Here is a 144,179-nt window from a genome sequence, read left to right as displayed (position 1 = left end):
TTTGAATGTAATCTAGAATGGAGGGGGTATCGTGGAACAGAGCATGAAGGAGAGCTAGATGACGAGGGTAGAGGGACCTCAGATATGAAGGGTTGTGGAATAGAGAAGACAGGAGGGGGAAACGACAAAGGGCATAGTTGATTAATGGGAGGTTGAAGGGGCATATGGGGATGGGAGGATGCCAGGGTTCGAGGAGGGCTAAGAGAAACAACCAAGGGGGTCGTGAATCTGTCCAAAGAAGATATGGTAGGAGACCAAATAGATTCAGTTACGATGAAAGCAAAAGAGTGAGGGGGAATAGCCATGCCCTTGGAAAAGGTGTCCCCTATGGCCGCCCAAGCTCTCGTCATAGGTGGAGAGGGTGGCCGGAGTGGAGCTTTACCACTCTTCTTCTTTGTCATTTTCTCGATAGATTTGTCTGCTTTTGTGATCTTCTACTGAGATTGTTCTTGTACCGTTGTAAAGGTCTGAGGAGGGCCCTGAGAGATTGAAATATATGGGGCTTTCCCTGCTCGCCTCTGACCCTCCTTATTGATCAGGGGGCAATCTTTGTATACGTGGCCTACCTTGTGACATCTTCGACATTGATAGGGGACTCCTTCATAGTCCAACTGCTATTTTCGAGTGACAGACCTCCATTGTATGGTAATATGCTCCTATAATCCCCCTCTGGTGTCCATATGCACTAAAATCCTAGCATATGCCATCTTGCTCGTGGATTGATAGGTCTTGTTGTACTCCATATAGGTGCCAAGGGAATTTCCAATACGACGAAAGATGTCTTCGGACCAGAAATGTAATGGGAGCCCCGACAGTCTAATCCAAATAGGGCCAACCCCTATCTACTCCGTTTCTGGATCAAAAAGAGGTGTCCGTCTCTTTAGAAGAATGGGTGCATGCTTGAAATGCCAATAAGATGATAAAACCCAGTTTGTATGGTCCGACCTGGCGAACCTTAATGCGAACCAACCTCTTATGAAGGTTTGCACCGTGGGGAGGTCAGCCAAATGTTGTCCCCAGACCTCAGAGGCCCATTGTTTCAGACGGTCCGCTGTGTAGCTTCAGCCCCGGATTCTTCCGACCAAAACTCTATCCGTGAGATCCATTGTTTCACCCAATTAAATGTCCTCCTCGAGCTTGAGTACAATGTCTCCTGATTTAGATCTGAGGCATCTGGATTTTCTGCGCAACCTTTGCTCCGTGCATGAGTCATCTCGGCGATTGGAGCTGTTCTTGTGTACAGAGGGGGCCTCAGGAGGAGGAGGGGATGCTGAAGGGAGAGCGCCCAAAAGAGGAGGGATATTCGAGTAACTGCCGAACGGCGGAGCAGGAGAAAGCGGAGTGTGCAGGGGATCCAGATCTGCGATGGAGGATGAGTTGGGAAGTGAGGAAGGGAGTCTAGAAGATTGTGGGAGAGAGGATAGATCTGGATAGTTATCCCTAGGGTTAGGGTTAAGGCAACCCGAGGCAAACCCTTGTGCGGAAGGAGACGGCGGGGGAGTTGAAAGAGATGGCCCGATCTGATGGTCATCCGGTAGAGTCACCGAGCGATTCGAGGGACCCGAAAATGGAGGAACGCCAGCAAGGGTTTCGTTCAAGTTGTAAGAAACGGGATTGGACTTTCCCTTGTTGAATGTGTGGTCGTCTAGATTGAGTTTCCTGCCAGAGTATCCTCAGAATAATCTACCAAATCAAGGTCCATCGTTGTCAAAAGAAGCAAATCGCCAGCTGCCCTTAGGTAGACCGGCAGGGGAGCAGCAAGAAAATGGGCGAGGGTATACCGCAGCTATGTCGCCGGTCACGAGTCAGGTTAACGATCACGGAAGTGAGGAAACGGTAGAGAGAAACTAGCCTACCCGTTAGCAAAAAGCACAAGTCTTCAGAAGCCTGCCTGCTGCAGTGTAGTACTGCGGCCACGAACCCTCACCTGAATTCACCTTCGCGCTCCATCCTCGCGATCTAGCCGAGATCCGTGTTCGATTTTATCTAGCCGTTTAATATAGCCATTACTTAATAATATTTGTTTATTTTCAAATACAACCGTTACTTGAAATTTTGATCTCTACATTGCTCTCTTTTTAAGCCTCTGCCATGGTCAACCTCTTCATCTAGTCCCGACGATGAACCACAGTTGTTGGTTCGAAACGTGTCGGCCAAAAATTTCTCTTATGTGATTTATACTGAAAGACTTTTCTTAATTCATTATGGATCACAAAAGCCTGTAAAAAAATTTAAAAAAAAAATGTTTAACTTAGTATGGATTGTTTTCCAAGTGATTCAAGTATACACGAATTACATTGATTTGTGTTGGGTCCCTATAATACTAGTGATTACCCCATTAATATTGTAGTTGCATCCCTTATTAATATTATTGTGCCCCTATTATCCCCATATTGTTATTACTGTGCCCCATAGAATCCCTCTATTGTTATTTTTGTGGCTTTATATTATTATTGTTAGGTCGGCTGGGTTATATTGTGACTCCTTAGACTCCTATATATAGAAAGGAGGTTTTGTCATTTGAATCATCCAAGAATTGTTCATTTATGTAATGTAAAGGAGGTTTCCCCCTCGAAGAGGCTGAATTCTAAGGTGTTGATCTATCTTTTCTTGAGCTGGTTTCATAACATTTGGTATCAGAGCTTTGGATTCTAGGGTTTCGCTGCTCCAAACAGGTCATCGTGGCATTTTCGCTATAAATTTTTTTCTACGATGTTTCAGAAGCTAAAAAAAACCCATTTGAGAAGAAATCACACTGAATCTCGGGTCCGAATTTCAGATCTTTTCGCACTATATTTGCGGAGATATGATCTGAGGAAGTTGGTCTTTTTGCAGACTCCTGAATTACATTCCAAACAGGTGACCTGGGGAAAATCATCATAACTTTCTCTCTGAGCATCGGATTGAAATTTCGTAAGAAGGTACAGAAAGAGGATAGACTGTAGTTTCTTGTATATCTTTTTCAGAGCCAAAGGTCGAAACAGGGACACGTGGCACGTCGTACAAGTTCGCTCTACTGAACTAGTCTATAATCAGGTCACTGTGGGAGATTTGACATAACTCTTCCTTGGAGAATCCAATTGGGATCAGATTGGTGGCATTGGAAAGAGGACACAGAGGGCTACTACAGGTCGCAATTTTAGAACTGGATGATCCAAAATTACAAAGATACATCAGAGGCAATATCGAGCTCCTACAAAGTGAAAAAAGGTGTGTAGATTTTTTTAAATTTTTGCTTAAGATTGGTTTGAAAATTTATTTTGAAGGAATTCAAAGGGCATAGTAGAGCATTATTATCGGTAACTGATGCCTCGAGGAAAGAAAATGCAAACACCTAGTAAGCAACCTGAAAGCCTAGCATGACTCATGAAGAAGAGGAAGAAATGCTACATGATATATCAAAATTACAAGAACAAGTGCAACAAATGTCACACTCACAAAAGCTAACAGAAGCTAAGATAAATGGCGTGGAATCTAAGATAAAGGGCATGGAAGCTAAGATGGACGATTTGAAGATAGATTTGAAGAGAGACATGGCAGATTTGAAGACAGACATGGCAGATTTGAAGACAGATTTGACAAATTTTCTACAAGAAATACTTACTAATGGTGAAAAGGTTGTAAAGGAAACTCATGATGCGAACAAAAGAAATGTTAATCATGATTTCATAGACTCTAATGTGGGATCGAAGACCCACCATATTCCAAAAATCGATATGAGGAAGTTTGATGGCAAGGATCCCGCAACATGGATATTACAGATGGAGCAATTTTTCGATCTCAATAATGTGCAAAACACACAAAAGGTACGTATTGCAACTTTATATTTGGAACCAAATCAGTTTGTATGGTATCAATGGCTTTGCTCTCGTAAAAAATTTATCACTTGGGCAATTTTTACGGAAGAATTGATAGCACATTATGAGGATACAAAAAGCAACACTTTTTTTAGCCAATTGATAAGTCTCAAACAAAAGGGTTCAATAATGGAGCACATTGAGGAGTTCCAAAAATTGAACATAAGGGTAAAAAATATTCCAGAGGAGCATAGGATTGATGTGTTCATAGGGTCTTTAAAGGATAATATCCAACATGATGTTCGCCTTTGGGAACCTGATTCATTAGAGAAGGCATTCAGGTTAGCAAGAAAAATGGAAAGCAAAATTATGGCAACCAGGAAGCATACCACTCACAACTATAAAGATGGAAGTGTTGTTGCCCCTAGTCTTCCACAACCTATAAGGTTGACACCACAACAATTGGAAGAAAAAAGAGCAAAAGGGCTTTGTTACAATTGTGATAGCAAATACACTAAAGGTCATAAGTGTGCTGAGAAGAAATTATTCTACATAGATTGTGAAGAGGAAGAAGAAAAGGAGCAAGAAAGGTCAAAAGAAGAGGATATATTCCAGGAACAAAGCCTAGATAAAGAAGAAATGAATCCGACCATATCTTGTAATGCATTGGCTGGAATTACCACTCCTCAAACCATCAAGATAGAAGGACAAATCAAGAAGAAAAAGGTAATAGTGTTGATTGATTCAGGAAGTACCCACAATTTTATTCATTGTAAGGTAGCAAAAGAATTGAATTGCTTCTTATATCCAGCACCAGAGTGTCAAGTGATGGTTGCAAATGGAGGAACAATAAATTGCTCTGGAAAGTGCCATAATATCAAGCTATCCATGGGAGAATATGTATTGACTAGCCCAATGCTTTCCATTCCAATGGGAGGTGCTGATGTTGTACTAGGAGTCCAATGGCTACAATCCTTGGGTACAATAGCTTTTAATTTTCAAGAACTTTTCATGAAATTTTCTGTGGAAGGAAAGGAAGTTGAATTAAGGGGTATTGCAGGGAAACCAGGAAAGATAATCAGCTCTAACGGTATGACAAAGCTTCTAAAAAAGGAACAAAGGGGTGTAATTGCACAATTATGTTCGCTAGATGTTTCCACATTGGAATCATCTATTTCTCCAGATCTCCAAAAAGTCTTGGACAATCATTCCAAGGTATTTGAGACTCCCAAAGGTCTCCCACCTATTCGTGATCATGATCATGCTATTCATCTGATTCCAGGAAGTGTTCCTCCAAACATCAGGCCGTACAGATATCCCTATGCCCAAAAGAGTGAAATTGAACGTATGGTTGCAGAAATGCTAGAGGCTGGTATAATTCAACCGAGTCAAAGTTCTTTCTCTGCTCCAGTAGTATTGGTGCACAAGAAGGATGGATCATGGCGCATGTGTCCGGATTATAGGGAGCTCAACAAGCTCACTATTAAAGATAAGTTTCCCATTCCTGTCATTGATGAATTACTGGATGAATTGCATGGATCAATTTACTTCACCAAGTTGGATCTTCGTTCAGGATATCATCAAATCAGAATGAAGACTGAAGACATTCCGAAAACAACATTTAGAACTCATGAGGGTCATTATGAATTTTTGGTCATGCCTTTTGGCCTTACCAATGCACCTTCAACATTTCAAGGTTTGATGAATTCCATTTTCAAACCATTCCTTAGAAAATTTGTGTTAGTATTTTTTGATGATATACTAATCTACAACAAGTCTTGGAAGGATCATGTTGAACATGTTGACAGGGTGCTACAACTATTGGAGGAGAAACAATTATATGCAAAAAGATCCAAATGTTTCTTTGGAGTACAAGAGGTGGAATATTGGGTCATATTGTATCTCATGAAGGAGTTAAGGTAGACCCTAGCAAAATTAAAGCCATTAAGGAATGGAAAATCCCCACATCCATAAAGCATCTGCGAGGATTTCTTGGGTTGACAGGGTATTATCGCAAGTTTGTTAAGAATTATGGGAGAATAGCAGCACCTCTAACAACATTATTGAAGAAAGATGCATTTTCATGGACTCCAGAAGCAACAAAGGCCTTCGAACATCTTAAAGAGGCAATGTGCCAAGCACCGGTCTTAGCTACACCGGACTTCACAAAAACCTTTATTGTGGAATGTGATGCTTCAGGAAATGGAATTGGTGTTGTTTTAATGCAAGATGAAAGACCCATTGCTTTTGAAAGTCGTCCAATCAAGGGAAAGTTTTTACACAAAGCTATTTATGAGAAGGAAATGTTGGCAATACTCCATGCACTTAAGAAATGGCGACCCTACCTAATGGGAAGACACTTCAAGGTAAAAACGGATCATGATAGCCTTAAATACTTTTTAGAACAAAGATTATCCTCTGAAGAGCAACAAAAGTGGGTCACAAAGATGTTGGGTTATGACTTTGAAATCATCTACAAAAAAGGGAAGCAAAATGTGGTGGCAGATGCACTCTCAAGAAAGGATGAGGATGTGGAAGCATTGTTGTGCGCCATTTCTATTATCCAACCAGATTGGATAAACGAAGCAAGGGAGGAATGGAAGAATGACGAAGAAGTGTGGGCACTTATTCAAAAGTTACAACAAGATTCCAGTACGTCTGATACATTTAGCTGGAAAAATGATTCGTTATGGTACAAAGATCGCTTATACCTCTGTAAGAATTCCCAGCTAAAACAAAAGATTCTTATGGAATTGCACACTTCTCCCTTAGGAGGGCACTCAGGATTTTTAAAAACTTACCACAGGGTTAAGAAGGAATTTTTTTGGGATGGCCTTAAATCAGATATTCAAAAGTTTGTGGCGGAATGTTTGGTTTGCCAACAAAATAAAGTTGAAACAATTAAGACACCGGGTCTATTACAACCTTTATCCATTCCAAGCCAACGTTGGGAGGAGGTTTCAATGGATTTTATCACAGGTTTACCCAAGTCTGAGGGAAAGAGTGTCATCATGGTGGTAGTTGACAGACTTACCAAGTATGCACACTTTTGTGCATTATCACATCCATTTAAAGCCAGTACAGTATCCAAAGATTGTTGTAAGTGACAAATATCGCATTTTCACTGGAAATTTTTGGACAGAATTATTTTCTTGTCTTGGTACTCAGTTAGCTCATAGCTCATCTTATCATCCTCAATCTGATGGGAAAACTGAGATAGTAAACAAATGTTTGGAAGGATATCTTCGTTGCTTTGTATCTGATAAACAGACACAATGGGTCAAATGGTTGCCTCTGGCTGAATGGTGGTATAACACTTCCTTCCATACAACAACAAAAATGACCCCATTTATGGCACTTTATGGATATCAACCACCATCCATCACATCATATTTAAGAGAAAATTCTAAGGTTCAAGCAGTGGAACATCACATCGAACATCAACAACAAGTCCTCCAACTCTTAAAGGATAACCTCGTGTTGGCACAAATAGAATGAAACAACAGGCAGATCAACATCGCAGTGAAAGAAGTTTTGATGTAGGTGATTGGGTATTCCTACGGCTACAACCATATAAGCAAATGTCCCTCAAGCAAGCTAAGAAGGATAATAAATTATCACCAAAGTATTATGGTCCGTACAAGGTGTTGCAAAAGATTGGTACTATGGCATACAAATTGGAGCTTCCTGCAGCTTCTCGATTGCACCCAGTTTTCCATGTTTCATGTTTAAAGAAGGTTATAGGCGACAAGCTCCCAGTTCAAACAATATTGCCAGAACTTGACGAGGAAGGAAAAATTATATTGGAACCGGAAGCAGTCACAGAAACAAGAACTCGACAGCTACGAAATCGATCAATTTCGAAGTATCTTATCAAGTGGAAGAACTTATCCGCTGAAGATTCCACATGGGAGGATGAGAATTTTATACAGAAGCATCCAGAACTACTCAAGCGTTGAGGACAACACTTTTTTGAAGGAGAGGGGCATGTTGGGTCCTATAATACTAGTGATTACCCCATTAATATTGTAGTTGCATCCCTTATTAATATTGTTGTGCCCCTATTATCCCCATATTGTTATTACTGTGCCCCATAGAATCCCTCTATTGTTATTTTTGTGGCTTTATATTATTATTGTTAGGTCGGCTGGGTTATATTGTGACTCCTTAGACTCCTATATATAGAAAGGAGGTTTTGTCATTTGAATCATCCAAGAATTGTTCATTTATGTAATGTAAAGGAGGTTGCCCCCTCGAAGAGGCTGAATTCTAAGGCGTTGATCTATCTTTTCTATCTTTTCTTGAGCTGGTTTCATAACAAATTGTGAGTTAAAGTACTTGGGAATTTAGAGAGTTGCTTTGATTTGAGAATTTAGGAATTCGACGAGTTTATGAATTTAGAATACTCGCCTTAAGAGGGTATGACATAGCTCGATGTAGTCCCTATTGGTTTTCAACTATGGAGTGAAGTTCCTTAAGAATAATTTTTTGACTTTGTGTTTTCTTTGTCACTTTGTATTGTAGGGTTAAGTGGGAGTGTTGGAGTGCTCCAATAGTATATATATATTCTAATGTAAAAGTCAACATTCAAATAAGTGACTATTAAAATGACAATTAGATAATATTAAATAAGGTATTACATTGTAATGGTAGCACAACTACCTAGCCAATGACATAAAGGGGATCAACCCCATTGTTATGAATTAACTTCATTATAATAAAAGTATGTATTTTAGTGAGTCCATTTCTTTATGTGAATCTTTCTTAAGTTTGTGTGACTGAATTTAACAAATATGGCCTTGCATAACTAAAAAATGATTTCATTGGTGATGTATGATCGCCATCCACATAAGTATTAAATATTTTGGACCTTTTTCCTCAAGAAGAGTGTTCCATCAAGCCTCCTATGTTATCGATATTATCAAGGGTTCGCCATTTATCCATTACAAATTAGTTGGTCTTCTGGATTGCTTGTTATTTTTTGTTGTCCGGACATTTTACGTAAGATCTATCACAATACGAAGCCAAAGCTATCAGAATACAAAAAAAATTTCAAACATGCTTATATCAAGAACAACAGTCTCATTTTCATGACTCGAGGATGACATTGTCACCCCGAGAATTATTAAGTACAAAATAATTCAACACATGCCCATCTTCATTGGTTGTCATGTATCAGTTATGTGTAGCATTTTCTACGTGGGGACTCTTCCCCTCATAAGAGGAAACTTATGTAGATACATTTACATCAAACCACAACACAGGGAGAGTAATCACATTGTTTTTTGCCATCTAGATATTTTCATTTAACTTAAATGGGAAATGCCTCCCTGTGAAAAGCCCTTTCTAGTACTTTTTATAACTATTCACTCTTTCATATTTTTTATGGTGTTTTTTGTAGACAACATATGACAATTTAAGTATGAAGTTTGGAGTTGGAAATTATAACTCATTGGTAATGAATTATGAATATCATGATGGGTCCCTTCTTCCATGTGGCATTCTCATCCTTTTTTATTCACACCCTTGTTCCACTATCCTGACATGTCACCCCGAAACAATCTCCCTAGAAATTTCCTTCATCGCCCAATACAAAAATGTTGGGGATAAACTCTTGGGACAACTCATCATCACACATAGGCGAATGGGTCCCTCCTTTCACTCATGTTTTTAGCTATCCTGTCGGGATTTGATTTATGTGCCTTCCACATAATCCCAAACATTTTCTCCCCGAAGATTTCAATGTGTATACCTTTGATTATCTTCGGGATCCCATTCCTGGGGTGACTCAATCCTCCAACTGGAATGTTCATTAACTCATAATGTTTTCCATTGGATCATCATCCACCCCCTTTTAATATCATCCTAGAGCTATCCATCTAGATGATTTCTTAAAAACACTCTTCTTGTTTCTTCTGGGTTTTTGTTCCCGGGATGACGTGAGAGGCCACATCGAATGACAACTCACCCCGTCATCCCAATTAAATCACACCACCTGTCATCCCCACAAAGTCATCATATCCACTTGGTCAATCGGTAAGCATGCCCATAATTTATTTTCATCCTTACCACCTTTCTAGAGTTTAATTCTTGCATGTGTGAGCCAACGACTTACTGGTTGTATGTAATTGAACTAAGTAAATGTGTTTTATTACTATTGTTCTATGAAACGACATTGTAACCCTGGTTTTTATTGTTACAACAAAGCTTTTCTAGGAGTTTTGCTAAAACCATCGATATGGTAAAAGCCAAGAAGAAAAAGCTAGTTCAATAACCAATAAGGACAATGCTAGAAGAAATTGATATAAAGATCCTAGATACTCCCATGTTCTCTGATACGGTTTGCACCATGGATTCTGGAATTTGTCTTGGAATGCAATGTGTAAAACACTTGAAGAGGCATTACCTGAAGGAGAAAACTCAAGACCAAAATTTTGCAACTTTTGATCAAGGAGGAAATAAAACTTCTGAGGCAACACTCCAAGATGTTGCAAAATATCGCTTGTACAATTTTTTTTCCCATCGAAGACTTCCTCCCTAGACCAATATGATTTGTTGGGTGGTTGAGAACGTAGATATTGCCAAAAGACAATTTGTCACCTCCCGTGGCACGTTAATTGGTTCTTTCAAGCCAAAACACCTTTAGGGTATATATAAACTATATAAATCGTAACTTATGTATAATTCTCAAATTTTTAACAGTTTTGTTCAATAGGAGTGCAATAATACTGAAAAAGAGCTTCCTAATTTAATAAAAGATTGAAGGAGAAACTCCAATAAACACAAAGAGGAATCATCATGCAAATATTTTATGCAATTCCTAAATCCCCCTTTCTTTTGTGTTTCCTCTATGTAGCGTAGACTCTTTGCTTACCAAAATATCTCACAATTTTCATTGGACTCAGTCCTTCTCATCCATAGGGTTGTTGATGGGTATCCTTTCAATTGGGCCAAAATATTGTCTAATAATATCACAAAACATATTTTGTCTTTCCACACCAAACAAACGACCACCCATAATCCTTTGTTTTATATGTTGGCCTTTGTAATGGATGCCATATGTTCCTCTGTGGATTTTCCAATAATGGGCTAGAAATGGACACTTGTTGATCCTCTGTCCATCCACATTTATCATAGTAAATTGTGGGAATAGAATCGTTGTAACCATTTTTACCAAATATGCCATGTTGTTATGATCCTTATTTGTCAAGCCATTTTTAGTCCTAAACCTCCAAGAAGGTCTTCATCCGCTATGGATTGTTTGTCATTAATTAAGGATTGATTCTTTGAAGAACACTTTACATATATCAAGGTTTGGGGAAGTTATGATACTCCACGTGTTTTACCTCTCTTTATCCCGTATAAGCTTCTGTGTAGAGAGGTTGCTCACCAAACATTAGGGGTAAGGGTAGCCATCAAATTAAAGAAACATTCCAAGAGAGTGTCGCCTAAGTTCCCCTTGCAAATTGGTATTTATACTTTGGAGAATTATATCCATGCTAAAAAAGAGTTAAATCCCTTGTATGCTTTAAAATTGGCTACCATTCCTACAAAATTGCATCATCCTACCAAGCTAATCAAGGGAATAGCTATTGCTGCAAATATTTAAAAATATGTTGATGAGACTAATCACTATAATGAATTGTTTTGTGGAGTCAATTCTTATAAATATGTCTGCAATGAAGCTAAATAATCACCTCCAGGTAACTATCAACATTTTCTAGTCTAAAAAGACACAAGAAGGTCTCCCTTGCCACTAAACCTATTGCAATTGCAAGAAGAGGGAATATTAGTAAAGGTTGGAGGTTCTTAAACACAAAAAGTCACTTCGCAAGCAACTACGTATGCTCAAGCTCCTTCTATTGAGTCCCAGGAACAAATAACTTTAGAAAATCCAAAGGTTAGCAATATTATCAAGGATTGGAAATTGTTTGAAAATATTACTTCAGAGCCTATTAAGCAAGTGAAATAAATAACCATGCCTGAAACAAGTGCTAAGGCTATCATTGGACAATAATCAATTGCTTTTTCCCCTAATGTCCCTAAGCCCGCTCTTGCAAAACCAAGTGTTATTACTAAAACACCTATTAGTGTTCAACCCAATTTAGAAACGATTCCAACATCTCTTAATCCTGTTAATAAGTTGGATATAGAAGAAATACCACCTATAGAGGTATTTGAAAGCCCAAAGCACAAGGCCATTCCAAAAAATAGCAGAAATAAGAGAAACGTGGCTAAGACAAATGTCTTAACAACAACTATTGCCTTACCAGCAACTCTCCTGGAGGTAATTTGGGAAAGTTCATTAACACCACTTGATGAAGAATATGAAGAATTGTTCCAATATGCAGGGGATTATGTTTTTGCTAGTATGGACAAAGCAACAAAAGTCGGGCAATTTATTAAGGAAATAGATGAAATAATACATTAGCTAGAACAACACCCTTCATAGGTTGAAGCTCAAATTTCCCTCGTCAAAAGCCAATATCAGCCTGAAATTAAACTCAAGGATATCAAGATAAATGAATTATAAGAGAAGATAAAGAAAGTTGAGACAAATATTTTAGATCTTACCAAATTTAAGCATGAAGCTCACGATTAAAACCACAACTTTAGTGTGAGCAACAACTTTTCTGTAAAAAATTAGGCACAATACATGCTCAGGGAAAATTGGTCAATTCTTTTCTTGATGATTTGATTGACATTGAAAATCAGTCGACGAAACCAAGTGCAAACTCAATGAGATTTTGAAATGGCAGGAGGATCCGAAAAGGTTCTTTCCAAAACTACCTATAATTAATGAAATACATAAGTCTAAAGTTCTTCATGTTTCGAAGACCAATATATGCTTGGTCAAGGAATTGGTAAAATATGAGAAGAGGTTTTTTAATTATATTGTCCAATCTATCATTCAATTTCTTAAAGAGGCGAAAATATTGCTAGGTGGTTTAGAGGAGACTCTCCTGGAAGTAGAAGTATTGAAATTAAAAGTTGCAAAGTGATAGAACATAGTTCCGTGATAGGATTGAACAAATGTCAAAGGTAAATTTCAAGTTGACTTGGGAGTTCCTCAACAACCCTCACGGCTACCTTTGGGTAACTAAGGTTATCAATGCAGAAGCTATTACCTAAAAACGCGCTGAGGCCCGAGCTTTGGTTTGAAACTCCCGCGCGCTCCTGCCTCCGCCCCTCAGGCCCTGCCTGGCTGGGCCTCTGACCCTCGATCCCCTCCCGTGCCTGTCGTTTTGCGCTGGCTCCTGCCCTCGGGGTCCCAGCACCTCCTCCCGCTCTGTTTCTTTCATCGTTTCTTGCGGGCCTGCAATGGCAGGGCCCGCCCCCCCTCCCCCAGCCTCAGAGAATCTTGAAGAAATCTTCGCTTCACTAATTTCTGAACCCTCAGATGACAGACCTCGCCCCTCAGTAACTAAGTTCATTAAAAAGCTGGACGAAATCCCTGAGGTCATTCTACCTCCCTCCCTTCCAAGGAAATCGGCAATAGCTCTTGCAGAAAGAGGTCTTGTTGGCCAGTTCACCGGTCTCTGGCCCTCCCCGAGATCAGTACAAAAATGGGTGGAGCGCAACTGGAGCGCAATGATTCAAGGAAAGATCGCCATCAGATTCTGTGGACGTGGATACTATACTTTTCTCTTTGAGTCGAAAGAAGACAAGAATCTCATTTTCCGTAATGGACCTTATTTCATGGACACAAGAGGACTCTATTTGAACAGATGGACTCCGGACTTCGACCCGGAAATGGATATTCCAAACGCAGTTCCAGTTTGGGTACGGCTCCCTCATTTGCCGCTTCACTGCTGGGGGGACGAATCAGTAAAAGCAATAGGCAATGCAGTAGGAAAATATATTGACAGATCTGAACCAAGGGAGAACATGCACGCGTGCGCAAGGATCTGCGTTGAAGTAGATCTAGGGAAAGGCCTGCCAGAAGCCATAAAGATAAAGGTGGACCAATGGACGCACATCCAGCAGCTGGACTACGAGCAGCTCCCCTTCAAATGCAAGGTATGTCACGAGTATGGCCATTTCGCCAATAGATGTAGTAAGTTAAAAGCTAATGAAGTTGAAAATATTGAGGAAAATGCTGAGGAAACATGGGAACATGTAAAAAGAAAAAAGCCCTCTCCTAATCAGGGAACCAGCTCTAAAACCCCTCCGGCATCAAACCTCCCCCCCCCTCCTCCCCCCTCCAACTCAGCCTTCCCTTCATCCTCCAACCCCTTCGAATCCTTATCTGCCGAAGAACCTTCCTCCCCCCCTCTGTCCCCCCGGCCAGCCTCTCCCCGCTCGAACCCTCCCCCCTCCCCCCCCCCCACCATTGAAAGAATCCTCACCAGAAACAAAGCGAAAGAAGCCAATCAGCCCTCAGATCCCCCGAGAAAAGTTGGCAGGAAGACAAACAAAGAGCTCAGAGACGAAACAGCTGCTAAGGAGATGGCAACGGGAACACAGCAACCTATGGACTCATATCTAGGCAAGTTAAAAGGGAGTGGAGAAAAGGCAAAGGAGAAGTCCGGATCCCACCCAACAAACGGTAAATAATGATCTTGGTCTCTTGGAACTGTAGGGGGATGGGCTCCTCCACAAAACTGAAAGCAATCAAGGACTTACTAAAACAGGAGCAGCCAGACTTTCTCCTTATCCAGGAGACCAAAATCACCGAGCAGGACTTTCAACATCAAACTCAACAATTCAAAAATTTCTTAGGTTTATCAAAAGGCTCAGATGGGGCTTCAGGAGGTATAGGAACACTATGGAGCAAGAACAAATGGGAAATCATCAACTCACAACTATGCAACTGGTGGATCAGAACAGACTTGAAAAATAAAAGCACTCAGGAAGTTTACCACATCTACAACATTTATGCCCCAAATCACTACAGGGACAAAGCCAGTTGCTGGAATTCCATAGAGGCAGATCTCCTCTCTGTTCAAAACAGTCGGATAATTCTTGGGGGAGACATGAACTTAATAAGACATGTGGAAGAAAAATTTGGTGGAAATTACCATGCAGATTCCTCACGAGACAAGCTAGAATCCATTATTCAGTCATCAAATCTGATCGACATCCCTCTGTCAAATGGCAAATATACTTGGAGCAACAAACGATCAGGCTCTCACAATATCAAGGAGAGATTGGACAGGTTTCTGCTCCAGGAAAGAATAGTAGGAAATTTTCAGTCCATCAGGAGCCACTTAATCCACGCCTCAGCTTCGGACCACAAGCCTGTGACTCTCATTTTGGATAAGGGAACAAATTTGGGGCCACTCCCCTTCAAATACAATAAAACTTGGGACCTCCATGAAGACTTCCGCACCCTTGTACAAAATCAGTGGGCTAGGGAAGTAATAGGATCGCCCTACTTTGTCTGGGAATCAAAATTAAAACAATTACGGACAGTCATAAAGCAGTGGGCAAAAGAGGCGGCGATCTCTGAGGGGAAAAAAAAAACAGACCTGATTACAAAGATGGAGCATTGGCACAAAGAGAAAGAGCACACACAATACACAGCCGAGGATTTAGAGCAGGAGAAAAATATGTATAAGGAACTCTACCGCCAAAACCGAGTGGAGGAAGAGGAACAAAGAGTGAAATCCCGCTGTCTTTGGCTGAAAGCCGGGGACAAAAATACCACCTTCTTCCACAACAATATTAAGCTCAGGAGAGCAGGCAACCAAATCGATAAAATTGAGGCTGATGGGAAAGTGCTGAAGGATCAAGAAGAAATTAAAAATGCTGCCCATAATCACTTCAAGGCCCTCCTCACAGCAGCTCCACAACAAATAGACAGCGCAGAGTTCCTCAGTACAATAGAGAGCAAATTGATAGAGAACCATAATAGAGAGCTGGAGCAAGATCCCACAGAAGAGGAAATACGAGTGGCGACCTTCAGCATGCAGCAAGATAAGGCTCCGGGCCCGGACGGGTTTACGGTTGCATTCTACCGTCAACACTGGGAAATAATTAAAAAGGATTTTGTGAGAATGATAAAGAATGCTTTCAGAAACCACAAGCTGGGAGAAAACACAAAATCTTCCCACATTGCTCTGATCCCTAAGGAAGCAAATCCCACTTCATTTGACAGGTTTCGCCCTATCTCACTTTGCAATGTCTCCTACAAGATTATAACAAAAATAATCGCCAACAGACTCAAGAAATTTCTCCCTCTTTTAATCTCTGAAAACCAGGGAGGCTTCGTCCCAAGCAGGCAAATAACAGATAATGTCATATTAATCCAGGAAGCCATTCACAGCAGCCTTAATAGAGGAGAGAGAGGAATGATAATCAAACTAGATATGGCTAATGCTTTCGACCGGGTGGATCACTCTTTCCTAACTGCAGCACTAAAAAAATTTGGGTTCTCAACCAACTTCATCAGCATCATCAATGGATGCATCTCTAACCCTTGGACCGCCCCTTTGATCAATGGTCGACCTAGCAATTACTTCAGAAGCACCAGGGGTCTGAGACAAGGCTGCCCTCTTTCCCCTTTCCTATACATAATCATGGCCGAGACCCTGAGTATTCATCTAGAACATCTTCGCAGCACTAAAGAGATCACGGGAATCTGCATAGAAAGAGGGATAAAGGAGATAAATCACTCGCTCTTCGCGGATGATACACTCTTAATTGGGGGAGCCTCCAGTCTAATGGCAAGGAGATTTAAAAGAGTTTTGGATGCCTTCCTCACAGTCTCTGGGGGTAAATTGAACAACAGGAAATGCAAAATATACACATGGAATGTCCCTTTTCATATTCAACAAAGGATAGCCTTGATTCTGGACATCCCAATGCAAAGGAATTGGAGCTCTTTCTCCTACTTGGGTTTGCCTCTGGCCAAAGAGCCTATCAAAGCTGAGGTCTGGATAAAACATATAGAAAAGATGAGAGGTCTCCTCTAGAGTTGGGGAGTCTCTTGGCTCAGTCTAGCAGGCAGAACCATTCTCATCAAGGCTGTCCTCTCAGCCCTCCCAATCTACCAGTATGCGGTAATCATGGCTCCGGCCAGCATTCATAAGCATATGGAACTCATCATGCGAAGTTTTCTCTGGCAGGGAGGAAAACAGGAGTCCAAGAAATTCAGCCTCGTCAAATGGGATCAGGTAACTCTCCCTTATGAAAAAGGAGGTCTCTCCATTAAAATTCCAAGTCTTTCCAACCAGGCTCTGGGGCTCAAATTGATCTGGAAGATTCTCTCAGGTAATGGATCGTGGTGGGTGGAGACCATAAAAAGAAAATACCTCAGAGGCTCGAATTCTAACATTCTCACTGAAGCAATTGTGGACAGGCCCTGCACCCCGATGTGGAGACTTATCAAAAAAGTTCTGCCTCACTTTAGAGAAAATGCTTCCAAACTCCCAGGTAATGGAAAGGATACCAAGATCTGGACTGACAGAATTATGGGCTCAAAACCAAGAAACCTCCTCCAAGGCCTTCGGCCCCTGCATGAATGGATGGACGATCGAAAGTTAACCTCTTTGTTTGACATATCTGCTTGGAATCAAAACAGTTGGCTCGACTGGAAGGATCTGCAAACCCCCCCTGACCTCAGAGAATTATGGCACAATCTTAAGCAATCCCTTTCTGGTTCTGCTCCAACCAATAAGGGGACCGAAGATAGATACATCTGGGACTCCTGTGGAGGGAACTTCACGGTGAAAGAAGGATACAAAACCTTGCAAAACATATCCCCCTCAGCAAGCTGGAATCTCCACACAGCTGCTTGGAAGTTAGAATGCCTTCCAAAAGTGAAATACTTCAATTGGACGCTTCTTAAAGGGAAAATCCTTACAGCTGAGAACCTAAGGAAAAGAGGGATTCAAGGCCCTTCGATTTGCTGCTTCTGCCGAGCAGAGGAGGAGTCCATCCAACACACCTTTCTTCTCTGTCCCTTCACTTAGAGTTGTTGGAAGCAGGTGACAAGCCCCATGGAAGCCCGTGAAAGCTTTGATTATTTCTTCAATCTTCAGAAAAATTGGAAGAGAAGTTACCCCTTCTCCAGGAAAGGCAAGCTCAATCTACTCAGAGTGTGGAAATGCATCCCGGCCACCCTCTGCTGGCATCTATGGATAGCTAGAAACAACCATGTTTTCAACAACAAACAGCCTCACATGGCCAATATCCTTGCAAAGACAATCGCCAGCATTTCAGAAACTCTCAGTACAAACTTCATAGCTCTTCCAGATCAGACGAGCTGGGGCCAAGAAGAGAGAAATTGGTATAATAAATTCAACCTCAACCACTCCCAAAATCACCCCCCTCAGGCCAAAGATTATAAGAATCGGCCTAATTGGAAACTCAGAGGATCCAAGGAAGAGGTAAGACAATGGATCCTCAATCAGAAGCGCCCTCTCCTTCTCTTTGATGGCGCTTCGAAGAACAATCCTGGAAAAGCCGGAGCAGGGGGCATAATCAAAGACCACAATGGGAAAACCATTCTCAGCTACGAATGGGGATTGGGGAATGCCTCCAATAATGCTGCAGAAGCCTATAGCCTCCTATTAGGCACCTCAATTTGTTCCAGATTGGGAATCAGGAATGTAATAATTCTGGGGGATTCGGCCATCATCATCGCCGCTATGATTACAGGCAAGGAGTTCACTAAGGAAAGCCTCAACAACATCAAGACCAGGATTCACGACAATCTCAGGCACATGGGAGACTCAACCTTCCTACATGTACTAAGAGAAAATAATGCAGAGGCAGACTCCTTAGCATCCAAGGCTGTCAACAGGCAACAAGGACAAGTTCGTGAGAATGAAAGGACCTATGAAAAGGCAATCCCATAGGAGATCAAGCTGTCAGACAGCCCACCCGATCCGCACCCTCAGAACTCGTCATTACAGCAGTCATCTCATAAGTCACTCTTTCCTCGATCCTCACTACGCCTCCACTAATCTGTCTCTCCTCCGCTCCATTGCGATCAGTACAAAGCATCCCTGCATACTCAGTGCTCTCCTCCCCATGATTTCTGGTAAACGTCCCCTCCTCCTCCTCTTCGACTGCCTCAAGAATCTGGAGCAGGATATGCACTCAGTCCTCTTAAATAAAAAAAATTCGCCTTCCCATCATGGCTGGCATCCCCTTTTCCTTTATAACCACTCCCTCTCTCCAGATCGTCTCAGAACTCCCCTGCTTCTCCAGAATCAGGCTTGGGCAGTTGTGCGCTCAGAGAGGAGCCCGTTTGTTATTAACAACAGAAGCAAACAACGCGCTTTCAGGTCACTATTGTCTCTCTCCCGTGCTCTTCTTCTCAGCTCCAAGCGAGGCAGTCATCAGAGCAACCACGAAAAGCCCGCTATCTCCACAGCACTCAGGTATAATTCGTGTCATTTCCAGAATATTTGTTTGCTAACTCACTCCTTCTTAGCAATGGCAGAACCCTCTGAAAACAGAAAGCAGAAAGAAGCTCAGGAGGGCCATGAGCAGCAAGAGAATCCGCTGGACCGAGTGCTTGGAAACAACACATGCACTCTTTGTAAAGAGCACTGCTTCATGATTGCGCGGTTCATCAAACACCACAACGAACTCAAAGATGACTTCCACGCAGACAGCAGGTCCAAGAGGAAAAAGCTAGAAAAACAAAAGATAGAGATTGAAAGCCTCAAGGAGAAATGTCAACACCTGGAGGAGGCCATCACCCACATAAAGAATCTCGCAGAGAGTATGCAAGCAGAGGCATCTACCAAGGCAAGCAAAAGGGAGCCCCAGGTGGAAGACTCGGTTAATCAGTTCTGGTAGATAATCATATGTCAAGCAAAGTTTGCCTTCTAGCTGGCCTTTTTGTCCGACAGTACAGTCGCTATCTATTTCAATATATTTTCTTTAAGTTAAACTCTCAGAAGTCAAGGGCTGCGACCCTATTTTGGACTTCTTCTCTCCTTCTTCCCGCATCTTATGTAACAGCTCCTGCTCAATGCAGTTTTTTATAATATAAGAGTAGACGATCATGTTAAAAAAAAACTAAGGTTATCAATGAATAGGATACTCAATTACCACCGACCTTACAATCTCAAGTGTATAGTTGTCAAGTAAGAATTAGACCTCATTCTCCTTTTGAGTTGGCCCATATTCTAAAAGTTCATCAATAATGGCAAGCACCCATTGGCTCTTCATCAACAATTATTCCTCCGATTTGAAAAATTTCATGTTAGTTTTGAAATTTGTAACAAACTTTATATTTTGCTCGAGTTTGTTTTTGTTTTAGTCGAGAGAATTACGAAGATGAAACTATTCTGCTATCTCGTTTGAAAATATTTAAACAACCCTCAGGCCTAGGGCTAAGAGTTCTGCATTTCTGAAAGAAAAGGACCAGTTGAACTTTTGTACGAGTTTCTTTTCTAATATAAGTTGAACCACTTTTGATTCCATGTCTCAAAGAAGAGAGAAAAATTGGTACTATTATTGGTTTTGTATGTCTTAATTTTTTTTATCGTAGTCATTTAAGTTCATTCATTCTTATAAGTGAAGGATTTAATAATTCATCTTTGTCTTATTGTATCTGTTATTTGTAAGCATAATAATTCGAGACTATATGTAAATATTGCTCATATAACAATTCAATTAACTATTTAATTGAATTTAACGAAGAGATCTATATCTTTAGTTATTGAGTTATCTTCTTATTTCACAGATGTAATTTTACCCAGGATATATATTAATATAACTTAATTAGAGTTTATTCATTTTACTTTACTGCTTATATTTAGAATAATTATCTCATTTTCAGTATTTCACTTGCAGTTCCTATATTCTTAAGTCTCTATTTGTTGGAGCATCTTCCATAAGGGTAACTAGACCCATTCAAAACTAGTTGAAACCACCAACCCAAACAAAAAAGAGTCTAATTTGGGGCTTTGACCGAGTGGTTTCCCAAATGTTAAGGAGGTCTATTCTGGCCATCAACATGTAGTCTGACACTATTTGGTTTCTCTCCCATCGGAGAGTGTTCCATCCTATGCGTTGGTCACCATAATAATGTTAGGCTATTTAAACACTTAAGCGTTAGTTAAGTTAAACTTGGTATAATGTGTCTATTAGGTAAAAGTGTGTTTCTTTACTATGCATTAGTTGCATTGTAATCCAATGATCATGATATGTTTTATGCATAGAGTGATATGACAACTCATATTCTCCTCGATGCTAACAATTATTGATCTATGGTTTAACACCTGATTATTCCATGATCTCTGTTTAAAGGGCATTAAGGGTCATGGATAATGCTTGACTATGATAACTCTCTTATGTAAAATATTTTCTTTTGCATTAATAAAATTGCCTCAAGTGGCTATGTTAGTTGGGGCCATGGATTGTTTCCTTTCTAAAGGGTTTTAAATATGTAAAAATATTGGCTTACCGAAATATGGTATTAGAGCCTGTTTGAAGAACTACTCCCATTAGTGATTGAGATCATGAAGCATGTGTTGCATATTTCCGAGACCTATTATTCCTATATCATTTTGGTTCGAACAAATTATTCTATTGCATTTGAAACATTGTTTTAAGCCAAGAACACCTTTCATTTCATTCAAAAAGGTTTATGTTTCTCTCAAATACAACATTTTCATCATATATGGAGATATGCGGTCCAAATGTGCTTTTCATTTTTATTTATTTTTATAGAGTTCATATTTTAGTTTTGTTTTGTTTTTGGTTTTTTGTTTTTTTTTTCCTGATTTGCTACTCTTTTCGGTCCATGTATGCTCTTTTCCCTCCGCTTTGTGTGGTCTTGGAAAATAAAAAATAGAACGAAAAGTGTTTTTTTTACTACATATGCTCTTTGTCATTTGTTTTGTGCGATTTTGACAAATTATAAACAATGGGGAAATGTGCATTTCCTAGGTAAGCTAACCAAGATATAACCCCATTGTTTCTAAGTTTTGAAATTATTTTTCAAACTGTTGTTTGTTTTTGGATGGACATATTTTTTGGGTAAGCACACAACTCAAGGAAGATCTCCAATAAAACCTACAATGACAACCTCACCCTCCCTCGCCACTATTACTATGTCTTTTGCACTAGCTCACTTGGTTAAAATTTATTTTATTTAGTAAGATGTTTTAAAACATCGATACAATAAAACATGGATGCGATGACTCCGGAAGACATCACTACACAAGATGTTTTAAGTTCAAATCTCTTATTATACCTGCCACATGCATGGTATCACGCATTATGTCTATCTTGCATATTAGTTTGTCTTTGACCAACAAAATTTGTCGCTTATCCATATTTTAACATTGGGAATTCAAGTTTTGTTATTTTTATTATTATTTAAATTTATTTATTTGTAAGGTGATTGGTTGAGGTCTTATTATGGGTTGTTTAGTAACTTCCATTTTTATTAGTTACTAAATTTTTCATTTTTAGTTTTCTTTCCTTTTTATTTAACTTTTTTCTTCATGACTTGTAATTTTTCTCCGTATTTTCAATTTAAAATGACTTATTATTATATTAAAAACATATTTTAATAGTCCTAAGGGGATAGCTTAATTGGTGATCAAAGTGACATGAAGATCATGCAAACCAATAGATCCAAGGTCCAATCCCTCAATTAAGACATAGTTTACAAGGAGGAGAACAAGCTATAAACCCCAAAAGTTTTTATCCCTGATGGGGGTGATGAATTGGGCTAACAAAGTTATGCATGGGTATTCATGACAACCACCTGGTCGTTGGTGCGAGGACCGACCTCCCCATCCTCTCATGACATCTTGTGTACGAGAGGCGTTATTGTTGTTTGTGTGAAACCTCCATCAACCTCGAAGCGAGCAAGAAGAGATGATCGTCAAAGGTTTATGGAGGGGGGTGTGGTCTTCTACCAGGCAGTATGGGAATGGTATCATTTTGGAGAGAGAATCTCAAGTTCTGGGCATGAGAATAGACAGTATAGAGGGCACCTTGTCTGGGAAAGGTGGCGTCTTCATCGCTGACATCCCCTCCCCAACTTCTAGGTCGATAACTTGAGAATTTTCCTTGTTTGTGTGTGGTCTTTGGTTTTTTCAAGCGGGAGAGGATTTGGGCCTCTGGTTTTGAAACTCACTCGAAGTTCCTACTGTGGGTGGGTGGGTTCTCCTCTGCGTCGGGGCAGAATTTGGCTCGTCGTCCTCAGTAGTTCTTTCTCAGGGTTCTATAAGGTTAAGTGGCTTCTGTGGCATGAGTGTGTTGGAGTTCGGGCGGTCTAGTCAGTGGTTGTCTTACAAAGGGTCGGGGACGGTGAATTGCGGGTCCAGCTCCCTGTTGCCAGTTGGAAATTATGGTTCTCTACTCTTCTCTTGGGTTGGCTGTCTATGGTCCTGCTGGCATGGTTGGGGTGATTCTCTATAGTTGAAGTTGTAGTCGATGTAGTATTTTGTTGGTTAGCTCCATCCCTTCTCAGCAGTGTTGGTTCTGCCATAATGTGCTCGGTACCTCACATTGCCCATTCTTCTTCCCAGTCGATGCACAATTTGGATTGTCAGGGGGCTCAGGAGTCTCCCTTACAGGTGGTAATGGCGACCACTAGCTCAAGTCAGGGCAGTAGAAATGTTGATTATTCGGGTCAGGCGGTCTCTGGGGCTCGTGGTGGTTGTGGTTGTGGTGGTTCGGTAGCAAGCCATGGGGGTCGCACCTCGCAAACTCAACATCAGGGTGAAGTGATGCGTCGTGGAGGCACGGGTAGACAGGGGCAGATGAATCGTTCGAGGCATGGACAAAGACAAGAACGCTAATGTTGTTTGGAAAACTCTTGGGATTTAATTTAATCGGTATTGGAACGCCTGGAAACCTCAGAGCAGGTGCAACAGGAAGAGAATGCAGAACTTATTGCCACATTGAACAAAATGCATTACTTCTAGTGCCATGTCCGAGAGTGCGTCGTGGTGGTTTGGTGAGGCCAGAATCTGTTATCCAAGAAGGTGGAGAAGTTGGAGTCATGGATGACCCACTTCGAAGAGCATGTCCAGTGTTCCTTCTGTCCTCCTCCTCCTCCAAGGACAACTCCAAACAACCCAGCTTCCATTACTTCAGATGACTAGCATGGTTACATGTGTTTTACTTGTTTTATGTGTCTACTGGTGCTTTTGGCCTCCTAAGTTGTGGATTGTGTCTCTAGTTGTATTTATGTTTCTTTGCCATATGCTAATCGCGGTAGTCAACAAACCCGGTCGGGGTGAGACTACCTGCATTTTGCTACTAATGTACCTCCTTTTTTATGAATGAATATAATAGAATATATATATATATATATATATATATATATAACACACACATATATTAAAGTGTATATATGTTAATATAAACAATACTAGTTAATCATATTTCTTAATTTTTTGTGATGCCATTCAACAATATAATTTTCTATTAGTTGTTTTTTGTGTGTTTATTATCTTTTAATTTAATTAAGTTATACTTAAGCTAAGTGGCATATACTAGCCACTATGTAGCCATTGTTTTAGTTACTTTTTGAAAAAGTTCATGCAAACTTAGGTTATTTCATAACTTTATTGTAAAGTGTATATCACTTGTAATATAAAAACAAATCAATATAAAATAACTTTAATCTTTTTTTAGTTATTTTTTTGCAAGCAGCTTTCATTTATAAATTAACTTCAATGTAAAAATGTTTGTTGCTTGTTTTATAGAAGTGGGTCTCTTCATAAAGTAATTTATTCATAAAAGTGAGCTTATAGGCAAAGCTAGCAAGATCATTTTTCTTTTTAATTTTTCATCAACATCCATCACTATGTGAGCCAACTTTCTACCTTTCATGTGGCTCTTTGCTAATGTTAATGCCTTTTTTTAAAAGTGCATAAGCCTCACATCCAAAGTTTGCTTTTTCGTGCTTTTTTTTTTTTAAACAACCTATTTTTTGAGAGCTTTCCATTGTGATAGTTAGTTTCAACTTTTGAAAACATATTATCTACATATTTTAATATGGCCACTCCAAGTGAACTTTTGCTTACCAATACCAGTGACTTCTCATAGAAATCCCACATGGAGGATGTACAAAGAGGTAACGGATTGTACCATATTATATTGGGACAAGAAATTCCCCCCACTAACGCCGATAAGAGAACTAAGTGGGATAATAGGAATGACTAATAATGGATTACTCAAAATACAAATTTCTCCTCGTTTGCAATTTCATATTCAAGGAATAGATGATCCAAATGTAGCCTAGGAAAAGTTGAAACAAATATTTGGTGAACCTAATATTATTAGATCTCACCAACTTGAAAAATGGATCATGATTTTAAGTCCTAATGATTTCTCCTGCATTGAAGATTATTTACCTATGTTCAAAAGACTTATAAATTTACTTTTAGACTGTCAAGTTGAACAAAAGGATGAATATTACACATATCCCACATGGAGGATGTACAAAGAAATAAGGGATTGTGCCATATTACCTTGGGACAAGAAATTTCCCCACTAATGTCGATAAGAGAGCTAAGTGGGATAATAAGAATGACTAATAATGGATTAATTAGAATACCAATTTCTTGTTATTTGCAATTTCATATTCAAGAAATAGATTATCCAAATGTAGCCTAGGAAAAGTTGAAACAAATATTTGGTGAACCTAATATTATTAGATATCACCAACTTGAAAAATGGATCATGATTTTAAGTCATAATGATTTCTCTTGCATTGAAGATTATTTATATGTTCAAAACACTTAGAAATTTACTTTTAGACTATCAAGTTGAACAAAAGGATGAATATTGCACATATATTATTCTTTCCATGATTGGTTCTCTCTCTCTCTCTCTCTCTCTTTATATATATATATATATATATATATATATATTATGCCATTAAAGAAGCTCTGGGGACTACTTATAAAAAACCTTATGTTGAATCTTTTTGCGATTCTCTGATTAGAGAACAAGACAAAGTCTTGCATATTGGAGTGATTAGCATTGTAGGTACATCTAGCAAGGCCTTAATGCCTCACTAGAAAGATAGAACCAAACATCCAAAGAAGCAACATATTCACAACAACAAGCAAAATAAGGGTCTCAATGATCTGAACTTAAACAGGAACGCAACAACTTCAAATATAATCTTAAACACAAATATGCAGTAGAAAAACACTTCATTTCATTAATAGAAAAATATTGAACTATGCTTACAAACAGAATGGAAATAAGATATCTCGGGCGATGGTAGCTTATCTCTAAGAAGAGATGTGGTGGCTACTTGCCTATGAACTGAGTTACAATGAGGCTCAAGGGCCCTTTTATTGTTGAACAATAAGAGAAAACCCTAACCCGAGGAGATGTAACACCAAGAGTTTATGGGCCCCGTTGGGGTTAGATGGGCAACCAACTTCACGAGGTCGTAACTTGGTCATATTATCTTTGTTTGACATGTATGATACCTCGTTGGAAATATCTCTCCATAGACTACAACTATTGACATGATTTCCATAGTAATCACTAGTTTCTATTTTGCCAAAAAAACATCATTTAGGGCCTCGAAACGGCTCCAGAAGTTTAGGACCCAAAAAACTGCCTAAAATAGTCAATTGTGCTAAAATTAAGGAAACAATTGAATGACTGGGGGGTCTAGGTGGAATAGGCAGGTGGCCACCAATATCCACCTAGATCATTCCTCCCCCCTGGTGAAGGAGTTGGCCTTCTTTGATAACTCGATATAGTTGTATCCTTTGTTGCCGAGTGTTCTTGATCTGTGTTTCCATGATCTGATCTGTTGTGGCCTGTTCCATGCAGACTGGGTTGAGATCTATTAGTGTGAGTTGTTCTGTAATGTCTGATGTGTCCAGTAATGGTGGGAAGCATGGTCGAAGGCGGTCCACATTGAAGACTGGGTGCAAGCCAAGGAATGGGGGAATGTTGCGCTCCAAAGCATTGTCTCCCACATCTTTGGTAATGGTGTAAGGACCATATCGGAGTGGTTTGAGCTTCTGATGGGCTCTGGTAAGACATTCTTTCTGCAAATGCAACCAAACTTTGTCGCCCACTTGAAACTTGTGTGACACTCGATGTTGATCATGTCGCTGCTTGTACTTAGCATTTTCCACAATGAAGTGGGGATATATCAACCCGTTGGGTAGAGGTGCTCTGGGAGTCATATCAAACGAATGCTTTACCTAATAGTGCAACGGTACCGCTATGGATGAGGAGAAGATGTCCCTGTATTCTTTCATGACCGTGTCCACCTGCTTCTGCTGCGTGGAGGAACCCTTCCCAGGGGCCATGGATATGGCTACAATCTTCCCCTTACTTTGAGAGTGAACTAGAAAGAAAATGAATTTCCTAGTCTGGGAGATGATCTTACTGCATTTCTCAGTAGAGATAAAAAAGGTGGCGATAGGTGGAGCTACCTTCAATATCCTGTATAATGTATTACCCAAAGAAATAATAACAGAGCGAGGTTTAGACTCGTATACATCATGTCACTTCCACAAGTATGGTTGTCCTAATAATACATCACAAATGTCAAGAGGAGCAACATTACACAATACCTCATATGTGAAGGGCTTGATGCTGTAAGGAAGGCAGCACTGTTGGCTAACTCAAAGATCTTGTCCTTGGTGAAGCCACCCGATACTGTATGATTGTGGGTGTGGTGTAGTCAGTAGGCCCAACCGCTTCATGACCTCTACTGAAATGAGGTTCTTTTGGCTCCCACTATCAACAATGAATTGCAGCGGCGAACCCTTCACCCACATTTGTGAGTGGAAGAGACGCTCCCCCTCCTCTGGATCTTCGAGCTCATTCTTCTTGATCTTAGCGGTGGCAAAAATGGCGGTGGGCTCCACATCAATAATCTACTTCCCTTTGTCATTTCTCTTGTCGGGTTATGACTCAGGGTCGGAACGTGCATCTGATTCTAAAGCCTTCAACTTGGCCACTAGCCACTGCTTGGCCTTACACTCACTTGTGTCATGAGTGGGGCTCCTATGGGACTCACACCACTTTCTTGTGTCCTTCTTTGACTTCGTGGTGGTGTTCTTTTCTTGCGGCTTCAACGGGTTGTCTTGGGTCACCCCACCTTGGCTTTGTTCTTGGTTCTATGGTTTGGGGACGCCTTTCCCTTGCATCGGATTCACAGATCCAAAGTCTCGCTTCTTCTGTTTAAACTTCGACTCGATCTTAACAACGTATCGATACGTCGTACCGAGCGAGGAGATGTCCAAGAACTCCATCACGTCCTGAATGTACCTGTGTAGGCAATCGCGGTACTTGAGTACCAAATTTTTTCTAAGAATCCTTGATACTCAACTTCGTTTGAAGGGTATGAAAAATATTGGTAAACTTTGGCACGTCCTGGTCCCTTCCCTGCCCCAGCATGGTCCACTTTATATATTTATCCTCATAGCTCCCGACAGGATAGTACTACTCCTTGATGGCATCCGGGAACAAATTCCAAGTGGGTGTGGCTGAAAATAGTGAGGGTTCCCTCTCATCCTTCTACTCACAGTAGGTTTCCCACAAGTCCTTGATGTGTGGGGCGACTTTGAGAAGTGCAAAAGTAATCTTTTCCCGATTGGAAAAGTCATGAATTGAAAAATATCCTTCCAATAGATTTAACCATTTATCCACGACATTTGCATCTATTAGGCCTTCGAATATGGGAATATCGAAGTTAACTTGTACCTTAAAAGGAGTGGCGCCTCCAGAGTGGCTGTTGGATGAAGATGCATCGCCTGTGGGTAGCCGTTGAAGGATCTGAGCAAAGTTATCCATCATCGCGTCCCTTTGTCGCTCAAGGGCTTCTTCAAGCAAGATTTTGATAGGATCTCCTCCCCCCTCGTCTTCCTTTTCATTCGCCATGGGAGGTCATCGAGATTTGCGAGGCTAGTCTTACAAAGGTTCGACCAGTTCAAGCCGTAACTCCTTATATCCCGACCTTGTTGGGGACATGCAAAGAAAAATAGAAAAAGAGCAGACCGCTTTGATACCACTTATCCAAACTTAAACAGGAACACAAAAACTTATAGATATAATCATCAACACAAAGATGCAGCAGAAAAAACACTTCATTTTATTAATAGAAAAATATTGAACTGTGCTTACAAATAGAATGGAAATAAGAGAGCTCAGGCGGTGGTAGCTTATCTCTGAGAAGAGATGTGGCGACTAGATGCCTTTGAACTGAGTTACAATAAGGCTCAAGGGCCTTTTTATTATTGAACAATAAGAGAAAATCCCAAACAACCAAAACCCTAACTAAGGAGATGTAACACCAAGAGTTTATGGGCCCCGTTGGGGTTAGTTGGGCAACCAACTTCCCAGGGTCGTAACTTGGTCATATTATCTTCGTTTGATGCATATGATACCTCATTGGAAATATCGCTCCAAGGACTACAGTTGTTGATGTGATTGATATAGCAATCACTATTTTTTTTTTTTCCCAAAAAAACATCGCTTAGGGCCTCAAAACAGCTCCGGAAGTTTAGGACCCAAAAAACTGCCAAAAATAATAAATTGTGCTACAATTAAGGAAACAGATGAAACTTACTGGGGGTTCTAGGTGGAATAGGCGGGTGGCCACCAATATCCACTTGGATCACCCAAACCCTCACAACTAGCCTCTACTCCTATTAGTGACAAAGGACCAAAATCAAAGAGTAAGAAGATCGACACACATTACAACTATCATGGGAAAACAATCATATATAGTCCAAATGTTTTAAAAATATGGAGGCCTTGAAAGTAGAAATGAAGAAGCAAAACATCAGTCTTTATTCTTCTTCTCATGGGCATACACTTTCTACTTATGGTTTCTCCTTCAATGCAACCTCTATTTATTCTTTTGATGAGTGACTTATTGATTTTGGAGCATCTTATCATATGGCTATGGATAATGCCTTTTTTTCGACTCTTAATGATTGTAACACTAGACAAATATTCGCGAGTGATGATCGATCTTTTAGTGTTGTTGGTGGAATAGTTCAAATAGATAATGGCCATTTCAATGATGTATTATGTGTTATGAGTCTTTCTTGCAACCTCCTATCGATATATCATATCACTTATTCAGGCGAAGGTAAAACAATAGAGTTTTCACCTCACCAAGTTGTAAAAGGATTTAAAAGATCATAAGTGTGTCCTTTCCACTTGCATAGTTGATGATATTACTAGGTTGTACAAGTTTGACAACTTTGGGTTATCACATTTTTCCTCAATTTTTACTGCTCGTAGTGATAACTTGAGAAAATTTGAGCATGAGTGATTTGGTCATCTAAATTATCGCTTATTGTGACAACCATGTAGTGAAATTATGGTGACATGTCTTCTTCTTATTTCTTCCAAAGATGGTGTTTGTTTTAGTTGTGTTGTCAACAAATATCATCTAGACAATTTTGAAAATGTACCTCTTGGAACACTTAATCCTGTTTGCAACATGCTCATAGTGATTATGTGGTCCACTTTCTTCCCTTCCTTCTTTGGGTTCAAGAAATTTTTAACTTTCGTTGATCACTTCTACAGGTGCACTTGGGGTTTATTTCTTAAAATTTAAGAGTTAAGTTTTCGAGTTGTTTTGGTCCACAAGGTCCATGTAGGAAAACAACCTAGACATTAAATACAAACATTAAGAACAAATAATGGAGGTGAAGATGTCAACAATAAATTCACAACTCATTGCTTGTACAAGGCAATTAAATGCAATGTACTATTCCATATACACCACAACAAAATGGTGTTGTTGAAAGAAATAATCATACATTAAAAGAAATGGCTAATTGTATGATTCAATCTAAGGGATTAAGTCTTCATTATTGGGTGGAAGCAATCAACTATGCAAATTACATAGTAAATCACACTCCCACAAAGGCTTTAAGCAATATAACGTTGGAAGAAGCATGGACCAACATTAAGGCAGATGAAAGTGACTTTTGTATCTCTGGTAGTATAGCATGGGCTCACATACTTGATGAAAAAAGGAAAGCTTTACAACCTAAATGTGAGAAGTGTATTTTTGTTGGATATTCTAAAGATGTTAAATGTTATAAACTTCTTCAAGCTCACTCCAATGAAATAATCATTAGAAGGGATGTTAAATTTGATGAATATTTCTTAGTTGGTGAGCCTAATTTGGCGCTTGTGCCCTTTTCGGAATATGAGCCATCTTTGTTGTTTGTGCCACCTTCTCTTCTTATTATGGTTTCTTCTTCAAATGGACACCGATGATGAAAATCCACATTCTACTTCTTACACTCCTCAAGATGAATCCATTGAACATGAACCCACACTAGCACCAGAACTTCCCAAATGGGTTTGTTCAACACGTGAAGCAGTTAGTAAACTTACTACGGATCCTACAGATCACTGTCGTACTCGTTCTCAGTTCCAACAAGCCTCCTCTCTTTTGGCTCAAGTTTCAAAGACTTGTGATCTATAAACATTTGCAAAACCTTCAAGCCATCCAAAGCGAGAAACATTAATGAATGAAGATTATCATTCCTTGATGGCAAATGATACTTGGGAACTTGTACCTCTTCCAAAAGGAAGAAAACTTGTCAGATGTAAATGGGTATATAAAAATAACTATGCATCAGATGGAAGTGTTGAAAGACATAAGGCTTGGTTAGTTTCTAAAGGATTCTCTCAAGTTGAAGGAATTGAAAACAATGAAACCTTTGCCCCTATCCCCTAAATGAATTCCATATGCCTTGTTCTAGCCCTTGCTTCCTCACATGGATGGAAGGTCCATCATATGGATGTTAAATCTACCTTCTTGTGTGGCGATTGACGAGAAGAAATCTACACTGAACAACCTCTTGGTTATTTTTAGAGTGACTCCAAACTTGTTTGTTACCTTAAGAAATCTCTTTATGGTGTTAAACAAGCTCCTTGAGCTTGGTATGTAAAAATGGATAGCTTTGTTCTTAACATTGGCTTCTCTCGATATCATTTTGATTGAAATGTCTACACCAATAAAGTAGAATGTCGTCTCATAATCCTTGTTCTTTATGTTGAAGATCTTATCCTCATTGGTAGTGACTCTAAACTTTTATCCCATGTGAAGTCAAGCCATAAGAAGAAGTTTGAAATGACAAACTTAGGATATTTGCATTGTTTCCTTAGCCTCTAAGTATTGTAATCCAAGGAGGAATTTCTCTTTCCCAATCTAAGTATGCATGTGGCCCTTTTCACCATTTTCACATGGAAAATTGTAAACCAACCCCTTATCCCTTTTAGTATGGAGTGCAGCTCATTGTCACCTGCATTACACCCAAAGTTGATGCCACTTTATGCCATAAGTTAATTGGTAACCTCTTATATTTGATTTATATCTATCCTGATATTTCCTTTTGTTATTTGCCTTGTTGCTTGGTAAATGCAAACACCACACGAAAATCATTGGAAAGTTGTAGAAATGATACTTTGATATATTAAGGGCACAATTCAGTTTGGTATACATTACAATTTAGGGGGACTCCTTTATTGGTGGGTTTCATTGATTCTGATTGGGTTGGTGAGCCTGATGATTGAAAGTCAATTGCAGGTTATGCTTTTAGTCTTGATTCTAAACCTATCACTTGGGTTTGTAAAAAACAACACGCCATTATTCTTTCTTCAATAAAAGAAAAGTATCAAGCAACGATAAATGCAAGTCAAGAAGTCTCGTGGCATTGACAAATTCTCTTAGAGTTTGGATTCCAGCAACGACATCCGATCACCCACCAACGCAATAATCAGAGTGCCATCAAGCTTGCCAAAGATCCAATTCAACATCAATGCAATAAACACATTGAGCTACAAATGCACTTCATCTCTGAGCTCATTCGTGATCGAGTTATTGAAGTGCTCTTTTGCCTTGTAGATGATCAAGTGGTAGACGTTTTCATGAAGTCACTTACAAAAGCAAAGATTTTTAGACTTTGATCTATGTTAGCAGTTCCAGCAGTTGTCATTCTCCTATTATGTCACCTTTGTAAATCCTTCAATCACATCCCAAGTTGTTCTTAAGGGGGGATGTTAGGATATTTAGACACTTAGAAGTTAGTTAAGCTCAACTTGGTCTAATTTGTCTATTAGGTAAAAATGTGTTTCTTTAGTATGCATTAGTTGCATTATAATCTGACGGTCACGATATGTTCTATACATATAGTGATCCAATGAATCATATTCTCCTTGATACTAATGGTTGATGGACCATGGCTTAACACCTTATTGGTCCATGATCTCTATTTCAAGAGCATGGAGAGTCATGGCTGATCATTCATTGTGAGAACTCTCTTATGTAAAATATTTTATTTTGCACTAATTAAATTGCCCCAAGTGGCCATGTTGGTTTGGTTTGTAGTTTGTTTCCCTGTTAGAGGGTTTTAACCATGTAAAAATACCAGCGTTGTGATATTTGATTTGGTTGAGTGAATGGTTACTGAAGGTGTTCATCCTATGTGGAATACCATGTTTACCCGAAAAATTACTCCACGAGGTAGAAATCCTCCTTGAGGACATCCATAAATTCTACCCAAGTGGGGTTCTTTCCTGACTGGCATAGATTCATCCATTGTGTATCCCTCCAAGTAACCTCCCCACCAAGCTTTGCCATGAGGAATGATTTTAAGGAGTGCACAACTGATATTTTCACTATCAATTTTTTTTGGATGGAGTAATAACCTTCAAGCATGTGAAACCATTTCTCCAAGGAATCTACATCTATCTAAAGTTCAAAAAACGAGATATGAAAGTTAACTTGCACCTTTAAGGGTGTCACACCTTCAAAATTTCTTCTTGTTGAACATTCCTTAGCATTGTGAGTGGTCGTCGAATGATTGGGGTGAAATTGTCCATCATCATGTTATTCCTTTGTCGCACAAATGCTTCCTTGAGCAACAATTCAATATGACCTCCTACTCTATAACTCCTATTTTATTTGGCCATGGGAGGTCGTTGGCGTTGGTGAGAATGTTTGCCCTCAAGTGAAACTAGCTTGAGATTCAACTCTTTATACCTTGACCTTGTCAAGGATATGCACCAGAAAATGACAAAAACCAGATTCCTTTGATACCACTGATCCAAGTTACTCAAGGAATGAAACAATATCGACAATATAATATCTCACAAGTATATATAAACTCACATAGATGAATTATCAACAATAGAATATGTCACAAGTGCATATAAACTAATATAGAGGAAATAAAAATCTGAAAAGAGCTTAATTCTTTGTATTAAAGGGTAAAAATGTCACAAGACTACATCATGTTAACACTTCATTGCTTTTACAAAGGTGAAGACTTGTATTTATATTATTTATGGGTGACTTTTTAATGAGGACTCATGCACTTGCATTATTTGTTTTATTATTAAATACCATGTGTGGATACCATGGGTAAATATTATAGTGAATGCAATCGATGAATACCATGGGGAATAACCATGGGCTTGTAACCCATGAATGGGAAAAAGCTAAGATTAACCGTATTGATTCGATGGAAAAGGTGGACAACCACTAATTCCCACTCAAACCATGTTAAAGGGTTAAACATTAGGCAAAAAATCTCATAGTTGTGAAATCTAGTAAAAATTAAAGATTAATTGTGTGTTGGTTCAATGGTAAACGTGGATAGACACCAATTTCCATTCGGATCACCTTGATGATGATGACAAGGAAAATGACCAAAAATATGAAAAGGATTGGTTTCCATAACGTAATTGACCTTAATTGTCCAAACAAATCTTAGAAATTTGTTAAGACTAGCCATTCAAGACTTAATTACTAGTGTCCTTTCATGAAGCTTTGAGAACAAAATTATTTTGGCTCAAAGATTTACTTTAGATAATTTTTTTGAAGAAATTTGCAATCCTATTCATTGTTTTGATACAAATAAAGTTTACTTGTTTTAAGTGGGTTATTGGTGTCAACTCAATTCAATTGACAAGGATGACTAGCTCATAGGATGAAATTCTAGATCCTTTTACAAGTTAGTGATTAACTTGGACTTTCCTTCCTTGAAAACATTATTGAGGTTTAGTGACACACACTATTTGATTCCTCCTAGTAAGATTGTTATTTCTACACATTTGTTTGTTCTTTTACTCTAAATTTGTGTATAGACTAGTAAAATAATCCCTATTTGATTTAGGTTACTTCACTTGCTTTTGCCTTCATTGAATTACCTTTTTATTTATTTACTTAGAGGAATTAACAACTGGGCAAGGCTTCTACTCACGTGATAGGGGCTTAATTATGATTACTACCATTATAACTCTAGGTGAACCCATACACACCCCCACACACAACGCACAAGGTTAATCAGGGTGGGATTTGAACCTCGAACCACATATTTCACAAAGACTTCATATCATGAGCATCACTAGTTGAGCTACCCCCTTGGGGCATTCATTGGACCACCCCTCACTACTGTGTCTAAATTTATTTTTACCACTTCCTCTAAAGGTGCAGACTAAATCTACCTAGTGATCATTGAGTATTACATGGTCCATTTTTTATTCAAATTATACATGTACATCTTTTGGCCATTGTGCCAATTAGAGACTGCTAAGAGGATGACATCTTTCTTTTTAATGCTCTAGTGGAAAGGAGCACCATGAGGCATATAAAGAGCATTACCATTTCAATCTTAGATTAATTAGACCTAGGTACTATCTAGCCTCTATGAATGAGATCCCTCTGGAGTTGTCGACTTGAATCTTGAGATAGATTATGCTAGATCAACAAAGTTTCTTCGTCCTTCAAATCTCAGTGGTGAGCTACTGTCTAAAAATATTCACTAAGCCAAATACAATACTTCCAACCACTTCAACCTATTCCTTATCTTAGGCTTCTTCTCTTTAACCTTAAAGAATATGAAAATTGCACATTAGTTAATAGATACTTTAAATAAAGACAACCTTTCCTCTTCATCTATAATTAATGAGTCCATGATGGAAAGCCCTAAAGCTCTTAGGTCTTTTTCTTCACCTTATTTTAGATAAATGTATTTCACCTTATTTTTTATTCTTAAAATTCAAATCTGATAAATTAACAATAAATAAATATATATATATATATTTTTAAAATAATTCCATTCTTATATAAAAACCATTTGTTTGAACATTAATAAACTTATTTTATTTTATAATAAATATGTTTGTTGCCGTTAAATTTATTTCCAGAAAGAAGAGGGAAAACCCAAACAAGGAAAAAAATGTTCATCAGCAAAGAACCAGTCACAAACTCGACAACGCAAGGAAATGTAGAAGTGCCCTATCTACTGAATGCTGTTGCTAAATTTTACATTTATATACTTGTATCAGGGCAAACAATACGGTTTCCTTGGCCTTTGCCCGAGCCCGGGCTTTCTCTCTCTAATATTGGTAACTCGAGCTCGGAAAAGACAGGATGCCTGGTAAGCTTATGTCAGGAAAGTGAGAACCTGATCGCGTTGCGAAGCGCTTAGGACGAGATCAGGTAAGCAATCCTTAAGGTTACTGGCTTGTGGTGTGTCAGAGGCCTCGTGAATTCTGAGTTTATAAAACATTTCGTAGTTATAAGGTTTGCCTATCGCTTCGTTTAGTAATGCCAAAGAGATCACAAGCTTTTTTATGTGAATGGTTTGTAGTCGTATATAACCAGAAACCTTATTTGTGGGATTGAACGTATGGCGGTTTCAGCTGACATGATGATTGAAGTCTTGTCTTTTACTTGCTGCAGAACTATTTGCAATGGAAGGGAGGATTCCTATAACAAGACCTGCTGGAGCAAACCCCCATCCAACACAGTTATTTTCCCCGAACATGCCCCCAGTTAGTCCCCTTTGGCAAGGGACACAACTGCAACAACATTTGAAGAGCCTTCAAGAAAATATTGAATTGTTGAAGGCCTTGTAAGTTCTCTTGATTTTCCTTTCTACATGCTTGCTTTTCTTCATGATTTGGTCAGGGACTATAATGTTCTGCTATGCATGTCATGGCCATTTTTTTCAAGAGTCTAAGGGCAACAGTAAATATATTCTGTTTGTTTGTGAAATTGAAAATCAGGTTTTGTCTGCTTCATCGGGCTTTGCTGTATATTTTAACATCTTCTGTTCTTCAGGTTTATATTATATAATTTGATCTTACAATTGAGTTAAACTCACCGATATTTACATTTTCTCTTCATAGAACAAATGAATTGAATGCGATTGCTTTAGTCAAAGGACCAGGAGAGGTTGTCAGGCATAACTCAGAGAATCCAGAATCTGTCTCAGAATCAACTTCAGTTCTCGATGGGGTCTTACCTGACAACAAAAAAATTACAGCGAACTTGGGAAAAGATCAGAAATCTGTGTTGCAGGGCCTAGTTGAACTGATTGGAACGAAAAATATAGATTTGAACACACACCAGTCTATGGCCTTGGAGGCTGGAAAGACTGTGCAATCAACTTTACAGAATCTACTGGCTCCATTTGATACTTTGATCCATCAAACAAGTCGATGGGAAGAGAGAGCAGCAGTGGCACGCATAGCAGACAAACGACTCAAGGTTAAGCGCAACCGACGCTGGAGGAAGAAACGACGACAACTTGCTGCTGAAACACGTCGCAAGGTAATGTCATCTGAATTTGACAACCTGCAGTCAAAATGCAATGTGGATATGCTCTTCGGCTATTTAACAATTAAATTTAGATACAGGAGTCAATGTTTTAAAGTTTAGAATCCCAATTTCCGGCGATGTTGTATGCTTATTATTTGTTTGTGAATTGTGATATTTTTCTCTTTTGTTTACTTTACAGGAACAGGAAATGTATGAACTCGCTGATCGGGAGGCTGATGAGTGGAGGGCAAGAGAGATTGCAAAAGATATAGCAAGGCGAAAGGTAAGAGTCACTGTTTAAGGATGAAGTCCCTGCTTCTTTATTAAAAAATCTGGCCAAGGGGAAACCCAGTCGATGCTTTCCCTTATTTTGAAGATGGTATTAGGGGTAAACTAGATTCTTTAGGGCTCAAGGTCAAGTCAACAGTCAGCAATTGGCTCATGAAGAGAGCAAGCATGTCATGAAGTGAGTTTTGAACCTGGGCGGGGCAGGACAACAACTTACCCCTTAACTTTTCTCTCAGCTAATTGAGTTGCACCCAACTAATTAAGTTACACTCAATTGACATAGGCATGAAGTCATGGTCAAACTTTAATGACAAAATTTTTGCTGTGAAAGTTTATTTCATGTAATGATATATAGATAATTCTTGTTAGGTTTGAGGTGTGGATATCATTAAGAGAAGATTTGGTCCCAATTTTGTTTTTTGATTTATTTATTTCTCAAATTTCTATATGAATACAATTTATAGAAAATGCCATTAACACAGTACCATTTAGCTGGCATCAAAATATAACAAGCACTGACTCCTAGCCTTCTATAATGATCAAATTCTCATCAACAGCTACCTGATTAAGATCAGGCATTTCAGCTGAGGCAGATTGGGCCAAGTTTGCAGAATATATTTTGTGCTGGCTGCCTTGCGTGTCTCCCTGATGCACTGCTTGGAGCTGCTGTGCTCGAGACTGGAGACGCTGCATGTCAATACTCATATTTTGCATTTGCACTCTCTGTGCAGACAGAATGTTTGTTATAACGACCTCCACATGCATCCTTTGTGCTTTTGAAGTGCCATGTTCACGGCATGCAAACAGTCTCATAATAGTTTTTTTTAAATTGAAATTCATCGTCATATTTTTAAGGTAGCATTGCTTCCTGCAGGGTTCCATTGACCCTCAAAGTTCCAGGATGGAGTTAGAAGGATTGATTTGCCAACTTGTCTGCCACTGTGTTCAGGTCTCTTAAAACATGTTTGATTTGACTGTGAGGAATCCAAGTGAGTGATCTCAAAATTCTCGTGTAAAGATGGCAAAGTGTGGAGTCAAATGAAAGGTTCCCAAAGGAAGATGACAGATGGAGTTATTAGAGTCACCTATTGTAATTAGAGATCTAATTGGTAAAGATCGAGCCAGAGCGATGCCTTGGAAGAGAGCATACATGTCAGCTTGGTTGTTAGAGGCTATTCCTGGGCTCCATGAGTATTCCTGTGTTATTTGTCCTTCCGGGCCAAAGAGAACCTTCCCGCACCTGCCACTCCTTCGGGTCCCCAAATAACAGAGTAAAGCTAATGAATATTTGTTAAGGGGCTGTCAGAACAGTCTAGTTTTGACGTCCATAAGTTGCTATCTTTTTGAAGCTTTAGCTTTTTAGTATACAAGATGAAGCATAATAGAAACTAGATTACTAGAATTTTTATTAGGTAAAATCATCTCGTTTACCTCATTTACCTTTCTTAGAACATGTCATTTTAGCAGGTGCTTTGAGTAAGCTGGTCCTCCTTCTTTCAGCTTCCAAGTTTCCAACACTGAAGCACTTTTTTTAGGACACTTTTTACATCTATACATGTGTTTTTGTAAACTAATTTATAACCAGCAGCATTGTTAGGAAATGTTGAACATCAGTTCAGAGAAAAAAAGCATTAAAAAAGTTCATTAAGTGGTTTCCCAAATGCCCAAAGCTTCAGTTGGAGTGGCTAGAGCTGTTTGGAGTTTTCACGGGAATTGTCACTTGGTTTTACTACTATTATTATCCCTTTTATTTTTGTGGGAGAGATGGCTAAATGCACCTTGCTTAAGCATTACCGGAACAGCTTTTGAATGAATTGATTTGGTAAGATGACAACTAGTCTTTAATGTTCAATCTAGTTACACAGGACAACTTCCATGCTTAACTTACTAAATTTTTACATAAGTCTAATTCTGGATAAAGTGATCAAGTCTCTTCTTTCCTCAGTTGTCAGTGTGCTTTCATTGAGTAGAAAAATTACAATCATTTTATGGCAAAAGTGAGTGGCATGGTGACACCCTTGGTCTCATAACAAGTTGCATTGCATGCCAGGGGGAACACAACAAAAGTTAAATTTTTAGTATAAATGCCCACATGGAAGTCCGGCAAGTGTAACCAACATAAGCAAAATGAGAACCAGCATAGGCCTAATCATATTCAGCAGCAAACTGATTGCCTTGTAGGGGATATTGTTTCTCCTTGAAACCCCATTTGGTGTTGGGTTGGGGCTCTGATTTATGGGTAGCTTCTATGCATGCCCCTTATCTTTACCTCCCCATATTGAAAGTTGTTTCACAAGTGGTAGCATCTCTCTTTAATGGTCGTGAATACTCTTGTCTGTGGTGCCCCTTACACCTCACTCTCCTTGCTTCCTACATCCTAAATTGGATACACATGATTTCCCGATGATGGTATTTAATTCAGTTGGACCTTGGTGACTATATAAATCTACATAGAACAATTGCCTTGTGGCCAACTAGTGTCCTCAGATGCTCCAATTCTACTGCTAACTTTATCATGCTTCTGGATCAGCTGTACGGACGAACTGGCCCCTGCTTTGCATATTTTATGCAATAGAACTTGTCTGCACACCTCTGATGGCATTATTCTGCTGCCATGCGGATGTTGTGCATGTTGATGTTAGGATGCCAGTCTTATTGATATGCACAGCTTTGAAGGGACACAAATAAATATTTATTATTTTTGAGTTGAATTGCCACATTTCATGTGACATGAGATGAGCTCTACCTTGCTCAGCAATATATCTAGTCTATTAACTTGGTATTAGCTTAAGAAAAATGGGGAGATTGTGTCAGATTTCACACACACAAGCACAAGCTAGAAAAAGAGAGGAATTTCCAATTAATTCCCTAAATTTGCATTGCATAACAATATGGATTTTATCATACAAAATTTGTTTTAAAGTTTGTTGCCAAAGGCCCAAATGTAAAGATATGTTGTTAGCCTAAAAGAGACAATCCCCAAATTGATTTTTTACCCTAAACTTGTGTTTATCTTTTCATTCCAAGCACACTTCTATATTTATCCTTATTCTAAAAGGAATTGTTTGCCTTATTATTATGGTCATCAAAGAAGCATTCTTATTTCGTTGTATGGGGCTATTGTTCTTGCTTTGTTGTCTTGACAAAAGTGTTTTTTTCCCTGAAGAATCTTTTTTACTCCGACATGGTTTAATCATATGTGAAAGGTAATAAGGGTCTTGACTTGCAAACATTCAAGTCTATCTATTTTTCTCAAGGGAGAATTTATTTTCAAGGGTCAATTTGGGAGTCTCTGTTTCGGTGTCAGTCCTTTAACTCGAGGCAAGTTGAAGAAGATCCCATTTTTGTCAAAATTATCTTGGTCGTTTGATGTTGAGGACATGGTGAGCCCGAGACTGAATCCAATTAGAATCTAGTTCCAGCTAAAGTCTTGATGGAAGAGATTTGTGATCAACGACAACAGAGTGAGTTCTAAGCCAAGGTGCTGCACAATATGATGACCATGTTCCAATAATTAACTGGAGAATATATATCCAAAATGTGGCCAAACACAATTAACGTATGATTGCAATATGGTCGAATATGGTCAAATATGAACAAAATATGGCAGAAATATTCCTAAAATATGGTTGAGATATGACTGGAGTATGGCACTGTATGCATGGCCAAATATGATTGTATCCGTATACGAGTCATGTCTTTCAAGTGGAAATATTACTGTATGTTGCAAGTATGGTTCTGACATCTCTTGCGTTTTATTGTGTTGCTCTCTTTATCTCTTTGTTCACTGCTCTTTCTGATTGTGTGCTTCTATCACATTGAGGTCATTTAACTTGCATTTAACTGCCTTTCAAAATTTTAGCGCTTAAGGATTCAAAATGCTCTGTGCCTATACTTTTGATAAATGATCAACTCTTCGAGATTGAAATTGATGCCTTAAAGGCCATTCTAAATCATGGATGACGCTGATTGCCATATTGCTTAGAAACTTTAGTTGGACCTTCTTTGGCTCCTAGCTAGTTGTGTCACATGAACTTCTAGTTTTTTTTCGTCCTCAAGGATATCATAAGTAGAAACAAAAGGAAAAACGATTGCCTTTATTGAGCACTTATCTCACATTTTAAATGAGAGACATACTTCTCAGCGCATCAATTACAATTCCACTGGATACCCACATGCTCTAAAATCACAAATATATGGGAGGAAAATTTTGGCTACATTGAGATAGATAAAGGTTGAAAAAACAGAACCACTAAAAGTCCAAGTCAGTCTGTGACAACAATCTTCAACTCTAGGAATTGACCACTGTATATCTGCATAAAACGATACCATATCTTCAACGCCTACTTCTAAAAGATACTCTTTGTGATAGCTAGGCTTGCCTTATCAGACAGAAGGAGACCATTAATTGCTCAGCAACGACAACTTTCCCTTGCAAAGTGGGTTTTCCATTTAACTTCTAAGTAATATGATAACTTTTACATTTACGATAGAACTGCGACAATTATTTCCTAAGTAGGAACAAATTGAAGGGCATGTCCTGGATGTTCATGATTCGATATTTTAGGTACTTAAGGATAAGTGTTAATTTTAGATAACAATGGTATTTTCTATGCTTGAGAGCAATTTACTTCAATTTTCCTACTAGCCCAATATCAATTTCCAGATTAGCAATCACATTAACATGACAGTAAATGCAGATAGAACATAAATAAAACAGTAGAAGACAAGCCAAGACAAGAGGACATAAGATATGGCACCAGCCAGGGACAAACCCCATTGCGGGGAAACACTTTGATCTATTCTTCTTATTATTCTTCAAAAGTTCAGCAGAGAATGAGTACAATATGTAATATTCACTTGGCCAATCAAAGTGAAATCTGTCCAGTCAAACAGCAGCCACAGGAAGCCCTAACCAGAAAGTCAACACTGGTCAACAGGGCAGAATATGACCTCCAAAATAGGTCGGTCAAACCCAGTCAACTCAGCCTCCAACAGTCCTCTGAATCAGCCCAAAACAGTCCCGAAAATCACAGTCAAACTTGGTCAACGCAGAAGTCAAACCTGTGGTCAATTCTCTGCAGTCAACACTGGTCAAACAGTATGGAATGCCTCGATTTCTGTGCCCAGAAATGTGGCCTGCCCAAACAGAAATTTCCCTCACAAAAACACAGTCAAACAGGTCAACGCTGGTCAAAACCCTTCCTGAAATTCGGTCAACACCCAAAACAGAAAATGACTATCTTTTTCTTCGCACATGTGGAGAGGCTGCCCAGAAATCCGTACCCAATCATGTGAGGAGAGATAGCTGTGTGAAGTTGAGTGATGTCCAGATGAGGTAAAGGCACTTTCTATTTATATGCAAACGTTGAGGATGAATAGACGTGACTATTGGGCTTCTGAGCCTACATTAGTTTGCTCGTCGACCTCGACAATTTATCCATAAACAAAATAAATTCATAATTTCATTTGTACATGTCAGATTGAGATGATCTTTAGATCAATCCCACACCTCTCGGTAGAGGAATCCAATAAAAATATCAGCTGCATCATATGCGCTGTCCAAGGTGGAGTTTGGCCCTAGTTGCCAAATTTAACAATAAGTCTTATCAATAGCTTGTAGATATGTGTTTTATTCCCACTTAAAATAGTCTGACTTTTGATATGGTAATCCCTGTAAGAGTAGATACAATTAGATGAGCAGTTTGAATTTGTACTTTAGAAGACATCGAAGTGTCCATTTTATCAGGGATGCTCTTCTCTTTAAAAAGGCCACTGTACATCCTGGTACAAGTAGATTCGTGTCTCATAAGAGAGTTCTATATTGTATGGACAAGTTTTGTTTATATTGTTACATTTGTAGAAATTTCCATGAATTTGAGTTTTAATGCAAATTCAGAAATTTCACCTCAAACATGAGGTTTCCTGGATCTATTCCCTGTGAACTCTTAGTCATAGGTCTGATCTGAACTATTCAATTACAGAAACAAATACTTCACTTTACTTCAACCCAGATCACCTGGCAGCTATGCAACAAGTTTCCCAAGCAAATTACAGGTCTGAAATTGACTTATTACAGTAGTAAATCTTTACCTTCTAAATTGGTGTTAAATCACTTAACAAATTCTGTTCAATGTTATGTCAAATTGGGCATGCATAACTAGTGCTAGAATCTACTCAATCTTGAAGATAACATAAGTTGAAATTCAAATTTGCAAATACACAAAGTTTGGACAGCTGGAATATATATATATGAAAGATGAAGCACAAGTACACATCATATTACAAGCCCCCCTGATTATGAAATTCTTTGAGACCGAAGGCTGTCCTTCTGATTCTATATCAACAGCAATTTGTTGATCACCCTTTGAAAAACCTGTTCATTCTTTTGGACTTCAGGGTGAGTATCTAGTGCTGCAATATCTGCCAATATTTCAACTTCAGAAATTCTATCATTAGCATTACCTGTCCGAAACACTCGTCATCTCCTTGTCCTCATCGCAACTACTTTGATTTGTATGCATGTGCTTAAAGTTTTGTTCCTGCAACTGCTTGCTGGAGAGATGGGACAAATCATGGCTAACTTCACATTCTCCTTTGTGGATTATTCGGGATGATGACCAAGATCAGCATCTCTGACTGACAAAACAGAGTAAGGAGCACACTCTCCATGATGGCAAGTATTTCAACAAATGTCTCCTATCAAGAAGAGCCCCTTCACATATCTTTGAGCAGGTTTGTAGAGGATCCCTGCAACTCTCTCCAAGTCATTTTGCAGCCGGGTTTCACTACAGGGGAAAGACTTAATCTTCTTGCAATCTAACTTGTTATGGATTTTAAGCAAACATTTGATAAAATCCTTTGCTCCAGAAGGCACAGCAGGCCGAGGAGCTTCCTCAAAACTTGGATCAGCCCTCAAAACAGTTCTAAATATACCAGATTCAATTCGAGCTCATGAAGGTCAGGTACCACAAATAAGGATGTATATAATAACACTGATGCTCCACACATCTGCCTTTGTACAATAAGACCTGTGAAGGACTTTTGGTGCAACATATTATGCACTACCTACAATATCTTTCATCTGCTTTTAACAAAGTTTGAGAATCCAAAATCTATATCCTTCAACTCCCCATGTTCATCCTTGCTAGTGAACAGGAAATTCTCTGCCTTGAATTCTATGATGAACCACACCTTGGAGATGACAAAAGCTACAATATTTAAAAAACCAAACCACTGTTTTATCATAATCTTCTGAATACTTTTCTCCTCCATCATTGATGTCAATCATGTGTGATCTCATTGCATCCATCTTTACTTGGAATGTCATCTTTTTGACTACAGCGCTCATGACTGTCAATGGACCTTTCTCAAATATTGGAAAGACTAACACGATCACCCTCACTGTTATTTCCACAATAAATGTTTCTTTCTAAATAACACTTCCAAATGCCTCACCTTTTTGTTTCAGGCAAAATTGGTGGGTAACACATCAATCAATGACAGTAGTCTTGTTGAGGTCTCAAGGTTCTTCTCCTTCGTTGCCATCCTCTGGACATGCATCTAGACGTTCTCCTTCAAGTGCCTGCTTTCTTCTTGAAGTTGAGCAATGATGGCTTATAGTATTGCAACCTTTCTTTGTTCGCTTTTCCTGCCTGAGTCTACTATCTCTTCAAAGTTCTGGCAGCCACGTCACAATCAAGGATTCAATTGCTCTGATACCTTATGATCTGTAAACGAGGAATATTATGTATAATTAAATATCTGGTGACTGGTCTCTGTTATGAGACTGGTGCCTAGTTCTTTGCCTTCAAAATTAATTTCGAGTCCCTCGTTCTCAATGTAGTTATGAGTGCAAACTACTCTGTGATACTATTTAGGATTAGTGAGATGGCCTGTTCTTTGTTGTAATCATCATTTCTGTGTGTGTGTTCAATCCTGAATGCGGTGGCTTGATTGGTGAATAGTGAACCTCTCCCAAATGTCCAATGCTTGGGGCAAGACCACCCAACCAATGGTGCCAGCTTTTGATGAACCTGTTGTGATTCAACACCCTCTGGTGAGCTATTCCAGTGCTATTGGGTTTGGTGAATGACAAATGCTATTATAAGAAGAAACAATTAATCTGAACTCTACTTGTTGAACATGTCAAGCCTGTACTTTTGCTTTTGTTTAGAAATGGCCCACTCTATTAAAGACCTGGATTCATGGATCCAATTGCTTTCTAGTATGATCAAACAACTTGCAGAAATTGATGAATCAATTGCTTCAACATCACTAAAGGACATCGATGTATCACCCAATGGAAATGTTATGTGTCTAATCATAATGCATTCTCAACACTTCCATTTTGGTGACTCCAATCAGGGAATAATTATATATTCTATGCAACCAGCCAACAAGATTGTAGAGAGCTCTCTCCTTCGGTTCAACCCTTACTCTACAATTTACTTAACAGTAAATGTCATATGGTTCTCAATGCATTCACATGAATGGTATGCCTCCTTAAATGCTCGACCTTTGGAGTCTCATTTGCATACAGCCATGCTCCAATTTAGCTTATGTACCATTCATTAATTGAACATAAATGAGAGGACAATTTTCTAAAGCATATAAGCAATGGCAAACATGTAAAGCATATGAGTAAAATAATCCTTCACATGCCAAAACCTAAAAAAAATATGAACCAAAGAATTTCACCATATGTTGCCGACAAATGGGAGGAAGGAGAGATTCATGTGTTGTGGGTCACACTTGACAATCTTTATCATAGTTCACCACTCAGCAGGTGTCCAAACTATTATGCAAAAGCCCAACATCAGTGGCACAACCTCTTGGAGATGGGCATAGTCTACCGGGCGGTGTATGCTTTGTATTACCCACACACAGCCTCCAACTTGCCCCCAATTGCTGCGTATGACCTTACAAGCTCAATTTCTTGTGTATGGCCTCCCAAACTCAATCTCTTGCTACATACGCCTAAGGAAGAAGCCCAAGTTGTGTAAGGTTTTGTGGCTGAACCAGATATGGAGAGATGAAGCACATTGGAAGAACATATGAAAATTTGTCTCAGCTGCATTCTGGCACATGGTGCATCTGCCCGGACCATGCCAACCTTTCTTTTGAAGGACCTCCCAAGTAAGGTTCCTGTTCCTGAATACCAGCCACGAGAATAAAATCTTTTTAAGTGGACATGCCGCCTTCCATAGTTGAGGAGGAAAGAGCAGGTCAGAATTACACGAGAGGCCTGAAGACATTGAAGCATATAAATCCTTTACTCGAATAGGCTGAGAAGATCGCGGAAGAGCCAAACCAGAGCATCCTTGGAGCCCGAATGATGAATCCCCAAGCCGTTTAGGCTCTGTAAAACAGAGTGCCAAAGGGGACGCATGGAGAGAGGCAAAAGTAAGTCCTCCCCTTCCTTCCATACAGGAGATGAGTGAGACCAAGTTTTAATCAGCTTGTCCCACGGGAAAATACCCTTTGAATGAAGGAAGGAAACCAAGCGAGGAGAGAAAGAGGAATCCAAACCATTAACTATGGAGTCGAAACCAATGAGAATGCTTGAGCCCGAGAATATTTTCCATCGTAAATTTTCCATGAAAAAAGGCTGAATTTTCCTGAAGCTTAACTAGATAGCAGACCCTTTTTTAATGCCCAAAGATTTCCTTCTGTACCAGGACTCCAAACTCCTGCCTTTTAAATATTTCATATTAATAACTTTGCTCCACGGACCCTTACCAAAGATACCTCTATGAGGAATGGTTCTTGTGGAAATGGAGGAATGCTAATATTTTTCAAGATTCAAGGGCGCCTCTGAACTCTATTCTGTTGCGAATTTTGGCAAGTCACGACCTAAATGGCTGATTTTGGACCTTGATTCTCAATTATGTGTCTCTTATCAAGGATTGTTGATATGTTTTGTTTTTGAAAGCGTTTCAATCTTGTAAATCTTGTCAGTTTGGCCTGTTAATATGTGCTGATCGGTCTAAGACAATTCTGAAAGTTTTTGGACTGATATGATATTATATTTTGGTATCTGGTAATTAGTTATTTGGAATACCTGATACTCTTCAATATATTTGGAAAATCTGTTTCCAACATATCTATGTATTCAGATCATTATATTCTCTTAATATAAGCTATGATGGTTTTTTCTCTCTGAAAAAAAGGTTTTGTGGCTGAAGCCTGAGCTGTGGAAGGTACCAAAATCACTTTGGCACATTCACACATGAAAAAGGTGATTTAATGAAATATGCCAAATGGGAGTTAAGCTATGATGGAAAGCTATATGAAAATGGATTATGTGCCCTCTAAGAGTGTGTAAATGATGGAATATGGGTGTGATATGAAATTTGTAATGTCCCAAATAGAACAATTTGGCGTTGTCTTGAAATTCCAACTCAGAAATTTAAGCTGTCAATACCATAAACAATTTGCACAAATTAAGCCACAAAGTTTACGGGGAAACAGGGAAATAGAATCTGCAACTGAATAATAGACAATATAAACATGCAGAAGATCTCAGCCTTATTTTATTAATATGTAAATAAACTAGTACAAGAGCGGGAATATCGCTGGGATGATGGCCCCAAATAAATCTACAATAATGCCGCAATTGGCCTCCCAAAACAAATTGAAAATCAATAAACGACAACCTGTGAACCCTGAATGGATCCACCAAGGAAAGAGATGGGTGCTCGCCCACTTTCATTGAATCACCCAAGGGTTTCCGTCCTGGGCTACTTTTGAAGTAGAGAACCGGGTTTGCAAAACCTCACCACAAAGACAATACACAAATCCAAGATGTTTCCAAATGACGCCCTCCTCCTTTTTTATATATTTGGTGGATAGATTTCCAAGCCTCTAGAAGCATCTTATTTTATTATTATTCTAGAAGCTCTTCCATTGACTTTATCTTTTGATGAGTTACTATACCCAACAAATATGCCCTTCACACTGGAAGGATCCAACTTCTTTCTTTTGTCATTTGGTATATGAATATACACAAGACATCCAAAGATTCAGAGATGATCTATGGATGGCTTTTTCCCAGTGAACACTTCTTCTAGAGTTTTGTTATCTAGAGATTTGTGGGGAAATCGATTTTGTATGTAAACTACTGTCTTTGTTGCCTCACCCCACAGAAAGTTGGGTAGATCTTGATCGTGTAACATCGCTTTTACTCTTTCTCCAATGGATTTGTTCTTTCGTTTCACGACTCCATTTTGTTCGGGATTGTATGGAACTATCAACTCCCTCTTAATCCCAGATTCCTTACAGAATGCTATAATCTCTTTGGATGTATATTCTCCTCCATTATCAGATCTTAGTATCTTGATTCTTCTTTCTGTAAGGTTCTCCACTTCAGCTTTGAATTCTTGAAATTTAGTAAATACTTCATCCTTGGTTTTCATTAAGTAAACCTAGGTCTTTCTTGAGTGATCATCTATGAATGTGACATAATAAAGATGTCCTCCAAGTGATTTTGGAGTCATAGGGCCACACACATCAGAGTGAATGAGATCCAAGATTTCTTTCGACCGTGAAGCACTGCTTCCAAATGGTCTCTTGGTATTCTTGCCCAATGCACATCCTTTGCAAACACCTTCATGATCCTCCTTTAGATTTGGTATTCCATCTACTATGGAATTTAGAGTCGGAAGTATTTTGAAATGTAGATGACCAAACCTTTGGTGCCAAAGTTCACATGGACTAATCTCAGTGTGAACTAGGGCATGGTTTACAGGAGATATTAACCTGTAGAGCCTTCCTTCTTGGATACCAATCACTTTTGCTTGTTCTATGCTTGAGCCCTTTGCCCATACAACTACTTTACCATCAATGAAGGCTACTCTATCTCCTTTATCTTCTAAGCTTGAAATAGAAAGTAGATTTTTGTGCAAACCTGGAACAAACAGAATGTTGTTGAGGTGGATGTTGCTTCCATCTTCGAGCCTTATGGATGTTGATCCAATGCCTTTCACTGGATAGCTTTTGTTGTCTCCAAGTTCCACAGAGTATGTGGATTTTCCTTTTGACAAGGTCTTCAATTGGTGGGAGTGACCAGTCATGTGCCTTGATGCACCACTATCAATCACCTAGATGTCTTCGTCTTGGAATGTCCCAGAGAGAGCCGAGAAGAGTCCTTCATCCCTTTCTTTGAGTGATACCTTCTTTGAAGAGAATATGAGACTCCATACTTCTTTGATACCTTTCTTGAGATGGCTTGCAATCTTCTTGATGACCTTCTTCATTGTAGAGGAGATCTTCATGATGCCCTTAGAGAACCAAAGCTTTGATACCATGTTGAGAATTCAATAGGGCAATGTATATGTTAATTCTCTTAACTTGATAACTGTTTGTGTTACCTTTTTACTTATTAGCTTTGATCTTTCTTATTCCAATGTGCAATACATCAAATAACTACCAAAAACAGTAAGAACAATGACATAGTATATAGGCTGCAAGCCAGGGCCAAAACCCCTCCTCTTGAGGGGAAAACCCATAAAATCTCTTCTTATCTTTCAGATCTTCCAATTGACGAATACCATGGGTTAGACTGAGACAAATACCCTCCAATATCAAGTCTTCCTCAGCGTTCTGCTGAAATATCTTTGACCTCCCAGTAGATCCGAAATTCTGCTCCCCAATAACTGCTATTGCTTCTCTAGGAGACTTCGATCTCCCTCTAACTGTCTTCCCCTTGACCTTGCTTGCCTTGACTTGAGTCCTAGGGCTAGTAAGATGCCCTAAGAGACCTTCGCTTGCCTTCCTTTCTTTCTTGCTTCCAAAATCGAACCTTAGATTTTCCTAGTGCAAAATCCCTAACTTTGCACTTTCAGAAGAATGGAGAGAGACCCAAACACTTCGACTTCTTCGTCCTTCTCTTCTTCGCACTTCCTTCTTTTGCCTTCTTCGCATAAGAGATGAGTGAATGAATGATGCAAGTGGAGGACAAGTTCCTCTTATATATAGGCTTCCACAAGGGTGGATGTGGCTCTTCATGTAGGCAAACTTGACAACTCATTAGGCCGACTTGTTCTTGGAGGTATTTTGACATTTTCAAGATAAAATAATTTTTTCTTTACAATATACAATGTGCCCATAGGGTCTTCCACATATGACAATGACTCTTATACCTAGGACAAACCCTCGAAGCACTCAATGGGTGCTTGACCTATAAAATAAAAGAACTTGAGCATGAAATCCATGCTTCAACAATAATAATAATTTCTTTTTTATTTTACATTTACAAGAATACATTTCATACTAATGAAGACCGAACCTAGTTACACATTTTTCAACACCTTTATCTTTCATTTTCATCCTTTTACTTAAATTTTTAACATTACCATGAAATGACTCAGTGTGTTTGAGAGTGGTTCCGACCTCATTGGATGTCATATGGAGAAGGTAGAATTTTAGATCTCACTTAAAATCCAATAGACTTGACAATTTTTCTAGATTTCAGGATTGGGGCGATTGCAATGATTCAATTGGATTTTGTCATGTATGAGGGTATCGAACTAGCATTCAATCAAGAGCACCAATCCCTCTATTTACCTTGATGTTAGTGGCATTGTTTTTTGGACTCCTCTATCATGATCCTAGTAGATATGTACCCATCGCTCAAACAAAATCTTGAATTGACATGCTAAGAATTTTTTATCTTATTTTAATGCTTAGAGGGTGATATTGATGACGAAGATCTAAATATAGGAAAATATTTTGATGATATGTAGGTATTTGTTATAGCATGATTTTTTTGGATGCTAGAGGCCATCTAGGTCTTGTTTTTGATGTATTTTTGGTTCAAATATGGATTGCACTTGGTGTTATTTTGGTTATGTGCACCCTTACATGCTCTATAAATGAAAACTTTTGCTTATTTGTGTATAAATGTTTTGGATTCATATGGATGCACATGAATATATGTGGTTTTATTAAAAATTTGAATATTTTATGTGTTTTTGGTTGATTGTTTTTTCGTCTGGTTTTTTTACCGGTTTCCGTCCGGTTCTAACTGGTTCCTGGTCTGGGGGTCTACTGGTTCGATGACCGGTCCAGTTCTGATAACATTGGTGTAGATCATGTGCAAGACCCTCATCAAGCATAATACTCTATCAAGATTCAAATGCAATATTCAAACCTCCATGTATGAAATGAAAATGCCTAAAAGGTAACTATCCACGAACAAATATGCATCAAAAAACACGTCTCCAAAGCTATTATCCTCTAAACAACATGTCTCACAAATATTATTGGGGTTCTTTGTAAAAATAGACGGTATCATTAAATCCTAGTCATCCTGGTAAAATGAAGGTAGTTGCATTCCTTTCTTTATTGGCCTTATGTCTAACTATTGAGAATAAAAAGGCATGCAATCGATAAGACCTATGAGCAAGCATACCCCTCATTTCGAGAAATTAATAATGAATTTTCTGTCTGAAGGCACCAAACAATGGTGTAACTTTTCCAAACCCTAGGTGACTGCTGTCTTTTGCTTCTTTATCAACTAAATCAGATCTTGAATTTACTTAATAACAAAAATTAGAAAAATCTGAGCTTGCATCAATCACAGATAGTTAAAAAATGCAACAAAAGCATAAAGCATGAATTTGTCCTTTAAATAAACTTATCATTAATGACTCAAAACTTACAAGGACATGTCAGAAATGAGGTTTTCTACCTGTTGAATGATAAAACTACAAAACAGGTTTGAGAATTCTGCAGCACAATTCTATCCGCATGACTATATGGACTATATGAATTGTCCGTACAACTATGTGGATCCATACAGTTTGCCTGTATGACTATGTAATTCACTGTGTAGAGAGATTTGCAACCTGCAATCAATGCTAGGCTGCTTTTCTCACTGTTGCATTGTTTTCTCCTTTCCTCGGCCTCTTTCTTCTCCTTTGGATGAAATTGTCTTCATGAAGAATCAATGTCTCTTTCCTCTACCTTGCACTGTCTTTATACTTGAGTTGAAGATTTAATCTACCAAAACACTAATCTTAGTTTGAGATCTATAATTGAGATTAATATAAATTATTGAATTTAGATTAAATACACTTTATTAGACTTTTACAACTCAAAAATACTTCACTTTATTTGTAAAATACAAAATAGAAGACTTGAACGACTTCCCACATGTTTGACACAAAACCTGTGCAGAAGTACATGTTCAAGCTACAATCATAAATACTTATTTATAACGAGGAAGGAATTATGCACCAACGCAAGTTTGTCTTTGAATCAATGTTTTAAAACTCCGACTCGGACTATGGTTGACTCCGACTCCGACTCAGTATTGACTTGGTTGGCTCGATTTCAATGACTAGGTCATTGTAAAAAATACATTAAATATTTTTTTTTATTATAAAAACATAATTTTAAAGATTTTCATTCATGTTCCAAACACACAGCATTAGAATATAGATAGAAGACAACATATGATCAAAGTAGGCTTATGAATATATCCATGTTGACACCTAATCCTATGCGGTTGGGTGAACCTGGAATGTGAACAATCATCAGAAGATGAACTGAGCAGTCACATTCTTGTATATAACAATAGCTACCTAATGTAATAAATCGAATCAGTTTTTCTGAGTTTTCTGCCAAACTGGAGTTACTCCTGGCCTGACATGGTATCAGAGCCAGTTCTAAAAATAGTTGTAACTCCCTTCATCTCTGCCACTGCCTCTGTCCTGAGCGCTGCCACTGCCTCTGTCCTGAAATAGTCTGCCACTGCCTCAGTCCTGAAATAGTCTGCCACTGCCTCAGTCCTGAGCGCTGCTCTGCCTCTGTCGATGGCCTGACATGCCCAGAGATGCGTTGGTGCCTCTATGCAGACCTGTCCAAGCTCATTTCGCTCTCACGTGACCGAGTTGCGAATTCTCTCATACACCCAACGCCCATGCCCTTGGCCAAGGAATAACCCTGTATTACGAAATTGTGCGACCCGTTGACAGTGTTGGTAACTGATCTCGAGCTCGAAGGCGAGCCATCGCCGTTCTCAGGGATTCCATCCTGCATTATCGACGGAAATCTAGAGCCGAACCATGGTGACTTGTAAATTCCTTAGAACTTACACATGATTGCTTCAAGCATTTGTATATTCCAGATTCTGAGTACGCGGGCTTAAATGTGAAGTCAAGGGACGATTGCTTCAAGCGTTTGTATATTCCAGATTCTGAGTACGCGGGCTTAAATGTGAAGTCAAGGTATAATCGTCCGCATCGTAGACAGTACTTCATTTAATTTAATTTCTTTGACGTATTGGTGAAGGCTTTCCGGAAAGAGAGCATAGCTATCGCCAGTGGAAGTGGGAGTTCCAGAACGGAGAAGCCTCCTTGTACGCCGCTGAAAACTGGACAGAATCCTTTCTTTCCCATGTGGGCTGCAACGCAAGTCTTGAAAGTTTAAATAAATTCTCAGTGCTGACGGCAAGGTCACAACGTTTTGAATGCGCAGTCGTATTAACGCTTGAATATTAATGCGCAGTCGTATTAACGTTTGAGTGTTGAATGCGCAGTGGTATTATCGTTTTGAGTTTTGAATGCGTTTGAATTATTGGACGTTGTTTAACGCTGTCCCATTGAACTGTGGCTTGAATGTTGTATATGCCTTGTTGATGATTGACCAGCATATATATATATATATATATATATATATATATATATATATATATTGACCAGCGTTTGAGTTTTGAATGCGTTTTGGACGCTGTTTGAATAAGTTTTGAATGTGTTTTGGACGCTGTTTGAATGAGTTTTGGACGCTGTTTGAATAAGTTTTGAATGCGTTTTGGACGCTGTTTGAATGAGTTTTGGACGCTGTTTGAATGAGTTTTGAATGCGTTTTGGACGCTGTTTGAATAGTTTGTAGATATGGAATATGGTGGATATATTATATGAGGATCCTTGGAGGGATTTGAAGAAACAGGACATAAAAGTATTTGAAATCTTTTTGCCCTTTTGAGTACAATTTCACTGTATATCGCAGAAGTATTTTTTTCTATCAGCAAAAGTTTTTTTTTTACAGAATGCATTCAATCATCTCTATGGTAGGAATAGTTTTCACTGGCAAGGAGAACTATCCTGAATGGTCCCGGATGATAAAACACACGCTCATCTTTAATGAGTTGTGGAAAGGAGTGTGTGTCGGAGAAGGAGACAATGACCCAGTGCAGCCTACTTCAGAGAAAGAACTCGTCATTTGGGAAAACAAGAACAACAAAGCTTATGCATTAATCGCAGCATCTGTAAATGAAGAGGTGAGTCGCCATATTTCATCATATTCAACTGCCTTTGAAGCTTTACAAAAGCTGAAAGAACTCTATGACTCACATTCTGCACTTGAAGTAGTCCAACTCATGATTAAACTCTTCACTCTTGAACTGCAAAATAATGATCCTCTTGCTCTTGCATCTGAAGTAAAGTCTATAATGCATGATATCAAATCCACTAAGGTTGAATTGGATATTCCTCTTATTGCTTTTCTCAAGGCACTTTATCCTACTTACTCCAACTATCTTGAGTCATTGCAAGCAAATGGAAATCTTAAAGATATAACCTTTGACTCTCTTGTGAAAAAGTTTGCTGAAAGAGAGAAAGCTTTCGGAAAGAAGACAGCCCCTGAATCTTCTGAAGAGACTGTGTCTCTTGCTCATAAAGAAAAGCATCCTGCTCAAGACTCTACAAGAGGAAGAGGTGGACGAAGAGGAAGAGGAAGATATTTCAGAGGCAGGGGGGGCAGACATTCTCAAGGAGAAAAGGCAGATCTGCATTGCATTCGTTGCAAACGAAATGGATCACATGATGCTTCTACATGCAAGCTACCATGGGACAAAATTGAGCAGAAAAGAAACCAGCAGAAAGGTAAAACTAATGATACAGACAAAGGTAAAGCACCTGAATCCGCTCACTATATTGAGGCACAATGTAACATTGGAGTAAATGAAGATTTGTTTAATGCTTCACTTGCTTCTTCGAAAAATGATTGGTTGCTTGATTCAGGAGCAACCTGTCATATGACTCATAGAAAATATTTTTTTGAAGATTTCATTGACAATGTTGATGGAGCAGTATACTTTGCAGATCAGTCAAAAATCAAGCCATCAGGGCTTGGCACAATCAGGCTTAAACTGCCTGGTCTTCCAGACTTTCTTCTGGATCATGTTCTATATCTCCCACAGCTCAAGAGAAACTTGCTGTCCTTGGTCCACATCTGCCAGCAAGGTCACTCCATTCATATGTTTGATGGCAAGCTTGAGGTAAGAAAAGCATTTGACCACTCACTTGTCATGAGGGGAATAGAAGAAGAAAGACTTCTCAAACTGCAAGGAACCTCTGCTCATGCACAACATTTCTCATATATTTCTCATCATGAAGAAGGTACACTTCCATCAAGTTTATTATGGCATGCTAGATTTGGACATTTAAACTATGACAGTCTCCGCTTATTGAAGAAAAATGGTGTTGCTGGTTTGCCTACAATTCCTAAGAAACATAAGCAATGTGATGCTTGCATTCTAGGAAAGCATAGCAAACAGTCTTTTCATGATTCACATTCAAGAGCACATAGGAAGCTTGAACTCATTCATTCAGATTTATGTGGTCCAATGCCTGTTCCTTCTGCAAATGGAAATAAATATATCATAACATTTATTGATGATTACACCAGAATGTGTTGGGTTTATTTATTGAAGAACAAATCTGATGCTTTTCAAACATTCAAGAATTTTCATAAATGGATTGAAAATGATGCACAGTCTCATATTGGGTCTATTCGCACTGATAATGGAAAAGAATATACATCAAATGAATTTGAACACTATCTTCGCCAACATGGGATCAAACATCAAACAACTGTGCCTTATAATCCCCAACAGAATGGTGTAGCTGAAAGAATGAATAGAACAATCTTGAATATGGTACGATCCATGCTTTTCTTCAAAAATGTAAAGATAATGTTTTGGGCTGATGCTGTTCTATGTGCTGCTTATATAAAGAATAGATGTCCATCTAATGCTATAAGAAACAAGACTCCTTATGAATTGTGGTATGGACATGTTCCTTCGGTAAAACATCTCAGGATCTTTGGTTCCACCTGTTATGCTTTGACACCAAAGGTACATAGAAACAAACTTGGTGCTAGAAGTCGTAAGTGTATCTTCCTGGGGTATTCAAACACCTCTAAAGCATACCGCCTCTATGAAGAAGTAAATAAAAAGTTTGTTGTATCTAGAGATGTCATTTTTCTTGAATCATCCAAATCTGAAAATGTTGTTGAGCGGCAACTTAATCGCTTGGATAGATTCGCAAAAACGAAATCATTTCAAGAATTTGATAATCAGATTCCACATCTTGAAGGGGGGATTCCTATACTAGAACAACATGTGGAATCTTCTTCTGAAGAACAATCTCCTCTGCATGAAACTCCAACAGCGGATGATGCTTTAAGTGATGTAATTTATAGAATTGGGAGACTCAATCTTGATTCAGTCCCAACTCAATCAACAGAGCAGCCTGGACCATCTCAGAAAGGTCCCCCAAAGTGGCTGACAAAGACACTTGAAAGTGTTCATCCTGATGAAATTGGAAAAACAGGAACCAGAAATTCAAACCGACAAGATGGAGGTGATGTAGATGACTCTAATTCACCTGTTGATATGGATGTTACTTATGATTGTGAATTGAACTTGTCTACAGATTTTGAACCAACTTCCTTCAAAGAAGCTGCTTCTCATGATGAATGGAAAGAAGCGATGCAAAAGGAGTATGATGCCCTCATAAAGAATGGCACTTGGAAGCTGGTTGATCCTCCATTTGGAACCAAACCAATTGACTGCAAGTGGGTCTACAAGAACAAATACAAAGCTGATGGCTCACTTGACAAGCACAAAGCTAGGCTTGTGGCAAAAGGTTTTGCACAGAAGGAAGGGGTCGATTATGAGGAAACTTTTGCCCCCACAACAAAATGGGCCACCATCCGGACACTCTTTGCACTAGCAGCTCAGAACGGTTGGAAAGTCCATCAAATGGATGTAAAAACTGCATTCTTGAATGGAGATCTAAAAGAGAATGTTTTTATGTCCCAGCCTGAAGGATTTGCTGTGAAAGGACATGAACAAAAAGTATGCAAACTTGTGAAGTCCTTGTATGGCCTCAAACAAGCACCGCGAGCCTGGTATGAAAAACTAACTAAACATCTTCTGAAACTCAACTTCAATCATTTTGATCTTGATGATGCAACTTTATTTGTCAAGAAAGTTGGCAAAACAGTTGTATATCTTGTGGTATATGTAGATGATCTTTTAATGACAGGGAACAATGAAAGCTACATTTCATCCATAAAGAAGGAATTGGGGAAAAGTTTTGAAATGACTGATTTGGGCTATGTTCATTACTATCTTGGCATTGAAGTAACCCAACATCCAAAATCCATATTTCTTTCTCAAAAGAAATACATTGGAGATTTGTTAAACAGATTTGGCATGACAGAGTGCAATCCTCTTTCTGCTCCAATGGAACAAAACTTAAAGCTCACATCTATTGAAGGAAAGGAATTTGAGGATGCAACAAAGTATAGACAACTTGTAGGAAGTCTCATCTACCTCACTACTACCAGACCAAACATTTCATTTGCTGTTGGAATCCTCTCCAGGTTTATGCAAAAGCCTTGTGAGGGACATTGGTCTGCTGCAAAAAGAGTTCTAAGGTACTTGAAGGGAACTCAATACCTTGGAATCAAGTATACACAGGTGGACGACTTCAGCTTGATTGGATACTCTGATTCAGACTTCGATGGAGACAAAGAAACTGGGGTATCTACTTCAGGATATGCTATGAGTCTTGGATCAGGAGCTGTCTCTTGGAGATCACGCAAACAATCAGTTCCAGCAGATTCCACAATAGAAGCAGAATACGTGGCAGCAGCTGAAGCAACGAAAGAAATTGTGTGGCTCAGGAAAATTCTTGAAGATTTGCAGGTAAAACAAGTACAATCAACTCCACTCATGATTGACAACGCCTCTACAATAAAGTTGGCCAAGAATCCAAAGTTCCATGATCGTACAAAGCACATCAATACTAAATATCATCTGATCCGACATCATGTTGAGGCCAAAACAATCCATCTCCGTCATTGTTCCACAAATGAGCAAATTGCAGACATCTTCACCAAAGCGCTTGGAAGAGAAAAGCTTGAAAGATTCAGAATGATGCTTGGACTCACCAACATCCCTTCAGATTAAGTGGGGGAATGTTGACACCTAATCCTCTGCGGTTGGGTGAACCTGGAATGTGAACAGTCATCAGAAGATGAACTGAGCAGTCACATTCTTGTATATAACAATAGCTACCTAATGTAATAAATCGAATCAGTTTTTCTGAGTTTTTTGCCAAACTGGAGTTACTCCTGGCTTGACAATCCATTATATCAAAATGGCTCCAAGTGCACTGTCCAATACATACATGATCATGATATAGAGATCAAAACAAAAACACATAACCAAGGAGGCTAGAAATGGCCTCTACAACAAAAGTAAACTGTGACCAGTACTACTGGCTACTGCCAGAGGAGCCGAGATCATGTGGATCAATCTCTGGATCATCATCAGAGTCAGATAGGGGGCCCCATGGCTCCTCCTCATCATCATCTCCAACTGCAACTGTAGAAGTGGTAGCACTAGCAGGCTGTGCAGTAGCTGCAAGTTGAGATAGACGAGATATGCGCTTCTGTCGTGGCTGAGCAGAGGAAGCGCCTGCAACTGGAGGACTTGCTAGCTCTGAGGTTGAGGCTGGTACAAGTGGATCAGGATCTGCATTCAATTGAACATTATGTTCGAGTGATGCTATCGTCTGTAAGTCATAATCAATATCCTCATCAGAAGCAAACTCTGTTGGATGACTCTCCACTACCCAATCTGATGTTGGATCAATGTCTTCCAACACAATGGGATTTGAATCAGGTCTTTTGTTCAACAATTGGTTGCGCCTGAGCTGAAGGTTATATTGGACATATACTAGATCATTTAACTGTTTTTGATCCAAACGATTTCTCTTCTTTGTGTGAATCCTCTCAAAGATAGACCAATTACGCTCACACCTAGTAGCACTGCAAGTTTGACTCAAAATACGAATTGCAAACTTCTGCAATTCTGGACAATGGCTACCAAAAGCCTCCCACCATTGTGCTGCAAAAAACATAGGAGTGTAATGAGTTAGCTCAACAAAATTACAAATTATATCCAACTTTCAAATTATAAACGATTTAACAAAATAAGTATTAAGAATTTGCAAATTGAAATTTTTGTTTCCCTGGCTCATCTGCTTCCCTTGCAATCTTGGCTAGGTTTTTCCCAAAGGTACCTGAGGCAGTGCTGAAGGTTGTGACCTGTCGGTGTATCTCCAGCTGATCACACTCCAATGGGGTCATGCGATCAATGCAGTCAATCAATTCATCTCTAACCTCCCCCCCTCAAAGCTCCTGTCGCCTTAGCTTTATAATGATACAGTGGGTTCAAAAAATACCTCGCTGCATGTATATAGGGTGATGGAGTTGATTGTTCCATCTTTCATCAATGATTGCCCAAATGGACCCACACTTAGCCACTTTATCCTTGTATGCCCTCTTTATTTGCTCCTTTGCTTGATCCATAGCCTCATAAATGAAGACCATAGCCAATCTTTCCCCATCCACCAACTGCAACACCTTAACCAGTGGCTCAGCAAGCTTCACAATCCTTGCTGCCTTTCTCCAAAATATTTCTTTATTAACAATCCTTGCTGCCTTTCTCCAAAATATGCCTTGCTGCCTTTCACAATCCTTTGCCTTCTAGTTTGTGAGAACACTGGCTTTGACTCCATTCTTCACTGGAAAAAATCTTTTGCAAGTTTCTATGTTGTGAAAGCATAGATTGCAATGTCAAAAAATGAGTAGCAAATCTAGTGATGGCAGGCCTAATAATATCCCTGCCCCCTGTGTGTTTCCTCATCAGACTCAAAATCCATGAATGATTGTAGATAAATTTTGTTATGCTTTTGGCATGATCTACAATGTTTTTGACCCAATCTGATTTGCCAATATCCTCAAGCATGAGGTCTATGCAATGTGCAGCACATGGGGTCCAAAAGATGGTCTTGTGTTTTTCCTCTAACAATTTACCAGCAAGAACATAGTTAGAGGCATTATTTGTGATGACTTGAACAACATTAACCACCCCCATCTCCTCAACAACCTCATCCAATACTTGAAACAACAATTGCCCATCTTTTACCTTATCAGATGCATCAACTGATTTTAGAAACATGGTTCCCTATGGACAGAAGATAAGAAAGTTTATGATGGTACAGTTTCTTTGATCAGTCCATCCATTTGACATGATGGTACATCCTGTTCTTGCCCATGAGTCCTTGAAATCTTTCAAATAGTCATTAATGGATAAAATTTCTTTCTACAAACGATACCCCCTTAGCTCATGCATAGTAGGGCCTTTGAAGCCTTTTCCAGCAACATGTATGGCATCAAACATAGGCTCATAATATGGTGAACGGGAAGCATTGAAGGGGATATCAGCATCATACCACCATCTAGCTATGTAATCACAAGCAGTCTCCCTCAATTCTTTCTTCCAATGGTAATCTAAAGTGGGCTGCATTTGACTTCTACTAGCTTGAGGACCATGTGCATCTGATGGAGAAGAGGGAGTGAAATAACTTTTGATATTCATATCACCCTTTTTCATTCTATCCTTTCCCTTTTCTTGAATAGACTCAAAAGAGGGAGGAACATATCGGAAGGGGTTGGATGCATCAGTACTTTGGATTTTGAGGGTTCTTCCTCTATCAAAAGTACTGATGCATCCAACCCCTTCCGATATGTTCCTCCCTCTTTTGAGTCTATTCAAGAAAAGGGAAAGGGTAGACTGAAAAAGGGTGATATGAATATCAAAAGTTATTTCACACATCAGATGCACATGGTCCTCAAGCTAGTAGAAGTCAAATGCAACCCACTTTAGATGACCATTGGAAGAAAGAATTGAGGGAGACTGCTTGTGATTACATAGCTAGATGGTGGTATGATGTTGATATCCCTTTCCATGCTTTCCGTTCACCATATTATGAGCCTATGTTTGATGCCATACATGCTGTTGGAAAAGGCTTCAAAGGCCCTACTATGCATGAGCTAAGGGGGTATCGTTTGCAGAAAGAAATTTTATCCATTAATGACTATTTGAAAGATTTCAAGGACTCATGGGCAAGAATAGGATGTACCATCATGTCAGATGGATGGACTGATCAAAGAAACCGTACCATCATAAACTTTCTTATCTTCTGCCCACAGGGAACCATGTTTTTAAAATCAGTTGATGCATCTGATAAGGTAAAAGATGGGCAATTGTTGTTTCAGCTATTGGATGAGGTTGTTGAGGAGATGGGGGTGGCTAATGTTGTTCAAGTCATCACAAATAATGCCTCTAACTATGTTCTTGTTGGTAAATTGTTAGAGGAAAAACACAAGACCATCTTTTGGACCCCATGTGCTACACATTGCATAGACCTCATGCTTGAGGATATTGGAAAATTAGATTGGGTCAAAAACACTGTAGATCATGCCAAAAGCATAACAAAATTTATCTACAATCATTCATGGATTTTGAGCCTCACGAGGAAACACACTGGGGGCAAGGATATTATTAGGCCTGCCATCACTAGATTTTCTACTCATTTTTTGACATTGCAATCTATAATTTCACAACATAGAAACTTGCAAAAGATGTTTTCCAGTGAAGAATGGAATCTAAGCCAGTGGTCTCACAAACTGGAAGGCAAAGAATTGAAAAAGAAAGTTAATGAAGAAATATTTTGGAGAAAGGTAGCAGAGATTGTGAAGCTTGCTGAGCCACTGGTTAAGGTGTTGCGGTTGGTGGATGGGGAAAGATTGGCTATGGGCTTCATTTATGAGGCTATGGATTAAGCAAAGGAGCAAATAAAGAGGGCATACAAGGATAAAGTGGCTAAGTATGGGCCCATTTGGGCAATCATTGATGAAAGATGGAATAATCAACTCCATCGCCCTATACGTGCAGCTGGGTATTTTTTGAACCCACGGTATCATTATAAAGCTAAGGAGACAGGAGCTTTGAAGGGGGAGGTTAGAGATGCACTGATTGACTGCATTGATTGCAGTGTGATCAGCTGGAGATACACTGACAGGTCACGACCTTCACCAATGCCTCACGTACCTTTGGGAAGAACCTAGCAAAGATTGCAAGAGAAGCAGATGAGCCAAGTAAACAAAAATTTCAATATTCAAATTCTTATAGTTTTTTTGTTAAATTGTTTATAATTTGAAAGTTGGATATAATTTGTAATTTTGTTGAGCTAACTCATTACACTCCTATGTTTTTTGCAGCATAATGGTGGGAGGCTTTTGGTAGCCATTGTCCTAAATTGCAGAAGTTTGCAATTCGTATTTTGAGTCAAACTTGCAGTGCTAATGGGTGTGAGCTCAATTGGTCCGTCTTTGAGAGGATTCACACAAAGAAGAGAAACCGTTTGGATAAAAAACAGTTAAATGATCTAGTCTATGTCCAATACAACCTCCAGCTTAGACACAACCAATTGCTGAACAAAAGACCTGATTCAGATCCCATTGTGTTGGAAGACATTGATCCAACATCAGATTGGGTAGTGGAGAGTCATCTAACAGAGTTTGCTTCTGATGAGCATATGGTTTTTGAATTATAGACGATAGCATCACTCGAACATAATGTTTAGTTGAATGCAGATCCTGATCCACTTATACCAGCCTCAGCCTCACAGCCAGCAAGTCCTCCAGTTATAGGCGCTTCCTCTACTCAGCCACGATAGAAGCGCATATCTCATCTATCTCAGCTTGCATCTGCTGCACAGCCTGCTAGTGCTACCACTTCTACAGTTGCAGTTGGAGATGATGATGATGAAGAGCCATGGGGCCCCTCTGTCTGACTCTGATGATGATTCAAAGATTGATCCACATGATCTTGTTCCTCTGGCAATAGCTACTAGCCAGTAGTACTGGTCACAGTTTACTTTTGTTGTAGAGGCCATTTCTAGCCTCCTTGGTTATGTGTTTTTGTTTTGATCTCTATATCATGATTCATGATCATGTATGTATTAGACAGTGCACTAGGTGCCATTTTGATATAATGGATATATTCATGAGCCTACTTTGATCATATGTTCTCTTCCATCTATATTCTAATGCTGTGTGTTTGGAAACATGAATGAAAATCTTTAAAATTATGTTTTTTTTTTTTTTCTTTATAAAAATAAATAAATATTTAATGTATTTTTTACAACGACCGAGTGATTGAAATCGAGCCGGCCAAGTCGATATCTAGTCAGAGTCGGAGTCGGAGTCAACCCTCGGCTAAGTCGGTGTCGGAGTCGGAGTTTTAAAACATTGCCACCAAGAAGTCTTCAATTTCAATTAAAGTGCCAACCATGATTGAAGTAGGGAAATTGATTTTTTATCACCAATTCCACATGCTCAATGCAATCAACGTAGGGAGTTTATTCATGTAATTCAATCATGTACACGTTTTTTGAGGCAAGAAGTCAAGGAAAATAACTAAATCAGAGACAGGGGATTCAATGACAGATTGAGGAATGAAAGAGCTTGAGCTACTGATGGGTATCACCAACCAAGTTCTCCACATAGGGAAATTATGGAAGACAATTGTTACCATCCGAACGCTCACTTTATGCAATGAAATCCTAAAGCACAATTAGGACTTTATAGGAACTAAGAGGGGCTGCCCGTTGTTACCACAATAGCTCCCACTCTCGCTTTATGTTGTGCTAATTTTAGATAACAATGGTATGTTCTATGTTGAAGAGCAATTTACTTCAATTTTTCTTATAAGTCCAATATCAATTTCCAGATTAGCAATCACATTAATATGACAGTAAATGCAAATAGAACATAAATAAAAACAGTAGAAGACAAGCCAAGACAAGAGGACACAAGATGTGGCGCATGCCAGGGACAAACCCCAATGTGGGGAAACCCTTTGATCAAGTCTTCTTATTATTCTTCAAAAGTTCAGTAGAGAGAGAGAGTACAATATACAAAATTCACTTGCCCAATCACAGTCAAATTTGTCCAGTCAAACTGCAGTCAACAGGATGCCCTAACTAGAAAGTCAACGCTGGTCAAATCAGCAGAATTACACCTCCAAATCAGCTCGGTCAAACCCAGTCAACTCAGCCTCCAACAGCAGTCCAAATCAGTGCAAAACAGTCCCGAAAATATCATTCAAACTTGGTCAATGCAGAGTCAAACCTGCGGTCAACGCTGGTCAAACAACTCAGATTGCCTTGATTTCTGTGCCCAGAAATGCGGCCTGCCCAAACAGAATTTCTCCAAGGAAAAACGCAGTCAAACAATGTCAACTGCTGCCCAGTCAACACTGGTCAACCCTTTTGCAATTCGGTCAACCCAGAAAACAGAAAATCGCAGTCAAACTTTGCACGTGTGGAGGAAAAGGAGGCTGCCCTGAAGTTGTACAACCCAATCAGATGAGGAGAGAGAGATATGTGTGAGAATGAATGATGTCCAAATGAGGTAGATGCTCCTTCTATTAATATGCAACGTTGAGAGTGAAGAGACACGTCTTTTGAACTTTTGAGCCTACCTTAGATTGTTGGCCGACCTTGACAATTTGTCCATAGAAGAAATAAATTCATAATTCCATTTATACATGTCAGAATGAGATGATCTTTAGATCAATCCTACACCTCTCGGAAAGAGGAATCCAATAAAAATATCAGCGGCATCATATGAGCTGTCCAAAGTGGAGTTTGGCCCTAGTTGCCAAATTTGACATGTTGGCTGTCCCTACATCGATGCCAAATTATTACCACCCAAACCTTTACTTATTGAGATGAGAAACCTAAAGCTCAAGTAAGACCCTATGGGCTTCCTAATGTCACCAAGGTAGCTCCTTCACACACTTTTGGTCACTCTCCTCTGACACAAGGGGGGTATAAGGAATGGAAAAGAAGGCTTACATGTACAAATTTGAATGCTGGTTTAGAGTTTGATTAGAAAACCCAAAGTGAACCAAATAATAGTCATAAGGAATGGAAAAGAAGGCTTAGAAGTACAAAACTGAATTCTGATTTAGAGTTTGATTAGTTTCAGATTTGTTAGTAACATGGGAAGAGGTTGAAAGCATTCTGTTCCTTGTGACTATTATTTGCTTGGCTTAGGGTTTCTTAGGGATACTCCCTTGTGTTGGAGGAGAGCTTGCTAGAAGTCTGTGAAGGAGCTACTGTGGTGACATTTGGTAGCCCTTATTTAGTACCTTAAGGTCTTACTTCAGCTTTAGGACTTTTATCGTGAGAAATAAGGGTTTTGGTGGTAACAATAACCATAGCCCATTTGGCAAGATTTTTGTGCTTTCATCAACTTACATACATAATGTTGTTTCCAAGTCCAAATTTCCAAGTCCAAGCTAGTGTCCAGCCTTGGAATTTGGCACACACTCTCGCACTGTCTATGGGGTCTTCAAGCGTATGTATGTGCGTTTGCTACTTCTTCATGGTAAACTTTCAGGGCAAAGATTTTTGAAGTGGGAACATATTATGTACCTCCATTGCTGTGTCTATGATATGCTTAGCAGTGTGTGGTGGCTAATTAATTTAATGTGGCTGTCAATGACAAAGGGATTTTATGCTAGTCTTTAAATAAGGCCCACAATGGTGGATTAGGGTTGGTCTTCAAAGGCCTGTAAATAAGAAGGCAAAATTGTCACTGAGGATTCAATCTTGCATCTCATATGCTTGAAGTGCTATTGGAGAGTTAACCTCTCTTAAATAGTGCGAGTTCTAATGAAGTCTACCTTTCATTATTGTGCTCGCCATTATGCATCCATTGTTCTAATGAAATCTTCCTTTCATTCTTGTGCTCATGATTGTGTATGCATCTGTTGATCATTCTTGGAGAATTAAGTGGTGTACTATGATCACCACAAGTTCGTTGCTCAATGCTAGGCTATTTCCCTTGTTGAATGCAGTCAACATCTCAACCTTCCATGAGGCTAGGTTGCCAGTTGGGAATAAGTGGGAATGATTGCTCTTGTTTTAAAACCCTGAATTAAATCTCAATGAACCTCTTATCTTCTTGTTGTATTCGGTAAAGGGTCAAAGAAAGGAGGGTTGTTGCTATCAAATGCAAGTTAGCACAGATTAACCCTTTCACATTTTGATTTTTCTTTTGTTATTAGATTTTTGTTGTTGTTGATATTTTATTGTTATTTGTCTTTTTATGTGCTATGTGAAGTGCTATTGGAGAGTTAACCTCTCTTAAATAGGGCGAGTTCTAATGAAGTGTACCTTTCATTATTGTGCTCACCATTGTGTATGCATCCATTGTTCTAATGAAATCTTCCTTTCATTCTTGTGCTCACGATTGTGTATGCATCTGTTGATCATTCTTGGAGAATTAAGTGGTGTACTATGATCACCACAAGTTCGTTGCTCAATGCTAGGCTATTTCCCGTGTTGAATGCAATCAACATCTCAACCTTCTGTGAGGCTAGGTTGGGAATAAGTGGGAATGATTGCTCTCGTTTTAAAACCCTGAATTAAATCTCAATGAACCTCTTATCTTGTTGTTGTATTTGGTAAAGGGTCAAAGAAAGAAGGGTTGTTGCTATTGAATGCAAGTTAGCACAGATTAACCATTTCACATTTTGATTTTTCTTTTGTTATTAGATTTTTGTTGTTGTTGGTATTTTATTGTCATTTGTCTTTTTATGTGCTATTGGAAGTCATAAACTCTGCAAAGAAAATAAACAAAACCAGCTAGCACAAAAAATAAAAGTACACTGTGAGCTAAAGTGCCGAATCAAATAATCAGAAATAAATAAAGCAAGACTACAATACATTAGGTAGCTATCTGCTGAAATTGTTATGCAAGAATGAACAGAAAATGTAGAACCAGATGTTTTGTTTCTCTGTGTGTTGTATAATTTTTTTGCATTATAGAACAATAGAAAGAGCTGAAATTAAATACAATAAAAGCTAGATGAAGAATAAAATAGGCCAGCAATCTACTTTTATTAATCAAATTGTTGCATACAATAAGATTCTGTTGGCCAACGGCCTCCTTCAATCCCTTGTGAAGGCCAATACCAGGAGTACTTAAGCAAAATCCTGACGTTTTTGTAACCTTACTGGGATAGGCTAAATCAACGAAAAGCAAGATGAAAGAGGAAGACTTGGACTCCAATGCAAATTAATTATTGGCTTCAAATATCGATGTTGGTCTCAGCACACAAATTTACGGATTAGTGCGAGTACAAACAGGTCAGCTAACACTGCAAAAGTATAGGAAACAATCTCTACCTTTAGAGAAAAAATGCATGTTTTGGTCTCAAACCCTTCCTATTCTATCATTTTCAAAAATTACCCTGCTATCGTTTGAATTGTGTAGCTATGGTCGGTCTTCTTAATTAATATTTTTATCATTGATGTACTTGTAACATGAAATATATATGTAAATCATGTTCATCATGCTCAAAATAAAATTATGTTAAAGTCATGTTCTTCATGTACTCGTCAAAAGAAAAATTTAAGGCATGTTCTTCATGACCTTCTCAAAAGAAAAATTGAATTTTGAATTTTTTGTTTTTGGCTCCACAAGAAGTCCAAGTCGGCCTGGCTCCTAAGTGGCACCTATTCGTTCCTCTCCAGAAGACTATAAATAAGCATTCGTTCTCCCTCCAAAGTGGCAATTTAGATCACTCATCTCAAGCATAGTTCCGCTCCTCTAAGTGAAGAAGAAGAAGGCCAAGACAAGGAGAAGAAGTCTGAAGTCAAAGGAGAGAGAAGACATCGCATGTGTGGATATTTGACCTTCTGCTGCTCGAACATGTGGACTGTTCTGGGCCGAAATTTTCTGTGGTACCTTTCTGTGGTTAGTCTGAATTTCTGTGGAATAGAGAGGCCAAATTTTGGACCTCTATTGCAGACCTTGACCAAGTTGACAAGGATCAGATTGAGGAGGGCTTTTACTTGGATTCTTGGTGGACAGTTTGCTGGTCAGTTTGTCTATTGTCTTGACTTTGATGTCTCTCGTTGAATTGATTCTCTAAGGAAAGGATTGCTGGCTTTTTAGCCCAAGTGGGTTTTCCTAGTTTAAACTTTGTGTTGACTTTGTGCATTGTGATTTCTACTATTCCTTCTACTTTTATGGTTGAATTTCTAGAGTGTAATTGCTTGATGAAGAAGTTGTAAATGCTAAAAGAATATATAAATCATTAGAAGTCATTATTAGTGTTCAGAAATTAGTGCTAGTCTATATTGCACTTGAAATTTCAAAATGGTATCAGAGCTATGGTTGGAAACCAGCCTTGAAGGTGTGTTACCCACCACTAGTGGGTGACACCCGTAGCAGAAATTTTTTCTCCTAGATTCTCTTCAGTTGGTAGCCAGCAACCCCTTGCAGCCGCCAGATAGCTCGATGTGCCACCATCTCTGCCACCTGAGATAGTTGTTATGTGCCCTCGCCCATTTGTTATGATCGTATGTTTGAATGTGGGCCTTCCAACACGAAAGGTATGACTTTCATTATTTAGTTGGCTATTTTTGCTTACTTATCATGGACACATATGGGCATGGATTAGTGGGGGGATTCGACAGAAAGAATGGGCTTGGTCTGTATTCTTGTCCCCTTATCTAATTTGGTGGTTAGTATTGTATCCTAGTCATGTGGGATCTCCTCTACTGGCTACTAGCTTTAGGAGTGGCACTACATGGCAAACCCCAACTTTGGCTGCGTGGTCCCGCTTTATGACGCCGCATATATAACTCCCCTCTTCTCATTTTAACCCCTTTTAAGATATTTCCCATCTAGGTCCACATTTTTCCATTGAGTCCACAAGGAGTTATCCTCCCCCTCCCCTTGTCCACACTTTGGGTCGAGCCTGGAACGATGCCCCAAAGGTTGATGCAACTAAAAAGAAAGTTAAAAGCATAATTTGGCCACTCTCAACAGGAAATGTACCATAAAATGCAAAAGATGCCTAGGCCATACAAGTTTAGCACGTCGGAAAAAGGCAAACATGAGCTCTACCCCTTATCATTATGGCCACCACTTTGGTTTCTATGGCCTATATGAGCCCCCTGCATCATTAAGGAACCCATTATTGTCCCAACCCCTAGTGGGCGGTGAACTGCCCTACCCTAAGGCGGTATCCACTACATTCACACCACGCTCTCATTCTCTGGAGCCTCGAGCAATTGAAAGAAAGAAAAATCAATAAGAGGCAAAAGGCGTATGAAGAAGGGTGGAAAAATAACGGTCGGGGTAACTCCTGTACCACGATTGCTCCCTCCTACATCTATACACCCATGTTTGGGCTTCCCTTGTTATAACTACCCTTGTATCATGGCATGTGGCTTGGAGCCTCTCCCCCTGTTACCCCATTCCATTCCATCACTATTTCACATGACACCTGCTATTTGACGGATGTACCATGGACCTGTCACTCCCTTAGAGGTTGAAACCACCTAATAGGGTCCTTGATTAACCTCCTTCATGAGCCCAGAGACACTTGTACATTCTAAAGCCCATTATGGAAGGGCATGCCACTACAAAGTGCCCACTTGGTTCCATGATTTGTGAGCTCATTTGGTCAATTGCACTAATGAATTGTTGTACTGAAAGGTGTGGAGATGCATTGGATCTTATAGAGGATTACAGGTGGGTCTTCATCTTGGGGTTTGGCCTCCCTATATGGGATCCAATCCCTCCAGAGGGTCTTAATGGCACTTGTAGGGTGAACGTTGAGAGCCATAGGCCTCCACCACGACAAAGAGCAGATAGCCACACCATGGGGTCCTTAAACACCACCTATTGCTTGCTCGTGTCCCAGTTATCTGATCATGATGATGCACTTGGACCACATTGCCCAGTCGACTACACACTTGCACCACACTCTTGGCAGTTGATCCATGGCCCAGATGGGGTTGTGTCTTACGTAGGGAGACAAGGGAGGGCTTGCATCATCATTACAACCCTTATAGATGGAGCACATGCTTGTCCGATTTAGTTGGAGATCCATGAGGCTGTTCTTTATGCCTCCACATCCACTTGGGAGCACCACAGGTTATTTGCTTGGAGATTAAGGGGCCACCCCCTTTATCATTGTTGTTGGAGCCCTCCTATTCATTTTGGCGAATGAGGGACTTGATTTAGCCTCCCAATGGCCATATTAGCTATTGTTCTATCATTTTGGCCCTCTTGGGAGGCTCATTATTCATCTTGTCAAGATATTTGGTGGGCTTATCATGAAAGTAGTGTTATTTTTGCACATTATTTTATCCTAGGGTCATTATTAGGCCAAAATTAGGCCCTTCGAATACCTAAAAGGCTCATATAAATACATGAGAGCCTCATTATAACATTCATCATCATTTGGATTGGATTTCTTTTGTGAAAAAGAATTTGGACCTGAAATCTTGGATGAAATTTGAAGCTTTTAAATGCATTTTGATGTTTGGACAAATTTAACACTTCTTTCTTGGAGCTTCTATGTCATTTCCATGGTGGATGGATATACTCTTTGTCTTGTAAGCAGATTCTAATGCTATTTTCTGTTATAATGTATGTCTAATGCATGGAATTTTTCTTGTAAAAAAAATGGAGATGCACTAATATATGCGAATTTTCTTGGAGCATTGAAAATTTGGTGAAATTTTGCATGTGTTACTCATTTAAAGTTATTGAAGAATGAATGTTCCTAGGGGCAATAATGTGCAATTAATTCCTTGAAACTCCACCCTGTCTTGCTTTGAAGTATAAAGTTCTTGGGGGTTCTTGGTTGTTGTCTTTTAAAAGGTTAGCGAAGTCCCTCTAGGCCTCCTTGAAACATCGAAGTTGCCTCATCAAAATCATTTTGACTCCATTTTTCCCAAGGAGTAGGCACTGGATCCTAATCCTAGTTGATCACCTTTAAAAATCCTTTTCTTTCATTTTTTTTGCCCTAACCTTAATAGTCCCCTAGGGCTTAGTGCGAAATACATTAGGCTGGCCCAAATCAAGAGCGAGTTGGTCTAGAGCCGTGCCAGGGTGTCCTCCAGGTGTCCACAAAATTTCAAGCATTTATCGCTGTTCGATTTGGAGAATACCTAAGCACTAGCTCCAACATCATTTTCATTCCCAGGTGGCTTTGGTTAGTGGCTTTCAAAGGGTCATTTTCACTCAAAAACTCAAAGGAAGTTCATCTCTCAAAGGACCCTTCCTCTCATCCTTGCTTGACCTAGCCATACGTTTGGTGATCATCCTAAACCCCAGGCCTTGCTTGGATCCCTTAGGTCCCTCTTGTGTTCCCAATTATCATGTGATAACCCTCTCACAAAACCCCAAGAACGGTCCTTTTCCTTCCTTAGGAAGCCTTGATCTAGGCACATCTATCATATTGATCCATCTTCTTACCTAGGTCTTTGCATCCTATCAATAAGCCTTTCTAGGGGCACCCTTCACCTTGCTTTTGAAGCAGCTTAACCTATTATCCGAGCCTCTCCTGTGAATGGGCTTTAGGATTCATGAAATATCCTATCACTAACCTTATCCTCCTTAGTGATTTCCTCCTCATTGGGACTCCTCCCTTCTGTGAAAATCTGAGAAGAAGAAGGGACATAGGTTGTGGTGACAGTGGACCTTTGTCCTAAATTGTTGTTGTGCCCTCTAGCTTTAGCCTATTTACTGGGCCTGCTAGTCTGTGCAGCAACAAGGTGTATTATCAAAATGAAGCTAAACCAAGTTTAGGAAGAGATGCCACCGAAGTAGTGTAACCCGTGCCCTAACAAGGGTCTGTTCATGCAATAAAAGGGAGCAGAAAACTCTGTCCTTGTTCATTCTATGTACAGGAGAGGGATGCAAGCTTTAAAGCCTCATAACTTGCGACAAAGGGCTGAGAAGGCCTCAAGACTTATTGAAAATTGTGAAGCCTCAGACAACTGTCTCAGTAGGCTGAAATAATCTTAGGATATGTTGCAGTAAGGCCAGAGATATACCAAAGATATACCTGAGATATGTCTGCCTTTTGATCAAGATTACGAAGAAGGCAGAAACCCTATACCTCAGTCTTATAATAAGACTGAAAATGATATCTCAGTTTTGTTGCAAGAAGGCCGAAGGTCACAAGTTTGGAGTATGCCTTGATTGTGTCGAAGATGACTTTCAAATGGATCTACAAGATATAGTGTACAACAGATGGCAACATAGACAAGTACAAAGTGAGAGTTGACTAGAAGGTTCCCTACAAAGAGGTAGAGGATCATGGCAAGAATATTGCTCTAAGTTGAGAGGTACGCTTCTATTAGAATTAGTATCTTTGATTTTTGCACCTAGTGGATGCAAAGATCGTTTCTCTCCCTATAGTAATTGAAGAGGAAGAAGTGTACATAGAGCTACCTCATGTTTTTAAAGTACATGAGAAGTCTGATGATTGAAGAAAACTTTGTACGATTGCAAGCATATACGTTGGGCTTGGAATTTTTGTGTTGATGGATCAAGGATGATTCTATATTATGTGTCATGACGAAAGCAGAAAGACTCATGTGTCAAAGGGAGCAGCTGTGGCAAAAAGAATTGCTTTTAGAACAAAAGGAGTAGTCAAGACCCCTATTTTAGCATCAAAGGGAGTTGACCTTTGAGTTCGAGATGATGGACTGTCATTGACACTGTTAGACTAGATAGCTGATATGCTGAAAGACAATAGTGGTAGAGGGAGCAACCGAATTACCATAGTAGGATATGTTTTAGTATGAGAGGGAGCACCTAGTCAGGGTGACAGGAAAGCAACTGTGATGATGGACCTAGTGAAAGAAAGTTGATCAATTGGATTACTGACATGGTACGGTTGATCATGGCAAATACATTTATGATTTGTGTTTTATCTCAAACAGTAAAGTATAACTGTAGATTTAGATTTGGTAGAGAGTGCTGAAGACAAAAAGAGTTCATCAAGATATTGCTTCAGTTTGGGCTCCGTTATAATTTCTTGAATGACCATGAAGCATATATCTATCACACTTAGTATTGCAGAGGCCACATATATTGTAGCCAAATTGGCAAGTTGAGAAGCAGTTTGGCTTTAGAGGCTACTCGCTGGATTATCTTGAAAAAGTGTAGGTAATGACCATGATGATAGGTCGAAGCACATTGGGATCAAGTACCACTTCATTCGAGACATGGTGCAGAAGGGAGCAGTGAAGCTCCAATACATCTCCACTGATGAGCAAATAGCTGATATTCTTATGAAGCCTCTGTCCAGGGCGAAGTTTGTGTACTTCAAGGACAAGCTTGGACTTGTGGAGAATTCCTCTCTCATTGAGAGGGAGTGTTGATGAGATAGCATCATGGATTGACATTCTCCCTGTGTCATTATGACCTTGGTTGGAGAATGGTCCAACATTATCCTTGTGTCATTATGACCTTGGTTGGAGAATGGTTTGATAGATTAGATAGCATCATGGACAAACATTCTCCCTGTGTCATTATGACCTTGGTTGGAGAATGGTTCGATGGACAAACATTCTCCTTGTGTCTCTATGACCTTGGTTGGAGAATGGTCCGACAGAGGACAATATTCTTCTATAAGAAGAATAGTCCTAGAGGCCGCTTAGATGAGCAGGAGCCTCCTAGCATCATGCTCAAATCTCTTTCTAGAGTGAGCTTATTTGGCATTGGGCCTAGGATGAGGCCTTTGGAGTTTCACCTAGACTATGTATGGGGACAGTCGTTTGATGGTGAACCAAGACTATGTATACTAGTTGATGCATGTATGTTAGGAGTACCATGACTATAAGTCTGGGGTATTGACTACTTGATTGATGCTAGTAATAATGATTATGATGATGATGCCTATCTTCATCTTGATCCTTAAAGAATTTGTCAACTTGAGAACATCTAGACAATCATTATGAATACCTCCCTATCTAAGAGGAAGCGTTGAATTGTGTAGCTATGATCAGTCTAATTAATATTGTTATCATTGATGTACTTGTAACATTAAATATTTATGTAAAGCATGTTCTTCATGCTTAAAAGAAAATCATGTTAAAATCATGTTCTTCATGTACTTGTCAAAAGAAAAATATAAGGCATGTTCTTCATGACCTTCTCAAAAGAAAATTTGAATTTTGAAATTTTTGTTTTTGGCTCCACAAGAAGTCCGAGTTGGCCCACCAGTGATCAAGTCGGCAGGGCCCCTAAGTTGCACCTATTTGACCCTCTCCAAAAGACTATAAATAAGCATTTGTTCTCCCTCCAAAGTGGCAATTTGGATCACTCCTCTAAGCAAGGAAGAAGAAGGCCAAGACAAGGAGAAGTCCGAAGTCAAAGGAAAGAGAGAAGACCTTGCACATGTGGATATTTGATCTTCTGGTGCTCGCATGTGTGGACTGTTCTGGGCTGAAATTTTCTGTGGTTAGTCCGAATTTCTGTGGAAGAGAGGCCAAATTTCGGACCTTTGTTGCAGACCTTGACCGAGTTGACAAGGAGCAGATTGAGGAGGGCTTTGACTTGGATTCTTGGTGGACAGTTTGCTGGTCAGTTTGTCTATGGTCTTGATTTTGATGTCTTTCTTGTTGAATTGATTCTGTAAGGAAAGGATTGCTGGGTCTTTACCCCAATAGGGTTTTCCCAGGGTAAATTTTGTGTCGACTTTGTGCATTGTGATTTCTATTATTCCTTCTACTTTTATGGTTGAATTTCTGAAGTGTAATTGCTTGATGAAGAAGTTGTAAATGCTAAAAGAATATATAAATCATCAGAAGTAATTAGCAGTGTTCAGAAATTAGTGCTAGTCTATATTGCACTTGGAATTTCAACAATATCAATGGATTGGAATTTCAACAATATCAGTGCACGTTTGTTAGGTCTGAACGGAAAAATGTCAACAGAGGTCCGTTATGTCTGATTAGAAAGAAATCAGATGGAATATAAAAGCTAAAGAATAAAATTAATAATTGGCTCTTGAACATTTTTCCTCGTCCTCAGCTTTCTTTTATAACTTGGCCTAGTTAGTTGATAGTTAGGAACTACCATTTTGAACTTATTTTATAAAATAATCAAATAAAGTAATGTGAGCCTTTTGATAAATATGTCACTTTTAAAATATAAAGGGCTTAAAATAAAAGATCCTAGGATAAAACTTGACAAACAAAGGGAGGGTGTCCCACCTATCCAATACAAGGTTATAGCCCATCTGGGAAGAATTGTATAAATTTGTGCATGTATGCAAGCTTAACTCAAAACATAAATGTCACCTCTTTGACAAAAGGTTTCCTGAATCCTACCCTGTGATTTTCGGCCTGAGGGCTGTTGTGAAATATAGAATAAAGCAATTGAAATTGAACAATATTCAATTCTTAATGACCCAAACTTCTAGGAATTCCAAGGAAAAAGATGCCAATGTGACTTGAAGTTTTAGCCCTATAGGGCAATCTTATCATTACTACAACCTGTTCTGTCCAAGATTTTTTTAATTTCTTCAGTCATTTATTTTTTAACTCTTGTAAAATTGATCCACTCAAATCATGATAAGAAGGGTTTTTGAAGGCTTGATCACATGTAACTATAGCATCTAGTATATGATGATAATAAAGGGAGCAGGCAACATTGCAAGCTATGGTTGCATCATACCAGAAATTGGCCAATGTATCAAAAAGAAACTTACCTACAATCCTTCCATTGATTATCAATGGCTGGCCAAGAACCAAGTCTTGGGCATGGCACAAAAAATGAGTCAATCATCTTTCTCTTTGGATTGTGTGTGGCATTCTGATCTTTGTCGTTTGAAGAGATAAGTCCAAAAGGATTGTGAGCAGGCTGAGTGGAGGATGCTTCAAAACTAGGGTTTCCAGGTCCACTATGGTGAACAGGAACTCATAACTTATCCTCCTCTGCTCACACTTGGGATTTGTCTTTGAAATTGAATATGCCCTAAGTGGCATTTGATCCTGTATATACCCACTTTTGATTTCCTTCCCACGATTCTTGTGTTTTAACTTCCCTCCATCAATACCTTTGCAATGGTTCCCTCTCGCTTTTCGGAGCCATGAAAATGCCTAAAACAAATCTGGAAATAAAAAAAAATGCTGTCTTAATTTGTAAATAAAATTCCAAATTAAATTATACTGGAATGAATGTTTGGAATGTGTGAACATACCTTCAAATGGGCACAAGAATTTTCCAACAAATTTCCTTAATGCATACCAAATCCCTACTGAAAGTTGCCCCAACTTAGCGTTGAATCAGCTTCAAATTTACTCCAGGAACTTGTGAATGCTACAATTCCAAGTTCTTCATATGCTTGAATTCCTGGTTTTAGGAAAGTCAAAAGTTTTTTTTTTTGTTTCTTTCTTTGTTTTTTGAGGCTTACTGGGCCATGCTAGACTGGTTGACGTCAAAAACCAGCCAGCATCATGGGACTGGCCTTCTTGGTCCCTAAAATGGATGGTTGGCTGGTTCTGTCCTGCACTGGCCTGTCCAGGACAGAATAGGTGTAAAACCGGTTGATACCACTGGTCTGGGCTGTTTTAGGACCAAAACAGCTAAGAAATGGCAAGCTTGGTTTGAACTTTGAACCATCCCCCTTTGATAACATTTATTTGAATGATCATATTTATAGGATATTTTTAGTGAGTTATATGTGTTTTAAGGATATCTCTGCTCAGATTCGTCTAGTGGAACATTCAGCTTTACATACTGACTTGGCTGGTCAGATCCGCAGTAGACTGAATACCTTTCGGAAGATGTGGAATTTTGAGTGATTAGTGCTAGGGATGATATGAAGGCCCTCCTTGCCTTTGTTGGGCAAGGCTCTTTCATTAGCAGGCCTGTAGCCTGCTCCTCATGTAACTAACTCTTAATGTACTCTACGAAAATTTGGTGTAACATAATTTCCATTTTCTTTTAAAAAATGGATAATTTAGTATATCATTCATTAGGACATAGCATCTATGCTTAGTATATATTGTTATGGGATGGAAATTGAATCTACATGCTTTAACTAATGTGCCATTGATGCCTAGATAGATCACGACGATTATAAAGTTGTTAGCCAGTTTCTGAAGACTGACACCTAATATGAGAGCATATGATTTCTTGACTAATGAATCCTTCAATCCCAAATCATACACTTCTGAATGGGTTTTATGCTATGATATTTAATCATGTCAGACTTTACCTACTGTCTGATGCATCCCGTTCCAGTAGTATATTGAAAGTTCTAATCTCTTTTGATGAAGGTTGTTTGCATAGTCTTCAATTCCTTCTTAAGTAGGAAGCCTCAAATGGTTTAACATGGATTTTGTATGGAGCATTCTAGTGCTTAGTAAATGGTTGGTTATAAACTATGGTTGATTTTTGGACTTGAAAATAATAGTTTTCAGGCTAATTGTTCTATATGCTGAGAAGATCAAATGTCTTCATATTTTATCAAAATAAATTTTGAACTCGATTTGTTTATATTAAATTCTGATTGTCAAAATAAGCATTTTATCAAAAACAATAAAGAATTGAACTTTGAATTTTTCATCTTAGTGTTGTGAATGTACTTTTGAAGGCAAACTTACTATTTTCATTTTTGTTTGTATCCACATATATAAGATGATGTCTTTTTGTAAAGACATGTTTTTCTGTCATTCTAGCCACTGCTAGTGTTATTGGAGTTCTATCAGATTCTTGTTTTTGATGGCTCATGTTGAGCCTATACTTAATATTTGTTGTGAAGATGATTGTCAGTGTGATCTCAGTTTGATTTATTTATTTTATGCAATTTAATTTTAGATATGTACAATAATTCTGTTTTAAAATTTCGTTTGTCTTTTTTCTGCATTTTTGACTTCAGCGTGAAAGGTCCTCTGTTTGAACATGCATACATGATATGTCAAATGATTTTAATTTTTAATTGCTTTTTAATGATATCACACTGAAATGAAAACAAAGATGGATGATTGCACACTTCAAAGGCTACAATATATCGCTGTAAACAATCTGATGCAAAACATTCAATGTAATATTTGTAAGTTTTTTGGATGTACTTTTGTAGTCAAATATCTTAGGGTATGCTGCAGAAGTTGATATGAATGCTGTTCATTTGTTCCTATATTTTCAGAACTTCTCTCCATATGTCTACCAGGTTATGAATCTTAGTATGGTTGGTTTGGATTATATCTATAGGTGGAGAAGATGAAAGAGATAGCAAAGATCAAAGCCAATGAGGAAAAACGAAGACTGGAATCAGAGGTAAGTCATCCACTCTCTCAAATGGCCACCTTTTAACATAATAAGAACATTTATTGGTATTCTCTTGTGCTTGTAATGGCTATAATTCATTAATTTTAAATAAAGTTCATAAACTAGATTAGTTGCACATCTGTGACCTTTCTTTGTTGGCTTACATATTGCTTGGTCTTTATGACTGATATTTAATATGTGTTAATTAAATATTTGTTCCATTAACCTTCAAAATTAAGGTAGAGATCAATTGCTCTCAGCAACTAGTATCTGCGAAGAAAACTACAAATTTTAAATTTCAAAGTCATGCTGGATAATCTTATTAAATTACACCTGGAAGTGGAAAGTCCTGTTTGAAAGTATCGAAGAGGGATTCATGACAAGCCCCTCAGTTGTTATAACTCACGAGACAAAAGAATTGCATGAGAGCATAAAATCTTCCTTACCAACAGCAGAAAGGCTTAATAGTGTTACCTTTTAGGGTTATGCCGAAAGTGTTTTCACCTTGCCAGGAGAGTGCTAGGTCTCCTAGCCCCTATGTGATGCTTCATGGACATATGGCTGGCTTAGTTTGGGTGGTGATTTACCTTGGTTATAGTTTTAGCATGGCACCCATGCCTAGGAAATTGTTTCCTTACTTGACATGATAACCAGATCATTGGGTGCACATAATGCGGGAATTGGTTCCTCTAGGGGATGTACCTACCTAGGAGGAGCGCTAGGCACTTGGAAGAGGGCATGTAACCCTTGAGCATGGAACCATGTGACATACATCTTAGAGGTTGGAATCTTGACTTTGTGATGCTTGGGTTAAGGAGCATACTTCATGGAGGTTGGTTATGGATGTGGACACATGTTGAGGAGAAGCATTGGAGTATGGTAATCTGTTAAAATTGGCAACTAGGGCCAAACTCCACATGGGTCATCTTATTTATGACAGCTGATATTTTTGTTGGATTCCTCTCTCCGAGAGGTGTAGGATTGATCTAAAGATCATCTGATTCCGACATGTACAAATGAAGTTATGAATTTTTTTTGATTATGGATAAATTGTGAAGGTCAACTAACAGACTTATGTAGGTGCAGAAGCCCAACAGTCACATCTATTCATCCTCAATGTTTGCTATAAATTCATGATGCTTGAGCCTCATTTGGACACACTCATTCACTTACATCTCTCTCCCTCCTCATCTGATTGGGTACGCATTTTCTGGGCAGATTTCTCTCTCACACATGCGAAGGAAAGGAGGACGATTTTCTGTTTTGGGCGTTGACCAGTTTGACCAAATTTCAGAGGCTGTTTTCTTGGGCTGCGTTGACCAGTTTGACCAAATTTCAGAGGCTGTTTTCTTGGGCTGCGTTGACCAGCGTTGAACTTCCTTTACTGTGGATTTGGGTGAGGAATTTCTGTTTGGGCAGGCCGCAATTCTGGGCACGAAAACCGAAGCTGTTTGACCTCTGCTTTGACCAGCATTGACTGTACTAGCACTGGCCGCAAAGTTGACTTTCGTTGACCAATTTTGATTGTGTCAGACCAGGCAGTAACTCCTCTACCAAAAATTGATTCGTGTTTATTCCTTCAGGTAGGTCTTCATTATATATATGAGGGAGAGATTGTTCACTTCATCTCCTGATGACTGTTCATATTACTTATTTATCTATTTACATTATATTCACCCAATCATGAGGATTAGGTGTCAACATTCCCCCCCTTAATCTGAAAGGATGTTGGTGAGTCCAAGCATCATTCTGAATCGTTCAAGCTTTTCTCTTCCAAGCGCTTTGGTGAAGATGTCTGCAATTTGCTCATTAGTGGAACAATGACGGAGATGGATTGTTTTGGCCTCAACATGATGTCAAATCAGATGATATTTAGTATTGATGTGCTTCGTTCGATCATGGAACTTTGGGTTCTTGGCCAACTTTATTGCAAAGGTATTGTCAATCATGAGTGGAGTTGATTGTACTTGTTTTACCTGCAAATCTTCAAGAATTTTCCTGAGCCACACAATTTCTTTTGTTGCTTCAGCTGCTGCCACGTATTCTGCTTCTGTTGTGGAATCTGCTGGAACTGATTGTTTGCGTGATCTCTAGGAGACAGCTCCTGATCCAAGACTCATAGCATATCCTGAAGTAGGTACCCCAGTTTCTTTGTCTCCATCGAAGTCTGAATCAGAGTATCCAATCAAGCTGAAGTCGTCCACCTGTGTATACTTGATTCCAAAGTCTTGAGTTCCCTTCAAGTACCTTAGAACTCTTTTTGCAGCAGACCAATGTCCCTCACAAAGCTTTTGCATAAACCTGGAGAGGATTCCAACAGCAAACGAAATGTTTGGTCTGGTAGTAGTTAGGTAGTTGAGACTTCCTACAAGCTGTCTATACTTTGTTGCATCCTCAAATTCTTTTCCTTCAATAGATGTGAGCTTTAAGTTTTGTTCCATTGGAGTAGTAAGAGGATTGCATTCTGTCATGCCAAACCTGTTCAACAGATCTCCAATGTATTTCTTTTGAGAAAAAAATATGGACTTCGGATGTTGGGTTACTTCAATGCCAAGATAGTAATGAACATAGCCCAAATCAGTCATTTCAAAACTTTTCCCCAATTCCTTCTTTATGGATTTAATGTAGCTTTCATTGTTCCCTGTCATCAAAAGATCATCTACATATACCACAAGATATACAACTGTTTTGCCAACTTTCTTGACAAATAAAGTTTCATCATCAAGATCATAATGTTTGAAATTGAGTTTCAGAAGATGCTCAATTAGTTTTTCATACCAGGCTCGCAGTGCTTGTTTGAGGCCATACAAGGACTTCACAAGTTTGCATACTTTATGTTCATGCCCTTTCACAGCAAATCCTTCAGGCTGAGACATAAAAACATTCTCTGTGCAAAACCTTTTGCCACAAGCCTAGCTTTGTGTTTGTCAAGTGAGCCATCAGCGTTATACTTGTTCTTGTAGACCCACTTGCAGCCAATTGGTTTGGTTCCTAATGGAGGATCAACTAGCTTCCAAGTGCCGTTCTTTATGAGGGCATCATACTCCTTTTGCATCACTTCTTTCTATTCATCATGAGAAGCAGCTTCTTTGAAGGAAGTTGGTTCAAAATCTGTAGACAAGTTCAATTCACAATCATAAGAAACATCCATATCAATAGGTGAATTAGAGACATCCACATCACCTCCATTTTGCCAATTTGAATTTCTAGTTCCTATCTTTCCAACCTCATCAGGATGAACACTTTCGAGTGTCTTTGTTAGCCACTTTGGGGGAACTTTCTCAGATGGTCCCCAGGCTGCTCCGTTGATTCAGTTGGGACTGAATCAAGATTGAGTCTCTCAATTCTATCAATCACATCACTTAAAGCATCATCTGTTGTTGGAGTTTCATGCGGGGGAGAGTGTTCTTCAGAAGAAGATTCCACATGTTGATCTAGTATGGGAATCCCCCCTTCAGGATGTGGAATCTGATTATCAAATTCTTGAAAAGATTTTGCTTTTGCGAATCTATCCAAGCAATCAAGTTGCCGCTCAACAACATTGTTAGTTTTGGATGATTCAAGAAAGATTACATCTCTAGATACAACAAACTTTTTATTTACTTCATCATAGAGACGGTATGCTTTGGAGGTGTTTGAATACCCCAGGAAGATACACTTACGACTTCTAGCACCAAGTTTGTTTCTATGTACCTTTGGTATCAAGGCATAACAGGTGGAACCAAAGACCCTAAGATGCTTTACCGAAGGAACATATCCATACCACATTTCATAAGGAGTCTTGTTTCTCATAGCATTAGATGGACATCTATTCTTTATATATGCAGCACATAGAACAACATCAGCCCAAAACAGTATCTTTACATTTTTGAAGAAGAGCATGGATCGTACCATATTTAAGATTGTCCTATTCATTCTTTCAGCTACACCATTCTGTTGTGGATTATAAGGTACAATTGTTTGATGTTTGATCCCATGTTGGCGAAGATAGTTTTCAAATTCATTTGATGTGTATTCTTTTCCATTATCAGTGCGAATAGACCCAATATGAGATTGTGCATCATTTTCAATCCATTTATGAAAATTATTGAATGTTTGAAAAGCATCAGATTTGTTCTTCAATAAATAAACCCAACACATTCTGGTGTAGTCATCAATAAATGTCATCATATATTTATTTCCATTTGCAGAAGGAACAGGCATTGGACCACATAAATCTGAATGAATGAGTTCAAGTTTTCTATGTGCTCTTGAATGTGAATCATGAAAACACTGTTTGTTATGCTTTCCTAGAATACAAGCATCACATTGCTTAAATTTCCTAGGAATTGTAGGCAAACCAATAACACCATTTTTCTTCAACAAGCGGAGGCTGTCATAGTTCAAATGTCCAAATCTAGCATGCTATAATAAACTTGATGGAAGTGTACCTTCTTCATGATGAGAATTGTATGAGAAATGTTGTGCACGAGCAGAGGTTCCTTGCAGCTTGAGAAGTCTTTATTCTTCTGTTCCCCTGATGACAAGTGAGTGGTTAGATGCTTTTCTTACCTCAAGCTTGCCATCAAACATATGAATGGAGTGACCTTGCTGGCGGATGTGGACCAAGGACAACAAGTTTCTCTTGAGCTGTGGGAGATATAGAACATGATGCAGAATAAAGTCTGGAAGACCAGGCATTTTAAGCTTGATTGTGCCAAGCCCTAATGGCTTGATTTTTGATTGGTCTGCAAAGTATACTGCTCCATCGACATTGTCAGTAAATTCTTCAAAAAAATCTTTTCTATGAGTCATGTGGCAGGTTGCCCTTGAATCAAGCAATCAATCATTTTTCCAAGAAGCAAGTGAAGCATTATATAAATCTTCATTTACTCCAATATTACATTGTGCCACAACATAGTGAGCGGATTCAGGTGCTTTACCTTTGTCTGTATCATCAGTTTTACCTTTTTGTTGCTTTCTTTTCTGCTCAATTTTGTCCCATGGTAGCTTGCATGTAGAGGCATCATGTGATCCATTTCTTTTGCAGCGAATGCAGTGCAAATTTGCCTTTTCTCCTTGAGAATGTTTGGCCCCCTGCCTCTGAAATATCTTCCTCTTCCTCTTGAAGAATCTTGAGCAGGATGCTTTTCTTTATGAGCAAGGCAAACAACCTCTTCAGAAGATTCAGGGGCTGTCTTCTTTCCAAAAGCTTTTTCTCTTTTAGTAAACTTTTTCACAAGAGAGTCAAAGGTGATATCTTTGAGATTTCCATTTGCTTGCAATGACTCAAGATAATTGGAGTAAATAGGATAAAGTGCCTTGAGAAAAGTGATAAGAGGAATATCCAATTCAACCTTAGTGGATTTGATATCATGCATTATAGACTTTACTTCAGATGCAAGAGCAAGAGGATCATTATTTTGCAGTTCAAGAGTGAAGAGTTTAATTATGAGTTGAACAACTTCAAGTGCAGAATGTGAGTCATAGAGTTCTTTCAGCTTTTGTAAGGCTTCAAAGGCAGTTGAAAATGACGAAATATGGCGACTCACCTCTTCATTTACAGATGCTGCGATTAATGCATAAGCTTTGTTGTTCTTGTTTTCCCAAATGACAAGCTCTTTGTCTGAGGTAGGCTGTTCTGGTTCATTATCTCCGTCTCCGACACACACTCCTTTCCACAACTCATTGAAAATGAGGGTGTGTTTTATCATCCAGGACCATTCAGGATAGTTCCCCTTGCCAGTGAGAACTATTCCCACCATGGATATGATTGAATGCATTGTAAAATCTGTGTACAGTGGAAAAAAATCGCTCTTCTAGTGATAAAACAATTTGCACTTGTTGTGTAAAAGGGAAAAAATGCACTGTAGTTTTCAAAACACTTTACTATGGCAGAGTCTTCAAAACACTTTAAATGAAAATTGATTTATAAAACATTTCCCAAAGAAACATTTAGATCAGCGATGCACTGACAAAAACTCTCTTCCAAATCAGCGCTAGAACGAGTTCTCCACGCTGTATATGTCAATAAAGAAATCGTGTTGGCATACATCCGAGGTCGAAGACAGGCAATATAGTCCACGGTCATGTATAGGCACCGCACATGCTGGTCACAAATACCAGGACAACATTTCCAAATTAGGAGGTACACAACCTATACAACACACTGAACAAATTAATTGAACGACCGAACGAGTTCTTCACGTGTATATGTCAATACACGCTGTTTTAGCATCATCTGGCCAGCATAAACTGCTTCTCTGTCCGAGAAATGGAACACGAAGGGTTCTGTTATTAATCGTGTGGTACTTTGGTAAGGTAAGCAGAGATCCCCAATTCAGAGACCTCGCACCTCCAAGCAATAAGTAATCATATTCACACGCCAGATTTATAAAGAATCCAACCACGACGACATGGCAAACATAATGCAATTAACCGTTTCTTTTTCTATAAAGAGCACTATTTTAAATAGAAAATTCAGAACTCAGCTCAGCATTGGGGCATGGCGACTGGCGCCAGATAGGGAGTGGGTGATAACTGATTCGCCAAGATTCCATGGCTCAAACTAAGTGGTTGCAGCTGGTAACTCATGCGTATAACTCACAGCGAATGGAACTCACAGTAAATGGAACACACAGCAAAAGGGTTTTATACCACTGCATAATACAATCAAGATATATGTGCAACTCAATACCATTCGCGCAGGAAGAAATAGCACCTCTAGGCTTAAACTGTCCATCGGCCTGCTGTCTTTAGGAAGCAGTACCATACACCGCAGCACCTACGGCTTCAGTGCGTTCGATGCAACAACCAGCTCCAATGCAACGAATCGACTCCTTCAAGAGGTAACGCACTTCAACGAATACATTAAACAATGAATGAGATTTTGCAGGGATTTGACAGAGATGTCAGCCTGCAGAACATGGGTAGAATATAAGCAGAATATGCAGGAGGGAGTTACAAAGCAGAGGGAAACTAAAAAATGGTGTTGGCTCTAATACCATGTCAGACTAGGCAGTAACTCCTCTACCAAAAATTGATTTGTGTTTATTCCTTCAGGTAGGTCTTCATTATATACATGAGGGATAGACTGTTCACTTCATCTCCCGATGACTGTTCATATTACTTATTTATCGATTTACATCAATGTTTTAAAACTCCGACTCCGATTCCGACTCGGCCGAGGGTCGACTCCGACTCCGACTCCGACTCGGTATCGACTCGGCCGGCTCGATTTCAATGACTCGGTCATTGTAAAAAATACATTAAATATTTATTTTTTATAAAAACATATAATTTTAAAGATTTTCATTCATGTTTCCAAACACACAGCATTAGAATATAGATAGAAGACAACATATGATCAAAGTAGGCTCATGAATATATCCATTATATCAAAATGGCACCCAGTGCATTGTCCAATACATACACGATGATGATATAGAGATCAAAACAAAAACACATAACCAAGGAGGCTATAAATGGCCTCTACAACAAAAGTCTGTGACCAGTACTATTGGCTACTGCTAGAGTTGCCAACATCAACTGCCTCAGTATTACTTGGAGTAGGAGCGAAAGTGGGGAGCGAGAGCGAAAACGGGAGCGGGAGCGACATTTTAAGAAGCTCCTGGTTTGGGAGCGAATCCCAGAGGAGTTCGACAACCAATGTCACTAACATAAAAGTACATAGAGGGATTGGTGCTCTTGATTAAATACAAGTTCCATACCCTAATACATGACAAAAGTCAATGGAAACATTGCAATCCTGAAAAATTGATAAGTATGTTGGATTTTGAATGAAATCTAAAATTCTACTTTCTTCGTATGAAATCCAATGAGGCCGAAACCACTCTCAAACATCCTGAGTCATTTCATGGTAATGTTAAAAATTTAAGTAAAAGGATGAAAATGAAGATTAAGGAGAATGTCACTTTTACTTTAAGAATTTAACATTACCATGAAATTTGAATAGCATATCAATAGTACAGAGCATTTCAGTGTGTTAAATAGGTTTGGGAGGGGGAAATGGACCCTAAATAACATTTAACTAATTCATACAACACATTGGAGTCCAAACCAATCAGCAAACACCTTAAAAAATCACTAAAAAATTGTTAAATTGCTGTTTTACTAGTGTTACAGGCCACTATTTGTGACTTGGCCGAGTTAGTATGGAAATGGCCGAGTTGGCCGAGTCAGCCATGACTCGGCCGAGTCATGGCTGACTCGGCCGACCGGACCGTTCCAAAGGCCGTTTCAATGTTTGAGGTGCCGGCTCGGATCAACCCGGCCGTTTCGGTTTCGAAACGACTGTTTCTTAAAACCATGATTTACATTATATTCACCCAATCATGAGGATTAGGTGTCAATAGATTGGACTTTTTCGGACTGTTTTGGGCTGATCAGACTTGCTGGTGGAGGCCGAAGTTGACTGGGTTTGACCAAGCTGAATTGAAGGTCTATTATGCCCTGTTGACCAGCGTTGACTTTTCTGGTTAGGGCTCTTTTGCTGCTGTCATAAATTATCAGATTTGTAATTTGTACCATCTCTCTCCGCTGAACTATTGAAGAATATAAGAAGAATTGATCAAGGGTTTCCCCACATTGGGGTTTGTCCCTGGCTAGTGCCACATCTTGTGTCCTCTTGTCTTGGCTTGTCTTCTACTGTTTATGTTTATGTTATATCTACATCATGTTGATGTGATTGCTAAACTGGATATTGATATTGGACTAATAAAGAAATTGAAGTAAAATTGCTCTTAAGCATAGAACATACCATTGTTGCCTAAAATTAACATAATCACACTGGCACACATGAGAGGAGCATTGGACATTGTAATGTCCTCTTCTAATTAAATTTCCCAAGGGAGGACGAAGTAGCCTATCCAACCTCGTAGGTTATAGTCATTTATAAAGGGGGAAACCCATTATTCAATGTTATTGGGGTAACATTGGGTAAATTGGGGTAATTGGAGGAAAACTTGTGAAAGAAGCCAAATTTGGGGCAAAATGGAGGGAAACTTGTTAGCCCCTCAAATTAAAATTAGGAGAAGAGACCCCAAAGGGAATCTATAAATAAGAGAGAGGAGAATCATTTTTCTCATCATGGATTGTTGATCTTTCTGATTTGTGAGCTGACGCTTTGAGGGATTTAAAACCCCTTTCTTTCTGATTGGTTTTGGTGGTGAAAGATTCCACCCTAGCCAATCCCCTTATCTCTATTTTGTTTGGCATAGTTTTCTGAGACATCTTTCATCTAATTTTGGCAATCAAGGGAGAACTTTTGAGGATTGGTTTGTTTGGGCAGCTAAGGAGCATTTCTGTGACAACCAAGACTGTTAAAAACAATTTCAAGGACAACGAGGTAGCAAACGAACCTTATTTTGAAGCTTGCAACCATCTTAAAGCAGGTTTCTTTGTAGCAACGGAAGCCCTATTTGGACAATGAGGACCTCTGAGTCCATTTCCATGAAGCAGTGGGGATATCTGAGGCTATTTTGGGCAACGAGGGACCCTTTTATGGTGGCGTTGGACACCTGAAGCCCTAACTGAGGCAACGATCGACTTAAAGGAGAAATTTCTGTGATAGTGGTCACCAATAGGGCACCGAACCCTATCTGAAATAATAGTGTTTTAAAGGGAACAGAATACTTCTGATCCCTTCTCCCTGAGATTGTGGCTCACCTAATGGCAATTCCTATGGCAACATAGGGCATCTTCTTGTGGCCAAGGCAACTGTGCAGTCTCCCGAGGCTGATATGTGCAGTGAGAATCCGTGGGGCAAGTTCGGGTTGATTCAAGGAGCCTTGATGGCCAACCAAGAAGATTGGTTGGTAGTGAAAAGGAGATCCACGACTGGTTGAAATAAGGGTTTCAGGCATCTGTTTGAACAAAGAATTACTAGCCAGACATCCTTTGAGCAACGAGGGTTCTTGTGTCATATTTGGTGATTGGGTGTTAGGGCGTTGGATTGCTTCTATGCTTGTTTGCAGCAACAAATTATGGCAAACGAGGTATGGAGGTAGCAAAGCGTTGGGTGAAGATCAAACCTAGAAGTAGTAGGACAATAGCTAACGCAATAGAAATGTTGTGTCATACTCTATAATGTGAAATTTGGGAGGACTGTGTATTTAAACTTATTATTGTTGGATTAACTTCATTTGGATGAGTTGTTAATTATTGGTTACATTATCTTATAACATTCAAGATTGTCGATTATTACAAAAATTGAAAGTATATTGTGATCATTGATAACAGCTAGAATACAAATCTTGTCATGCACTCTTTTCAATCCCAAAGGGTAAATTTCCCCTAAGGGATATTACAGTGGTATCAGAGTTGGCTGGCCTGCTTGCCTAGAGGGTTTATGTGAAAAATGTGGTAGCAAGAATTAGGTGTCCCTTGGGGAAGGAAAACACACCGAATTTTGAAAAAATTCGAAGATCGTATCAAGGACCAAGGAAAACACACCGAATTTTGAAAAATTTCGAAGATCGTATCAAGGACCAAGCAAAAAGGGTAGAACAGATTAGAGTTTGGGAGAAGACACACCCATGTTATTTTACATGGCTAGCTGTTAAAATTGGCAACTAGGGCCAAACTCCATGTGGATCACCTTATTTGTGACTACTGATATTTTTCCTAGATTCCTCTCATTGAGAGGTGTAGGATTGATTTAAAGATCATCTGATTCCGATAAGTATTTATGTAGATATGAATTTATTTTGATTATGGAAAAATTATCAAAGTCGGCCAACAACTTATGTAGGCTTAGAAGCCCAACAGTTATGTCTATTCAACCTCAACGTTTTGCATATAAATACAAGGAGCATTCTCCTCATTTGGACACTTCATCATCACACACATCTCTCTCTCGCTCCTGCGCAGAAAGAATCTCTCTTTCTTTCTCACACGTGTGGCCGAAAGGAAGACGTCCTAGGGCAAAGAGGACGCAGAAACAAGACAGCAAGACATCTTTGACCAGCGTTAACCAGCGTTGACCTTCCAAGAAGTGCGGATTGGGTGTGGTTGCCTCTCCTAGGCAGGCCGCAATTTTTGGCAAAAAAACGAGGTGATCTGACCTCAGGTTTGACCAGTGTTGACTGCCCTAGTTTAGGGCTGCAGTCAACTTCAGAAATCTGCACTTTGATTGAATTTTTGGGGCTGTTCTAGGGCTGCTTCTTCTGGCTGTTCAAGGGCAAGTTGATTGGAAATTGACCAAGCATATTGGAGGTCAATTTTCACTCATTTGACTATGTTTGACTTTGCTGATCTAGGGTTTGCTGTTGCTGATATAAAATTTCAGAAATCAGATTTTGTACTATTCCTCTCTGCTGAACTATTGAAGATAAAAGAAGATTTGATCAAAGGGTTTCCCCATATTGGTGTTTGTCCCTGGCTAGCCGCCACATCTTGTGTTTCTTGTCTTGGCTTGTTTTCTGTTGATCGTTTAATGTTCTATCTACACTTTACTTTATGCACATGTGATTGCTAATCTGTGGATAATATTAAAGAAAATAAGTAAACTGCTCTAAGCATAGAACATACCATAATTTAACATGGTATCAGAGCTAAGGTGAAGACAAAGCCCAAGCAAGAGCAAGAGCAATCACTGAAGAGAAGGTTGGCAAGGCTATCTAAAACAAACCATGGGGTCCTCAACACACTTCCCTACTGAAGACAAACTCCGTGAGAAGTCTGACTACCACGGATGGAAGATGTCTCTCGATCTAACATTAGAAGAACAGGAAGTGTTGGACCATGTGAGAGGCAGAATTGTTGAGCCTTCATCAAATGCATCTGTTGCTGCTAGGAACAAATGGACCAAGGGAGAATTCAAAGCAAGTAAGATCATCTGGGACTCTATCGACAAGCGCTTGGTGGCCTACGTTTCCGACCTGAACACCTCCAAGGAAATCTACGATAGACTAGTGAGTTTATTTAAAGTTAATTATGCAAATTAAGTCTTGTTTCTTAGACATAAGCTGAAGGAAATTAAGAAGGGAAAAGATGAGAGTATGCAAGCATACTTCTTAAGGATCACCGAGATCAACAACGATCTCCTATCTATTGGGGAAGTAATTCCTGATAGGGAAATGACACTCACAACTCTTGGAGGACTACCATCCTAATGGTATGTATTCAGGACTACTCTTCTCAACAATAACGTAATTCTTGGATTCGAGGAATTAATGGCCATATGCATTCAAGAAGAAACAACGATGGAAGAATAGGAAATGCCCATACTTAAGGGTCATCTCTCTGCCTTTTCTTCTCATACTAAAAGAAGAAACAATTATGGGGCTAAATTCAAAGGAAAGGCTGGACCAAAGGGTGGAAGAAAAGGACGATGTTATAATTGCAATAAAATAGGTCACTGTTCAAGGGAGTGCCCTGATAAAAGGGACTCTCACCAGGATGATGATCAAAATCCCTCTTAAGGCAATCAAAGGAATGGCAGGACAAAAGGAAGAGGTAAAAGAAACGCCGGAAATCAAGGAAGAGGACAACCATTCAAGAAGGCAAGAAATTCCAAGTATGAATCTAACACCGTGAACAATAAGTAAGATGAATATTATCTACCAGCAGCTCTATCTACTATTGCTCCCTTGGACTCGCTGGGAAATTGGCTTATTGATAGTGGTGCCTCAAGGCACTTCACTGGTTACAAGAAGCTCTCTATGATCTGATAGAGAAGGAAACCAACCTAGAAATTGTTCTTGGAGATAATACAAAATATCCTGTGAAAGGCGTTGGAATTGTCACTCTTTAATTGAATCATGGAAATACAATTCATCTACAAGCTGTGTTATATGTACATGATCTCAAAAAGAACCTGGTGTCCATTTCGGCAATGGAAGACAAAGGCTACAAGGTGACCTTTAGTGATGGTAAGGTACGTGTATGGAAAAAGAATATTAAAGATGCTTTCACTCTTGGGTTTCGAGTTGATTCATTATATTAGGTCGGAGGAAGTCCGCTAGGTGTCATGTCTTGTGACACAACTCTTCAGTCCGAACTATGGCATCGGAGGTTTGCTCACCTTCATTATAAAGCTCTACCCAATGTAAGAAAGATGGTGACAGGGATGCCCGAATTCCAAGTAGAGCAAGAAGGTGTATTTCCGGGATGTGCCGAAGGAAAGCCCAAAAGGGAACCATTCCCCTCAAGCCAAAGCAAGACCTCCGATATATTGCAGTTGGTTCACTCAGACATATCAGGTATGATGCCTGTGAACTCCTTGGGAGGATATTCATATTATCTCACTTTTACAGATGATTATTCTCGCAAGTCTTGGATATACTTCTTGAAAAAGAAGGATGAAGTGTTCTCCTGGTTTCGACACTTCAAAGCCTTGATCGAAAATCAAACCGAGAAGAAGATCAAGATCTTAAGAACTGATAATGGGACTGAATATGAATCCAATGAGTTTCATGACTTTTGTAAAGAGGCTGGCATTAAGAGGGAGACTACTACACCATATACTCCTGAGCAAAATGGTGTGGCAGAAAGGAAGAATCGCACAATTGTGGAAGCTGTTCGTGCTATGCTCCATGATCAAAGACTTCCGAAGTTTCTATGGGCCGAAGCTGCAAACACCGCCGTATATGTACAAAACTGATGCCCTCATCAAGCATTGGGTTCCAAGACTCCCGAAGAAATGTTCACTGGTAAGAAACCTGACATATCTCATTTTAGAATTTTTGGAAGCCCTGTATATTTTCATGTACCGAAGGAGAAAAGAAATAAATTGGGTGCATCTGGAAAGAAAGGAATCTTCGTGGGCTATAGCGAAAATACTAAGGGCTACAGAATCTATGTGGCTGGTCAAAGGGAAGTCGAAATTAGCCATGACGTCACCTTTGATGAAGATATGGCTCTTAGCAAAGTAGACAATCTTCCTACTCAAAGAGGATCTAAAGAAGCTGACACCAGGGAACCAAAGGAAAAGGAAGAAGAGACGATGCCCGATGTGGAAGAACCTATGGATCCTATTGATCCCCCTCCGCCTGAGCCTTCCTCTTCTAGGAAGAGGCCTTCATGGCTTAGGGGGACACTTGATGATGCTGAAGGACACATTGCACCCCGAGGAACCTTCCGTGAAAGTAAGAAGCCGAACAGGTATCAGGGATACCTGACCATCATGAGCACGATCATCCAAAATGAGCCTTCATCATTCACAAATGCCGTCAAGCATCAAGTATGGAAGGATGCTATGACCGAGGAATATGAGTCCATCATGAAAAACGATGTTTGGGATGTGGTCCCCCGACCTCTGGACAAAGCTGTTGTCACCTCAAAATGGCTTTACAAGATAAAGCATGCAGTTGATGGAAGTGCAGAAAAATATAAGGCTCGTTTTGTCGCTCGTGGCTTCTCTCAGAAGGAAGGTATAGACTATGACGAGATATTTGCACCTGTTGCCCGATACACCACCATCCGCTCAATCATAGCCCTTGCTGCTTCACAAGGATGGAACCTACATCAGATGGATGTCAAGACTGCGTTCTTACATGGTTCGATCAAAGAGGAGGTCTACATGGAACAACCCGAAGGATTTGAGATTTATGATCGAAAATCTCATGTGTGCAGGTTGAAGAAGGCCCTCTATGGGCTGAAGCAAGCATCTCGAGCATGGTATGAAAGGATCAATAGCTGCTTGATAAAGCTGGGATTCACTAGGAGTGAAGCCAATCCTAACCTTTACTTTAAGGTTGAAGACGACAAACCTCTCATACTAGTGCTGTATGTTGACGACCTCTTTCTAACAGGTGCAGACCCTTTCATTCACAAATGTAAGAGGGCACTGGCTTCTGAGTTCGAGATGAAAGACCTAGGACTTATGCACTACTTCCTAGGACTAGAAGTTTGGCAAAAGCCAGGGGAGATTTTCCTATCTCAAGGAAAATATGTGGTGAAGATATTGGAAAGATTTGATATGGTGGACTGCAAGCCCGTAGCTACCCCGATGGAACTTGACTTCAAGAAGTTAAGCGGTAGTGCTGCTGGACCTGTGTTATGAAATGCTACCGAGTATTGTCAACTCGTCGGAGCATTGATGTTCTTGGTGAACTCCCGTCCAGATATATGCTTTGCAGTCAACACATTGAGTCAACATATCGTTGAATCTCACCACACATTGGATTGGTGCCAAGAATCTGTTGAGATATCTTCATGGCACAATTACTCATGGGTTAAGATCAATGTTGCACGAAGCGGGGACGAAACGGGGACGCGGAAACGTCATTTTCCAAAAATCTAGGAAGCGAAGCGTCTGCTATATATATATATTATATTTTTTTGCATTTATACTCGAAACAAACATCCCAAATACCAAATTAGTTGTAGAAGACATGAAAACATGCATATTTTTGCATAAATCAAGATAGATATGGCATCCATGATTCCATTGTAGTTACTAGTATGTACATCAACCATCTATATTCTAGCAATTACAAATATACATCAAATTTTTAAGCATATTATAAAACATAAAACATAGAGCATATTATGATTTATCTAGCAAGTGAGCAACTGTCAACATTTGTCATGTCCAAAATTCAAATAATAATGTTTACAAAATATTTCACTTGGTCACCGCCAAGACAAAAAAAGTTCAAATTCACAAGCCTACAAGTCTAATGATTAATCTATGACAAAAGTAGTAAATTGTGAATATATCTACTAATCTCTCCTCCTAGCACCACGAAGAGAACGTGGCGGCGGGCCTTCACGTGGTGACAATGAAGAAGATGCTGCCTGTGGAAGTTGTGGCAGTGGCACTGAAACTGATGAAGACGGACCCCTGCTGTTGGTGTTGAACCATGGAACCTAGGAACCAAGGGACCAGATGGGGGTGGGGGTGGCATATCTAAACGATCATCATCATCCCGGAATCACTCAAAAAATTCATGCAAAAAAAACACTAGTTAACAAAAAAATAAAAAACATGAATTAGAGAAATGCTTTATAAGGAAAATTCATACCACAATGGACATACCTGGTTAAGGGCATTCTCTAATTGCTCTAATCGCAACACTCCATCCTCCAAATTGGGCTCCTTTGGATTCTTGTCCCAAATCAACAGGTCTTTATGAGTCTTTGCATCTTCACAGTAATGGGACAACAATCGCAAGTTGTAATGAACATAAACCAAGCTCTCTGCCCGGTCTAAACTCAACCTGTTCCTTTTAACACTGTGGATGAAAGAATAAGAGCTCCAACACCTCTCTGCAGAAGAAGTGTTTACCACCACCCGCAATGCCAAAGTCTGTAGAAGTGGAGTAGCCTCTCCATGCATGTTCCACCACTCAAGAGAAGAAAAAGTCTCTTGATCTCTAATTGCATGCATGCTCCCAAATGGACCAGTGTTAAGCATATAGTTGCTCAACTGTCTCTGTACCATGGCAGCATCCTCCTCATCAGGGATTAATTTACTCAATGCAACCATATATTTTTTGTGAATCTCTTGATCTTGGTGTGGTTTTCTCTTGCTTCCCCCCCCAGGTGCTGGTGTTGAAAGCCATGATGGATGATAGTAGTTAGGTGTCAAAACATATGCTAATGCATGCAATGGAACATTTAGCATTTCCAATCGGTTTTCCACCTCTGCACAAATATAATTGTACAAGGTGATATATCTAGGCTCAACAATGTCTTTAATCTGCCCCAACATGCTATCCATTTGCTCATACACCTCCCCGATTATTGGCCGATCTGAATCTCCAAACTTGATCACGTAATAAATTGGTTTGGTGAATTGTAAAACATATTTAACCTGTGACCAAAAGTAAATGTCAAGAATAGTGTCCTTGACTGCATTAGCACCATCTCTGTCAGTGTTAATTTCATCTCATGTTTCAACACACACCAAATTAGTTAAAGCTTGTCTCACCTTCACTAGCCGCCTAAAGGTGTGGTAATAACTGGCAAATCTTGTCTTTGCAAGTTTAAGCAATTGCAACTTGGAGTAAGTGCCATAGAAGTAGTTTACCCTTGTATGCCCTGTGATGAATTTAATGAGTTTCTTCCCTCTCCTATAAAGCTCAGTGATCCACCCACATTCTTTATGCTTCACAATATCATGCATCAAAAGGTTCAACGTGTGAACCAAGCACCCAGACCAAAAGATGTGTGGATGAGCACGCTCAATAATTTTTCCTGCTGCCTTACAATTTGCTGCATTATCTGTGATCACTTGAACCACATTATTCAGACCAACATCTTTGATTGAATGCAATAGGAGATTTGCAATGTTTTGTGCAGATGCATTGATGGAGGAGGAGTCATGACATGTAATAAATACTGCACCACTAGCAGAGACACCAAGAACAATTATCAAATGTTGGTTTCTAATATTTGTCCACCCATCTGATACAATGGATACCCCAGAATCTACCCACTCATTTGTAAAACGTGTCAAAGCTCTTTGAACCTTAGCTTTTTCTCTTTCTAATAACACTGTTCTAGCTTTCTCATAGTTGGGGGCCTTATATCCTTTTGGGGCTTCATTGATGGCCTTTACCATTTCATGCCAATAGGGAGAGCAAAGCACATTGAATGGTACACTGCAAGCACAAACAAAATGGACTATCTTTCCATCCACATCATCCCTCTTAGCAACATTAAGGAAATCCCCTATTGTTCTTTTACCTCCAGAGCTTCCAGAAGTACCATGAGGAGATGAGCTACCAAATCTAGAGGTTGCACTTGATTCAGAATGAGTTTTTTGTTTCTTGTTTTTTTGTTGTGCAGCCTCCTCTATTTGGATGTATTTTCTTTTTTGTTCAGATGAAATGTTTGGGCAAATTTGTATCCCCACAGGACCCTTTTTATCATCACTGTCTAGCACCCCACAAAGATGCCTCCTCACACAGGTATATGAACCACTAAATGGTTTTCCTCCATGACAACCGTGAGGGCACAAAAATTTGTAGCTTCCACCACCCTTTAGCCCTTCAAATTTGGTCACATAGTTCCACAAGGGTGTTAATGCAGCTTTCCCCTCTAGTGTTTCAGTGTCCCCTTCAGGTTCAACTTCATCCCCTTCCTCCTCATCATACATTGGGTCACTCATACTGGGACCACTGTCCTCTTGTGCTTCTTCCCTTCTATTCCTACTCCCCCTTGCCATCATTAAAACCAAAAGTGGAATGAATATGATACATAGAAGCCAAAAGAACACCATCTTGGAATATGGATATAGGTGGTGGACAACTTGCAAGTAAAGGAGCAAGTAGAAATAATGGGAAAGAGTAGGAGAGGGAGGAGAAAAATACAAAAAAAATTCAAAAAATTAAGGGAGTTTGGGGTTTGCACTTACCTTTTTAGCTCTTGTAGATGAAGTACTCCAAGCTCCTCCTCCTTCACTCCTCCAAGCTCTCCTCTCTTCTCTTCTCCTCTCCTCTCCTCTCTTCTCTTCTCCAACTCTCATAAATCAAAGTGAGTAAATGAGGAATGAATGGGTGCTTTATTCCCTTCATTCCTCACCCTAACCTCATTCTAACCCAAGGTGGACCCACCCCCAATTTGCAAACTCACCAAAAATATAATATTTTTTTTTTTTGATTTTTTAGCAGCGCGACGCACTTTTCCGAAGCGCGTACCGAGCCGTATAGGAACTGTGCGATTTGGCCTCCGAAGCGCCGTGTTTTGTACGGCCAAAGTGCCGTACGAAACGCGCTTCCGAGATTCCGAAACACGTTTCGGAGGGACGCTTCCTGGAAATTATCAGTCCGAAACGCGTTTCGGAATTTCGTTTCGGGAGGCGCTTCCTGGACGCGTCCGTACGGACCGCGCTTCGGGCATTAGATCCTGGGGGGGACATTTCCTGCAACATTGGTTAAGATACACTGCTGGAGATGTGAGACTACTTCAATACACTGATGCTGATTAGGCAGGCAGTGTGGTGGACCATAAGAGCACCTTCGGGTGCTGTTTCCCTTTGGGATCTGCCTCGATATCCTGGATGAGCAAGAAGCAGAAGTCGGTAGCTTTGAGCATCGCCGAGGCAGAGTACATTGTTGCTAGTATGGCCTCTTGCGAGGCAGTCTGGTTGCGAAAGCTCTTCTGTGAGCTGTTTGGATTTACATTGGATACCACCGTGATCCTGTGTGACAACCAGAGCGAGATTCATTTATCAGAGAATCCCGTATTCCATGATTGCTCCAAGCATATCAATATCAGGTACCACTATATTCGAGATATGGTGCAGCGGGGAGCTATAAGGCTTCAACATATCGGTACAGATGAACAGATCGCTGACATTTTGACAAAGCCCCTGGGAAAGGTCAAATTCTTGACTTTCCGAGAACGACTTGGTGTCGTTTAGAGACCCTCTTATGAGGGTCAAGTATGATGTATTGAGCTCTGGGAGCTCCAGGGGGACACGGGGTACTTCTTGGAGCGACATGTGACCACATGGCGACTCACCATCTCCTGGTGGTACACTATGTACAAGGTAAAGAGGTTCAACCTTTTCCCTGCGATACCCTGTGGTGACTATGGACAGGATGATTCGTTCTCCTGTGGGCCAGGATGATTCGTTCTCTGTGGCGACTGTGGACAAGATGATTCGTTCTCCTGTGGGCCAGGATGATTCGTTCTCCGTGGCGACTGTGGACAGGATGATTTGTTCTCCTGTGGGCCAGGATGATTCGTTCTCCGTGGCGACTGTGGACAGGATGATTCGTTCTCCTGTGGGCTAGGATGATTCGTTCTCCGTGGCCACTGTGGACAAGATGATTCGTTCTACTGTGGGCTAGGATGATTCGTTCTCCGTGGCAACTGTGGAACAGGATGATTCGTTCTCCTGTGGACCAGGATGATTCGTTCTCCGTGGCATCCACTGACAGGATGATTCGTTTTCCTGTGGATAGGATGATTCGTTCTCCTGTCGAGGCATCCTACCCATGCAGTTTGGGACTCATGGGAAGTACCTCTCATCTGATCAATGAGCAGGGAAATGAGGATAGGGACCATAGTAGTACTATCGATGGACACATCGCTGTATCTACCGTACTCCCTATGCTAGGATGACCTCCATTGATCTGGGATCAATGATACTGATCTGGGATCAATGATACTGATCTGGGATCAGTGAGAGTGGTACACACTCTGAGACTGACTTTGGGTCAGTGGAGGATGGTATGATACATCCTCGGTCATTTCTTCTTCTTCATAGTTCGAGCAAGAGACGAGCAGAGCAAAGTAGAGCAGAGCAAAGCAGAACAGGGCAGAGCAGGGGACAAGCTGTACAGGGCTGTGCATTTGATGGATGAATAGTAGCGACAATCAGATGGATTGCTGATGGAGTTCTCCCTAGTTGAGAGGGAGTGTTAAAATTGGCAACTAGGGCCAAACTCCATGTGGATCACCTTATTTGTGACTACTGATATTTTTCCTAGATTCCTCTCATCGAGAGGTGTAGGATTGATCTAAAGATCATCCGATTCCGATAAGTATTTATGGAGATATGAATTTATTTTGATTATGGAAAAATAATTGAAGTCAGCCAACAACTTATGTAGGCTCAGAAGCCCAACAGTCATGTCTATTCAACTTCAACGTTTTGCATATAAATACAAGGAGCATTCTCCTCATTTGGACACATCCTCACACACATCTCTTTCTCTCTCTTGCGCAAAAAGAGTCTCTCTCTCTTTCTCGCACGTGTGGCCGAAAGGAAGACGTCCTAGGGCAAAGAGGACGTAGGAACAGGACAACAAGTCATCTATGACTAGTGTTGACCAGTGCTGACCTTCCAAGAAGTGCGGATTGGGTGTGGTTGCCTCTCCTAGGCAGGCTGCAATATTTGGCACAAAAATCAAGGTGATTTGACCTCCAGTTTGACCGGTATTGACTGCCCTAGTGTAGGGCTGCAGTCAACTTCAAAAATCTGCACTTTGAATTTTTGGGGCTGTTCTAGGGCTGCTTCTTCTGGCTGTTCAAGGGCAAGTTGACTGGAAATTGACCAAGCATATTGGAGGTCAATTTTCACTCATTTGACTAAGTTTGACTTTGCTGATCTAGGGTTTGCTGATGCTGATATAAAATTTTAGAAATCAGATTTTGTACTATTCCTCTCTGCTGAACTATTGAAGATAAAAGAAGATTTGATCAATCCTTGGCTAGCCACCACATCTTGTGTCTCTTGTGTTGGCTTGTTTTCTGTTGATTGTTTAATGTTCTATCTGCACTTTACTTTATGCACATGTGATTGCTAATCTGTGGATAATATTAAAGAAAATAAGTAAACTGCTCTAAGCATAGAACATACCATAATTTAACACTAGCGCCTTCTAGCGAGGATCGAATAGGTGCCTGCATAAATCAAACAAGGGAGATTGTTGTACCTTCTCAAGAAAGCAACAGAAAGGAAGTAGACATTGGGTTGCCATTGGTTCCTGATGTTCCTTCTTAATCAGAAGGGAATACCTTGGAAATATCAAAAACAAGTTCTATATTGCCATCAATTGCAAGTAAAGAGTTTGAAGATGTGTGTTTGAAGGAGCTAATGATCAGTGGATCTCAGAATTTGTACACTGGCTCTATCCGTAATTTATCTGATGGAATTGAAACTATCAACCATGACATTATAGATATGGTTGCCACTAATTTTGAAGATTCAAAGACCTATAAGCACATGGATAAACAACAGAATGGAGGTAAGGATGAGAGGAATGCAAACACTAAAATGCCTAGTGAACTAAGTTACCAGGATTTGGATACGGATTCAGATATGGATCCAGATTTGCTAGATTTTTGAAAGTCCAAGATCCGGATATGGCAAGGATATGCCAAGTACAAAAATGTATAATAATATTTTTAAATTTAAAAAAATATAACATACAAAAAAATATTTTAATGTTAGTGTTAATAAATTTAATATTTTAATTATTATAATTTTTTAATATAACTGGTAGAAAATGTAACATTATAATATTTAATACAAACATCAATCCAAAGCTAGTCTCTAAGTAACATTATAATTTAATTACAATACTCTCGAGTCTCATTCTAAGTTAAAAATATTTACACATTATGTTATATTTCTATAATTACACATAATAACATTATAATTTAATTACAATACTCGAGTTAATTAGAAATATAGCATAATATTCGAGTCTTAGTAGGAACACCATTCTGTAATATTGCAAGCATTGAATATAATTACAATATAGCATAATTACAATACTCTCAAGCATTGAATATAATATTGCCGAATTTTCTTTACTATCAACAATGATGATAAAGAAGTTGACGTTTTGTCCATGTACATTTGCCGCCAAGTTACAAAGCTCACCTGCTCTCAAAGCTCTACAAACTTGTGCCTTCACCATTGCGTCCAACTAACAAATCGTCGCTGCCTCCTCCGCTACCTCTTCACTGTTGTTTCCTCCTCCGCAACAGGTTACAAAGCTCACTTGCTCTCGAAGCTCTACAAACTTGTGCCTTCACCATTGCGGCCAACTAACAAATTGTCGTTGCCTCCTCCGCTACCTCTTCACTGTTGCTTCACTGCTTCACTATTGTGGCCGACCAAGACAAAGCATAAGGACAAGACACAAATTAAGACAATGCAAAACCTAAACTATAAAACTTGGCTTCTAATTTTTGAAATCCGTCGATTTTTTGTGAAGGATCCGGTTCTATCATTGAGAACCGTTTCTGGGCATCGAGGTACGTTTCCAAATTTCATGGATCCTCCACTAAGGCGTATTTTTGCCGGTTCTAGCCGGATCGGATACACGGATCTGTGGATCTTGGACCCTCGACCCGGTAACTTAGGTAGTGAATCATCACTGTCTGATTTTAAAATGGAAGGACTTGCATTTGATCCTTTGTTAACATCTTTAGATATATGGGGTTTGAGGGAGGCCCATTTACATGCTATCTTGCATAAATTGGAGAGCTCATTTAAACAAACAGTGAGAACTTCAACTTTAGGAAAGAACAATGATGTTGTTAATGGATTGGGGGTAAAAACAAAAATTGTTGACAAGCTATCTTGTCCTGGCTATGTAATGGAGGATGGGAATCTAAGTGCCATTGATCATGATTTTTCAGATTCCTCAGAACTTTCTAGATCATTATAATTGAATTTGGAAGAAACAATGCTGAAAAGGTGTATGTGCTAGAGAGGTACAAAGGTTTTGAAAAGTGGCTTTGGACAAAATGCCTAAAATCATCTTCCCTATGTGCTAGTAAGTTGAGAAAGAAAAGAGGTATAGAGTTGTTACGTACTTGTGAAGCTTGTCGTGAGGTATATTGGTCAAGAGACAAACATTGTTCTTGTTGCCATGGAACTTTTCAAAGTTCTAGGCTGGATTTAAAATTTTCTCAACATGTCTATGAGTGTGAAGAAAAGAGAAATTATACAAGTTGGAGGTTGCAAGGTCCAACTTGGTCATTCCCATCACGAATTCAGTGTCTCAAAGATGTGATAGCTATAGTTGAGGTTTTTATCCCTTTAGAAGCGGTTAAACCTTTTTGGACAGAGGGTTATGGTGCAAATAACTTAGTAATTGACAAGAATACATATATATTTTTATTAATGATTGAATGATGATTGTTCCATAGAAGGGTCCCTGGCTTATATACTGCCTCAGGTGCCTCTTGGTGAAAGGTCATGATCTTTTGATCATGCCCTTTTTCCTAATTAATCTATAATTACAGAGTTATTAATTTCTTACATAACATTGCCTTCCTCTCTAAAAGATGCTTTGTCCTCAGAGCATACATAACGACGGATGTTGTTGACAGAACACTTCTGTCTCCCAAGAAGCTTCTTCTTTTGTTAGGTCTTTCCATTTAATTAGGTATTCTTTGAGTACTTGTGATCGCAACTTCTTTTCCCTGATGGAGATGTTACCTTTTGGTTATAAAATGATCTTTCCCTTCGTCATCTAATGTCAGAAGTGCCGTTTGTGCCACTTGGTGTTTGCCAAGTGTTTTTTTAAGGCAAGATACATGGAAGATGTTGTGAACACGACTTTTATTAGGAGACTCAAATTGTATGCTAATTGGTTGATCTTTTTATTAATTAGGTACAATCCATAGAACTTTGGTGCCAATTTGTTCCTTCCTTTTTGTTTTAAGGACAACTACTGGAGTTTAACAAACACCCATTCTCCAACTTCAAATTCTCTTTTGGTTCTGTTTCGGTCAACGTGTTGCTTCATACAATTTCTTGCAATATTTAGATTTTCTTTTAGTGCTTGAAAGACTTTTTGTTTTTCTTCTAACTAATCTTTAATTGTTGGAATTTTTGTCTCAATAATGGCAAGGTCCTTCCATTTAGGAGGTTCGTAACTGTACAAAGCTTGAAATGGAATCATTTTTGCAGAAGTGTGGTAAGTGGAATTGTACCACCATTCGACAAGATGTAACCATTAAGCCCACTTATTTTGTTTTTCTGTTGCATAACAACGTAGGTAGGCTTCTAAACATTTATTGACAACTTTTGTTTGACCATCTGTTTGAGGATGGTATGCTGAACTCATGTTGAGGTAGGTTCCTATATGTTTGAAAAATTCCTTCCAAAAATTACCTTTGAATTTGGCATCTCTATCGCTAACAATGACCTTGGGAAACCCATGTAATTTGTAGACATTCTTGCAAAATATCTCGGTGATTTGTTTTGCTGAGTTTGATTTCCTCATTCCTATGAAGTGTGCATACTTGGTGAGTTTGTCGACTACTATGAGAATTTTGTCCTTGCCATTAGACATAGGTAATCCTTCGATAAATTCCATTGATATTTCCTCCCACTTTTGATTTGGAATTTTTAAGGGATGGAGCAGTCCAGGGGTCATAATGTTCTCATTTTTATTTCTTTGGCATTTATCACATTTTGCTACATATTTTTGAATATCATTATTCATTCCTTTCCAAAAGAATGATTGGCGTGCATTATAGTAGGTTTTAAAGAAACCTACATGTCCAACTGACAATGAATCATGGGACTCTTTGAGAACTTTGACTTTAAATTTGGAATTTGGACTTAGGTAAATTCTTCCCTTGTACCATAGAATATCGTTTTTCCATTCAAATTTTTTATTCTGAGGAGGGTTATTGATTATAACACTTGTTTCTGGATCTTTTTCATGCTCACTTCGAATTTCATTAAGCCATTCTAGGATAGCAACCGAAATTGCAAGTAATGATGATTCTTCATCTTTCTTGGACAAAGCATCTGCTACTACATTGTCTTTCCCTTTCTTATGTAATATATCCATGTCGAAGGCGACAATTTTTTCAATCCACTTTTGTTGTTCTGTAGATAGTGTTTTCTGTTGGAGGAGGTGTTGAAGACTATTATGATCTGTTCGTATTAAGAACTTACTTTCCAAGAGATATTGCCTCCACTTAGCCAATGCATGCATAGTGGGGGGCATTTCCTTATTGTATGAAGACTTGAGATATTCTCGCTTGTTGAGCTTCTTGTTTTCAAACGCTATTGGGTGACCATCCTGCATTAATACTGCTCCAATGCCAAATCTTGAAGCATCACATTCAATTACAAACGAATTTGAAAAGTTTGGAGTTGCCAATACATGTGCATTAGACATAATTTCCTTCAAGTCTTAAAACCACTTTTCTGCTTCATCATCCCATCGAAATGAGTTCTTCTTTAGAAAGTTTGTTAGGGGTGCGGTTACAACTTACATGTGCATAGTTCTTAATAAACCTTCGATAGTACCCAGTCAACCCTAAGAATCCTCATAATTTGGAAATGTTAACTGGTTTGGGTCATTCTTTTATAGCCTTGATCTTATTAGGATCTACTTTTACTCCCTCCTTGGATATTATGTGTTCAAAGTACTCTACCTCTTCTTTTCCAAAGGCACACTTGGACATCTTTGCATATTACTGATGTTCTTCTAATATAGTGAGATCTTGCTCCAGATGTTGTAGATGCTCCTTTCAGGTTTTATTATAGATTAGAATATCGTCAAAGAACACTAGCACAAACTTCCTTATATACAGACAAAATGCCTCATTCCAATGTTACTTGGGAGCGGGAGCGAAAACGGGAGCGGGAGCGACCATTTTCAGAAGCTCCCGGTTTGGGAGCGAATCCGGGAGCGATTTTTTAAAAATATATATATTTTTTATATTTTTTAATTTTTGATACATATATGTCAACAAAAACATGTAGAATGATAAATTAGACATAAAAAACATAAAAAAACATAGATTGATCATTGAACCATATCACATCAATCATCTAGAAATTATAATCATCATCAACCATGTCCACAAGTTAGTAAAATACATATTACAACTGCAACATATTGAGTCTTATAAATCATGATTCATCAAATTCAATCTTAAAGTTTCAACTTCAAGCTTTCAAAATTGAAAATTCAATAACATTTATCATCATTGATCACGAAAGTTGTACTTGTAAGCTAATTTTAACCATTACAAGAAGTAATATCGAAGATATTTTTAAGTCCTAACTTCTAACCGTTAACATGATATGAAATGTTAAAAATTTATAAAATGAAACATGAATAATGAGATGAAATGAAACAACTTTAGTCTTTCACAAAGCATCATATTCATAATTCACAATCATTACCAATGAGTTATAATTGGCAATTGCCAAGGCCCAACTTCAAACTTCAAATTTTCATTGTCACAGTGATATAATGTTTACAAAAAATATCATTATGATATGAAAGAGTCAAGAGTCAAGAGTCAAGGACTCAAAACTCAACAGTTATGAAAACTAAAGTCTAATAGAAACTAAAAAAGACAAGTAAACTGTAAATCTACATGTGGCCCTTGCCACGAGAGTCTCCAGGAGTATAAGCAGGTCGTGGTGGTCTTCTAGGAGTCTCCCGCACAGACCGACGACTAGAACTAGAACCTCCACGCGAGGGTGTAGATGGCGGTGGCGACAGCAAAGGAACAAGACTCGGACCTCGAGCACTGCTACTGGATGGTGGAGGTGGAGGTGGAGGTGGCATGGCTGCTGCTTCATTTTCATCCCTTACAAGTTCCTCTTCTAGTTCTTCAATATGTACAATGCCATCCTCCAAATTGTCATCCTCTAGGTGATTGTCCCAAATTTTATATGTGGGATCCTCATTAGCCCGATCACAGTAATGACTCAACAACCTCAAGTTGTAGTGCACATAAACCAAGCTTTTTGCTCGGTTTTCATTGAGTCTGTTTCTTTTCACATTATGTATATAGCTGTAGGTGCTCCAACACCTCTCTGCAGAAGAAGAATTTACAACCTGTGAAAGAACTTTTTTTGCCAATTTTGGCAAAAGTCCGTGGCCGCCATATGTTTCCCACCATGTGAGAGGTTCAAATTTATCTTTGTCGTCCATTGCATGGAAGTTACCATACAAACCAGTGCCACTGAAGTATCTGCCTATTTCAAGGCGCACAGCTGCACATTCCTCCCTGTCAGGTACCAACTTTTCTAATGCTTCCAAATATCCTTTAGTTACCTCTGGATCTAAATGGGGTTTGGTCCTAACCCCACCCCTTGCTGCAGGTTGGCCCAACCAAGATGTAGAGTAGTATTTTGGCGTAAGGATATACGCCAAGCAATGTAGTGGAAGGTTAAGCCTATTCCACCATTCACACACACAATCATGAATTAGTTTGTACAAGTTGGGATCTCTATTATGAACAATGTCTTTTATTTCCCCCAACATGGTATCCATTTGCTCATACACCTCGCCAATCACTGGTTTGTCTGTATCTGCAAACCGAATCATGTGATAAATTGGCTTGGTGAAATCCAATACCTGCCTCAAACTTGTCCAAAACTGCCCATCAAGAGCGGCCTCCTCCACCATTTCAAAACCTGCCATGTCAGCTACATTTGTAGCCCTTTCCTTTAACACCTGCTAATGTGGACTTGATACCATGCTAGCTAATGCCTCTCTTACCTTCAAAAGGCGCGTGAAGGTGAGGTAATAGCTACCAAATCTAGTCTTTGCAATCTTCAGCAACTCCAATTTCGAGTGACTGCGGAAAAGGCCATGGGTATTGCTATGATTTGTAATAAATTTTATCATTTGTTTGCCTTTCTTGTACAAATCACCAATCCATTGGTATTGTTCATTTTTGTTTTTGACAATATCATGCAACAGAAGGTTCAATGTGTGAACCAAACATCCAGACCAAAATATGTTGGGGTAGTTATCCTCAATAATTGCTCCCACTGCCTTACAATTAGGAGCATTATCAGTGATGACTTGGATGACATTGTATGGGCCAATACACTCAATTGTTTCAAGTAATGCTTTTGCAATGTTGATGGCGGTCTTGAACTTGTCTGAGTAATCATGTGCAGCTAGAAAGATGGGACCACTAACAGACACAGCAAGAACACTTATCAATGGCTTGCCTTTTACATTTGTCCATCCATCAGATACAATGGACACCCCATGGTCAGTCCAAGAACTTGTCATTTTATTCAAAGAATGTGATATTTTTGCTTTTTCATGATCAAGGCCAACGATTCTTGCCTTGTCATACCCAGGGCTCTTGTATCCTTTAGGGGCATCATTTATGGCAAAAACCATTTCGTGCCAATAAGGTGAGCGTAGAACATTGAATGGTATCCCACATGCATAGAGAAACCTGTAAACTTTTGAATCCACATCATTCCTACACCCCTCATCAAGGAAATCTGATATGGTTCTACGCCTTAAAGATGATGACCCTGTGCCTCCATGTCCATATCCACTGCCTTGGGAGGATGCTGAAGGAGTTCTTTGTGATTGTGAGCTTGGTTCAAAGAAACCCCTTGATTTTTTTGTTCTGTATTGGGCTTCCTCCTCTTCCCTTATGTATTTGGCTCTATCTGCTGTTGACACCGCTGTACAAGTTTTGGTTCCTATTTGTTTCTCTCCATCCCATGGCCTTTTCTCGCAGAGGTGTCTTCTAGCACGGGTGTATGAACCTGTGTAATCAGTGTTGCAATGGGGGCAATGAAATTTAGTGGTTCCACCTCCTCTCCCTGTTTCAGCCCCGTGAACATATTTCCACAATGGAGTTTGGTCTTGTTTAGTTTTTTGAGGGTCATGTTCACCCTCCTCCAGCTCCTCCTCATCGAGGTTTTCACCCATTTGACTTTCTCCGGCTTCTTCATCCCCCTCTTCAGTTTGGGGCCCCCTCCGTTTCCTACTCTCCAGCACCATAATAACCATAAAAGGGACCAGGAAGAGGAAAATGCCAATAAATATAGCCAGGTCCATGGTGTTTGATGTTTGTAGGGTTTTGATTCTTGAATTTGCAAATTAATTTAATTTATTGGGATTAATTAATTTAATTTAAATACATGATTTTTAAACTCAAACAGTTAAATTAAATTAACTAAATTACTATCTAACCAGCTAAACTAACTAAATTACTAAGTTACTTACCTCTGCAGGCTTGCTCCTCGCTCCTTGGCACTTGCTCCTCGCTCCTCAGCGCTTGCTCCTCGCTCCTTTGCTCTTGCTCCAGCTCCAAACTCAAGCTCAATGAAGTTAGAATGAATTTTTTTTGGCCCATTGGGCTTTTAAAACCCAATTTTTTTTATTTTTATTTTTATTTTTTATTTTTCGGGTCCATGGTTTTTTTTTTAATATTTGTTTTCTCAATTTTTACCTTTATATATATATATATATATTTTTTTTCTATTCTTCCGCCGAACCGCTCCCGGCCCGGCTCGAATCGCTCCCGGAGCGATTTTTAATGCTCGGGGGCGATCAGGGAGCTATCGCTCCCCGATCATTCCCGAGCGTTAAAAATCACTCCGGGAGCGCTGGAGCGATCGCTCCCTATATCACTCCCTAACAGACCAGGGAGCGCAATTTTTTTTAAGGGAGTGCGCTCCCGAAAATCGCTCCCGTCCGGGAGCGATTTTGGGATCGCGCTCCCGAGCCGCTCCCGCCCGGAGCGCGATTCGGGAGCGGGTTCGAGGGGGGGGGGGGCACTCCCCCGCAACATAGCCTCATTCATGGTGGCTTGGAAGGTCATTGGGGCATTAGTTAATCCGAAGGGCATTACCTTAAATTCATAATGACCTTCATGTGTTTGAAAAGTAGGGTTTGCTATGTCCTCCAGCCTTAGTTTGATTTGCTAGTATCCCAATCTCAAGTCCAATTTTGAAAAATATTGGGCTCCATGAAGTTCATCTAGCATTTTGAAAAACTTGTTCTTAATCATTACCTTGTTCAGTCTTCGATAATCTACACACAGTCTAAAGGACCCGTCCTTCTTTCGAATTAGAATCACTAGAGCAACATAAGGGCTTCTACTCTTTGAGATGATTCCACACTTCAAAAGATCTTGGACTAATCTTTCGATTTCAGTTTTTTGATGATGTGGATATCTATACGGCTTGATATTGACAGGGTTTGACCCTAATTTGACTTCGATTATGTGCTTGATTTCTCTTTCAGGCGACATCTTCATAGGAAGATCTTGGAACACCTTTTTGTGTTTTTGAATTAGTTTTTGAACTTCAGGTGGTAGTTCTTGAACTTTAGATGGTTCTTCGCTAACCAATCTTGAAGCCAACATCTCCATTTGATGACACTGCACTACATATGCTGGTGCTCCCTTTCGAATCAACTTCATCATTTGGTATGATGATACAATTTGATTTTGAGGGGGTTGGAACCCATATAACTTGTATTTTTGCCCCTCCCATCTAAACTTTATAAATTGCTTTTGATGGTTGGCAGAGTAAGTGCCTAGGGTTTGTAGCCATTGGATACCTAGGACCACATCCACTCCTCCTAATGGTACAGTGTAGAACGAAGATTCTAGATTGTAGTCCTGAATCTGCAATTTGACTTTATGGCATTTCCCTACTTTTTCAATTTTCTTTCCGTCAGCTACCATCACTTTCATGTTGGGCATGGGATATGTGAAAATGTTGAGCCTTTTCGCCATATTTGAGTCCAAAAAGTTGTGGGTGCTGCCAGTATCTATTAGAACCATTACATTGCTCTTTTTGATATGTCCTTTTAACTTTAATGTCTGGGGCTGAGATATACCTGTCATGGTTGATAATGACACTTGCGGAATATTCTCGCTATCTGATTCTGGAGAAAATTGTGGAGAATCTTCAACTTCTTCTACGTCTGATTCTTCACTATCTGAATCATTGGTTGCTTCACATGTATACAGGTTCTTGGTCTCTTTTCCCTTAGCACATTTATGTTTAGAATCCCATTTTTCGCCACAACGTTTGCACTTACCTTCTTTCATTCTTTGCATTTCCAAATTAGTTTTTCCTCCTTCACGTAGCTGTGGTGGAACATATTTTGTATTATCCGTGTTAGCAGTTTGGGAAAATCTTCGTCTCGAATATACTCTTTCAACTTTGGCCACTGTGTCCCTTTGAGCTTCTTTTCTGCAGCTTTTGCTTTCTGTCTTGCTTCTTTTATAGAAGTGATGTCATGAAGCCTAAGCTCAACTTGGAGATGTGGTTTAAATTCCGTGATGTATAATTGAATAAGACAAAGTCTCTGATGACCCAGGTACTCGTGTAGCTAGAGTTTCCCATTCTCTACTGTATTTGTCCACATCTCCTTTTTTGTTGTAGTTTGGTGAGTGCTATGAAGAACTCTTCTTCTTTGACACCTTGGAACTGTTGACTAATCCAAAGGGTGGTAGTTAAATGATTTATCTTATTATGCCATTATCTTGTGATGTTTTCATTATTATTATTTGTTCTTTCGAATTATCCTTTATTGTCATCAAGACTAATGCCAAGGAACAAATAGAAGAGAACACAAGATGTAGGCATGCAGCCAGGGCAAAACCCCACTCTAGGGGAAAACCCGTTCAAATTTCTTCTTTCAGTAGATTCAAAAAATGATACGACCAAGACCCTTACAATCTAGACCCAAGACATCCTCCATCAAGTCATCCTTGTATGCTCAGTGTTTCTTTATTCATTCAATCTCTTTGGCGTATATTGATGTCATGCTACAATGTTGCAACAACATCATGTTTCGATGCTTAATGTCATGGTGGCACATAGTCAACAGTATAGTTTGGTTCCCTTTCAGTTCTGATGCAACCTTTACTACAATAGTACTGAGCTCCTTACTGCAATAGTATCGAGTTCCCTTCACTGCAATAGTACCGAGCTCCCTTACTGCAATAGCATTGAGCTCCCTGCTTGTAATAGTACCAAGCTCCCTTATGTTGAAGAATCGAGGGCAAATGAAGTTAATGAGATTCTTCTCGCAATGATAACTATTTGTGAGGTTCTTTTAACTTTTCTTATTAGTACAATCTTTCCTTATTATTAGAGTGTGTCTGCTTAGTTCATCAATTAGTTACCAAAAACAAAAGAGACAAGAACACATGATGTTGGCTTTCTGCCAGGGCCAAAATCTCTCATTGTTTGAGAGGAAAACCCGCATGAAATTCTTCTTATAGAGATTCCAATTAATGAATACCAAGACCATGACTCTTGACCTATCAGGCCACTCCAAGACCAAGACACCAATCCTCTTCTTTGTCACTGCTGAGATCATCATCATTGCTGCAACACTGAGGTCATCACTACTGCACCACCGAGATCTTTATTACTACTGCAACACCATTGTTGCACCTTCACCGAGGTCTTCATCAACGAGATCTCCATATTGAGATATGTATATATATGAATAAGAGCCGCACTTAGATCTACCGAGATCATGGCTATCTCACCATAGTTGTACCTTCACCGAGATCATGACTGTGTTTTCATCAAGATTAAGATCATGATTGTACCTTGAGGTATGTCAAGACCGAGTGTGACACTGTGAGATCTACACATATGCTGAGACCATGACTGCATCTCTATGTATGCCGAGATTGTGTGTGCTGTTGTGAGGTCACCGAGATCATGACTGTGTTTTCTTTCTGCACTGAGATCTTCACCGAGACTATGACTGTGTTCTCCTTACACTGAGATATTCCTTGTCACAATTATGCCGAGACCATACCTCTGTGGTACTCATCCAAAAGAGCATAGATCTCAGAGATTTGCGAGGTCTTGAGACTGTGATTACTCATTGTAATCACCACCGAAAATTTTAGAGTTTATCTGAGATTGTTCTGCCTTCTTGTAATGCGGATCTCAGACCCTATACCCATTTGAATATTTCAGAGAAATGCGAGTTCCTGTACCTTCCTTTTGCATAGACCCTAGTTGGGTATTTATAGTAGTTTGTCCTCCATAATAAGCCGACTTGACCGAGTGAACTGATGTGTCTCCGAATATGAGCCGACATGTCTTGTTTTAATTCGATTTGTAGGCCGACATGACAAAAAGGATTGTGCTTGTCGTTGGAGGGCTATTTGACAATGTTTGTGACTCAAATACATTTGATATATGCCCAAGAAGGGTTCTTCAACATTTTCTTTGACTCTTTGACTTTCCTATAGCACTTCAACACGTGCTAGACCTATGCAATGAGCAAGAAACTCATTTTTACAATTTAAAAAAATAATATTTCTTTTCTTTTACAAGTACAAAGATCAAAATTACATTTATGAACACTGAACCTAGTTACACTTCCTTCAACACCTTACTGTGATAGTACCAATCTCCCTTACTGTGTATTATGTCACTGCCCTGTGGAGCGAAGTTATATCTCTGAACTGTAGTCTTCCTTCACTGAAATTCTACGAACCTATTTTGAAATGATCCGAACTGTCTCCTTTACAATTTCATCTAACTTGTTTTGAGCTTGTATCTCTGCAGTAGTACCCAACCTCTTCTTCTGCAATAGCACTGAAACCTCTTCTTTGAAATTTATCCGAACTTGTTCACTATGATGAATGCGAAGTCCCTGTGCTTGTATATATAATGGTTTGTCCATCATAAATGAGCCGACATGAATTCATGAAGAGATGTGTCTCTGTTTTAGACCAACATGAGTTCATTTGATGATAATTCCTTTGAGGCCGACTTGAAGGAGACTGACTTGATGATGATTTATTTGACATCAAGGAGACTTTGATGGAGAAGTCTTTGACCAAACAAACTTTGACTTTTGACTCAAGTAAACAATCCTAATGACTACAATGGAGGCTTGACCTATGACATTTGACCCAAGCATGAAACCCATGCTTTAACAAGTCAATTCAATTTAATAATAAAATTCTTTTTACTTTCTTTTGAAAAATATATTACATTTTGGGTCAAGTACAATTTATGAAGACCGAAGCTAGTTACATTCTTCAACACTCCCTCCTAACTAGGGAGGTATTCATATTTACATATAAACAAAGAGGCACATGGAAGATCTCAAAAACCATCATCTACGAAGAAGTTTAGGCACCGCAATGCCATGGACTAGATTCCTGACCAGGGAAATCTATCCAAGGTCTCTCAACAATTTAGGCACCTCAATGCCACAGACTAGATTCCTGACTAGGGAAATCTATTCGAGTGGGACTAAGATGGACTAAGATGGAATCAACCTAGGGATCTAGGTGTGTATTCTAGGTCAAAGATCTATGACCAACACTGCCCTCCCAATTTCGAGACGTAGACATCAACACAAAGTGCTGACTAGAAGTCCTTTTAGGCAATGCTTTACTCACAAAGCCTCAACAATCCTTGATCTAGCAGATCAAGGACAACAAATCCCTCTCGATCAAACTAATTGGTAACCAGCGTGCTATCAAAACTTCGAGAGATTTACCTGTACAAACACAACCCCAATCAGTAGTACACTTTTAAATGTACATAATCAAATACAAACCTTCGGGGTCTTCCAGACAACTAGATGTTGCTTTTCAACTTATCATGGTAGGATTATTAATCGAATCTTTGACAAAAGATTCCTCAATCATAGACTTTCCTTTCCTACTTCACATGCAACAACATATCCTTCAATATGCATTCTCCAATCAAAACTATGCTATGCCCTCCCTCTCAAACAGGGAGATTTCTTCTATCCAGGGTCCCTCTTAATCTCAGGGAGATCTCTTCTATTTGGGCTCCCTCTTAACCCAGGGAGATCAACTTCTTCTTATTGGAGAATCTTTCATGGCTTCCATCCTTCTTATCAGAGTCATTCATATATCATGCTTATCACATTAACTTTACTTACGATCATCTTCACCATCTTGAAGATGATGTACCTGCACAACTTAGATAGCAAGTACAACCAAAACTATAGAAGCATGAAGTTAGCCATATCAAAATCTTATAATAACGAAAGCATTAGACTTTACAAACATAATCAACAAGAGACTATATTTCAACTTCTTGCCCTAAATCACATCAACAAATCAAAATATTAAACTCATCTAGGGTTTCAATATTCAATTCTTTCATATAGAAAACCCTAGAAAAAATTCAAACAAGTAGTATGTCTAACAACTATCATAATTCATATGTTAGACTCCTCACTAGGGTTTCATACATGAGCTTCAACAATCAAAACCGATCACAACTTAATCAACAACATAACTAGCTTCTACTAGGGTTTGATGTACACACTAGATTTCTCATTTACACAATCTCAACAATCACTATAGATTCATAGATTCCAGATTGTCATATCACACATACTAGAGAATTTAACTACTATTAGGGTTTAGTTGCAAAACCCTAGATTTCCCAAACAACATTATTCTAGAATATCAAACTGATACAGGGTCTTAGATTAAACCCTAAGACTTATGACCATCAATAATTAGGTCAACACACATACCTAGGAATTCATTATCATGCATAAGCACATCATATGTTAGACAAAATTAATACATAAGGCATATACCAACCTATACTAGGCTAGGGATTCAACCAATGGACACATACCTAGGGTTTCATTCCTAGGACCTTACATAATAGGCGTTTTGCTTATAGACCCAACCAAACCCTAACATCATTCAAACAAAATCATTCAACCCTAACAAGTTAGGGTTTTCATGACCATACCGAAACCCCAAACATGACATCATCAACAAAAACTTCAAATGGCATTTCCCAATAACCCTAAGCAATTTTAGGGTTTCAGACATTAACATTAGCATACCCTTAAGTTAGGGTTTTCCAGAGAACCTGTCTAGGGTTCTATAAGAACAATCAAGGATGTAAGGAGGGTAGATTTATCAAGTGATGAATCACCATAAACAAGAATCTTTATGATTCAAGACAGCTAGACATAACGATGTTAGTAATGTTATGCAAATTTCAAAAATAAGATGAACGTACCTTTAAGAGAATTTTATAAGGTGTATAATCTAAGACATACCTGGAGATGTTCCTTGACAAACCTTGTAAGAATTCCTTGAAGTGTTTGTTGATTTTTGGGTAGCATCGGATGTGCTCTAGCTCCGAAATTTTGTGGAGGGGCTAGAACACATGAGATCTCCAAGACCTAGAAATCGTTTGGTGAAATTCCACCCGGATTATATTTTATTAAAATAATTAATATTTTTAATGGGGTTCCTAAGTCTAAACTTAGGAAAATTAAAATATTAATGGGTATTAATGAAAATATGGGTGAGAAGCTTCTAAGAGACGAGGATCAAGTCTAATTTAATCTTAGTTGTTGATTAGAGATTAGATCACGGTTGTTGATTTCTCAAGAGGAAAAGTATAAAGGAAAGCTTGGGGTCAGTTGGAGAACACACACACACACACAGAGCAACACTTGAGCTAATTCGAAATTCTGGGGCATGGTTTGCTGAGAATTTTAGAGTGAGCTTCTAGTGCAATTCGGCAAAGGGACTTCAGTCCAAGGCCAAGAATACATAGCAGAGAGGCAACACAACACCTGGGAGAGACAACACAACTCCAGAAGGGTGACGCAGAGGCTAGAGGAGCAGACGCAATCACTTAGAGGCAACGTTGGGGTTTTTGTGAGGCAGATCGAGTAGCAGTTCAATAGATCGATTTTTGAGCTAGGAAGGTTCACTGGGAGGGCGACGCAACTCCTAGAGGAGGTGATTCAGTTCTAGCGCAGAGCTTGGAGCAGCGATCGCTGCACAACATTGGGGACAACGCAGTCACCTGTGGGGTTTGTTCATCTAGTTGCTGGATTCGCCAAAATATTTGTCTCCGGATAGAGGTACTTTTGCCGGGTTTATTCTCTGTTGGGTGAGCCAGATTTGGCACCCTAGTTGTATTCAGAAATCTGCTTAATAATAAAACCCTCATATTTGCTGCACCGGTTTTCCTACCCTGGGTTTTTCTATGGACGTTTAGTCCAAAAATAAGTGTCCTTTGTGTGGTTGTCACATTTATTTTTCAGTACTTGATTTGTATATTGGTGTAGGTTGTAGTGTATTTGCATTAATATTTTTGAATAATTCTGAAAATAACTTGTTAAATGAAGAACACAAGTAGCTAATGCAAATCAATTTACTGCAGTAGGATTTCTAGTTGGTTAGCCAGTTCAGTTTTTTAAAGACATCTTGAAGAAGGAGGAGGATTTCGGTATACCTCAAGGTGACAAGTTCGGATCTAATTCAGAGAGTGAGGGTTGGTAAAAATCACAGTCAAGAAGAGATGATACTTCACTCAAAATACATAGAAGGTTTCGGTGAAATCATATGACAGGGTTTCGACATACTACGAGGAGAAAATTTCGGATCAACTTCAGTGATAAATTTGTGTAACAAGTTCAATATGAAGTTCGATATTAATCACAGTGTTCAGATATTATTAGATTATATAGTTATTAAATACTAATTAGTTATATAATTATAAATTATATAACAATTAATATCAGAAATATATAACAAATAAATATAACTCTATATACGTATATAAATTATATGAGCATTAAATAACCAACGAAATGTGTTCGAACATGTTCGATAACGATAGAATGGGATGCGACTGTCGAGGTCAATAAATGACTGATTGGGTGACAACAACACAAGGTATACGCAGTGACAAGGCTGTCAAATCAAAGGGTTAGATGCGGTGCGTAAGACGACAAGATGTTGGTGTTGTTGGGCGTGACGAGTGGACGAGTGCACAATCGTTGCGAAGGACATATCAGCCATGGTCGATGGAGGGAGGAACACGAATAATGGAGACTAGAAAACAACAAAGATAGGGAAATTTTGACAGTGATGCGGGGATCAATGAGTGCAATCATGGTATGACAGTTGAGGCCGAGAAAACAACAAGGCAACATGGTAACAATGAAAGATGGAAATGTAGTGGAGTAGTGGAACAATTGACATAGTGTGCGTAAGTGGCCAGGGGAACACCGACGAGAGGAATGTTGGCTCTGATACCAGATGGTGCGAATAACTAAGTAATTGACAGAAATACATATTTTTTTTGTTAATGATTGATTGATGATTGTTACATAGAAGGGTCCCTGGCTTATATACCACCTCGGGTGCCTCTTGGTGAAAGGGCATGATCTTCTAATCATGTGCTTTTGCCTAATTAATCTATAATTACAAAATTATTAATTTTTTACATAACAGGTTATTGGAGGTCTTGGGGTCTAACTTTGAGATCAACAACATCTCCAACTAAATTCCTTCAGATAATCACACAGTTAGAAAGAGCAACAAAGGAGTTGTTGGGTGTTATTTTTCGTGGCACTGGAGTTGATGAAAGTAATTTTATATCAGGAGAGGTTCCTCTACTTCCTTGGATACCCCACACAACATTAGCTGTGGTCTTGTGCCTTATGCTGCTTGACTACTCTCTTGCATATAGCTTGGACCAAAAACTAGAAAATCAAACAGTAAATGATTTGAGGATATAAATAACATACAGTCAAATGTTGCTAGTAAGACTGTCCAACATTTGGTGGCTTGTGAAAATGTATCCCCAATCAAAGAAGACAAGAGAGAAGATATTAGGATAGATTCTAGAAATTGACGAAACATTTGACATGGTCGAGGAAGAGTTTAAGGACGAGGTTGTGGTTGTGATGGAAGAAGTATTACAACAAAAACAAAGACTGGATTATATAGTGTAAACAAAGATTCAAAACAGAAGCTTCAATTTTTTTAAGTTGGTGCTTTTGCCACTAATGAAGATCAAAAGAAACTAAGAGGATGAACATGAAGAGGGTGTGCACATGGACGAGGCGTGGAAGAGCCACTCGCCATTCCAAACATAGGTAACTGGGCATGCAATAGAATGGGGAAAAAGAAAAGGACTCAAACCATTTGCCAAATATAGGAATGGGCATGCAAAAGAGACCCGAAGAAATGAGTGAGAATGATGAGCTAAGTGAGTGTTCCTAGAGCATTTGAGGAGAGGATTTGGAAGGGCAGGATGGTTTTAGAGAAGTTGGGAATCATGGAGATCAAAATTACAATGAAAAAGATACTGTTAGTGAGTCGTCTGAAGAGGAAGAAGATATAGATGAAGCCTGTGAAAATTTACAAGATACAGAAGATGAGTTTGAGGATGAGCTTAGAAGATGGAGAGTAGAACATGGGCAACGTAGGAAAATTGGTGAAGCAGTAACTTGTGAAGATTTCTTTGCTTCTATGTGTGATACCAATAATACAGATCCTTGAAATCTTTGGTTATGATATTCAGAAGAGGGAACTCCTGTTCTAAAGGTGCAATCATCCTACAACCCTGAGGGAAACACTTATACACTTAAGTTCAGACAAGAAATTCCTAATACTAGAAGTCAATCAATGGAAGAATCAATGTTCATACCTGTGGCCCTTGGGTTGCTGGATTCCAACAGAAAGGATTTGCCTCGTATCTTAGTCTATAATGGAAAATCTCTGCAGTCCGATGATGATTTGCTCAAAAGTATGAGGAGGAGCAGGGGTTGTGGCTTTAATGATGGCCATTTTGATTTTGATGATTTCCTTGTGCATGGAGTTAAAAAGGTAAAAGTGGAAGCACAATCGACAGAAGGGAAGAACAAAATGAGAAGGAAACTTTCAGTTGCTGGGATTGGAAAGTGCACAAAAGGCTGTAATCTTCTAGTGCTAAAGCAAGTCACTTTTCAGACTTGGATTTGGTTATGATGATGATCTCATGAAACCTGAGGACGAAAAACCACAAACATCTAGATGATAGCTTAGAGGAGAGTAAGCCTTGATCATGGCAGGGAAGAAGAGAAATGAAAGGTTACTGAAATTGCTGTAGGGTGGGAAGCAGAGAAATATTGGTCCAACATCTGTGCCTATACCAATGCCTGATATGGCTTTACCACCACACTTTGATGCTGATAATTCCACTCATAGATTTCACTATCTGGATACTTCCAGTCAATGGTTTGTGCGACCTGTTCCGTAGACTCATGGTGGGGACCATGATGTTGGTTGTGAGGGATTAAACATGGAGAATATGTTTGTGATTCACAATAAAATTCGTGTCTCAAGTTCAGGTCAAATTACAAAGGACAAAAAGGAGGCTAATCTGCGAATAGAATGTGTTGGGAATTTGAAACATGGAGAGGGGAAAATGACTTTGATAAGGCTAGATATTCAAATCGTTGGCAAGGAACTTGCATAAACCTTGTGAGCAAAAACTATATTTAGTAATTTTAAGCACAATAAAACAACAACAAGACTTTCCACTCCACTGTTGGACAATGCCATAACTGGTGGTGTTAAGCTTGAGAACATATTGACTATTGGCAAGAGGTTTAACCTGATAATAAATTGGGGTGCAATATATGTGGGAGCTCTGGAAGCTATTTTGAGAGACAGAGACCACCCAATAGATCATCCTTTTACTACCCTGGGAATTTCCATTATGGATTGTGATGAGGAACTTGTTATTGGCTGCAACCTGCAATCTCAGTTTGCAATAAGATAGAACTCAACCATGATTACTGGTTTGCACCTGAAATTGTAATTTCTTGAGGACAAGCAATGTCGGGAAGGGGGGGCAAAGTAGCCTATCCAACCACATAGGCTATAGTCAATTATAAAGGGAGGAACCCATTATTCAGTGTTATTGCGGTAACATTAGGTAAATTGGGGTAATTGGAGGAAAACTTGTGAAATAAGCCAGATTTCAGGCAAAATGGAGGGAAAATTGTTAGCCCCTCAAATTAAAATTATGAGAAGAGAACCCAAAGGGAATCTATAAATAAGAGAGAGGAGAATCATTTTTCTCATCATGGATTGTTGATCTTTCTGATTTGTGAGCTAAGGCTCTTGAGTGTTTTAAGACCTCTTTCTTTTTGGTTGGTTCTGAGGCATCTTTCATCTGTTTTTGGTGATCAAGGGAGAACTTCTGAGGATTGGCTTGTTTGGGCAACTAAGGAGCCGTTCTTTGACAACGGAGATTGTCCAAAACAATTTCAAGGACAACAAGGAAGCAAACCAACCTTAACTTGAAGCTTGCAGCCAATGTAAAGGAGGGCTTTTTGTAGCAGCGAAAGCCCTATGTAGACAATGAGGGCCTCTGAGTCCATTTCCTTCAAGCAACGAGGATATCCGAGGCTGTTCTGGGTAGTGGGGTAGTGATGGACACCTGAAGCCCTATTTGAGGTAGTGGCTGACAACGAGAAATTCTGTGATAGTGGATCATCAACAGGGCACCAAACCCTATATGAGACAACAAATTGTTTTTAAGGCAACAAAATACTTTTGTTACCTTCTTCTTGAGACTGCGGTCCACCTGATGGCAATTCCTGAGGGATCATAGGGAATCTTCTTGTGGCCAAGGAAATTGTGCAGTCTCCTGAGGCCGATCTGTGCAGTGAGAATCTGTGGGGCAAATTCAGGCTGATTCAAGGAGTCCCGTGGCAGCAAATTGTGGCCAATGAAGACTAATTGGTTGGCAATGAAGAGGAGGTCTAAGGCTGGTTGAAACAAGGGTTTCAAGCGTTTGTTTGAGCAACAAATTACTAACCAGGCGTCCTTTGAGCAACGAGTGTTCCTGTGCCATATTTGGTGACTGGGGGTTAGGGCGTTGGATTACTTCTGTGCTGGTCTGCAGCAACAAATTGTTGCAAAGCAAGGCCTGGAGGTAGCAAAGGGCTGGTTGAGGGTCAAACCTAGAAGAAGTGGGACAATATCTAATGCAATAGAAATGTTGTGAATTACTTTGTAATGTGAAATTTGGGAATTTAAACTTATTATGTACTATTGGATTAATTTCATTTGGACGAGTTATTAAGTATTGGTTACATTGTCGTATAGCATTCAATATTGCCTTCAGTTGCAAAAATTGATAGTATATTATGATAATAGCCAAAATATGGATCTTGCCATGCACTCTTTTCAAACCTGGCTATTACAGACACGAGAGGACATGTTGGACATAGAGGAAGAACGCCTTGACACTTGGAAACCATCATAGAAGAGAAGCACTGGACGAATAACTTGTTAAGAAAATACCATCCGGGTGGAGGGGCATTGAGACCTACAAGAAATCACGGTTGAAGGGCGTTTCATCTTGGATGTTGGATAAACCCTAGCATGACACTTGCACATCCTTGTATTTTTGAACGCTCCATGTGGTGTTGCCTTGTTAGTTACTTGTATGGACATAAGTCCTTGTTGTATGTTAGTCTCCGTCACTGTTGGATATGTAAAGGGAGGATAGAGATTTCATTAACAAACTTCATCATTGTACTCTATTCTATCTTTGTAATTGTCTTGGAGAAGTATTCTAGGGACCAAGACACTAGGGTTTGTGATGTAAATCCTACAAGAAACATGAATAAGAAGGAGATGTCTATTCGTGAGCCAGGTTTGGTTGTCACACATTTTAGAAACTAATATGCCTTTTAAAAAGGAAAAATTGTAATAGAAAAATTGGAACTGGAATGGAATTGGAAATAAAAATTGATTGACTATAATATACATAAAATATTCAAATTTTGATACACACACACACACATCAATGTGCACCCAAGCCGTTAGACACATATGGAAAGTTTTCTCATGTATAGAAAGGGTGCACATAACCAAAATAGCAAAATAACAGTGTGTCCAATCCATATCTAAACCAAACTACACAAGCGAAGATGATATTCCGTGGGTTTTTGGCTTCTGGAGACATCTTCCTGTAGATTTTTCTTAGTATTTTTATTTTTTATTTACAAATTCTAAGCCCATTTTATGGAATTTTCTCTCCATGGTATCAGTGAGTCAATCACCACTCCACGATAACTTAGCCAATGGCAATGAGAACACTTAATTCTATTCTTATTTTTATTTATTTTTTTGAGGGCTTTAGGGGCTCACACGCCCTCTGTATGGTGCAGTATGAGACCAGGTGATGTCATATGGAATTGGCTAGTTCAATGAAATAAAGCCAGTTCCATGTGGAACCAGTCATTTCCAGTTTGAGGGCTTGATTTGGACTGGTATAGCCTAAGAACTCATCAGACCAACCGGTTTTGGACCTCTGGTAAAGCTGATTCAGTCCCGATAACATTAGTTCTGGCTTTGTTTTAATAAAATTGGAAACTGTGGTACATTGACATTTTAGTATTTCTAGTTTTAATGTTCCCTTTTGTTATTTAGTTGATGAAGAAATTGAATGCTTTTAATAACATGCTACTTGGTATGCAACATTTCCAGGCTCATTATTGTTTTCTATGTGATAGGTAGGTTTGGGAGTATTGGCCTAATGAGGTTTGTGTGCTTGCAGCTGGAACTTGTATTGATTGTGGAAAAGCTCCAAGAACTTCGCTCTATCCGAATTCAGAAGTTAAAGAAACAAGGTGAGAATTTTTTAAACTTACTGGATAAATTTAAGATAGAAGTACAGAGGTCATTGGAAATATGCTTAGATGTATACAGGAGGAGCCCATTTATGCAGTGTACACATGGAGAGGCCTAGTACTTTTTTACTCCTAACTTTTTTTCTGTTCATATACGTTTTTTTAAAATTTCACATAATATGATGGTGCAACAAAGCATTTATACCAAAGACGATTGTCTTCCTTTGTTAGAAGTACAGAGGTCATTGGCAATATGCTTAGATGTATACAGGAGGAGCCCATTTATGCAGTGTACACATGGAGAGGACTAGTACTTTTTTACTCCTAACTTTTATTCTGTTCATATACATTTTTTTTTTTTAAATCACATAATATGATGGTGCAACAAAGCATTTATACCAAAATGGCAAAATGATTGTCTTCCTTTGTTAGAAGTACAGAGGTCATTGGCAATATGCTTAGATGTATACAGGAGGAGCCCATTTATGCAGTGTACACATGGAGAGGACTAGTACTTTTTTACTCCTAACTTTTTTTCTGATCATACATAATTTTTTTTAAAATTTCACATAATGTGATGGTGAGACAAAGCATTTACACCAAAGATGATTGTCTTCCTTTGTGATTTAAGCACTTAAGACTGCAGGAGTGTGCTTGTTTTGTGACCTGGAAATAGATGTTATTCTTTAAAGACATACTGGACAGAGTAAGCATTGTTGGCACCATTTCCTTAAGTTGTATATACTACAGAGATCACATTTTCAGAACACTGTTGTTCATCCCTATCTGCTAATTTGGAGCATTGTAGGTACTAGGGACAGCATTTTCATTGCTCTCAACTTTGTCAGATTTTCTTTCCTGTTAGCCTAATGGAGGCTGAATTTTAGGCTGTACCTAATATAGGTTATGATTGTGCATATCGTGGTTTATAATACTGTTTCATTAGCTTTTAGACCTCAAAGCCATCGTAAGAGAGTCCCTCTCCATTATTCTTGCTCGCAAGGTGTTGCAAATTTTCTGTTTGGTTTAGCACTTTCTAAAATTTAAACTACAGTTTGTCTTAGTGGCCTCGTAACTTGTTGGAAGGTGGTTACTAGACAAGAAAGCTGAAGCCGACATATTGCTTTACACTGTTAATTCTTGAAACTGGTATGACAGTCTTCCTGAGTTTTTTTTTTGTAATTTTGTAATTTTGTAATTTTATATTTAAAGCGAATATGGATTTCCAGAATTCCACAATCTTGAAGCTGCACAAGTTTATGGTACATTGATGAATTCGGTGGGTGCTGAAATCTGTAAGGTACTATTTTCTTTACAAAATGTCTGTCCATCTTTTCCTCAGAAAAGAGGAGGAATGAAGGGCTCTGAGATTCATATCACTTGTTATGTTCACAGTGAGGCATTCCAGCCTGTTTTAGTGAAATATCATCTTTGGCGTTCCATGTGGATTAACTGGACATCTAAGTAGTCACGGAATTGTTTGTTGGTCATTATCATAGAAAGAAAAAGGAACGAGACTTGATGTGACATCAAGTCTGAAGTAGCTTGGTAGTTCCTAAGGCATTTCCTATTTAAAAGACATAAGGAAGAGCTCATCTCAATCTATTGATCAGAAGTTTTATTTCACAAGTTAATGATGCTAATATGAAGGAAATAATCTCCAATATTGGCTTGTGTACATTTACTTGGAGCTACTTGAAGATTCGAATAAGTGATGATTGTCTTTGCTTGGTGTTAACCCTAGTAGTGCTTCTTGCTACTTTAGAGTTAAGATTCAATGGGATTTAGTGATATTGGTCTATTTCCAGACGCTTCATGACATAATTGTCAATTAGAGGACCTTATATATTCAGTTCCATCAGTTTCCGGGAAACTACTATTTTGGATAGTTCTGCTTTTTCGAAATTTGGACCATCGGGGGGCACACACATCAGATTTCACTACTTCTTCTTGATCCTGGGGAACAAACATGTTAAATGGAACTGTTTTCACTCAGATTTGGAATGACACTTTTTCCTCTGCTTTTGTGTTTTTGTTGTTGTTGTAATTATGGCCCAATATATAATTTGGCCAAAACTTGTGCTTTTGTGCTTTCTTCTTTTTTGGGAAGACTGCCTTTCAGGCATGTATATAATTAGGAAGCGTATATATTTGGCAGGTGTAGGTGTTGGTTATGTTTCTTAACTAGCAACTGAGGGTTTGTCTGAGCTTTCTTTGCACAAAAAAGTGAGTTGAGTAGCATCTTTGTCCTTGGCTTCCGTCTTAAACCAACACTTGGCATGGATTTGAATCATACATGCGGATTAATTTTCAAGGATTACGACTTCAAAGTTGTAAGTTGTGAAATGATTAAATAATTAAATTTTTATTTGAATATTTAATCACATGGAAAAGGGGTCAGATAGTTTTAATGAGAAAATAGGAGCTTTTACTAAATGTCTTCATGAGTAAACCAGAGGAAAAACAAGATTTTTTTCAATTCAATGAGGAGATGCAAAATGCAGATTTTGTTGATGTTTTCACTCAAGAAATGAAGCAAAGAAAGTGGATTTTGTTAATGTTTCTACTCAAGAAGTGGAGCAAAGATTTTTTTTTTTTGTGTTTTTTTCCAAAATAATTGAAAGTGGAAAAGGAAGAAAGACTGACTGTACTTACAAAGCTTTTGGCCTTTCCAACCTTTCCTTGCCTTGAGCCATTGGATGAGCTAGTTTGAGGGAGGAAATGTTTCTTCCATATATGCATATTGGAGCATTAGTACAAGGTTTGGACAACTTTTCTTAGATGCTTTGTAGCAACGGAGATTTCACGTTTATGTGTTCTAGTCTCTTAAACCACTACCTCCACCACAAGCGAAGGAACTCATGAAACCCCGTCACTCAGTATTGATTATGGTACAACCAATTTCTTCGGTAATTTGTGATTTTATTCAATTATATTTCATTCTAACTCTTTGAATGTATTGGAGGTCATTGCATGAATTTTTATGCAATGTGATGGTATATTGAAGTGCACTTGCTTTGAATTATTTCACTTGAGGCACACATTTTTTTCTTGCACCACTTTCAATTTCTTTGCTACTATTACTCGGGCCCAGTGTTGCGGGGGAGCGCCCCCCCGATCCCGCTCCCAATCCCGGGAGCGCGCTCCTGATAAAAAAATTTGCTCTCCCTGCCAAATCCGGGAGCGAATTCGAGAGTGTCGCTCCCGTCGATCCGGAAGCGAAAGTTAAAGCCCGGGAGCGATCATCGCTCCCGTCGCTCCGGGAGCGAAATTTAAAGCCCGAGAGCGGTCAAGGAGCGGTCGCTCCCCGATCACTCCCGGGCTTTAAATTTCGTTCCCAGAGCGACGCGCGCGGAGGCCAGGAGCGAATCCGGCGGGAAAAAAAAACCGCACGGCTAAAAAAATCGATTTTTTTTTTTATATATAATGAGGGAGGGAGGGATTTTATAATTCATTGTGACTTGAGTGAGACTGAGAGCAAGGTGCCAAGGAGCAAGGAGCAAGGAGTCTTGGGCACATTTGAGGTAGGTTAGCATTTTTTTTTAATGTTTATTAATTTACTCCTAATTTCTAAATAAATAAATAAATTTTTCTCTATTTCGGTTTCCCATTGGGCCATTCCCATTCCCATTCCATTTTATTAAATTTTGCAGATTCAAAACTACAAATTTCAAACATCATGGTTATATTTCTTGGCATTTTCTTCTTCTTGGTTCCTTTTCTGGTTATTATGGTGCTGGAGAGTAGGAAAAGGAGGGTTCAAAATGAAGAAGGGGATGAAGAAGGGGGACAAAGTGGATTTGATGAAAACCCCGGTGAGGAGGAGCTGGAGGAGGGTGAACATGATTCAGCAGCTGAAAAAACTAAACAAGACCAAACCCCATTGTGGAAATATGTTAACAGGCCTGAAGCAGGGAAAGGGGGTGGAACCACTAAATTTCATTGCCCCCATTGCAACAATAATTACACAGGTTCATACACCCGTGCCAGAAAACACCTCTGCGGGAAAATGCCATGGGATGGAGATAAACAAATAGGAATCAAAACTTGTGCAGTGTGTCAGCAGAAGATAGAGCCAAATACATAAGGGAAGAAGAGGAAGCCCAATACAAATTTAAAAAATCAAGGGGTTTCTTTGAACCAAGCTCACAATCACAAGCACAAAGAACTCCTTTAGCATCCTCCCAAGGCAGTGGATATGGAGGCACAGGGTCACCAGCTTTAAGGCATAGAACCATATTAGATTTCCTTGATGAAGGGTGTAGGAATGATGTGGATTCAAAAGTTTATAGGTTTCTCTATGCATGTGGGATACCATTCAATGTTCTTCGCTCGCCTTATTGGCACGAAATGGTTTCTGCCATAAATGATGCCCCTAAAGGGTACAAGCGCCCTGGTATGACAAGGCAAGAACCGTTGGACATGATCATGAAAAAGCAAAATATCACATTCTTTGAATAGAATGACAAGTTCTTGGACTAACCATGGGGTGTCCATTGTATTTGACGGATGAACAAATGTAAAAGGCAAGCCATTGATAAGTGTTCTTGCTGTGCGTGTTAGTGGTGCCATCTTTCTAAATGCATATGATTACTCAGAGAAGTTCAAGACCGACATCAACATTGCAAAAGCATTACTTGAAACAATTGACCGTATTGGGCCATACAATGTCATCCAAGTCATCACTGATAATGCTCCTAATTGTAAGTCAGCGAGAGCAATTATTGAGGATAAATACCCCAACATATTTTGGTCTGGGTGTTTGGTTCACACATTGAACTTTTTGATGCATGATGTTGTTAAGAACAAAAGTGAACAATACAAATGGATTGGTGATTTGTACAAGAAAGGCAAACAAATGATAAAATTTATTACAAATCATAGCAATACCCATGGCCTTTTTTTGCAGTCACTCAAGATTGGAGTTGTTGAAGATTGCGAGGACTAGATTTGGTAGCTATTACCTCACCTTCAGGCGCCTTTTGAAGGTAAGAGAGTCATTGGCTAGCATGGTATCAAGTCCACACTGGCAGGTATTAAAGGAAAGGGCTACAAATGCAGCTGACAGGTGAGATTTTGAACTGGTGGAGGAGGCCGCTCTTGATGGTATGTTTTGGGCACGTGTGAGGTAAGTATTGGATTTCACCAAGCCCATTTGTCACATGATTCGGTTTGCAGATACAGATAAACCAGTGATTGGCGAGGTGTATGCGCAGATGGATACCATGTTGGGGCAAATAAAAGATATTGTTCATAACAGTGATCCTGACTTGTACAAACTGATTCACGATTGTGTGTGTGTACGGTGGAATAAACTTAATCTTCCACTACATTGCTTGGCGTATATCCTTACGCCAAAATACTACTCTACGTCTTGGTTGGGCCAACCGGCACCAGGGGGTCGGGTTAGGACCAAACCCCATATAGATGAAGAGGTATCTAAAGGATATTTGGAAGCATTAGAAAAGTTGATACTTGACAGGGAGGAATGTGCTAGTGTGTGCCTTGAAATAGGCAAATACTTCAGTGGCACTGGTTTGTTTGGTACCTTCCATGCAATGGAAAACAAAGATAGGTTTCATGCTCTCACATGGTGGGAAACATATGGCAGCCATGGACTTTTGCCAAAATTGGCAAAAAAAGTTCTATCACAGGTTGTAAATACTTCTTCTGCAAAGAGGTGTTGGAGTACCTACAACTTCATACATAATGTGAAAAGAAACAGACTCAATGAAAACCGGGCAGAAAGCTTGGTTTATGTGCACTACAACTTGAGGTTGTTGAGTCATTACTGTGATCGGGCTTATGAGGATCCAACATATAAAATCTGGGACAACCACCCAGAGGATGACAATTTGGAGGTTGGCACTATACATCTTGAACAACTGGAAGAGGAACTTATAAGGGAGGAAGATGAAGTAGCAGCCATGCCACCTCCACCATCCAGTAGCAGTGCTCGAGTTCCGAGTCTTGTTCCTTTGCTGTCGCCACCTCCATCTACACCCTCACGTGGAGGGCATGTGCCTTCTAGTTCTGGTCGTTGGTCTGTGCGAGAGACTCCTAGAAGACCACCACGACCTGCTCATACAGTAGACTCTTGTGGCAAGGGCCACATGCAGTAGTAGATAATAGATTTATAGTTTACTTGTCTTTTCTAGTTTCTATTAGTTTTCATAACTGTTGAGTCTTGACTCTTTCATATCATAATGATATTTTTTGTAAACAATATATCACTGTGACAAATGCAATGGAAGTTTGAAGTTTGAAGTTGGCAATTATAACTCATTGGTAATGATTCTGAATTATGAATATGATGCTTCATGAAAGTTGTTTCATTTTATTTCATAATTAATTTTATAACATTTCATTTCATGTTAACAGTTAGATATTATTTCTTGTAATGGTTAAACTTAGCTTACAAGTACAACTTTGGTGATCAATGATGATAAATGTTATAATATATATATTGAATTTTCAATTTTGAAAGCTTGAAGTTGAAACTTTAAGATTGATGAATCATGATTCACGAGACTCAATATGTTGTAATATGTATGGTACTAATTTGTGGATGTGGTTGATGAAGATTATAACTTCTAGATGATTGATGTGATATGGTTCAATGATCAATCTATGTTTTTTTATTTTATTTTTATTTTTATGTTTTTTATACCTAATTCATCATTCTACATGTTTTTGTTGACATGTATATATCAAAATATAATATATATATATTTTTAAAAAATTGCTCCGTGATTCGCTCCCAAACTGGGAGCTTTTGAAAATGTCGCTCCCGCGCCCGTTTTCGCTCTCGCTCCCAAGTAACACTGCTCGGGCCTCAAATACCTTTGGCAAAAATTTGGCAAAAATTGCAAAATATGTGGATCAACTAGCTGGACAATTCCATTATTTTTTTAACAAAGGTTCATAGTTTACAATTCATACTATAAATACTTGTTTTTTAGCCAAACTTACACTCCAAATTGTTGAACAATGAACTAAATTTAGTCTTTGGCTTTGCGACACGTTGGTGGGAGTAATTTGGCAGCCAATGCCCTCAATTGGAAAAGTTTGTAGTTAGAGTCCTTAGCTAAACTTGTAGTGCTTCTGGGTGTGAGCGCAATTGGTTTGTTTTTGAGTGGATTCACACAAAGAAGGGAAATCTTTTGAAGCAATGACAATTAAATGGTCTTGTCTTCATGCAGTACAACCTTTGACTAAGGTGCAACTAGTTGTTGAACAAAAGACCTGATACAGATCCCATTGTGTTGGAGGATATTGATCCAACTCAAAATGGGTGGAGGATACTCAACCAATTGAGTTTGATCCTGATTGTGATATTGATGACATGGAGTTCTTTTTTTGGGAGGGGGGTTGATTTCGACGCAGATCTGGAAGTGGAACCAAAAGTTGAAGGAAGCAAACCACTAAGCATGGCACATGGAAGCACTAGTCATGTAGCTTGGGTTGCACAACCAACTTGTGCTTCTGCTAAGCATAGTTTTGCTGCTACTACTACTACTAAGGTTACAAAGGAGTCTGAGGAGTCCTTAGACATTGAGCTAGGTGACGTTTATGTAGCTTTTGGTGATGATCCCATGTCTAGTGGTGATGAGTTTGATGAGTGGCCATGTTTATTAGTGATTTGTTGTAGGTTAGTGGCCTAGTAGCATTATTTTTGGACTCTAGAGGCCATATGGAGCCTCGTTGATTATGTATTTTGTTGATGATATGTATTGCACTTTGTGCCATTTTGATATATGAACTGGTACAAGTTATATAGATGAGCAAACTTTGCATATTTTGTCTCTAGAATCATGGTTTGAAATCTTATGTTATGAATAAAATATATTAAATACAAATAATGATGACAATTGTAATAATGATTAGTTAATTAGTAATTAGTGTTCAAGTGACATGTCTAAATGGGACATGACTTTTCATGAGGAGGCACCTGCCTAGTATATTGGCAGACTCCTCACTCTCATTTGTAACATCATTCTTATTCATACATTTTATATATATTTTTGTATCTTCAATGGAGATCTACTTATTCCAAGTCTTTTGGAGTATTTAACTTGAAGAACGAACTTTGTTCATTTGATTTGGTATTAGAGATGTTTGATCCTTTGGCCGCTCAACCGCTGCACACGAGCATCATTCTCCGATCCAGGTCCTTGACTATCAAATTCATCATCATTGCCGTTGAAGCGTTTCACCATCAGAATTTGGAGTTTCTCCAAATCGCCATTTACAAAAATTATTAAAAAAGAAAAAAATAAAAAGAAAGAAGAAGTCAATATATAATTAAAAATAAATAAATAAATTAGAAAAAAAATCGTGAAGGAAAAAATTTATTTAAAAAGGAAAAAAAAGACTTTAGAAAAAAAAGAGATAAATTAGATTTTTTTTTGCCAAAAAAAAAGATCTAAAAAAGGAATAGAACCACATATTTTTATAACGGTAAAAGGGGATTACTTGGAAAAAAAAGGGTGTAAATTCCAATTCAAAATTTTAAAGGAGTTATATTTAAAAAGGGGTTTGAAGGAATAACTTTTGAAACTTTAATATAAAAAAATAAAGAAAATAAATAAATAAATAAATTAAGAAGTGGATATTTGAAGAGAATTATAAAGGTAGTAAAAAGAGAATATATTTGTATATTCTCAAAGCTCATATAAGAAGAAAAGGAAGCAGTCAAGATGAGTTCCACACAACAATCATTATTTTGGACTAAATGTCCGTTTTGTATAACATACATTGAATATCCTTGGATTCATAAAAATTGCGAATTATGTTGTCCAACATGTGGAAAATTATTTAATGCGGAAGAATGTCAAGATGATGTACTGATGCAAATGACAGAACGAGAGGAAAAACTTGCAAAATTGGAACAAAAATTAACAGAAAAAGACGAGGAAATTTTGCGTCTAAGGGACCATAGCCAAAAATTACTTGTGAAGGTCAAGAAGTCCAAGGAACGAAAGAAAAAATTAGAAGAAGAAAAGGGATGTGTCAAGAAGAAATTCAACGAGATTCTATCAGAGAAGGAAGAAGAAAATTTGCGCTTAAAAGACTTGAACCAAAGGTTATTGGAACAAATCAGAGATCTAAAAGATGAGAAGCTTAAAAGTCAAGACATTGAAAATAAGGTTGATGAATCAGAAACCAAAGAACTCTTACGTCTGAGAAACCATAATCAAAGTCTACTCACTCAAATTAAGAAACTTAAGGATGATAAGCAATCATTAAAAAACAAGTTAGAAGAATTACTCACGAAAGAAGTATCAAAGTCTTTAGATGTAATAGTCCAAGTCGAAGAAAAGGAAACAAACACAGATCCCATTAATCTCACAATTCAGACAAATCCAAACCCAACTGAAGTAAGGACATACTCAGAAGTTGCAGTTCAAACGATGAAAAACCCAGGTGAAGATTTTGTAACCAACTCAACGACATCAGAACCTGAAGTAAGTCTAAATCTTTCCACACACATGATAAGGGAAAGACAAATTCCTTATCTACATCCGAATCACAAGAGCAGACATTCAAATTAGTCTGTGTATCTGTATCTCTCAAAACAAAAACAACAAACTTATGTTCAGAAGGATACTGAAGTGTGCACAATTCAGTGCAGTGATAACGATTCATCACAAGTTTCTAGTAATCGAAAGATTCCACAAAAGATTAATTTAGGATGGTCAGATCCTTTTTTCTTGTGACAATTTTATATATCACTCCAAGGATCATATCAACTTGTATCAACGAAGATGATAGTTCTGAGACGAGAAGACATTCGAAACAGAAAAAGAGATCAAGCCTTTTCATCAGCAAGCTTTGAGGACAAAGCTTTTTGAAGAGGAAGACAATGTTATGAATAAAATATATTAAATATAAATAATGATGATAATTGTAATAATGATTAGTTAATTAGTAATTAGTGTTGAAGAGACATGTCTAAATGGGACATGACTTTCCATGAAGAGGCACCTGCCTAGTATATAAGTAGGCCCCTCACTCTCATTTGTAACATCATTCTTATTCATACATTTTATATATATTCTTGTATCCTCAATGGAGATCTACATATTCCAAGTCTTTTGGAGTATTTAACTTGAAGAACGAACTTTATTTGTTCCATCTTAAAAGTATTTTTTTTTCATTAAAAAATTAATATTTTATGTTGTTTTAAAGACCAATTCATTGGATCTCATGTTATCTGGTTTGATCTAGTTCTGATTCAAAACCCGGTTTGATAGTTGGATTGGTTCAAAACTTGGTTCCAATTTTTAAAACTATGTTGTGAACTGCCTAGGGAACTATGAAAGTTGTGAATATGAGATTGCCATGCATGAGAACTATTTGAGGGTTACTGCACCAAAGCCAAGGCCACCTATAGATTCTATAGACTATAACCATGTGGTAAGACATAGGTGCACCTTGATGTAGGTTGGGCTGGCTTATGCACCAGTGATCACCCCTACAAAAGCAGGGTCTTGTAAAACCATGAGTCCTCAAACAAGCCCACCTAAGGCCCTCCTATCCTATATAGGACAAAAGGAATCTGAGATGAACTCCAAGGGAGTAGCCATGGTCCGACCAATACAAGAAGATACAAACAATAAGACACATGTCTATGATGCCTAATACAGAGTCTCACATGGTTGTTACAATGCTTTTGACTTGTGACCTTGTACTTATAATGGTGGTGAAATATGATGCAAAATTTTCATATGTACCCCTATTGACATGAAAGGTAAGAAGCCCCTTAGTTGCTTTTTTTTAACCTCACTTTGATACCATGTGAATGTTACACACAAGAATGTGGACCAAGGATATAAACCATTAAACTAGAGAAGGGTATGCTTGGTTCATCTACAATATAGTGTGGATGTCAATACATATAAGGACGACAATGTTCCATACCAATATCCATACAACCACTTTATTAGTTGTCTTTAAATTAATCTAACACAACTCTATTTAGGACATATGACATAAGTTAATTACTATCCCAAAGTACATTACATCTTTATTATATGCTAACTCTAATGGACTCTGACAACATAGAATTTGATCCTATCTATCGCTTTTACTATTCTTAAGATACCTGAAAGGGAATCACAACCATGTGCTTGATTTATATTCCTTGTTGAATTTTTTGTTGAGGAAAAGGCTGAACTCACAATCCGTGATGGTCTTTCCAGGAGATTTTACAAGGTTACTCTATGGTAAACCCCAATCTGTAATCCTGATCTTGAATTTGTATTTGTAACTTTTTATCAGTGTTGTTAAAATCGCGATAAAATCGCGATTTTATCGGAAAATCGCGATTTTTTCCTCTGCCCGATTAAATCGCGATTTTTATACCAAAAAATCGCGGACTTTTTTTTTATAGCGATTTTTTCCAAAAAATCGCGATTTTTACAGAAAAAATCGCAGAGGCATGGGGCAGCGGGCTTTTAATAGGCGAAAATCGATTTTTTTTATGTCATTTTGCTGTTTGAGCGCGGAGGAGGAGGAGAAGAGGTGAGGGAGAGGAGCTGGAGGGTTTCCGTCGAATTTGGGAGCGAATCCAAGTGGTTTTAGGAGAAATCCAAGACAAGATCACCAATTTGTCCATAAAAAAGGTATGTAGATTAATTTTTTTTTGTTTTGCTTCTATAAAAACTTTGTTTTTCATTGTTTTTAAAGAATTTTTTGTAATTTTTCATTGATTTGGGATGGGTAATTTGTTATGACTATGAGAACCAATTTTTTATTTTTATTTTCTCATTTTTTTTAAACATTGTTTATTTTTTTTGAATTTTCATTGTTTTTTGGCATTTGCCATTGGCATTTGGTTGGGTAACTTGGGTTTAGAAATTGGGATTTTGGAAATAATTAACTTGTAATTTTGTAAATGCTAAATTGTAATTTGTATTATGTAATCCTAAATTCCTATTTCCTAATCCTTATTTTTAATTTTTTCCATAGGTTTGCAAATTCAAAATTCAAAAACAAACATGCCAAGGAAATTGGATCCTTTCTGGGAATATGGTGACCCTAAAACTCCGAATGATAGACAAAACTTGTATTGCAAGTTGTGTGGAAAGGAAATATTCGGGGGGGTGTACAGGTTGAAGTTCCACCTTGCACAAATCCCTGGACATGATGTGGGGCCCTGTCTAAATACAACTGCTGAAATTATCCAAAAAGCCATGAGAGCATTGGGAGAATTAGAGCACACTAGAGAGGCCAAAGAAGAACTCAAAAGGCAACTAAAAAGGTCAGCTGAAGGAAGTGGGCCAAGTGGCACTGGTTCTACTGCAGCGTCAGTCAATCCGGTAGCTGCATCATCATATTTTGTTCCTCGAACCACACCTGGTTCACAACCAACTATTGGTTCAATGCTAAAAAGAACTGAAAAAGAACAAGCTGACAAGTTGATGACAAAATTTCTCCTCTGGAGTGATATTCCTTTCAGCATTATAAGGAATAATCCATTTTTCCAACCTACTGTTGATGCTATTGCCAGTGTTGGCCCGGGGTACAAAATCCCTTCTCTTCATGATTTCAGAGGCCGGCCTCTTCAAGATGAAAAGCGTGACTGCACCCAAAGATTGGAGGATTTTAGGGCATCATGGGCACAAACAGGATGCACTGTTATGTCAGATGGTTGGACTGACCAAAAGGGGAGAACCCTTATAAACTTCTTGGTTAGTTGTCCCAAGGGGACTATGTTTATCAAATCTATTGATGCAGCTCATCAAATCAAAGATGCAAGAACTTTATGTGATTTGCTGGATGTGTTTATTTTGGAGGTGGGTGCAGAAAATGTTGTCCAAGTCATAACGGACAATGCTGCAAATTATGTTGCCGCTGGTAGAATGCTTATGGACAGGCATCCTACTTTATTTTGGACACCTTGTGCTGCCCATTGTATTGATTTGATGTTAGAGGACATAGGGAAAATTCCCTTTGTCAAAGAGGTTGTTGACTCATCAAAAATCATCACAAAATTTATTTACAACCACACATCTGTGCTTAGCTTGATGAGAAAATGCACCAACAACAAAGAGTTGGTGCGCCCCGCCATTACACGGTTTGCGACGAGTTTCATATCTCTTCAATCCCTCTTGAATTCTATGTGGGATTTGAAGAGAATGTTTCTTTCAGAGGAGTGGCGTGCTTCGCCAATGAGCCGCAAACCAGAAGGAGAAGCCGTGTGCAGACTAGTTTCATACCAGGGAGACTTCTGGGCGGGAGTGCAGGAGGTGTGCGCTGTTACTAAACCTTTGGTAAAGGTTCTTCGGTTGGTTGATGGTGAGAAGCCCGTAATGGGCTATTTGTATGAAGCCATGGACAGGGCCAAAGAAGCCATTCGGTCCTACTATGATGATAAGGGAGATGATGGGTTTCAGAGACAACTCCTTCTATGGGCAGTCATTGATGAGCGATGGAACAACACACTCCATCGTCCCATTCATGCTGCTGGGCTTTTCCTGAACCCTGCATTTTCTTATGCATGTGGGTTTAATTTTGATGTTGAGGTCGTGGAAGGATCATTAACCTGTGTCCAGAAGATGGTGAGATCTCCAGAAGAACGTATGGAGATCTCTAGACAAATTGAGCAATATAAGTTGTCAGGTGGCACATTTGGCTTTGAGATGGCTGTCATTGATAGGACGATTAAAATGCCAGGTATTTTTTAGTTTGTACTTTGTAACTTTGTTTCAAATTTCATTGTCTCTTCAAATTCCATTTTTTTCTTATGTTTATTTAAAATTTTATTTGTAATTTTGTTGTAGACGCATGGTGGAAGATGTATGGTGGCAGAGTACCCCTTTTGCAAAATCTTGCCGTACGCATCCTCAGCCAAACATGCAGCTCCTCGGGATGTGAGCGCAATTGGAGTGTATTTGAAAAAATACACAACAAGAAGCGCAATAGGTTAACACTTAAACATTTAAAATATTGCAAATTTCCAAATAAATTTTTGAATTCATTAAAGTTTTAAACAATATTTTTTTTATAATATTAATTATTAATTATTATTTCATGAACTTTGTACAGGTTGGAGTCCCATAGACTTAATGACATGGTCTATGTCTACTACAATCTTCGATTGTGGGTGAGACAACTAGAGAAGACACCTGATACGGAAGCCATCTCATTGGATGGGATTGACACCACTGCTGAATGGAGGGTTGAGACCGAGAGGCCTCTCATGGATCCCACTGATGATTGGTTAGTGCAGGATGAGGGGGAGGAGGAGGGGGAGGAGGAGGAGCAGGAGCAGGAGCAGGAGGAGGAGCAAGTGGAGGAGGAGGAGCAGGAGGAGGAGGTGACACCGCCTACCCGGGCTACCACTACCACCAGTAGAGGACGTGGTCTCCGTCCACCTCAGCCTCCTGTAGCTGCTACTACTAGTTCTTCAGCTTCTAGAGCACGTCAGACTCCACTGCCATTTCCACCAGCACAGGCACCAGCTTCTACATCTAGAGGGAAACAGAAAGTTGTGCCATTTTCTCACAAGAGGGGCAGAGGAAATCAATATGATTAGACTTTCATTTTATTGTATATGACATTATGACATGATGAGATACATTATCATATTTTTTGTTGATATTTTGAGGCTGAGTTGGGACTCAGGACTTACTATTCAGGACATGATTCAATGTTATGTGTGATTTTAGCGCTAGAAATGATATTAAACATCTTATATATTAGTTTTTTTATCATATTTATGTGTCAATGTATTTATTTTATGTTGTAGATGGTTTAGATATTAAAAAAATTGAAAAAAAATGAAAAAAATGAATATTTTTGTGCCAAACGCTTTTTTCCCGCTTTTTTCCGCTTTTTTCCCGGTGCCGATTAAATCCCGATCGCGCTTTGTGCAACATTGCTTTTTATGAATAATAATATATGAAAGGGGGTCCTTAAGTATTACTGAACTATGAAAGAAAGTTGAAACGCATGGAAACGTAATTTGGCACTCGTTCTTTAAACTTTTGTGCATGAAATTTCTGTAATGTCCATATACGTCCGAGAAGAGATGATTTTTGGTACCATTTATTGATAACGGTTCTGGCAATTAAATGGGGAGGAGGCTTATGGGAGAATTGTGAATTATCTAATGTGGGATAGCTTGAGGTGAAGGTACAAGTAATGACAATCTTATTAAAGTGCTGGTGCCAAGACTGAATGTATGGTTTAATCTTATTTTGGTTGCAGTATTTGTCATTACAATAATTTGGAAAGTAGTTTGAGTTTGCCAATCTGAAATTCGTTGGGTAATTGGTTTTGTGTACAGGACATTTCCTTCCTGAAGAAGACAACAAATTTCTAGAACGTGTGCGGGCTGCTGTAGAAGAGGAGGAACGGCAAGCTGCAGCTGCGGCTGATACCAGTGCTGCAACAAATGCTATTGCTAATGCAGAGTCTCGAAAAGGCATGGGAACTATTGGGACTGGGTCTGGCAAAGAGGAACTAAGCAATCTCATCCAGAGTCAAACAAGCAACGAAAATACTATGGATAAAGGTCTGGTGGCACCAGACAAATCAGATGATGCACATGCAGATGATAAAAAATCTCAACCTGAAGGAAATAGAAGTGCAGTGCACGATGCATTTGGTGGTTTACCGGCTGAGTTCTACCATTATTACCATGGAAGCAATGCAGATATGGGCACACTAATTGAGGTGATTTTGTTAACTGTGTTTCATCTAATCTTAATAATTATCCACATGCACATATAGATGTATCCTGATGGCAGGGGTGTCGCCTATGCTAGAGTTTACAATTTCAATTTCTGACACCATTTTGGTGATAATTTAAATTTTTGTTCTTTACCAAAATGTTAACATTTCAATAAACACAATGTAGTGAACATGGCTTCCAAGTTAATATGTCTTTGTTGTGCAGGTTAGAAGAACTTGGGATGCTTTCATTATGCCTGGGGGAAGGCAAGTATATCCTTACATTTTAACGTGCACTTGGGATGCTTTCATTATGGGGTTTAATGTTTTTATATGACATCCATCTTACGTCCATGCATTCATTTCAAGGTTTGATTGCAGTCGAATTCCTGCCCACTGGATTCAGCCTCCTCCTCCTGCAGATGAAATTTGGGCTTCATACCTAGTACAGAAACAGGATGGGGCAAGGAAGCAACCAAAGCGCAAAAGAGGACAAGATAGATAGCAGGTACACTGAGTGTATACATGCAGTACAAATTTAAAATTAAATTGAAGTTTTATTACTGTCCTTGTGTGATAAAAACAGTTACAGACAGAAAGAAAGAAGCCAGCTAAGATTTCCCATCACAGCAAAAGGCAGCTCTCAGTCGATCTTGGGAGTATTTTTCTGAAAGCACGATTATATTTGACGTAGTACCTAATCACTCCACATGAGTGGGATAAAGATGAGATGAAATGATGAGAACATTATCAAAGTCAGCTGTCATCTACATTAAAATTACACATCACTTGTCAGAGAATGTTCAGAGCAGTAGAATCACCTGTAGCTGGGATGAAGTTGCTCGTAGTTTCCTTGTAGGATTTTTGGTCATAGGAGTCTTTCATGAGATGATATATATGGATTTTCTCCTGGCAGGATCCATTCATCAATGTCTACCTCTGCCTCTAAAATCTAGATATCCTACTCACTCTTCTGCGATTCAAGATCGTGGACCTAGGGCCATGTCCATCCCTCAGGCTTCCTATGCTTTGTCTTTCTGGCGCTCTAGGTAGCTTCTAGGTACTTCTGATAATGAGTGAATCTTGTACATGGCTGACAACCCTTGGAGCAACTTAGGGCTCTTCAGAGGGAGGCATTTCCCATTTAAGTTAAATGAAAATGTCCAGATAGCAGAAACAATGTGATTACTCTCTCTGTTCTGGTGTTTGATGTAAATGTGTCTACATAAGTTTCCTCCTACGAGGGAGGAGTCCCCACTTAGAGAATGCTACACATAACTGATACATGACAACCAATGAAGATGGGCATGTGTGGAATTATTTTGTACTTAATAATGCCTTGAGTGACAATGTCATCCCTGGGTCATGAAAATGCGACTGTTCTTGATATATGCATCTTTGAAATGTTTTTTGTATTCTGATAGCTTTGGCTTCGTATTGTGTATAGATCTTATGTAAAATGTCCGGTCAGCGAAAAATAACAAGCAGTCCAGAAGACCAACTAATTTGTAATGGATAAATGGTGAACCCTTGCTAATATGGATAAAGTTGGATGCTTGATGGAACACTCTGCTTAAGGAAAAAGGCCCAAAATATTTATAACTTGTGTGGATGACGATCATACATCACCAATGCATTCATTTTTTAGTTATGCAAGACCATCTTTGTTAAACTTAGTCGCACAAACTCGAGAAAGATTCACATGAAGAAATGCACTCACTAAAATATATACTTTTATTACAATGAAGTCAATTCATAACAATGGGATTGATCCCCTTTATGCCATTGGCTAGGTAGTTGTGCTACCATTACAATGTAACTACCTTATTTAATATTATCTAATTGTCATTTTAATAGTCACTTAATGTTGACTTTTACATTAAAATATATATACTCTTGGAGCATTACACTCCAACACTCCCACTATTACAATGAAGTCAATTCATAACAATGGGGTTAATCCCCTTTATGCCATTGGCTAGGTAGTTGTGCTACCATTACAATGTAACTACCTTATTTAATATTATCTAATTGTCATTTTAATAGTCACTTATTTGAATGTTGACTTTTACATTAAAATATATATACTATTGGAGCATTACACTCCAACACTCCCACTAAACGCTACAATACAAAGTGACAAAAAAAAACAAAGTCAAAAAATTATTCTTAATGATTTGAGTTAACTCAACTCCCGGATTTAACCAAGATCTCTTATTTTTGTGATGTGATTAGAATTGCATTTAAAATAGCATAAAGGAACATAAATGCTTGTGTTGCACGGGTACCCGCACCCGGGGGGTGGGGTTCTCGAACCCGCCCCGGGTTCCCGCACCCAAGTACCGGGTTCGGGTACGGGTTCTTCCCAGACGAACCCAGAAGAATCGGGTTCTTCAAAAAAAAAATTTGGGTTCTTTTCCTTTAACGGGTTCTTGGGTTCTTGGGTTCTTCGGGTGCTTGGGTTCTTCGGGTTCTTTGGGTTCTTCGTGTGCTTGGGTTCTTGGGTTCTTCGGGTTCTTCGGGTTGGGTTCTTTGTGTTCTTCGGGTTCTTCATAAAAAAACTATATTAAAAATTTAATTTTCAAATAATTTTTTTTATTGAAATTTAAAAAATGATATGCCATAGAATATAGAATATATGCCATAAACGAATGATATCATTTTTGGAGTCATTGATGGTCATTGGTCTGGATTGTCCTTCAGAGATGGTTGTAAGGTCTTCTGAATGTTTCTCAAGGAAATTTTCTGCCATCATTTCCAAAGATTACAGTTTCCAAAGACTGTCTTTGTTGACATGCCTTAGCATTGCTCTGTGGGCATGACGTGTTGCTCAAGGGTAATGAATCATTGTAAAAATTTATCAACAGTGATAAGTTTTTCAAAACTTATGAGCGACACAGTATTCTGAAACCATATATGATTATGATATCTCAATATTATAAAAGGAACTTTATGGGTGTACAATCCCATAAGCAGAATATCATATCATATTGGCTGTAGCTTTGTGGAAATATTTAATAAGGTGATGACCATAGTTGGAAAAAAAGGGTAGCTGTTTGCACATTCATGAGTCCCTTCCTACCGCAGGAGACTCTTATGATCAGTCTCTCCATTAGTCTTATGCTATAAATTTATAAAAACAATTTCAAAACTTATGCCCAAGGTTTGTTAGAGTCTCAATGTAAATTATGAATCTCCTGTATTTGTGGATCTTCAATGCCTTTAATATTATATGGCATCGAAACCAGAACTGGAAAAGAGACCTCTTACTCTGTAAGTTGAGCCTGCAGATTTTTGTAAATCAATTTGGAATGAATTTATGAAACATTCATTCCCGAGCCAAATAAGTTAATAACCATCAAATTATAAACTGTAAATTCACACATACAGGTTCAAACATTTTCAGTCAAATAGAAAGTAGGATTGAGACCAACCATAAGCTGTAATCAGCTGATGCTGTAAAATGGCGAAGGGCTATTTTGGAAAATGGCTAAATTAAATATCAAAATCTGCCAATTTCTCACAGCGTTCTGATAACATCATGTTAAGATTAAAACTAGGAAAATATGCCTAAAAGAATAAGCGTGTTTTGTGGAAGGGTAAGGCTGCCACTGCTTTAACTTTTTGGGATTGCTTTACCACAGAGCACACCATGCATGGGGCAGGTGGATGATTAGACATCAAGAAAAGTCTAGACCACTATCAGGTTGAGAAGAATCTCCTATGAAAAAATTGTGTTTTTATATGGGAGAGACTAAACATGTTTAAATGATTATCATTAAAGTTTTCTTGTTTAAAGTTGAAAAAATATACAAATTCAAATTTAATATATATTATTAATTATAAATTTATAATTTATAAAATATAATTATTAAAATTTAATATTATTATATTACCCGACGAACCCACGCACCCTGTTTCCAAAAATGCCGTCCCGGTCCCTGTCCCCGTCCCCGCACCCACGTTTCCTGGCAACATAGATAAATGCATATTGTAAAGAAGAAGGAACATGACGAGAATCAACAACATAAAAGTACAAGACGTTGATAATGGAGTTCATCCAAGAGGGACTACGTTTCCGGGCCCCAGTGTCAAGATGGTGTAGGTTGCTGCATTAAGTGTTGTCAATAGTGATGATGTACATAGGTGGTGACGTCGCTATCATACAAGGAAAATGCCATCACGCAGGGGTGGCTCCAAGAGATGTTCCGCTGCAGGAACTCTCATTCAAAAAGGACTCCTATCAATATGACCTAAACTCATGCATGATGATAATGAGCATCCCGCCAACATCACATTAAAGGGATCTCAATGCAAACATACATGGCGACACATGAGTATCCCATCAACATAACAACAAAGGGATCTCAAATAAAACATGACGAATCATGACAACAAGTACATCCCATAGATGATTCCGCGTCACATCAAGCAGGAATCATGAAACAATAAAGAAAACAAGATCCCACATCAAACAACAAGCATAGATCTATGTAGCACAATGTATCTCATAGCAAAAAGAAGTACATGAACATACTGCATATACCTCACATCCTGGGGCCATCTGAAGACAAGGATGTCAAACTGTTGAAGCTGGTCGTACCATCAATCTCGCGTCGTCGGATCTCATGGAATCACTGCTCGCACATTGAACATTAACACCTGCACTCCACTTTGAAAAGTGGCTGAAAAATGAAATGATCAAATGGAAAATCTGAATGCACCATCAGATTTGTGGCACTGAATAGTGTAAAATCGACTGTCAAATTTCTAAATTCTGAGAAAGTGAGAATCTGGGGCTACAAGAATATTTTAGATTCCCCTTAGATTCCTCAAAGATCCCTCCTCTAGGTCATTTGAAGATCTGCTGCTCAGATCAAAATTCTAACTGCGCCATTAGGCTCCTTACAGAATTTCGAGAAAAATGAGTATGAAGTTGGCTGCATTCTGACTCTGGCGAATTTCAACGTCCAAGGAATCTAGAAGATTCCCTCAATGATTCTTGAAGATTCTCATCCGCTGGGAACCTGCAAATCTATTGCTCAAAAGGCGAATCCGACGTCGCCCTGGCGTTCCCTGTGAAAATCTGAGAAAATTGAATATAAACCTGGTTACATTTTGATAAAAAGAATTTTTACCTCCCCGGAGAATCTTCGGGTGTCAAAGAATATTTTTCCTCAAAATGCGTGTCAAGGTTTTGCCTCCTCTGCGTTGAAATCCGGGCCACGCTCCCCTACCTAGACGCATTGTGTAAAGGGGTTTATATAAAATTTAGTCGGCGGAGTTTACCAAGAAACAATTTGGTGTATTGGTAAAAATTGGTCAATTTGTTAAGGGGAGGTCGGGGGATCAAATCCTGCCTCCCCACAAAATCCGTGTGTAACATTTTTTTGGGCGTGCTGTTTCGTTTGGTAACCAAAATTTGGTATATCAATACATTTTTTGGTTAATCGTTGTAATGGGAGCCACGTTATTTGAGGTTGGTTTGTTGCATTGAACGTTGGACTTTGTGTTTGGTTGGGCCGCCCGTGGTGTGGGCCGGCCACGTGCCTAGGTGGGTTCAATTCCAGTTGGCCCAAATAGTGATATGTTTAAAGTCGTTGGGGTGTGGGTTGTATGGAATGGTTTATATGGTATAACCATATCTCCCCCCTTTAAAAATTCAACGACCATCTTTTTTTAAAACAATTCGTTGAACTTTAATAACTTTTTTTAATATATAATATATGTTTGTTATAACAACCTTAATATATTAGCTTTTATTTTTTTGGTTAATATATAGATTTTGGTTATTATATGTTTATTTTTGTATTTTATGAGATATATTTTAATATCATGTGTTTTTTTTTTGTCTTTTGCAGGAGTAAATAGGCGAATGATGGAATGCCATGTGTCAGTGATTGATGGGCTGCTATGTAGGTCCCACTTGCTCATTGGGATGCCATGTGGCACACTGTGGGCTTCGCTTTTCCTTTGTCATTTCAAACTTTGAAGAGC

General features: G+C 39.0%; 1 protein-coding gene across 2 annotated transcripts; it reads left to right on the top strand.

Annotated features, from left to right (window-relative positions):
- Positions 1-35,910: 35,910 nt before the first annotated feature.
- LOC149160163 (U11/U12 small nuclear ribonucleoprotein 59 kDa protein-like) lies at positions 35,911-139,597 on the top strand. 2 transcript variants are annotated; one of them, XM_089436645.1, is made up of 10 exons: positions 35,911-36,192; positions 36,436-36,607; positions 36,885-37,308; positions 37,496-37,579; positions 78,844-78,909; positions 122,429-122,501; positions 137,797-138,185; positions 138,409-138,449; positions 138,564-138,690; positions 138,769-139,597. In XM_089436645.1, exons 2-9 carry the CDS (start codon positions 36,447-36,449, stop codon positions 138,685-138,687), a joined length of 1,362 nt encoding a protein of 453 aa, XP_089292771.1. In that variant the 5' UTR covers positions 35,911-36,192; positions 36,436-36,446; the 3' UTR covers positions 138,688-138,690; positions 138,769-139,597. The 2 variants fall into 2 exon arrangements, with proteins under 2 accessions (XP_089292771.1, XP_089292770.1); XM_089436644.1 differs by having other exon boundaries at positions 138,564-139,597.
- The last annotated feature ends 4,582 nt before the right edge of the window (positions 139,598-144,179 follow it).

This window comes from Pinus tabuliformis, chromosome 5_2 (genome assembly GCF_031772625.1).
Source record: "Pinus tabuliformis cultivar Carrire ecotype Pingquan chromosome 5_2, CPIR1, whole genome shotgun sequence".
NCBI lineage: Eukaryota > Viridiplantae > Streptophyta > Pinopsida > Pinales > Pinaceae > Pinus > Pinus tabuliformis.
The sequence above is the reverse complement of the archived record's forward strand: the minus strand, read 5'-3'. Positions and strand labels throughout refer to the sequence as shown.

What these genes read in the sequence shown, in the direction of transcription:
- LOC149160163 (XM_089436645.1), top strand. Translation starts at nt 36,447, where the DNA reads ATGGAAGGGAGGATTCCTATAACAAGACCTGCTGGAGCAAACCCCCAT. An exon ending in AAGATATAGCAAGGCGAAAG is followed by an intron (nt 37,580 to 78,843) that starts GTAAGAGTCACT and finishes TTATATCTATAG; the next exon opens with GTGGAGAAGATGAAAGAGAT. An exon ending in TCAGAAGTTAAAGAAACAAG is followed by an intron (nt 122,502 to 137,796) that starts GTGAGAATTTTT and finishes TTTTGTGTACAG; the next exon opens with GACATTTCCTTCCTGAAGAA.